The sequence below is a fragment of the Mobula hypostoma genome, chromosome 18 (genome assembly GCF_963921235.1).
Source record: "Mobula hypostoma chromosome 18, sMobHyp1.1, whole genome shotgun sequence".
Taxonomy (NCBI): Eukaryota; Metazoa; Chordata; class Chondrichthyes; order Myliobatiformes; family Myliobatidae; genus Mobula; species Mobula hypostoma.
In genome coordinates, this window is record NC_086114.1 from 39,828,508 (window position 1) to 39,972,686 (window position 144,179).

Sequence of the window (144,179 nt, forward strand, 5' to 3'; positions counted from 1 at the left end):
AGGTGGGCAGCTCATACAGATGCAAAAAGAGCACTTTTACACAGCTTTTCTGCAATAAAACAAGTCTTGGATGACATTTCAAATAACAGTGATCAGAAGGCAGAGTGTCGACAGCAGGCTCGTGGACTACTTTCAACCATGATGAAGTTGGAAACAGGAATAATGGTCATATTGTGGGATCAAGTATGACAGCATTTTCAAATGACCAGTGCTTCTTTGCAATCTTCTGGCCAAGACTTGAACACAGCTTGTGCACTCTATGAATCCTTGCATGGATATATTCAAGCTATGCGGTCTACTTTTTCAGACATTGAGCAAAGCCAAGGATCTGTCTAAGTGTGAAGATTATCAACAGCAAACTCGAAGAAAACACAAGCAAAATCGCGCGTATGATGATTTCAGCGGTTCCAGCACTCTTGATTAACTTGTGGAATCTCAAACACCTTCTCAGGAGTTTAAAAGCCAAACATTTCTTGCCATTATTGACAGCTTGCTTTCTGCTCTGTCAGAAAGGCGGAAAGCTTATGTAAAGGTGAATGGTGTTTTTGGATTCCTTCATCAGTTACAGTCATTTACACCTGAAGAGATCGTAAAGAGGTCATCAAATCTTATTAAATCATATCGGGAAGATCTGGAAGGAAGTCTTAATGAAGAATTTGTGCAGTTTACATATTGGCACCAGACAAGACCTTGTAGAGTTACAGTTGTACCGTATGATAACTGACAATTCTTTGGAGTCATGTTTTCCAAATGTAGAATGTAGAAAATGCCTTGCACATCTATTTGTCACTCACGGTTACCAACTGCAGTGGAGAATGCTCATTTTCAAAACTAAGGAGCACCATGGGTCAAAACAGATAGAACAATCTCACTCTAATGAGCATTGAACGTGAACTTCTGCGTGAAATAGACATTCCAGTATCATCAACAAATTTGCTCATGCTAAGTCCAGAAAATCTAACTTTTAAATCGTATTTTTGTTACTTTTGACATTTGAAATTGATACCTACATGTAAGTAATATTATTACTGAAGTGTCAGACACTTGTCGCATTATCTGGCTGTAGAGCAAATGAAAAAATTGAATTACTTTACTATGCAAGTAAATAATTTATGTTTTAATATTTATGTGCATTTTCTTAATTTAGGGCCCCTTTATAACATATGCTACAGGCCCTGCACTAGCTTAACCCGGCCCTACTGAGGGGTTTAGAAAATGCTAACAATTAGAGCATCTCTATGCTTGTCTTCCTCTTACCAAATATGGACAATAAACTTTGGGTTTAAGTTTGTAAGATAGGCTGCAGTTTAGTTGGTACATGGCCATTTCAACTTCTTGTTGATCAGGATGCGGTGACCTGAAGAATGTAAACTGCTGAGGGATGGCCCGGGGCACTCACACCAAGGACAGCAACATGCTTGAGTAGGTCTTTGAGGTGTTCCTTCAAGCAAACCTTAACTGAATCTCTGTCCTTGACTTATTTTTTATTGTATTGAGAAACAGCGTAGAATAGTCCCATCTGGCCCATTGAGCCATGCCGTGCAGCAATCCCCCAATTTAATCCTTGCCTAATCATGAGACAATTTACAATGGCTTCAACCCTATTCTTGGGTCACAGTTGGCTCAAACATTTCACACATCTACAGCCGAGAAGAAGGCCATTCAACCCCTCAAGTCTATGCTGGCACACAGAGGAGTCCACACCTCCATAATATTCCCAGTAATTTATTCTCTCCACACTTCTATCAATTCTTCTACTTACCTGCACATTAGGAGCCAATTCAACTCCCAATCTCCACATCTCTGATAAGTGGGAAGAAACCAGAGCACATGCAGGAAACCTCCACAGTCAAAGGCAAAACATTTAAAGTCCACACAGACAGAACCAGATTAAGCATGCTGTAAATCATTTGTGACTGATATCAAAAGCTATAATTGTATTGCCTGATGACTTTAGATGAGCTCAGATATAACTTCTTTGTCTTCTTGTTCATCTTCCTCTTCCTCTTCCCCTTCCTCCTCTTCTTCTTGTTGTGTTTACTCATTTATAGCCACTGATGAGACCTGATGCCAGGAGATAAAACAAAACTGGAACATGAAATGAACTTTTATTCAGTAAAACCACACAGATACAAAATACAACAGCGTATCCCATCACATGATTATCCAAGAATATTCAAGACACTGTTAGGAACAACAACCAATCAGTGAAAGTCAGCCTGGTTTTGGTTGTCAGTTTAAGTTCACTTTTACACCCCCCTCTTGAAAATGAACACATTTAAGATTTGAGCGAGAGATGATTTAGATTGGAGCAACTGGCTTGCACTGGCAATTAGTCCTTAGTGGTTGTAGGCTGTCACTTCCTTGTCGTGATGCTGCTTGTGGTTGTGATGGTGCTAGTGGTTGGTTTGGCTGGAAATTAAACTCGTCCAGGAGGAGATGAAAATCCAGATCTGTGTTTGGTGATCTGCCTGAGAAACCTTTCGTGTATACAGGAGATCATAGCCACAACTGGTTGATGTGGTGACACCAGGAATATCCATCTATGATAACTTTGTAGAGCACTTTCCCCATTTACTGGACAATCTGACCCAGTACCCAGGGGTTTTGCCCATTGCAGTACTGTCTGTTATACACTACAGCTCCAGGCTTGAATGACCTCACCCAGCAACGAAGGTCAGTGTGGCTGTCTTTGTGCACCTGACCATCTGCTGTCATGGATGTTGGATGCTGCAGCAACATAGCATACAACACTGTGAGTACTTGACTTGCTAAAAACACTTCATCCTGGAGAATTCCCCTCGAGGCCAGGATGTGGTGCAATTTGGTATGTCAGCAGAAATGTGTTGAAAGCATTGGCTGACGCTCCATTTCCTCTTGATTTCAGAAGCGACTATTTCAAGGTATTCACCAACCTCTCTGCTTGATTGGTCTTGATCTATCTTTGATGTCTTGGACATTCTTGTTGTGAGTGCAGACCCTGTTGGATATTGATAATGTAGAATATTGGTTCAGCGGAAGACCGATGATGGTGGAGCTGTGTTGCCTCGCTTGCTGTTCAGACAAGGCCCTCATGCCTTGAGGTCACCTGTTGCGGCTGATGGGGAAGGAGACATCAGAGCTGGCTCTGCATAACTGGATTCTGCTCTGCGTTATGGGGTGGCCCCTCCCGTAGCTGCAGCTCTCCAGTCTTTGCTCAGTGGAAGACAAGCCTGATTGTGTTTGTCTGCAACTGCACTTACGTGAGATAAGGAATTGCTGCGGGCTTGTTCATGCAGAAACATGGCTCCAGTACATCGATGCACCATCAGTCAGGGACTTGGGCTCTATTTTTATAATAAATTATTTATTTTTTGTAATTGTATGTTTTTCTGTTATCATAATTATATGTGCTATATATGCTGTGTGCTGCGTGTGACTGCCAGTACTGCATCCATAAGACCATATGATTTTGGAGCAGAATTAGGCCATTTGACCCATTGAGTCTACTTCACTATTTCATCATGACAGATCCAATTTTCCTCTCAGCCCCAATCTCCTGCCTTCACCCCTTATCCCTTCATGCCCTGACCAATCAAGAATCTGTCAACCTCTGCCTTAAATCCACAGATTCACCACTCTCTGGCTAAATAAATTCATTCTCATCTCCGTTCTAAAAGGACACCCCTCTATACTGAGGGTGTGCACTCTGGTCTTAGACTCTCCCACCATAGTAAATATCCTCTCCACTTCCACTCCATCAAGGCCTTTCACCATTCGATAGGTTTCAATGAGGTCATCCCTCATCCTTCTGACTTCCAGTGAATACTGGCCCAGAGCCATCAAATGCTTTTCATGTGACAAACCATTCAATCCTGGAATCTTTTTCATGAATCTGCTTTGAACCCTCTCCAGTTTCAGCACATGCTTTCTAAGATCAGGGGCCCTAACCTGCTCACAATACTCCAAGTGAGGCCTCACCAGTGCTTTATAAAGTATCAACATTACATTCTTGCCTTTATATTCTAGTCCTCTTGAAATGAATGCTAACATTACATTTGCCTTCTACACCACAGACTCAACTTGCAAATTAACTCCTGCACAAGGTCTCCCAAGTCCCTTTGCACCTGTTTTTTAAAAAAAATTCTCTCCATTTAGAAAATACTCAACCCTTTCATTTCTTCTACCAAAGTGCACAACCATACACTTCCCAGCACTGTATTGCATCTGTCATTTCTTTGCCCATTCTCCTATTCCATCTAAGTCCTTCTGTACCTTCTCTACTTCCTCAGAACTACCTGTCCCTCTACCTATCATCATATTGTCTGCACACTTTGCAACACAGCCATCAATTCCATCACACGTAACATAACATATAACAGTCCAAACACAGACACCTGTGGGACACCACTAGTTACTAGCAGCCAGTCAGAACAAGCTCCCTTCATTCCCACTCTTTGCATCCTGAAATCAGCCACTGCTTTATCCATGCTAGGATCTTTCCTGTAATATCATGGGCTCGTAGCTTGTTAAACAGCCTCATGTATGGTATCTTGTCAAAGGCTTTCTGAAAATTCAAGTACACAGCATCAAACAATTGTCCTTTATCTATCCTGTTTGTTACTTCTTCAAAGAATTCCAACAGGCAAGATTTTTGCTTGAGGAAACCATGCTGACTACAGCCTATTTTTTCATGTGCCTCCTGGTACCCTGAGATCCAATCCTTAATAATCGACTCCAACATCTTCCCAACCACAGAGGACAGACTAACTGGCCTGTAGTTTCCTTTCTTCTGTTTCTCTCCCTTCCTGAAGACTGGAGCGACATTTACAATTTTCCAGACTTCCTGAACCATTCCAGAATTTAATGATTCTTGAAGGATCATTACCAATGTCTCCACAACTCTTCAGCCACCTCATTCAGAACTCTTGGGTGTACACCATCTGGTCCAGGTGACTTATCTACCTTTTCACAGTATACACGTGTATGGCTGAATGATAATTAAATGTGAACTTGAAGAGATGGAACGAAGCTAAGATGTCGCTAAACGGTGACTCCTTTGATTGCATCTTGGGAAACAGCTGTATTTCTATCTTCGATATCTTTTTTTCCTTTCCAGGGTGTGGGGGGTGGGTTTTGAAGACCCTGACCTGGAGTTGTACTCTGACTTTGGTTCTTTGTGGGAGTGGACCCACTCTCGGGGCCTCACCACTGACTGCTTTTTGATATATCAAGGACATGGCCTGGAAGGTGAACGCACCTTCAGGGTCCTGGGGAAGAGTTGATTCTAGACCGGTGCCCCTGACTGAAGCATCGCGAGAGAACACGGAACACCGGGAGCAACAGGTTAGTTGCTGGGGGTTGTGTGCCCGGATAGCTGTGCAATTTTGGTGCCAACTCTATGGGAGCAGAGCTTGAAAAAAGCAATGCAACATACTTTTAACATCGTAAATCGTGAATTGTTTGTTATGCCTCCTCTCTTGCTATGAAACAGGAACGTTTCTTTTTCCTTTATTAGAGAGAGTGAGAGAGAGAGAGCCTGTGGTATGTCAGATTATTGGGTGAATGAGTGGTCTTTGGAGTACTGCAAATCTGTGTTTTTATTGATGATTCGCTGCACGCCTGAGTATTTGGTGGAGGGTGCGGATCTTTTTTTACTGGTGGGGGTGGAGATCATTGTTGCCTTGCTGCTGGTGAGTGAGAGGGGAAGTTGGAGGAGTGGCTTTGGGGTTCTATCATTTTAACTCTCCTTCATTCTTTGGGGCACTCCTCTGTTTTTGTGGATGTCTGTGAAGAAAAACAATTTCAGGATGTATATTGTATACACTTCTCTGGTATTAAATGCACCCACTGAAACCCATTGAACCTTGGCTGTTGGTCTGTGGATGATATGGGGGTGAGTGAAAGTGGATAATTCTGCTCTTCTGGCAGAATGCAGCAAACTTCTGTGAACTGAATTGTGTGTCGTTATCATAAACATGTGCTCTTGGCTTTGCAACGCAGCTGAGGAACTGCAGCAGCTGTTGAATGGTAGCCTCTGTCATTGTTGACTTCATAGGTAATAATTCTGGCCATTTGGAATAGGCATCAACCTAGCCAAGCTAGATACACTCATTGATTGGGCCAGGGAAGTCAACATGTACTCAACGCCACGGTATGGTTGCCTGGGTCATGATTGTGGATCGGCTCTACTTCCATTCTTTGCTGCCATAGAACACTGTGTACAATGCTTGCATACAGGTGTGATATCTTCATCTATGCCAGGCTATTACACAAAGCCTCTTGCCAAGGCTTTCATTCATGTGATCACAGTGGAATTGTTTTATTACTATTGGTTGAAGTGTTCGGAGAATCACTATGCTGTCTCCAAACATTCGGCGGAAGTCCACAGTTGAGAGCAATGTATGACATCAATCGAAGGGTACAATGTCTTCCTCAACCTTGACTGGCCATCTATCAATGAGGTATCTGGGAATATGCTACAGCCATTTCAGCTCTGATCTTGTTGATAGTAACTGGAAGACCTTCAGCAGCATCCGATACAACCCCATGGACTTCGTGATCAACTGAAGTTGCAGCCACCACTGTGTCTTTGTTTTCAGTAACCTGCTGATTCACAAGCCTGGAGAGGGCATCTGCCTGACCAAGTTCCTGGGTTGTATGTGCTTAATTGTAAAATCACGGAGTATTAATATCATTGCCCATCTTAGTAGGTGGTTAGCTATATACAGACCCAAAGGTGGCTTGTGATCAGTAAGCAGAGTGAAGTGTCTGCCATAAAACATCTTGTGGAATTTCTTCACAGTAAAGGCTTCTTTCTCGATTTGTCCATAGTTACTTTCTGCTGTAGTTACTGATCTGGCTGCGTGCAAGACAGATTTTTCAGAACCATCAGGGAAGATATGGAACATGACAATATCCACCCCATAGCTGGACACCTTCATCACAATGACAATTGGCAACACTGGATTGAAATACGTCAAGAGAAGGTCAGATAACAGCATATTCTTCACCTGATCAAAAACCTCTTGGCATGGTTAGACCATTTCCATGTAGCACCCTTGTTGAGTAGGGCACTGAGTGGCTCCCTCAGCCAGTGCACTGTTGGGAGGAATGCTAAATAATGACTGATAATGCCCAAAAATGATCATAAGGTGATGATATCTGATGGTGGAGCCATCTTTAAATAGCAGCAATGTTTTTGGGATCTAGGTGATGAGTATGCTCATGTATGATGAATCCAAGATACTTGGTTGAAGCCAGCAGGAGGCAACATTTTTCGACCCAAAGTCGCAGTCCAAATTTCAAATTGTGGTCCATGTATTGGCATAGTTCTGTCCGGTGTGTGCCAACACCATCAGTACCACTCAGCATGGTGTCAATAACCTGTTTGTAAATTGAAGGAGTTACCTTTACCCCAAAAGGCAGATGGAGGAAGGAAAACAACCCCTTAAATGTTGTAATGGTGAGAAACTCATGTGAATTTTTTGTCACTTCCACCTGGAGATAGGCCTCAGCCAAATGCAACTTCACAAAGTAGCAACCACTGTTCAATTTTGTGAAAAGATCTGCAGGTACCAGTAATGGGCACTGGTGATTCTCCAAAAACGCACTGAAGCCAGTTGAGAAGTCTGCACACACCTCACTGTACCATTTGAATTCTTGATGATGAATATTGGATCTGCCCAGCATGAGTCTTAACAGCTTTGTTCACACCAGCCTGTTGTACGCAATCTGGCTCTTGCTCTATGATTGGTAAGGCTGTGTATGGCACTGGCCTTTAGGGACAGAAGACTGGCTTTGCATCTGCATAGAGATGGGAGTTCTGCTTGCAGTCTCATGCAGCAACCTAAGCCATCTTGAAACACTTCTGCATGGCCTGTTACAGTCGTTGTTGTAAAGTCTCATATACTGATGCTGGTATAGCATCAACTGACATGATTCAAACAGCCAATGTCTTTGTACAGGCCTCATCCAGAGGGATGTGACAAAGATCAAGGTTGTCCATCCAATCAATGCCAAGGACATTCAGATCTGGCTGGTCTGTTAGCTAACACACATCTTTGACTTGGTTACCATTCAGACTCACCATGCAGTGCAGTTCGTCAATCAACTGAAGGGTTACACCCAATGCACTGCAGGCAAAATGATGAGTTGTTTTGACTGGTGGGGACCCAAGTGCCCACCACATGTTTAAAGATAATGGTGATGTCTGATGCCATATTGAGTCATACTTTGACCAACTAATTGTTGATAAATACATTGACGTACTTTCTACTAGTGGCAAAGTCAACTTTGAACACAACTATTAAACTCCTTGTAGATTTTGACGGCTTTTGAAACTTCTTACCCTTGTGTTTCACTGGTCTAAAAGACAGTGAAGGGAGGCAAAAGCCTTTTATGGCCACTGCATTGGCTTTTGCTGCAAATATGTTTCTTGTATTGGTGGTTTCTTGCGCAATGCCATACACCACAGTTCCAACAAGCTGTGGCTGGCCGCATGGAGACCTGCTGAGTGGTAATGTCTGGGCCACTGGAATTTGCACTAACATGATTCTGTTCAACCAGGTTCGAATCGTGTTTAAGGTTGATCAAACCCTGATATTCTTGAGTGACAGCTTCTAGAGTCACATCAGGGTCTTGCTGTAGTCTGACCAGGAGCCATTTACAAATGTCTGCATCATCAGGTGTCTGCAGGCAACAAGTAAAAATCAGACATTTGAACTGATTCTAAGTCACTTTGCTCAGTTTGAGCTCTTCACATTCACAATTGAAAACACAAACACTAGCAGATGTAATGAAGTCATCGGCATTGTGGTTAACAAGTATTAGGTAATGGTAGCGAGCACTAAATAGGTGACTGCTCTCCAAAACTGCCTGTTATCTCTTGGACAGTTTCCTCAAGTAATAGGTCAAGCGGATTCTTAGGCTGGATAAAGTTAAAATAATGCTCACGTTCAGCAGTACCCTATTTTCTGAACAAAGTCCATGTCTTCCTCTTGTTTTTACTGGCGATCTCGATCCAGAAGATAACTTTGTGATGTTTGAACCAGGATTCAAATGTAACTCCCAAAGTGGCATCCAACTAGAAATTGGTAATAGAAGCAACAATTGTCTCACAGGAATTTAGTTCAGTATTCGACAACGACGTCGTTAGACTCACTAATAACTTGCTCATCAAGGTTTCAATTACTTCAACTGGCAGCCTGAAATTGAGCTTGCTCCTGTTGTAGAATTGCATATATGTCTTCTGCTGAAATTGCCATGTTTATATATTGTAATACAGCACCTCATCACCAATTTGTTGGGTTTGGTTGCTTATAATTACTGATGCGACCCAAAGCCTGGAGATGGAACAAAGTTGGAACTCAAAATAAACATTTATTCAGTAAAAATCATGCAGCTACTGAAACTCACCAGTGCATCCCAAAGCACAACTATTTAAATGGTTTACCCAAGAACATTTGAAATATTGTTAGGAACAATAACTAATCAGTGAAAAGTCAGCCTGGGATCAATTGTCAGCTGATCAATAGGCATTAGTTGTTTTGGCTTGTCCCAATCTTCCTCAATTTCTTTCTCCAGCTCTTCCTCTTCTTCCACTTTCTGGTCTTCCACTCTTTCCTCTTTTCCTCTTCCTGCTCTTCTGTCCTTCTATTCTGAGATTGCGTCGCCTGGTCCTAGGTTGTCCCGCTATAGGAAACGTCCTCTCTACATCCACTCTATCTAGGCCTTCAAAGAGATCCCCATTCATTCTTTTAATCTCCAGCACGTACAGTTCCTGAGCATCTCATACAGGATAATTCTCATGAACCTCTTCTGGACCTTCTCCAATGCCAGCACATCCCTTCCTGGATAAAGGACCCAAAGCTGCTCATAACACTCCAATTGCGGTCTGACCAAATTTTTTTTTATAAATCTCCAGTTTTGCTTTTATATTCTATTCCTCTTGAAATGAATGCTAACCTTGCATTTGTCACTGACTCAACCTGCAAAATAACCTTTGGGGAATCCTTCACAAGGACTCTCAAGTCTCTTTGCACCTCTCATTTCTGAATTTGTTTCCTGTTAAGAAAATACTCTATGCCTTCATTCCTTCTACCCAAGTACATCATCATACACTTCTCTGCACTAAATTCCATCTGTCATTTCATTGCCCATTCTCCTAATCTGACTACGTCCTTGTGCAGACTACCTGCTTTCTACCTACCTGCCCATCTTCATATCATCTGCATCCTTGGCCACAAATCCATCAATTCTATCATCCACATCACTGATGTATAACACGAAAGAAAGAAGTCCAAACACTGACCCCTGTGGAATACCACTGGCCTCTGGCAGCCAACAAGAAAAGGCCCCCTTTATTCTGCCAATCAGCCAATCTTCTATCCATGCTAGTATCTTCTCTGTAAGATCATATAGACTTATCCACACCAATAAAATAAGTTTTGCAATGGTACAACCTCTCACAGGTGAAGGTAGATGAAACTGGATTCTAAGTTATAATTCTTGGGCTTTACAGCTATTTTAAGATGCTCTTCACTAAAACCAGTGCGATATTTTCTGTTACTCTGAAACATTTTTACAGCCTCACAACAAACTAGATTAACAATTGAAATGCTCCCATGATTAAACTTTCTTCTTCAACAGACTGTGCCGAAAGCACATAAATTATGGTACCACCTCTGCTTTTCAGCTGTAACAAGAGGTTTTAGAATAGACTATGGCATGGTTCTGCCTTCTTCCCAGAGCTCAACATATTATAATTAATTATACTGATCTCCACATATTATGCTACAATTTATTTTCCGGTGTATGCTAATAAGCTTCTCAGGGAATATTCTAAAGACCCATGTTAATTTGGATGTAAATTTTGTTCTAACATGGCTTTATGTTTAGAAGGGACTATTGGGTCAAAGTGATACAGAGCCACAAAACACTTTCTGTTCTCAGCTTACAGTCTTACTTATACACTGGTAGAGGATGATTCTAGGTTGTTCCTGCATTCATTAGCTACCTTAAAATAATAAAAGAAACTTTAATTTACTTGAGGCTTACACCTCCAATAGCTTCAGAGCATCTTAGGGTATTTCACAATCAGTGAAGTATCTCTGAAATATAAGTTGAAAGTAGTGTAACCAATTGTTACATAGAAATCTCTCTCAAAAAATCTATAATAGTGCTGCTGGCTAGGAAATAAATATTGCCAATATGCTGGGCTCACGGACTCATAGAGTCATAGCATGGAACAAACCCTTTAGTCCAACGCTCCATCCCAACCAAGATGTCTATCCATGCTGCATTTGGTCGATATCCCTCAAAGTCTTTTCTGTTCATACACCTGTCTAAATGTCTTTTAAACATTGTAATTGTGCCAAACCCTGCCACTTCCTCTGGCAGTTTGTTTCATGCACTAGAGAGGGCTCTCCCTGCTGCCTCAGCCGCCTTTTCCCAATGGCTGAAGCGCTGCTCCTGAATCATACTGTACATTCTATTCACATATATGCACAGTCGAACATAGAACATAGAACAGTACAGCACAGTACAGCCCTTTGGCTCACAGTGTTGTGCCGACCCTTAAACCCTGCCTCCCATACAACCCCCCCACCTTAAATTCCTCCATATACCTGTTTAGTTACCTCTTAAATTTCACTAGTGTATCTGCCTCCACCACTGACTCAGGCAGTGCATTCCACACACCAACCACTCTCTGAGTAAAAAACCTTCCTCTAATATCCCCCTTGAACTTCCCACCCATTACCTTAAAGCCATGTCCTCTTGTATTGAGCAGTGGTGCCCTGGGGAAGAGGCGCTGGCTGTTCACTCTATCTATTCCTCTCATTATCTTGTACACCTCTATCATGTCTCCTCTCATGCTCCTTCTCTCCAGAGAGTAAAGTTCTCTCTCCCTTAATCTCTGGTCATAATGCATACTCTCTAAACCAGACATCATCTTCACCACATGACAACACTGAGAAAATGTAAGAAGCAGCACCAGCTGACAAGTCATGCCCCTTTTTTCAGCCTCATTAAAGGTTTTATTTCCATTACCCAGGAGGGAATGTCGAACACCCTACTCAGTTTTGGTTACCCACTAAAAGTAATCTCCAACTCATACTTGCTTCATGATGGCAGTATAGTCAAAGAATACAACTAATGGGTCTAAAACAGAGCCCTAACACTCTCCTTAGTCTTTACCACCTCACTTTTCATGTCCAAAAAGCTTAATTTCAACTGCAGAGGCACACTCCACAATCATATTCACCCTACTTCAGGAGTCAAGCTGGACTATTACTGACAGTATTTGCACTGTCCCACAATCCAACATCAAATCTAAGAGACCATTGTCTCATTCATACAGGAGAATGACCCCTGCACTCAACTTCTGCACAGAAGAGGCTTCTCTAATCACTTGTCCTTGTTACACAACACTCCCCCTTGACAAAGGCTCTGGAAAAACATGGGCCACTTTCGTACACACCTTGATAGCGACTTTTCAGGAAAGTCAGGTGCTAATTTAAAGTTCACCATCACCATTATTGTCAGTGCAACCGTTCAGAATCTGAGGAAAATGTTATTTCAAGATCACGACTTCACACTCACCACTTCATGTCATGCTCTCCTGGAGAGTACCAACTATTGACTCCCACCCCCAACATGATTCTGAAACTTGGACCAACTGCAAACTCCTCACGTCACTGGAAAATGCCACCAAAACTGTCTCTGCAAAATCCTTCAAATTAATTGGAAGGTTGGAAATGAACGTCTATACCTTCTCACAGGCCAGCATCCCCAGCACCAAATACATTTATTAAACTACCCGGGCAAATGGAAGTAGCTCAGATCAGAATCTGGGTCAGCATGGAGCAGTTGAGCTGAAAAGCCTGTGTCTGCACTGGATGATTCAATGACTCTACAATAACTATAGTGGACAGTCCACAAGTTTGCATGCCAGACACCAGATTCCCAAATCAGACACCTTGTACCAAACTCTGTCAGGTAACAGACTGCCTGGTAGAGAGAGGAAAAGATTGAAGGAAGTTCTCAAAGTCTCCTTGCAAACATGAAACATTCCCACTGACTCCTGGGAATTCCTGACTCATGTCCTGCTCAAAGTGGACAAGGAGTATTTGGAACAGTGCTGACAACCTTGAGTCCATGTGTTAAAAGCTCACAGGAGTCCAGAATAATGATCACATCATATCACAAACTCTCCACTCACGCAATCTTGTCTCAGTTGCCCCATCTGTACAGTTCCATTATTGGCGTTATTACCCAGACCAGAACCCAGAGAACCAGAGTGGAAGTAAGCCCTCCTTGATCTTGAGGGACTGTGAGTGAAGGAGAAGAAGAAACATTGGCCAGGTCACTGGCAAACTTCTTTGTCCTTCACTAGCTAGAACCATGGGATCTTTTAAATCCACCTTGGAAGGACAAATGGATTTCTATTAAACATCAAGAAAGACAGAAATTCCATACTTTTCCATATTGAAATGGAACGTGGGCTTAGATTCTGTTTGCTATCTTCAGATTGCAATGTGCAGAGTAAAAGATGAAGTGGTTACCCCGGACCCAAGCTGGCTCCTGCTCTGGATGCAACGATCTTTAGATTCTGTATCTGGTGTGCATTCCCCAAACCATCAACCTCACAACATCCATCCAATAGATTATTAAATTCCCAAGGGCAAAACAACAAACTATTTACTGTGTGGTAATAAAGTACAATCCCAACATAGTGTGTATCAAGACTTTACAATTTAGACAATGCAATTACATCTTGAGATTGTATGCATTTTCGAAATGAGAAAACTCATCAAATGAACTGAGATTTGATTTAACTCTGTGCAAATAATGGACACCTGTGGTGATGAGGCACTTTGCGTTAAAGTTATGGTAATGAATACAATTCAGTGCACCTTATCCTTAACTGGTGGGATGAAAGTTTGTTAAAGCAGTCTGAGAAAATATTAAGCCTTGCAATGGATGAGAGGCTTTGCTGGAACATGTGAGCTTTTCCATCTGCAAACTGGAAGCTTGGTAGTCAGTGCCCTTTCGTTTTTGGATGGTAGGGTTATCACAGATAAATTAATGTAAATTAGAGTTCATCTGAAGGAAGAATGTGTTAAGTACAGTAAGAGTAATTTGCTGAATGGACATTTAAGATGAGGGTACAGCAGTAAAAGTGCAATCACTCGAATTGAGTATGATGTTCTCCTAAGGGGTTTTCTACTGGCGGGTCCTCAGGTGGTTGTAGAGGTCAGCCTGGGATTCACATATTCTGGTGCAATGTGGGCAAAAGTAAGTGATATCTATGTTTGGAGGCACAAAAGCCTGCAGATGATGAAATCTGGAGCGACAAACTGATGCAGGGTTTAGATCCAAAACGTGGACAATTTCTTTCATCCCACAGAAGCCCCTTGACCCACTGAGATCCATTAGCTGAATGTTTGTTGCTTTAAAATGGAGCCGGTTTTCATTGTGATAAAATGACTGAACCAGTAATCCAGAGTACGAGAGCCAAAAATCTACAGATGCTGGAAATCTGAAATATAAACAGAAATTTCTGGAAACTTCCAGCAGATCAGTCAGTATCTGTGGACAAAGAATCAGAGACAGGTTTTCTCTCCATTGATGATGCCTGACCCATGATTTATTTTTTATATCTATCCAGAAGTGATAGTGGGTGATCCATCCCAGCTTACTCCAGTGAACCCCACCATCACAGAGGCCAGTCTTTGGCACTTTCATTCACACACATAAGACACACTGAGTGGAAAGAATGCACTCTGGGTTTGGTAGAACAATGGATGCATGTGGTGCGGCCAGGTAACAAACTGGCTAAGGTTCTGAATACTTGGACAACAATAACATTTTTATGGTGGTGCCCACCTGACCTTACGGAAAAAGAACAAAGCAACAAGAGATGAAGCCACACTCAGGTTGGAGCAACAGCACCTTATATTCCGTCTGGGTAGCCTCCAACCTGATGGCATGAACACTGATTTCTCTAACTTTCGTTAGTGCCCCTCCTCCCCCTTCTTACCCCATCCCTTATTTATTTATTTGTTTGTTTGTTTATTTATTTATTTATTATTTCCTTTTTTTTCTCTCTCTGTCCCTCTCACAATAACTCCTTGACTGCTCTTTATCTTCCTCTGGTGCTCCCCTCCCCCTTTCTCTCTCCCTAGGCCTCCTGTCCCATGATCCTCTTATATCCCTTTTGCCAATCACCTGTCCAGCTCTTGGCTCCATCCCTCCCCCTCCTGTCTTCTCCTATCATTTTGGATCTCCCCCTCCCCCTCCCACTTTCAAATCTCTTACTATCTTTTCTTTCAGTTAGTCCTGACGAAGGGTCTCGGCCCGAAACGTCAACTGTACTTCTTCCTATAGATGCTGCCTGGCCTGCTGCGTTCCACCAGCATTTTGCGTGTGTTGTGAGAGCAATATAAGTCAGCTCTTGTCAGCCCACTTTCCACCATCAGCTGTACTAATGCACAGAACTTACTATCCAATAACTTTATTACTAACACTGATTGACTTTTCCCTGGGCCACGTAGTCGCAGACCTCACTACAGCCTAGGTCCAAATATGAATTCCAGATTTGGAATGATCATGCATGCCTTTGTTATTGAGGTAGTAATGGACTGTTCAGGATAGAAAGCCTATCTGAATTTTAAATGTGTTCTAAGAATGTTGTTTGGATTTAAATGTGTATCACTGAAAATAAATGACCTGTGTTTTAAACTACTTTGCTAGCTGGAAGTATCCTCTCCTTGGTAGGGAGAGCAGATCCAACTACTCAAATAGTTAGTATTGGCAGCTAAACTCACCATGGAGAATTAACAGGGAAGTAAACTAGTTTTTGAAAATACTCTTCAATATAATCTCCCTTTAGTGAGGATACTCATACAATGTTCCCTCTAAGGTGAGTTCCCTCTAAGGTTTGTGCATATGCTCACACCTTTTGCTACAGGGACACAAAGAAATTTAAACTGCACAGAAAAGGTTGTCATCATCTACCTCATCAGCACGTTAAGTATATTTCACGATCATACACAATCACATTTCCTTTTCCGGTTTCTGATATGGGTGCTGTTGACAACATGGAGTTTGCAATGATTTATCTGCAGATTTTAGAACTGGCTTATTTACACTGTTTTTTTTTGAAGAAATTATTCGGTGCATACATGTTCTTACTGGGCAAAAATTACACAGCACAAGATTTTTGTGCACACTGGTCATTACAAATTAGAGGGAACATCGTACACGTGGCGATTTATATCCAATAGGGCTTAAAGTCTTTGTGTTTAGAATGGGTCAGCAAACCCAATACCATCTCAAAAAGGGAGGGTTTCATTTGTGGGAGAAACCACAACTCCAGTTCATAAATATAAAAATAGGGTTTAAAGTCTTTGTTTGTGTTTAGAATGAGTCAGCAAACCCAATACCATCTCAAAAAGGGAGGGTTTCATTTGTGGGAGAAACCACAACTCAAATTCATAAAAATAAAAACTTCACCCTGAAGTCCCACTTGGAGTGGTCAGAATGTGCGAGGTCATGACCATGCAACAGATTCATAAAGGGAAGAACAATGATCAAATGAGAGATGAATTAATCAAAAACTAGAGTAAGGTATTGCTGTGGGAGAAGGTTTCTTCAAAGCAGAAGCATTGTCATGGACAAGTTGAATTGCTTTGTTCTGTAGAGCTGATGTAACTGACAAATATCCTGCACGGTTACCATCTTTGCGCTTATCTGCTTCTGCTGAGTGAAGAACCATATTTAATGTGCAGGTTGTAGCAGACCACCCAGTGCACAGAGGGTTAAAGCCAGCAGGAACCTTCTAAGAAAAACACACAAACACGGCAGCATTTGAAGCAACCTGTGTTACTGAAATGTGAATGTCTCAGGAATCCACCCCGGTGAAATCTTTTGTGCTTATTTGTCCGGAGGGTTTCTTGCGTTCTGATCTCTGACTCATAAATGGTTTGTGCTTCTCCCAGAATGGCTGCATTGCCTGTAGGCTGCAACGTCCATCAGCTGGTGCCATCTTTCTACCACTGAACAGAGCACGTCTGCTGCTGGAGCTGATTATTTCCTGCAGCTGATATTTGTTTTGCTTTGACAAAGCGATAATTCAGTGTTTAAGGCGATGTCAGGCTAGATGAATCTTTGTGGCAGATAATGCCATTTAATCTTCTTTGCCTTACAGAGGAATAACACAGATACAAATCCAGCAGTTGAATGGCTCAAAGGACATTGGCAATTATATATCTGACATCTTCAGGTTTTTATGAACATTTTTCTTTTTTAATCCCCAAAGGAGACTTTCACCACAAGTATGAAAGGAGCCTATGACTCTTATGTCACTTTGAAATTTATCATCAGTCATTCAGATGTTCACTGGCACTAATTACTGGTCCCAATGCCCATTCTCAGTTAGTCATGACAGGAAATGTTGAAGGCACTCAACAAGTCAAGCAGCACCTGTGGAAAGGGTAACAGAGTGAAACAACCTTTCTAAAATATTTCACCTGAAATTTTAACTCTGCTTCTCTTTCCACAGATGCTGTTTGACCTGCTGAGTGTTTCCAGCATTATCTGGCTTTGTTGCAGATTTCCAGCATCTGCAATGTTTTAGTCCACAATCAGTAAAGAGCAATTGATTCTGCAACTCAAAAACACCTATTGTACATGAGCAGACAATACGATTAGTGGAGAGGAATCAGAGTGTGGCTGAGAGAGGTTGTCTCTTGGACTGGAAGCAGTGTACATTGGAGTCCCTAGGGTCAGTATGTGGGGTCACTGTCTTCCTGAAAATGCATTAATGACAGAGATTTGAGTGCACAGGAACAATATCCGGATTTACATGACACCAAATGCAGATACACAGTGGACCTTAAGGAGGATGGCAATTGACTTTAAGGAGCCATAGACAGTCTGGTGGATTGGGCAAAGAGTTTACATTTAAATTAGAGATAAACAACATGCTACATTTTCATAGGAAGTATTCTGAAAGGACAATGGATTGACTATAAGTGCATAATTTATGCTAAGTAGCAGAGCAGGTTTCAAATGTAGTTTAAAAAGCATATAGAATCCTGGACTTTATAAATAGAAGCGTACTGTACAAGAGCAAGGAAGTCATGAACCAGTACAAAACAATGATACCTCTGAAGTAGTAGTACTATGTTTATTTCTTTCCTATGAATTTCTGCCACTATGTACAAAGGAGGCACAGGCTTTAGTGAGGGTGAAATTGGGATTAACTGGAATGATTCCAAGGATTAGTTGTGTGAATGGATTGGAAAAGTTGGGCTGTTTACCTTGAATGTCAGTGGTTGATAAAAGGACACTAATAGGGAATGTGAGAGAACAGACAGCATCAACAGGTCAGGCAGCTTCAGCTCGGAGAGAAATAGAATAGAATAATGTGGAGGTGGATTTGACAAACTATTTGTGTGATTGTGCATAAATGGGACTCATTGCAAGCATTCTTTCAAGTTTCCAGCATCCAGAGAAGTAAATGGTTTCATCTTCTATTACATGTGAGATAGATATTTTTAGGAATGATGAAAGTCTATAAACGTATTTAAACTGCAATGCATTTGGAAAATTGAGAAATGTTTTCAAACACATCTCCTGTGCTCCTCGATGCGGGTTTCCACCTTGCGTCCAGTCCAGCCGATATATGCGACGGAACGCACGGTGGAAACCCGCATCTAGGAGAACAGGCATACCACATGGTAAAGGTGTATCCATTTGGGTTACCCAGAGAAATTGGCAGCAGTAGAACATTGCTTTCATGATGGCCATAGGATTGAATGCGACAGCAGCAAGCCACTGTGCTGTGCCAATGGCTTTTGGGACTGCCTGATAAAAGAAGCCATTGAAATAAGTCTAGAGGAAAAGAATATTAACAAAGACAAAGCTCTCACTCCAAGTAAGAACTGGAATTCAATTGTAAGCAAGGTGGGAGAGCACAAACCTGATTGGATGACGACTAACCAATCAGGTGGGACAGGCTACAGGGAGTATAAATACACCGGACTAGACATGCCCAGGCATTATCCCTGATGAAGGTGGCGGAGTTGTCATTGAAACGTTGAAAGCCTGAGAAGAGTTTATTCATCATATACTTCAGGAAAGCACTAGATCCTTTTTCAATTTTAGCATGGCTTTCCAGATGAGATGTTAAATGTAGATTTTAGATCTACTGTACCTACAGGACAGCATGAAGTCAAAATTCCAACTGAAACCAAACCCAGTGAGGCTCTGTCCAAGTTGAAATCCATGATGGCTGATAGCCAACCAATGTTTGTTTACATGTGCAGAAAGCAAAATGCTCCCGTTCAACTGGTACTGCAAAGTTTCACATGGCCATCAATGACATGTGATAGTGAATTTCTGTTGAAAGTTATGCCATTGTAAATAATATCCTAGCAGGCTTATTCATAATCATTTAGTTGAGTCAAATCCTACTTGTTCCTGCAATAATCTTTTTTTGTAAATCATTCAGACCTAGTGCCAACACATTAGGCTCACTTTGGGGAGTCAGTCTTTGAGAGATTACAAGACACAATTCCAAGGCTCATTTATTGTGCAAGTATACATTTCTGAGATTTGTCTTCTGCAGACAGCAATGATACAAAGAAAACCAAAGAATTTGTTGAAAGGAAGTGTCAGTACCTCCAGTTGAACCCTGTCTTTTTGTCTGTTCCCCTCAGTTGTTCTTCTGTGTTTTTGTACTGCAATGTGCTCTTGTTTGTTTTCATGCCCCATGTGCTCCTGTCCCTGCCCCTGCTCTACCCCAGCACCTGTATTACTGAGTACCCCGCCTCTCACCTGTTTCTCATTATTACCTGTATTGCTTCCACCTGTGTCTCAGTGTGCTCCACTTATCATCTGCCTCTCTGTTTATTGCTCAGTGTACTTTAGTCCTCAGTTTTCACCAAGCTTGATCTCCGTAATGCCTACCACCTTGGCCACATCCATGAAGGGGGCGAGTGGAAGACGGCCTTCAACACCACCTCAGGCCATTGTGAGTATCTGGTCATGCCATTCGGTCTCACCAATGCCCCTGCTGTCTTCGAAACCCTGGTAAATGATGTTCTCAGGAATACCTTGAAACAATTTGTCTTTGTGTATCTTGATGACATTTTGATTTTTTTTCTAAGTCCCTTACTGAACATACAGGTCACGTCCACAGAGTTCTCCAGTGCCTTCTGGAAAACCAGCTCTTTGTGAAGGCTGAGAAATGTGAGTTTCAGTGCAATAAGTCTCCTTCCTGGGGTATGTAATTTCAGGCAGTTCCATTTAGATGACCAATAGAAAGTCAAGGAGGTGGGTGAATGGCTCCAACCTTCGACTCGTTGGGAGTTGCAACACCTTCTTGAGCTTTACTAACTTCTATCGCTGCTTCATCAGAAATTCCAGTACACTGGCTGCACCACTCACTGCTCTTACCTCATCTGTCAGATTCTCCCAGTCCCCTGCTGCTGAAAAAGCACTCTCTGACCTGAAGCAACATTTCACCTCTGCCCCCATCCTGATTCAACCTGACACTGGCCAGCAGTTCATTATGGAGGTGGATGTGTTTGACATTGGTGTAGGAGCTGTTCTCTCTGTGCTCAGTCAGGGATGAGAAGGTACACCCCTACACCTCCTTCTCTCACCGCTTCACTCCCACGGAGCGGAATTATGATGTCAGAAACTTGGAGCTGCTGGCTGTGAAGGTAGCTCTGGTGGAGTGGAGGCATTGGCTGGAGGGAGCCAAGGTGCCATTCTTGGTCTGGACTGATCACAAAAACCTGCAAGATATCTGTACTGCCAATTATCGCAACTCCCATCAAGCTCATTGGTCCCTGTTTTTTCTCAAGATTCAATTTTACTCTGTCCTTCCGCCCTGGTTCCAAGAATCGAAAACCTGATGCCATCTCCCAAAGATTTCCCTCCTCTGAGACCCCTGAGGTATGCGATGTCATCCTCCCTGCTCACTGTCTCATGGGTGCAGTGCAATGAGACATTGAATCCATTGTACATGCTGCTCAACAGAGCGAGGCAGTCCCTAATCAATGCCCCACTAACCATGTTTATGTTCCCATCTCTGTCCACTCACAGGTATTGCAGTGGGGTAATTCTTCCCAGTTATCCTATCATCCTAGAACCAAGTGTACTCAGGCCTTCATCAGTGGGCAGTTCTGGTGGCCCTCCATGGGAGATGACATCCGTAACTTAGTCTTAGCCTGATCAGTCCATACTCAAGGGAAGAATTCTAACAAGAATCAGAAGGAAACGATTTTAATTAACTCAAATCAGATGATAGTAGCGGGCAAAAGAACCTCACCTTTTCTCAAAGTCAAATCGAGGATCAAAAGTTCGACTTCTGATTTTCTCCAAACTAAGACATAGCATCACCTGAGAGAACCATTGTATCAAAGTGGGAGCAGAGGCATCTTTCCATTTCAATAAAATAGCCCTTCTGGCCAAAAATGTAACAAATGTAATTACCTGTTGGTCTGATATAGAAATACCATGAATATATTGAGGGATTATACTGAACAAAACTGTCAATTTATTAGGTTGTGAATTAAATTTTAAAGCTTTACAAATTGTAGAGAAAATAGATTTCCAAAACTGTTTCAATACAGAACACGACCAAAACATATGTGTCAATGTAGCTGTCTCAGTTTTACAACTATCACACTGACTATCAACATTAAAACATTTTAGACAGTTTCTCCTTTGTCAAGTTGGAAGTTGAGATTCTTGTTTAAATGGATTTGAGTTGGTGGATTGATATTTTTCATTTATTAAAGCTTGTATGGCATATAGCTCCAGGGATTGTGCTCCCAGTGGTTTTTTTTTTTCAGTTTTTTTTTGTTAGCAGGAGTTTTTTTTGTTTTAGTTAGTAGGGGTTCTTTTTTTCCAAAAAATATTCTTAACACTTTATTTTTTCTTACTGTTATTGATATATTGTTCAGCTTTGTTAATCAGTTATTTAGTAATTTAATTCGTCATTGTACATATTGACATGTTGACTTGACTACTTTAATATATAATTTTTGTTGATCTTCAATAATAATTAATAAACAAGATTTTAAAATGAAGAATTCTAACCATCACCCGCTGGTCTGTTTCAACCCCTGTCTATCCCCAAGAGACCCTGGTCCCACATTGCCCTGGTCTTCCCCCATCAGATGGTAACACCACCATTCTCACAGTAGTTGATCACTTCTCCAAGACTGTACACTTCATTCCTTTACCTAAACTCCCCTCTGACAAAGAAACATCCAAATTACTAATACTTCCTGTAGATGTTGTGTCTCAATGCATCTCCAACTTCTGGACGGCATTCTGTAATCTTCTGGGTGCCTCTGTGAATCTGTCTTCAGGATTCCACCCACAGACCAATGGCCAGAACTAGCGGGCCAACTAACAGCTAGAGACAGTATTGCGGTGTCTGGTCTCCCAGAACCTCTCCATGTGGAGTCAGCCGCTACCCTGGGCCGACACCAGAAACTCTCATCCGCCCTCATCCACCGGTCTGTTCCCCTTCGAGTGCTGCCTTGGGTACCAACCTCCACTATTTCCTGCTCAGGAGGAGGAGGTTGGCATTCCATCTGCTAAGGCATTCATGCACCGTTGTCAGCGGATATGGAGGTACACTCGCTCTGCCTTTCTCCGTGCCTCAGCTAGGATCAAGCATCAAGCTGACCGCCACCACTCCAAGGCCCTACATTACTTTATACTTATACTTTATTGTCGCCAAACAATTGATACTAGAACATACAATCGTCACAGTGATATTTGATTCTGCACTTCCCGCTCCCTGGATTACAAATATTAAATATTAAAAATAGTAAAAATTAGTAAATATTAAAAAATTAAATTATAAATCATAAATAGAAAATAGAAAAATGGAAAGTAAGGTAGTGCAAAAAAACCGAGAGGCAGGTCCAGATATTTGGAGGGTACGGCCCAGATCCAGGTCAGGATCCGTTCAGCAGTCTTATCACAGTTGGAAAGAAGCTGTTCCCAAATCTGGCCATACGAGTCTTCAAGCTCCTGAGCCTTCTCCCAGAGGGAAGAGGGACGAAAAGTGTGTTGGCTGGGTGGGTCGTGTCCTTGATTATCCTGGCAGCACTGCTCGGACAGCGTGCGGTGTAAAGTGAGTCCAAGGATGGAAGATTGGTTTGTGTGATGTGCTGTGCCGTGTTCACGATCTTCTGCAGCTTCTTTCGGTCTTGGACAGGACAGCTTCCATACCAGGTTGTGATGCACCCTAGAAGAATGCTTTCTACGGTGCATCTAAAAAAATTAGTGAGGGTTTTAGGGGACAGGCCAAATTTCATTAGTTTTCTCAGGAAGTAAAGGAGCTGGTGGGCCTTCTTGGCAGTGAACTCTGCTTGGTTGGACCAAGTCAAGACATTTGTGATATTGACCCCGAGGAACTTAAAGCTTTTGACCTGTTCCACTTGCGCACCACCGATGTAAATTGGGTCATGCGGTCCGCTACTCCTTCTGAAGTCAACAACCAATTCCTTCGTCTTGCTGACGTTGAGGGATAGGTTATTGTCTTCGCACCATGCCACCAGGTTCTTAATTTCCTCTCTGTACTCAAACTCATCATTACCTGAGATACGGCCTACAATTGTTGTGTCATCAGCAAACTTATATTGAGTTTGATGGAAACTTGGCTACACAATCATGGGTGTACAGTGAGTACAGCAGGGGGCTGAGTACACAGCCTTATGGGACACCGGTGCTCAGAGTGATTGTAGAGGAGAGCTTGTCCCCTATTTTTACAGCCTGGGTCCTGTCTGTGAGGAAGTTAAAGATCCAGCTGCAGATCTGACTGCTAAGGCCCAGGTTCTGGAGCTTAGGAATCAGTTTATTTGGAATGATGGTATTAAAGGCAGAGCTGTAGTCAATGAAAAGGAGCCTTACGTATGCGTCTTTATTCTCCAGGTGTTCTAAGGAGGAATGTAGGGCCAGAGAGATGGCATCTGCCATTGACCTGTTGCTCCGGTAGGCGAATTGCAAAGCATCGCGGCTGACCGGTAGGCTGTGGTTGATGTGTGCCATAACCAATCTCTCGAAGCACTTCACTGCAATTGATGTCAGAGCCACAGGTCGATAGTCATTCAGGCATGCCACCTTGCTCTTCTTCAGCACTGGGATTATCATTGCCTTCTTAAAACACGAGGGGATCTTAGACAGAAGCAAGGAGCAGTTGAAGATGTCAGCAAACACTCCAGCTAGCTTGCTTGCACAGGCCCGGAGAACCCGTCCCGGGACACCATCTGGGCCCGTCGCCTTCGTTGGATTTACTTTCAGGAAGGCCCTTCTAATCTCCTCCTCGATGACGATGAATCTCGATGCCACCAGGTCCATTTCATCTGGAGGGAGCAGGACGCTCCTCTTCTGTTCGAATCTTGTGTAGAATACGTTAAGTTTATCAGGAAGAGAAGCACCACAGTTATTGATATTCCCAGACTTTTCTTTGCGCCCAGTGATCTCATTTAGACCCTGCCATAGTCTACTGGCATCCCTCTGGTTAGCCTGGGCTTCCAACTTGGCTCGATATTACCTCTTAGCACCCTTAATGGTTTTCTGGAGTTCACGCCTGGATTCCATGTAGCGACTGGTATCCCCGGACCTAAAAGCGGCAGCTCTAGCCTTTAAAAGGGACTTGACCTCATAATTCATCCAAGATCTCCGGTTAGGGAATACCCGGATTGTCTTGCGAGACACACAGTCCTCTGCGCATTTCCAAATAAAGTCCGTGACAGCTGAGGCATACTCATCGAGGTTATCTGCCGAGTCCTTGAATACTAACCAGTCCACCGATTCAAAACAGTCACGGAGGACCTCATCCGTTTCCTCCATCCAACACGACACTACTTTTAACACCGTGACCTCCTGCTTCAGTTTCTGTTTGTAAGCCGGGAGGAGGAGTATGGCCTGATGGTCCGATTTTCCAAAGTGAGGTCGTGGGACGGAACGGTAGGCATCCTTGACTGCTGTGTAGCAGTGGTCAAGTATATTCTGGCTTCTAGTGGGGCAGGAGACATGTTGGTATAACTTTGGCAGCGCCTTTCTGAGGTTGGCCTGGTTAAAGTCGCCGGCTGTAATGAGCAAAGCCTCTGGATACCTTTTCTCAAGTTCACTGATGTTGGCATACAGTATGTTCAGAGCACACTCCACATCCACCTGGGGGGGATTGTAGACCACTGTCGGTATGACCGAGGTGAATTCCTATGGCAGATAGTAGGGGCGACACTTCACCGACAGGTGTTCCAGGTCCGGGCTGCAGGAGCTTGTCAGTGCCACTGTGTCCGAGCACCACGCAGTGTTGATCAGTAGGCAGACACCACCTCCACTCGTCTTGCCCAAAGACACCGTGCGGTCCATCCGATGGATCGAGAATCCCTCTGGTCGGATGGTACAGTCGGGGGGTGGCAGGGGAGAGCCAGGTCTCGGTGAAACAGAATACACAGCAGTTCTGCATCTCCCTGCAGTAGGTGAATCTCCCTTTAAGATCATCCACCTTGTTCTCTATGGCTTGCACATTAGCTAGCAGGATGGTGGGCATAGGGACCCTGAAGCCCCTCAGCTTCAATCTGACCAGCAGCCCAGCTCTTTTCCCGTGCTTCCTCGGTAAGTAGTGCATCTTTCCAGGTTTCCATTGATGCAGTATGTTGTTGTCAGCTCTTTGCGGTTGGTGGATGCATCCCACGGGGATCAATCGGTCGGTCGCCTCGTCCGATGCTCCGGGTCGGGCCGAGTAACGAGGGAGGCTCCGCTGCCACTTCCAGCTGCCGGGGGCCTGGGCTGTCGATTGGGTCGGGCCCTGAAGCCGACACTAAATCCCAGATGGCCGGGCTCCTGGCTGAAACAAGTCCTTAAGCTGAGTCACGGTTGCAGAGGCCTCCGCTCCAGCCGAGCCTCGGGCTTGATTTCCGAGGTTGGCGGCAGAGGCCTCACTTCCGGCAGCTGTGGATGGCCACCAATGGGGCTTTACGGTGGTCGCTCCGGGGAAGCGTCTGGGGCACCTTGAGGTCTCTGACGTCACTTCTGTGTGGTTGTCTGCTCCAGAGAGGTGCTGGAAGGGCCGCATCTCCAAGTGCTCCGGCACGGTAGCAGACCGCGGGTCTCCGGGAACGTGGTAGGCCTCGCTGGTCGGGTCTAGGTGTGGTCTGGAGTTTAAGAAGCAGTTCTGGCGTGGCAGTCTCCAGCTGGGTCAGTAGCTTCGCCAGGGTGTTGTTGATCTTAATCTTGCTAGATTGGAGGTTTAGAAGGGTTTCTCAGGTATAGGATAGTGGAGAGGGCAGTTTGCCCGGGAGAGCATGTGCATAGTCGCCAGTTACTGGCGCCATCTTTAATGGAAAAAAATACTGCCAGGGACAGCGTGTGTGGCTTTCAACCCGAGACCTGCCCCTCAAGGTGGACTCCTGCAAGCTCGCACCCCCCCGCCCCCGGGCATCATCGGCCCCTTTCCCTTTGCTAAGGTCATCAGCCCTGCTGTCGTCCATCTCAAGCTCCCCTCCACTCTCCGCCACATTTATCTCACCTTCCATGTGTCCTGTATCAAGCCTTTTATGAGCCACCTGCTGTGTCCTCTCCCCAAACCCCCCCCACAGCTCAACGATGGGTCAGAGGCCTTCACAGTGCATTGACTGCTGAACATTCAGCACTGGGGTCATGGCCTCCAGTACCTTGTGGACTGTGAGGGCAATGGTCCTGAGGAGAGGTATTGGGTCCCTGCCCGTACATCCTGGACCCCTCTCTCATCAGGGACTTTCATCGCCAGCACCCAGCTCCGCCTGCTGTGATGCCAGGAGGCGTCCGTGGGCGGGGGGGGGGGGGCGGGGTGGTACTCTCAGTACCTCCAGTTAAACTCTGTCTTTTTGTGTGCTCCCCTCCCCCAGCCGTCATTCTGTGGTTTTGTATTGGATGTACTCTTGTTTGTTTTCATGCCCCATGTGCTCCTGTCCATGCCCCTGCTCTACTCCAGCCCCTGTATTACTGAGTACCCCGCCTCTCACCTGTTTCTCATGGTTACCTGTATTGCTGCCACCTGTGTCTCATTGTGCTCCACCTATCATCTGCCTCTCTGGTTATTGCTCAGTGTATTTCAGTCCTGTGTTTTCACCTGTTTGTTGCCAGATTGTGCCAGTGAGTTTTCCTGAGCCTTTCCAGCATTTGTATCTGAACTTTGTCAGTCTGAATATCGACTCTGCCTATTTCCTGATTCTGGTTTTTGGATTTCTCTGGATGTTTTGATCTCTGCCTGAACTTTGATGCTGACTTTGTTTGCACCTCGGGATTTGTTACGGAATTAATATAACTGTGTGCACAGTACTGGCTCTGCGATTGGATCCCTGCACCAGCGTCCTGACAGAAAGACATCAACCACCCCCCATACAAAAACAAGCAACAAATTCTCACAAACCCAAACCCCCAATCTTTCCCCCATACAAGAAATCTAACAGATCACTCCACACGATAAAATGGCAACTGGAACATCAAATCTCAAACATTAAACCACCCCTCCCTCGCACAAAAAAACTACCATATCAGCAGCACAGCAAAACAGCATCAGAACATCAAACCGCAAATGCCCAACCCCCCCTTCTCACACACAAAAAACTAACAGATCACTCCACTCCATAAGGCAACAAGATCATCAAACCCTAAACCCCCAACTCCCAACACATCAACTGGCAACAAAAAAGAATGGGCGAAAATATTGAAAGCTGAAGCAAATGGGAACTTCTGCCCGTAGCAGTGAGAGTCCTTGAATACACCCGCCAGTCAGTTGGCACAAGTTTTCAGAGCCTTATCAGGTACTCCATTGGGAACTTCTGCCTTGCGAGGGTTCACTCTCTTTAAAGACAGCCTAACATCAGCCTCTGAGACAGAGATGACAGGGTCATAAGGTGCACAGGGATCGTCAGAGCTGTAGTTGTGTTCTCCCTTTCAAAGCAGGCATAGAAGGCGTTGAGTTCATCTGGTAGTGAAGCATCGCAGCCATTCATGCTATTGGGTTTCGCTTTATAGGAAGTAATGTCTTGCAAACCCTGCCAGAGTTGCCATGCATCCGATGTCGCCTCCAACCTCGTTCGAAATTGTCTCTTCACCCTTGAAGTAGCCCACCACAATTAATACCTGGTTTTCTGGTACAAGCCTGGATCGCCAGACTGGAGTGCCACAGATTTAGCCTTCAGCAGATGACGTACCTCCTGGTTGATCCATGGCTTTTGGTTCGGGATTGTACAGTAAGTCTTTGTAGGCACAACCTCATCCACACAGGTTTTAATGAAGTCAATAACAACTCATTCAGGTTTGAAGATGAATCTTTGAATACCGTCCAGTCTGTCGATTCAAACCAGTCCTGTAGGCGCTCCTGTGCTTCCCTTGTCCATACCTTCTTTGTCCTCACTACTGGTGCTGCAGTCTTCAGTTGCTTCAGTTCAAGAGAGACCACTCCAACACACCAGCCTTCCTATAAGAGAGATCACTTGAACACAGCAGCCTACAAAAGAAAGCAACCTCTCGACCCCTTGCTCTTGCTCTCCTCCGCATTCGCCTCGATGTTTCAATCTTCCTCGATGCTTTAATCAGCGAGAAACGGAGTCAATCATGACCCCGCGTGGAGACAACAGAGTGCTAGTTCACTCAATCAATCTCCAAGACACAGGCTCCAATAGTTCCAGAAACACATTTAAGATAAAAAGAAAGTGTAGAAGACATAGAAAAAGTGAAAGAGCAGAGTATCCTCAGTTCTTTGAGTCAACATTTCATCCCTACATTTCATTTTGTGGGAGGATGCCGTGGGCAAATTTGCTGCCTTGCTTTCTTCAGTGCAACGGTAACCACATGTCACTGGCTCAGGAGTGCTTTGGGGATTTCCAAATATGATGCAGGAAGCATTAAAGAATGTCCATTTTTGTCTTTAACCTTGACCTTCTGACACAGTTCTCAGTTGTGTATTTTAGTACTTTAATATACAGTTCCATTTCGTAGTTTCGTAGTTTATTCCATGAATGCTCATATAAAATACAATCAGATGCAATGAAATGCGGGTGATGGTTTTTGTTTTTTATTTAATAAACGATAGACAATAGGTGGAGGAGTAGGCCATTCAGCCCTTCGAGCCAGCACTGCCATTCACTGTGATCTTAGCTGATCATCCACAATCAATATCCAGTTTCTGCCTTATCCCCATATCCTTTTATTCTGCTATCTTTAAGAGTTCTATCCATCTCCTTCTTGAAAGCATCCAGAGACTTGGCCTCCACAGCCTTCTGGGGCAGAGCATTCCATATATCCACCACTTTCTGGGTGAAAAAGTTTTTCCTCAACTCCGTTCTAAATGGCCTACCCCTTACTCTTAAACTGTGGCCTCTGGTTCTGGACTCACCCATCAGCAGGAACATGCTTCCTGCCTCCAGCGTGTCCAATCCCTTACTAATCTTATATGTTTCAATAAGATCCCTTCTCAGCCTTCTAAATTCCAGAGTATACAAGCCCAGTCGCTCCAATCTTTCAACATATGACAGTCCCGCCATCCCGGGAATTAACCTTGTGAACCTATGCTGCACTCCCTCAATAGCAAGAATGTCCTTCCTCAAATTTGGAGACCAAAACTGTACACAGTACTCCAGGCGTGGTCTCACCAGGGCCCTGTACAACTGCAGAAGGATCTCTCTGCTCTTATACTCAATTCCCCTTATTATGAAGGCCAGCATGCCATTAGATTTCTTCATTGCCTGCTGTACTTGCATGCTTGCTTTCAGTGACTGATGTACAAGAACACCTAGATCTCGTTGCACTTCCCCTTTTCCCAACTTGACTCCATTTAGATAATAATCTGCCTTCCTGTTCTTACCACCAAAATGGATAACCTCACATTTATCCACATTAAACTGCATCTGCCATGCATCTGCCCACTCACCCAGCCTGTCCAAGTCACCCTGCATTCTCATAACATCCTCCTCACATTTCGCACTGCCACCTAGCTTTGTGTCATCGGCAAATTTGCTAATGTTACTTTTTTCATCAAATTTCATTGACAAGGTCTAAGGGGGTTACTGTCAATGCGGCTTTAACTTTCAATCCCATCGGTAGAAAGCAAGGATATGAGGAAGAATTGCTTTTGTCCCAGAATGTGCTGGAATCTGGAACTCTCTGCCTGAGGGTGAACATAAAATATCTAAGAAATATTGAAACAAGCATCTAAATTGTCAAGACACAGAAGACTATTGATTAAATGTTGACAATGGACAGAGAGCCCTGGATAGAGTTTATGTGGAAAAGATTTTCCATTTTCTAGGATCCAAGGCCACAGTCTTATGACATTCCTTTAAAAATGAGGTGAGGAAAAAATGTAAACAACAGGAATTCTGCAGATGCTGGAAGTTCAAGCAACACACATCAAAGTTGCTGGTGAATGCAGCAGGCCAAGCAGCATGTGTAGGAAGAGGTGCAGTCGACGTTTCAGGCCGAGACCCTTCGTCAGGTCTAACTGAAGGAAGAGTGAGTAAGGGATTTGAAAGTTGGAGGGTGAGGGGGAGATCCAAAATGATAGGAGAAGACAGGAGGGGGAGGGATAGAGCCAAGGGCTGGACAGGTGATAGGCAAAAGGGGATACGAGAGGATCATGGGACAGGAGGTCCGGGAAGAAAGACGGGGGTGGGGGGGGAAATGTCTTCAGCCAGAGGGTGGTGTATCTCTGGAGTTTATTGCCACAGAGGTCTGTGGAGACCAAGTCACTGGGATCATTTAAGACAAAGATTAATAGGTTCTTGATCAGTAAAGCGGTTAAGGGTTACAAGGGGAAGGCAGGAAAATGGGATTGACAGAGAAATCAGATGTTCTAAACGGCAGAGCGGACAAGAAGCACTGCATAGCCCAATTCTGCTCGTATAAATGATGGTCTAATAGGAATGTGGTGGGTCATTGCCACAAGATGAACCAAATCTCCATATTTTATGGAGCACATGGAACTTGCTTCATAACCAGCTGATGTTCCACATTCTCTGTCTGTTCCTTCACCTCATCCTGCAGGAAACAGGGCACCTAGAAGTGACACACCCAGAAAACAAGGACAGTTATGTCAGAAAACAACACACATCAAAGTTGCTGGTGAACGCAGCAGGCCAGGCAGCATCTCTAGGAAGTGGTACAGTCGACGTTTCAGGCCGAGACCCTTCGTCAGGACTAACTGAAGGAAGGGTTAGTAAGAGATTTGAGAGGGGGAGGGGGAGGGGGAGATCCAAAATGATAGGAGAAGACAGGAGGGGGAGGGATGGAGCCAAGAGCCAGACAGGTGATTGGCAAAGGGGATATGAGAGGATCATGGGACAGGAGGCCCAGGGAGAAGGAAAAGTGGGGGGGGAACCCAGAGGATGGGCAAGGGGTATAGTCAGAGGGACAGAGGGAGAAAAAGGAGAGTGAGAGAAAGAATGTGTGTATTAAAATAAATAACGGATAGGGTACGAGGGGGAGGTGGGGCATTAGCGGAAGTTAGAGAAGTCAATGTTCATGCCATCAGGTTGGAGGCTACCCAGACGGAATATAAGGTGTTGTTCCTCCATCCTGAGTGTGGCTTCATCTTACAGTAGAGGAGGCCGTGGATAGACATGTCAGAATGGGAATGGGATGTGGGTGCTGTTGTAGTCTGGCGTACTGACCTCTACCTTGCCGAGGCACAGCGACAACTCGCGGATACCACCTCTTATCTACCCCTCGATCGTGACTCCACTAAGGAGCACCAGGCCATTGTCTCCCACACCATCACCGACTTTATCCGCTCGGGATCTCCCATCCACTGCTACCAACCTTATAGTTCCCACACCTCGCACTTCCCGTTTCTACCTCCTACCCAAGATCCACAAACCTGCCTGTCCTGGCAGACCTATTGTCTCAGCTTGCTCCTGCCCCACCAAACTCGCTTCTGCATGCCTCGGCACGGTTTTATCCCCCACTTGTTCAATCCCTTCCTACCTATGTTCATGACACTTCTCACGCTCTTAAACTTTTTGATGATTTTAAGTTCCCTGGCCCCCACCACTTTATTTTCACCATGGATGTCCAGTCCCTATACACTTCCATCCCCTATCAGGAAGGTCTCAAAGCTCTCTGCTTCTTTTTGGATTCCAGACCTAATCAGTTCCCCTCTACCACCACTCCACTCTGTCTAGCGGAATTAGTCCTTACTCTTAATAATTTCTCCTGTGGCTCCTCCCACTTCCTCCAAATTAAAGGTGTAGCTATGGGCACCCTTATGGGTCCTAGCTATGCCTGCCTTTTTGTTGGCTTTGTGGAACAATCTATGCTCCGTACCTATTCTGGTATCTGTCCCCCAGTTTTCCTTCGCTACATCGACGACTGCATTGGCGCTGCTTCCTGCACGCATGCTGAGCTCGTTGACTTTATTAACTTTGCCTCCAACTTTCACCCTGCCCTCAAGTTTACCTGGTCCATTTCCGACACCTCCCTCCCCTTTCTAGATCTTTCTGTCTCTATCTCTGGAGACAGCTTATCCACTGATGTTTACTATAAGTCTACTGACTCTCACAGCTGTCTGGACTATTCCTCTTCTCACCTTGTCTCTTGCAAAAATGCCATCCCCTTCTCGCAATTCCTCCATCTCCGCTGCATCTGCTCTCAGGATGAGGCTTTTCATTCTAGGACGAGGGAGATGTCCTCCTTTTTTAAAGAAAGGGGCTTCCCTTCCTCCACCATCAACTCTGCTCTCAAACGCATCTCCCCCATTTCACACACGTCTGCTCTCACTCCATCCTCCTGCCATCCCACTAGGAATAGGGTTCCCCTGGTCCTCACCTACCACCCCACCAGCCTCCGGGTCCAACATATTATCCTCCGTAACTTCCGCCACCTCCAACGGGATCCCACACTAAGCACATCTTTCCCTTCCCCCCTCTCTCTGCTTTCCGCAGGGATCGCTCCCCACGCGACTTCCTTGTCCATACGTTCCCCCCTTCCCATCTCTCCCCACTTATCTCCCTCCTGGCACTTATCCTTTTAAGCGGAACAAGTGCTACACATGCCCTTACACTTCCTCCCTTACCACCATTCAGGGCCCCAGACAGTCCTTCCAGGTGAGGCGACACTTCACCTGTGAGTCAGCTGGGATGATATACTGTGTCCGGTGCTTCCGATGTGGCCTTCTATCTATTGGCGAGACCCAATGCAGTCTGGGAGACCGTTTTGCTGAACACCTACGCTCTGTCCGCCAGAGAAAGCAGGATCTCCCAGTGGCCACACATTTTAATTCCACATCCCATTCCCATTCTGACATGTCTATCCATGGCCTCCTCTACTATAAAGATGAAGCCACACTCAGGTTGGAGAACAACACCTTATATTCCGTCTGGGTAGCCTCCAACCTGATGGCATGAACATTGACTTCTCTAACTTCTGCTAATGCGCCACCTCTCCCTCGTACCCCATCCGTTATTTATTCATATACACACATTCTTTTTCTCTAACAACAGGAATTCTGTAGATGCCGGAAATTCAAGCAACACACATCAAAGTTGCTGGTGAATGCAGCAGGCCAGGCAGCATCTCTCGGAAGAGGTACAGTCGACGTTTCAGGCTGAGACCCTTCGTCAGGACTAACTGAAGGAAGAGTTAGTAAGAGATTTGGACTTTCTCTCTCTCTCTCTCTCTCTCCTTTTTCTCCCTCTGACTATACCCCTTGCCCATCCTCTGGGTCCCCCCCCCCCACTTTTCCTTATCCCTGGGCCTCCTCTCCCATGATCCTCTCATATCCCCTTTGCCAATCACCTGTCCAGCTCTTGGCTCCATCCTTCCCCCTCCTGTCTTCTATCATTTTGGATCTCCCCCTCCCCCTCCCACTTTCAAATCTCTTACTAACGAAGGGTCTCGACCTGAAATGTCGACTGTACCTCTTCCTAGAGATGCTGCCTGGCCTGCTGCATTCACCAGCAACTTTGATGTGTGTTGCTTGAATTTCCAGCACCTGCAGAATTCCTCTTGTTTGCAGTTATGTCAGAGTGCCATTTCTGGATTTCAGTTCGACATTCAAACACTATTGTCCCACAGACCTTGGCGAACAAACCTCTGCTCCTCGGTCTAAATACACAACTGTGCCACTGGATTCAGGACTTCCTAACCAACAGACCCCATGTAGTCAGGATGCTCAACCACTTCTGCCTCCGACTAAACACCGGAGGAATCACATTGTCAAGTTTACCAATGACATGATAATGATGTGGCTCATTACCAACAATGATGAGATGGCTTACAGAGAGGAAGTGGAAGAGTTTGAGGCCTGGTGCCAGGCAAATAACCTCTTCCTTAATGTCAGCCAGACAAAGGAGATGGTTATTATCTTCAGGAGAACTTGTACTAATCACAGCCCCACCTCCTGTACAGCAGCTGCACAGCAGTGGAAACTGTGAGCAGATTCTACCTCCTTGGAGCACACACCTCGCACAATCAGGGAAGCTCACCAATGTCTAAGCATTCTGATGAGGGAGAAGAGAGCCAGACCATGCAGATCAATACTCGGGTCCTTCTACAAATCTGCAATAGAGAGCATCTGAACATGCTGCATCACTGCATGGTACAGAAACTGCACTGTGGTGGACAAGAAGACCCTATAATGGGTAATCAAAACTGCCCAGTGTTTCACCAGCACCAGCTTACTCACCATCAAGGATATACTGCATGTACAGTGCCTATAAAAAGTATTCATCCCCCTCCTCGTTTCACCTATTGCCTAGTGTTTCTCTCTCCCCTCCCCCACCTTTCAAATCTGATACTCAGCTTTTTTCTCCAGCCCTGCCAAAGGGGCTCAGTCCGAAATGTCGACTGTGCTTTTTTTCAATAGATGCTGCCTGGTTTGCAGAGTTCCTCCAGCCTTTTGTGTGTGCTCATTCCCCCCCCCCCCCCCGATAGTTTTAATGTTTTATTGTTTTATAACATTGACTCACAGTGGGTTTAATTGGGCTTGTTTGACATTGATCAACAGAAAAAGACTCTTTTGAGTCAAAGTTAGAACTGATATCTATAAAGTGATCTACATTAATTCCAAATATATAAAAAAATGATTGCATAAGTATTCACCCCCTTTAATCTGATACACCAAGTCATCACTGGTGCAGCCAATTAGTTTTAGAAGTCACATAATTAGTTAAGTAGAGATCTGTTTTTGGAGACCTGTGTGCAATCAAAGTATTTCAACTGAGAGTAATGAAAATATATTTGTATCTGGAAGGGCCAACTGCTGGTGAATCAGAATCAGATTTATTATCACCGGCACGTGACGTGAAATTTGTTAACTTAGCAGAAGCAGTTCAATACGACACATAATCTAGCAGAGAGAGAAAAATAATAATAATAAATAAAATAAAACTTAATAAACAAACAAGTAAATCAATTGTATATATTGAATAGACTTTAAAAAATGCTCAAAAACAGTAATACTGTATATTAAAAAAGTGAAGTAGTGATTTAGTATCCTGGCAAGAACTACACCATGAAGATAAAAGAACACTCCAAGCAACTCCATAAAAAGGTTGTTGAAAAGCACAAGTAAGGAGATAGATACAAGAAAATCTCCAAGTTATTAAATATCCCTTGGAGCACAGTTAAGTCTATCATCAAGAATTGGAAAGAATATGGCACAGCTGTAAATCTGCCTAGAAACTGAGTGACCGTGCAAGGAGAAGACTGGTTAGGGAGGCCACCAAGAGACCTCCCTAACCTGGAGGAGCCACCAGCTTAATTGGCTGCGATGGGAGAGACTGTACATACAACAACAGTTGCACGGGTTCTTCACCAGTCATAGCTTTATGGAAGAGTGGCAAAAAGAAAGCCACTGTTGAATAAAAATCACATGGAATCTCAGCTAGAGTTTGCCAGAAGGTATGTGGAAGAGTCTGAAGTCAGATAGAAGGTTCTGTGATCTGATGAAGCCAAAATTAAGTTTTTTGGCCATCAGACTAAAAGCTATGTTTGGCGTATGCCAAACACTGCACATCATCAATACCACACCACCCCACTGTGAAGCATGGTGGTGGCTGCATCATGCTGTGGGAATGCTTCACTGCAGCAGGCCCTAAAAGGCTTGTGAAGATAGAGGGTAAAATGGATGCTGCAAAATATGGGGGAAAACCTAGAGGAAAACCTAATGCAGTTTACAAGAGAACTGAGACTTGGAAGAAAATTTGTTTACCAGCAAGACAATGACTCCAAGCATAAAGCCAAAGCTACACAGGAATGGCTTAAAAACAACAAAGTTAATGTCCTGGAGTGGTCAAGTCAGACTCCAGACCTCAATCCAACAGAAAATTTCTAGCTGGACCTGAAAAAACGTTTACTCGCAATCACCATGCAATCTGACAGAGCTTGAACAGTTTTGTAAAGAAGAATGGGGAAACATAGTGTCTAGATGTGAAAAGTTGATAGAGACCTATCCACACAGATTGAAGGTTGTAATTGCTGCCAAAGGTGCATCTAATAAATATTTACTTGAAAGGGGTGAATACTTATCCAATCAATTATTTTGTGTTTTATATTTGTAATTAATTTAGACCACTATGTAAAGATTTGTTTTCACTTTGACACGAAAGTGTCTTTTTCTGATAATCAGTGTCAAAAAAGCCAAATTAAATCTGCTGTAATTCAAGATTGTAAAACAATAAGACATGAAAACTTCCAAGGGGGATGAATACTTTTTTTAGGCACTGTACAGAAAGGTGCTGGAAAAGGGCCAGTAACATCATAAAGGAACACACCCATCCTGCATATACTGTTATTATCTCTTTTATTTTCTTTCTTTTTGTATTTGCACAGTTTGTTGTCTTTTGCAACAGGTGTCCACCCTGTTGGTGCAGTCTTCCATTGATTCTATTATGGTTATTGGATTCATTCAGTATGCCTGCAAGAAAATGAACCTCAGGGTTGTATATGGTGACATATATGCACTTTAATAATAAATTTACTTCGAACTTTTGAACTTTGAAATTAGAAAGAGACACTCAGTATGTCAGGGAACATCAGTGGAAAGGGAAACAGTATTAATGTTTGACTTTATTGACCTGAAATATTACTGTTCTTCTCTCCCCACAGATGCTTCCTGATCTTCCGAGTATCTCTACCATTTTCTGTCCTTCTTTTAGATTTCTAGCACCTGTAGATTTTTCCTTCAAGATGAGGACATGAAGGAAAGAGTTGGGGTGATGTTTTACAGTTGTACAAGACAATGGTGAGACCACACATGGGGTATTGTGCACAGTTTTAGGCACCCTCTTGTAGGAAAGACATCATTAAACTGGAAAGATTGTAATCAAGAATTTACATGAATGTTGCCAGGACTCGAGAGCCTAAGTTTATGGAGAGGCTAGGACTTTAATCTGCGGAACATAGAGGTGTATAAAATCAGAAGAGGTATAGATAAGATGAATGCACTCAGTCTTTTTTCAAGGGAACTGAAACTACAAACTAGATAACATAAGATTAAAGTGAGGGGGAGAGTATTTGAAAGGGACCTGAGGGGCAACTTCTTTATGTGACAGTCAAGCACTTTCCTACGCTACCTCAATGACTGGATTGATGCTGCCCGCTACACCCATGTGGAACTTGTCGACTTCATCCACTTTGCCTCCAACTTCCACCCTGCCCTCAAATTTACCTGGTCCATTCCGACACCTCCTTCCCCTTTCTTGATTTCTCTGTCTCTACCTCTGGCAACAGCTTATCTACTTGAGTCTATGGACTCTCACAGCTACTTGGACTATACCTTCTTCCACCCTGTTACTTGTAAAAACACCATCCCCTTCTCTCAAATTCCTCCATCTCCACTGCATCTGCTCTCAGAATGAGGCTTTTCATTCCAGAATGAAGAAGACGTCCTCCTCCTTCAAAGAAAGGGACTTCCCTGCCTCCACCATCAATGCTGCCCTCAACTGCATCTCTTCCATATCATGCATGTCTCCTCTCACCTTATCCTCCTGCCACCTTACCAGGGATAGGGTCCCTGTTGTCCTCACATACCACCCCACAAGCCTCTGTATCCAGCATATAATTCTCTGTGATTTCCGCCATCTCCAACAGATCCCACCATCAAACATATCTTTCCCTCCCAACCATTCTTTGCTTTCCACAGGGATCACTCCTTACGTGACTCCCTTCTCCATTCGTCCCTCTCCGCTGATGTCCCTCCTGTCACTTATCCTTGCAAGCAGAACAAGTGCTAAACCTGGCCCTACATCTCCTCCTTCACTACCATTCAGGGCCCCAAACAGTCCTTCCAGGTGAGACGATACTTCACCTGTGAGTCTGTGGGTGTCATATACTGTGTCCAGTGCTCCCAATGTGGCCTCCTGTATATCGGTGAGACCTGACGTAGATTGGGAGACCACTTCACTGAGCACGTACGCTCCGTCTGCCAGAAAAAGTGGGATCTCCCAGTGGCCACTCATTTTAATTCCACTTCCCATTCCCATTCCAATATGTCTATACATGGCCTTCTCCGCTGTCATGATAAGGCCATACTCAGGTTGGAGGGACAACACCTAATATTCCATCTGGGTAACCTCCAACCTGATGGCATAAATATCGATTTCTTGAACTTTCAGTAATGGCCCCTTCCTTCATCATTCCCCATCCCCCATCCCCCTTTCCCTCTCTCATTTATCTCCTTGCCCACCCAATGCCTCCCTCTGGTGCTCCTCCCGCCTTTTTTTTTTCTTTCATGGCCTTCTGTCCTCTCATATTAGACTCCCCCTTCTCCAGGTCTGTATCTCTTTCCTCAACCAACTTCCCAGCTCTTTACTTCACCCCTCCCGCTCTCTGTTCGCCTATCACCTTGTGTTTCTCCCTCCCCTCCCGCTACCTTTTAACTTTACTGCCCATCCTTTTTTTCTCCAGTCCTGTTGAAGGGTCTTGGCCTGAAACGTCAACTGTACTCTTTTCCATAGATGCTGCCTGGCCTGCTGAGTTCCTCCAGCATTGTGTGTTTCTTAATTCAGAGGTTGGTATGTATATGGAAAAAGTTGGCAGAGGAAAATTAAGGGAGGGGCAAATACAACATTTAAAAAGATCTTTGGATACGTATTTGGATTGGCAGGTTTTGAGGGAATATGAGCCAAATGGGCAAATGGGACTAGCTTAGACAGGCACCAGCATTGGTATAGACGAGTTGGGCAGAAGGGTCTGTTTCTGTGCTATATTATTCTATGACTCTGATGCAGGCAACTTCCATTCCTCAAACCCAGAGAGGAGGTAAGATGTGCTTAACCCCAAGGGACCGCTTAAGAAGAAGCATTTATTTCTCCTGCAGCACCTCTGAAGAACAATGACCTGGTCATTATTGCATTTCTGTTCACTTGACCTTGCATAAGCGATGTGCCTGCTGCATTTCCTGACTTACACATGTGACTACCGTTTGAAAGGACTACATCAGATACAGCACATTCGGCATTGTGATATTATGAAATGCACAATCTAAAAGAAGGACTTTTCCTGCTTCAGAGCCACAGCAACACTATTCCCAGTACCAATACTGTCTCCAGCACCACCACTGTCTGCTGTACTAACAGTATCCCCAATATCAACACAGCTGACAGTACCACCACTGTCTGCCATATACAGTATTCCCAATATCAATACAGTTCCCAGTACTAACACTGTCCACATTACCAACAGTATTCCCAGTTACAAAGCAGTCCCCACTACCAGTGCTGTCTGATATAACAACAGTATTCCCAGTACCAATACAATCTCCAGTACCATCACTTTCCACAGTACCACTGGCCAGAACACTGATGCAGCTGTTACTGCTGCTGCTGTACAGCTCTAGCAAACCTGGTTCAGTCCTGACCTCTGATGTGCACAGTTTGCATGTTCTCCTTGTGGCCGCATGGGTTTCGCTGGTGCACTGGTATCCTATTGTGTCCTAATTTGGCTGTTAAATAGCTGTTTTAAATTGCCTTGAATATATAGGCAAGTGACAGAACCTGGGGTTGGGGAGTTGCTGAGAATGTGTGGGGAATAAATGGGCTTGTGTAGAATTAATATAAATGGTGCTCGATGTCTGACGTGGATTCAGTGGGCCAGAGGGCCTGTATGTTCCCTCAGATCTATAGCTGTCCCAGGACTAACAGAATCCCCACTACCAACTAAAGCAAATCCACCAGCACAACTGTGAGATGATAAATCAAGAAAATTGCAACAGGCTTCAAAGAATTAAATGTCTAACTTGTTTTGCAATGGGAGTTTTCACCATCTGTCCTTATTATACCCAATGCGCTATTGAAACCTTTACATACATTTACCAGGGAACATCTGTTTCATTTTACCTTTGTCTGAAGGTTTTCCTATGCTCCCACCCAGCAAGGGTTAACAAAATGAAGCACACAGAGCAGTTAGTGACACCAGGTCCCTTTATAATCATATGGATTATAGGCAGGTGGAATATAAACCAGCAACATGTGAACTAAGTGTAACAACTACAGGAAAACTCCTCCAACATCTACTGTTAATGGCCAGGAGGAAAGAAGCAGTTTGTAATGATTTAAAGTTAGGATCCTACCATAATGGGTTATAAAAATTAGACGTTAAAACTCATAGTACTGCTGGAAGCTATACACAGCTGTTTCAAAGGATCGTGTGATGTACATTTGTGTCACATGCTAAGTGTATGGAAATAGATTAGATTACAATCCAGAAAAATATTACAGATTTGCTACCTGATGGCAAAATATTTATGGCTGAGAGAAGCCATTTGGTTCTTCTTAATTCAAACATGTCAAGCAACACAATAATCCATTCCCTGCCCATTTTAACTAATTACTTCTTAAATGATCTCAAGGTCTTTGATCCTATCTGCAAGTCCATATGCTGTGGCAAGCTTCGAATCCTACCAGTCACAGTGCTCACTTCTTCCTTTAATCAAATAGAACAATAGCAAATACATTCAAAGAACAGCAAAATAATGAAGTTTTGGAAGTTAAACTTGCTCATCAGTCCCCCAGCTTAAAATTGCTGGCCCACTGTTCCCTTGCCTAGGTGCACTGGGCTCATCTTACTCATGCAAGCACCTTCAAGTCCAGTGACCTGGTGTGAGCAGTGGCAGACATTCCAGTGACACCCCCGCCATCTCCAAAATATTTTTGACAGCCAGCAAAAGCATGCCCCAGCTTTACAAAGTAAGCAATTTACAACAGCTTTTAAAAGTTTTTGACATTCAGAGACATTTAAAATCTATCAAAAAGTGAAGTACAGGAATGAAGTCAAAATATAAAATAATTTTCAAAATAAAAATGATGTTTACTGAACTAAAATGATTTGAACAGAAATAACTTATGGGTGCTGGGGTGGAGACAGGCCTCTATCAAAGGAGGTGTAAGATGCTCTTTCCTCCTGTAGGTCACCCTTGGGCAAGGTGCAGCACTTGCTCAGCCATCTCCCGCCCCGCCAACTGCTGATTAAGGTCACATGAAGCCATGGGAGCAGGTGGTGGATGGTTGTATGAAAAGCTACTGCATATCACAAGTCCTAGTTATGCGAGCACTGGTGCCAGGCAGACCATCTCTGAAAGGTTATTGATAATGGCGGGGCTTACTCCTCTTGTAAAGACACTGCTCAGAAGAAGGCAAAGGCAAAATGCTTCTGTAGGAAATTTGCCCAGAACAATCATGGTCATGGAAAGCCCATGATTGCCGATATCATACGACACAGCACATTCCATAATTTACATATTACTATTTAATTATTTATGGTGCAACTGTAACGAAAACCAATTTCCCCTGGGATCAATAAAGTATGACTGTGACTGTGACTATGACTATGACATAACGAAGGAACAAACTTACCAATCTTTCTGATCCAATGCTTATTGAAATCCATCTGTCAGTTTGGGTTCTGTCCCCAACATAAGGCTGGAGAATGTCAACAAATCAGAATCCAAAGGTGGACCAAAGAGACAGGTGGGAAGTCCAGGAGATAAATACCAACTGTTTGGTTTAGAACTGCTAGAAATGCCAGTGAGATACATTCACTGCCCTTTAGATCTGACACCTATAGTGAGTATAGTAGCATTGCAGCAAAGCTACCGGACCGCTCTTGGGGGCCTGGACAGATGATCAAGAGCGAGGAGCAAACATTCCAAAGGCATCATTTAAACCCAGGCTTCCCGACCTTTTTTATACCATGAACCAATACCATTAAGCAAGGGAACCATGGACCCCAAGTCAGGAACCTGATTTAAACTCATGGAAGTCAGTAAATCTGGGATTAAAAACAAGTATCAGCAATGTTGGCTATAAAACTACTGCCATTTACACATTTATTAATTTGGTTAATGCTTATTTGGCATCCAAAAACCCCTGGCAGTTGAATTGGATCAGCAATGACTATTTGCCCTTACATATATTCTCTCAACTTTGTCCAAAAAGCGTAGATCTCCATTTGATAGTACAGCTGTTATATATGTTGAAATATACATTAATCTTGGACAGGATATAGATAGAATACCTGATAAAAACAGAAAATTATCAGAGGGGCTACACCAGGACATGCCCACCAATCGCAACTCAAAATATATTGTCAATCACTGCCACTGAAATCATTGATACTTCAGTGAATTTAAAATGTTAAATAAAGTTATGCACTGGAAAATTCACAAAAACTTAAAATCAAACATTTATTGTTTCAATGTGACATGTTTTTAATCTTGATCACTGGATTTAAGATCATGATAAAAGAAAATCAACATATACTTTTATGAGGTTATCTTCTGAAAATTGTGGGTGTCTGATTGTCGTATTACATGTTTGGAGTGACTACTTACACAAAAGAATCCACAAATAAAGTGCATAAATTAAATGAAGGTGTGAAATTCTTCCAGCATTTTGTGTGTATTGCTTGGATTTCCAACATCTGCAGATATTCTCTTGTTTATGAAACTTTATCACTATTTATGTTACGGCTAATGTCACTGACAAGTGGCACTGTCTACTCTAAGAAAAAGAAAACGCACTTATAAAGTACCCTTTTCAGAATAGCTCAAAGTAAAATAAACAAGGTTTACCAGAATAGTCACAAACAAGAGTAAATTTGCAGATGCTGGAAATCCAAGCAACACACACAAAATGCTGGAGGAACTCAGCAGGCCAAGCAGCATCTATGGAAAAGAGTACAGTCGACGTTTCAGGCCAAGACCCTTCATTAGGACTGGAGAAAAAAAGATGAGGAGTCAGTTAGATGGTGGGGGGAGGGGAGGGAGAAACTCAAGGTGATAGGTGAAGTCAGGAAGGAGGAAGGGGTGAAGTAAAGAGCTGGGAAGTTGATTGGTGAAAGAGATACAGGGCTGGAGAAGCGAGAGTCTGATAGGAGAAGACAGAAGGCCATGGAAGAAAGAAAGAAAACGTGGAGGAGCACCAGAGATAAGGTGGAATAGGGAAATGGGAATGGGAAATTCCCGTGGGGAGGGACATTACTGGAAGTTCAAAAAATCGATGTTCATGTCATGAGGCTGGAGGCTGCCTAAATAGAATATAAGGTGTTGCTCCTCCAACTTGAATGTGGCTTCATCACAACAGTAGAGGAAATCATGGACTGACATGACAGAATGGGAATGGGAAGTAGAATTAAAATGGGTGGCCACTGGGAGATCCCGCTTTTTCTGGCGGATGGAGCATAGGTGCTCGCCAAAGTGATCCCCCAGTCTACATCGGGTCTGACCGATACACAAGAGGCCACACTGGGAGCACTGGATAGGGTAGATGACCCCAACAGGCTCACAGGTGAAGTGTCACCTTTTTAAAAGTTAAATAAACAGGATTTGCCACTGTTGTGACAGATGTGAACACTGTTGGGAGATAGGGAACAATAGACATCAATTTACACTCAGGAAGGTCACAAATCACCAGATGTTTTGTTTTAATAGTATTTTTAAGGGAGAAATGCTGAAAACTTTCAAAGGGATTTAAAGTTAATCTTAATTGAAATTGAATCATTGATCATTAACAGTATCCCAGGGTGAAGAAAGAGTTTGGCTTAACAATTAACCAAGAAGAAGTGCCAGAGAGAGAGCCGCACTCTTTCAGTATGAGATTGCAGCCTAAATTAAGTATTCAAATTACTGAGAGGGGATTTGATCCTGCAACATTTTGACTCAGCAACCAGTTGCTCCAACTGAAACAAGGCTACCATCTTAGAACATAAACACAAGGATGTAATGCTGAGGTTTTATAAGCTATTGGTCAGACCGCACTTGGAGTATTCTGAGCAGTTTTAGGATCCTTGTTTAAGAAAGGATGTGCTGGCATAGGAGAAGGTCCAGAGGAGGTTCATAAGAATGTTCCCCAGAATGAAAGGGTTAAGGGATGAGAGTGTTTGATGGCTCTGGGTCTTGAACTTGCTCCTGTATAGAAGAATGAGGGGGAGTCTCATTGAAACCTATCGAATATTGAAAGGTTTAGATAGAGTGGACCTGGAGAGGATGGTTCCTATAGTGGGACGTCTAAAACCAGAGGGCATTGCCTCAAAATAGAAGGACATCCCTTTAGAACAGAGATGAAGAGTAATTTCTTTAGCCAGAAGGTGGTGAATCTGTGGCATTCATTGCCACAGACAACTGGGGAGGCCAAGTCATTGGACATATTAAAAGTGGAGGTTGATAGTTGTTTGATTAGTAAAGGCATCAAAGGTTATGGGGAGAAGGCAGAAGAATGAGATTGGGAGGGATAATACATCAGCCATAATGGAATGGAGTTGAAGACTGGATGGGCCAAATGGCCTCATTCTTCTCCTGTGTCTTATGATCTTTTGTTAACTATACATTTTTTATTCCCCTTATTACCCTCCCTCTTACACTTTAGTTTATTCCCTTTTCTGCTATAATTCATGTAATTTGCAAATCCACATCTTGCTAGTATTGATTCTGAAGGGATTCTTTCATCATCTTTCAAAGTTAAGGAAGTCAAGACATGAGGGTTTAGTGCAGAGGTCAAAATCGGCCATTATGTTATTGGATAGCAGGTCAGATGAAAAAGGCTGAATGACCTACTTTAATAAGGGCCTTGGTGAGACCACACCTGGAGTATTGTGTGCAGTTTTGGTCCCCTAATCTGAGGAAAGACATCCTTGCCATAGAGGGAGTACAAAGAAGGTTCACCAGATTGATTCCTGGGATGGCAGGACTTTCATATGATGAAAGACTGGATGAACTAGGTTTATACTTGTTGGAATTTAGAAGATTGAGGGGGGATCTGATTGAAACATATAAAATCCTAAAGGGATTGGACAGGCTAGATGCAGGGGGATTGTTCCCGATGTTGGGGAAGTCCAGAACGAGGGGTCCCAGTTTGAGGATAAAGGGGAAACCTTTTAGGACCGAGATTAGGAAAAACTTCTTCACACAGAGAGTGGTGAATCTGTGGAATTCTCTGCCACAGGAAACAGTTGAGGCCAGTTCATTGGCTATATTTAAGAGGGAGTTAGATATGGCCCTTGTGGCTAAAGGGATCAGGGGGTACGGAGGGAAGGCTGGTACAAGGTTCTGAGTTGGATGATCAGCCATGATCATAGTGAACGGTGGTGCAGGCTCAAAGGGCTGAATGGCCTACTCCTGCACCTATTTTCTATGTTTCTATGTTTCTAATATATTTCATATTCTTTTCTCTACTTCCAGTCTTACTTTTTCCTTTCCTAACCAATATTTTGAGTATATTAAGCTTTTCTAAATGATTAGCTGCTTTTTCTTTAATTATTGACTCTGATATTATGCCAAGAGTAGATGTTAAATTATCTGGCCGATAGTTTTCCTCCAAATGATTGTTTCAATATTACGTACAATTTTTCTCACAAAGCACATTATCTAATTACTTACAATATTTATTTTTTTGTCTTTTTCTACTGGTTCTTGAAATATTCCCAGTTCTCTGGTCTACCATTACCTTCTTCTACTTTGTATACCTACCTTTCAATCTACCCTTGTACTTGATTTCCTTTCTCAAACATTATGGTCCCTTCTTCTCACAGATTCCCTCTTTCTAGCTGAATACTTTTCTGCCAAGTGTTATGAACTGTAGAAATACCTACCAGTATTCACCAACTGGTTATCGTTTAACTTACTTATCTTGTTCAATCTAAACAACTCTACATGCATACCACTGTCATTGCCTTCATTTAAGTTTTGCACCTGGGTCATTCATTCTCAAATTACTTCCTTGGGGGTACTTAATAATAGGGTCTTTTATTAATTCTTGGTCACAGATGACCAAATCTAAAAGCTTGTTCCTGGGCTGCACTCCACAAATTCTTCCTCTATGAAACTCTTACCATTTTGAATTGTCCAATCAATATGCTGATAAAAATCTTCCATTATAATAGCAGTTCCATTTGCACACACCTTTGATACTTTCCCCTATGGAGAAACCACTCTGGAGGATGTTTGAACCATTCCTTCCCATACCTTCCTGCCCATTCCTTCCCATTCCTTCCCGTTCCTTCCCTGCTATTCTTACAGCCAGAACTATGACTCAGAGTATGGGAAGGATAGAGAGAGCATAGTGACACGGAGTCAAGACAAAATGTCTCACTCAATGTCAGCAAAACAAAAAAGCTGGTCATTGATTTCAGCAAGCAAAGCAGAGTGCACACCTCTCTGTATCAATGGTGTTGATGTCGAGATGATTTTGAGTATTGAGGTCCTAGGTGTAAGGATCACCAATAACTTGTCCTAGTTCTGCCACATAGACACTATGGTCAAAAGATAACACCAGTGCTTCTACTTTCTCAAAAGGCTAAGGAAATTTGACTTGCCACTGATGACCCAAGCAGCTTTTACAAATGCACCATATCTGGATCCTATCTGGATAAATCACAATTTGGAATGGAAACTGCTCTGCTCAAGATCGCAAGAAAAAGAAGAATGTCATGAACATTGGCCAATCTATCATGAAATACAACCTCCCCTTTATAGACTCTGTCTACACTTCTTACAACACGCTGGAGGAACTCAGCAGGTTGGGCAGCATCCGTGGAAACAATCAGTCAACATATTGGGCCAGAACCCTTCGTCAGGACTGTAGGGGGAAGGGGCAGAGGCCCTATAAAGAAGGTGGGGGGAGGGTGGGAAGGAGAAGGCTGGTAAGTGCCAGGTGAAAAACCAGTAAGGGGAAAGATAAAGAGGTGGAGGAGGGGAAGCAGGGAGGTGATAGGCAGGAAAGGTGAAGAAGGAATAGGGGAAAACACAATGGGTAGTAGAAGGAGGCGGAACCATGAGGGAGGTGATAGCTGGGGGAGGGGGCAGAGTGAAACTGGGATAGGGAAAGGGAGGGGGAGGGAATTACTGCAAGTTGGAGAATTCAATGTTCATGCCCAGGGACTGGAGACTACCCAAACGGTATATGAGGTGTTGCTCCTCCAACCTGAGTTTGGCCTCATCATGGCAGTAGAGGAGGCCATGTATGGACATATCCAAATGGGAGTGTGAAGCAGAGTTGAAGTGGGTGGCAACCGGGAGATCCTGTCTGATATGGCGGATGGAGCGGAGGTGCTCGATGAAGTGGTCCCCCTATCTATCTGTGTCTGGTCCCACCAATGTAGAGGAGGCCGCACCGGGAGCACCGGATGCAATAGATGACCCCAACAGACTCACAAGTGAAGTATTGCCTCACTTGGAAGAACTGTTTGGGGCCCTGAATAGTGGTGAAAGAGGAGCTGTAGGGACAGGTGTAGCACTTATGCTCGCAGGGATAAGTGCCGGGTGGGAGATCCGTGGAGAGGGACATGTGGACCAGGGAGTCACAGAAGGAACGATCCCTGCGCAAAGCGGAGAGGGGTAGAGAGGGAAAGATGTGCTTAGTCGTGGGGTCCTGTTGAAGGTGGCGGAAGTTGCGGAGGGTAATGTGCTGGATTCGGAGGCTGGTGGGGTGGTAGGTGAGGACAAGGGGAACTCTGTCCCTGTTCTGGTGACGGGAGGATGGGATGAGGGCCAAAGTGCAGGAAATAGAGGAGATGCGGATGAGGGCATCATTGATGACGGCAGAAGGAAAACCACGATCCTTAAAGAAAGAGGACATTTGAGATGTCCTGGAATGGAAAGCCTCATCCTGGGAGCGGATGCGGCGGAGACAGAGGAATTGGGAATAGGGCATAGCATTTTTGCATGTGGCAGGGTGGGAAGAGGTATAGTCGAGGTAGTTATGAGAGTCAGTGGACTTATAGAAGATGTCAGTGGACAGTCTGTCTCCAGAGATGGAGACCGAGAGATCGAGAAAGGGGAGAGAAGTGTCTGAGATGGACCAAGTGAATTTGCCTCAGAAAAGCAGCTAGCACATTCTAAGTCTGTTCCCACCCCAGTTATTCTTTCTTCTCTTCCCTCCATTAGACAGAAGATACAAAAGCTAGAGATCATGTACCACTAGACTCAATGACATCTTTTAATCTGCTCATATAGACTCTCGAGCAAACTTCTCATATGATAAAAATGAAAACTTGATCTTTCAGCCTACCTTGTCATAAGATCCTGAGTGGAATTGACAGGTTGGGTGCAGAAGGACATGGGGGCGTACCTGGAATATATTTCAAAATAAGTGGTTGATTATTCATGATGCAGATGAGGGAGAATTTTGACTCTTAACTGTTCGGACTCTGAGATGGACAGATTCTGATCTACAGGGGAAATAAGCAGTTAGGGGGAACAGGGAGAAGAACAGAACTGAGGCCAAGATCAGATCAGCCAATGGCATAGCATTGGCATAGAGGAGCAATGTGGTCTGCTACGGTTCATTTTTTTTCTTATGTGGAGACACAGAGTTTACAGAAGTTTAGCCAAATGAGAAGCTGCTCGGATTTCTAAAAGAGGTGACTGTGATTCAGTGGGTGAAAAGCCATTCCAGACCTCCTGTGACAGATATACTTTCAGGTGCCACCACCTTCCAAAGATTAAATTTCTCATGTGCACTTTTGTTTCTGCCTGAATTTCATTACAACCCATTAGTCCTTTTCAAACACTTGGTCAAAGCATGTGCTTGCACGTATGTGTGTATGTGTGTGTGTGTGTGTGTGTGTGTGTGCGTGTGTGTGTGTGTGTGTGTGTGCGCATATGTTGGTGTGTAAATGAGTGTGTCAGATTGCTAAGTAAAAGGAGACTATGGCTTCCCTGATCATATCTGATAAAATTGCATTTAATTAGTGGTCAATATTTGCAGCAAGGAATGTTTCCTGTACTCAGATATTAAGATGATTACTATCTCTTCCTTAGGTCATGTAAAGGAACATCTGTCATTCTGAAACCTTGCTATCCTTAAGGAGTTTGAATTATCTTTATCCCAATATCATTGACCTCACAAGTTATCCAGGAATCATAAGAATTTAACTGGACCCGCAAAGCTGGATAAAAGAATAAAACAAACTCTCATTTTCATAAATGCACAATCAGAATCAGAGTTATTATCGCTGACTTATATGACATTAAATTGTTGTTTTGCAGTGTAGTACAGTGTAAAGACGTAAAACTACGATAAATCATAAGAAAAATAAATATTGCAAATAATGCAATAATGAGGTAGTGTTCATGGGTTCAAGCACCATTCAGAAATCTGATGGCAGAGAGGAAAAAGCTTTTTTTTGAATCACTGAGTGTGGGTCTTCAAGCTCCTGTACCTCATCTCTGCTGGTACTAATGAGATGCAGGCAGTGCACTAAGATCGAACAAGGTAAAACAGTATCAATGCAGAGTAAACTGTAACAGCTACAGTGAAAGTGCAGTTAAACAACAAAGTGAATGCTCACAATGAGGTGGATTGTGAGGTCAAGGGTCAAATTTATCATACTAGGAAACTACTTAATAGTCTTATAACGATGGAGTAAAAGGTATTCTTGGTTCTGGTGGTACATGCTTCAGGCTTTCATATTTCTGCCCATTGAAGGAGGGGAGAAGAGAGAATGTTTGGATAGGTAAGTGTCTTTCAATTATGCTGGCTGTTTTACTGATGCAGAAGGACACATAGACAGAGTTTATGGAGGTGAGGCTGATTTCTTTAATGTGCTGAGCTGTGTCCAAAATTCTGTACTTTCTTCCAATCATGTGCAGTGCAGTTGCTATATCAAACTGTTACACATCCTGATTGGATGCTTTATATGGTGCATCAATAAAAATTGGTGAAATTCAATGAGGACAGACCAAATTCCTTTAGCCTCATGCGGATGTTGGTGAAATTTCTTGGCTGTGATGTTTACATGGTTGAACCAATCCTTGGGAACTTGAATCCCTCACCCTCAACACCGTTGATGTAGACAGGAATATGTGCACCTTTGCCCTTCCTGAAGCCAATGGCCAAATCTTTTGTTTTGCTGGCACTGAAGGAAAGGTTGTTTTCAGGACCACCATGTCACTAGGTTCTCAATGTCCTTCCCCTACCTTGACTCATCATTATTTGAAATATGGCCCAATACATTGGTATCATATAAAGACTTATGGATCAGGGATTCTCAACCAGGGGTCCACGGACCCCTCGGTTAATGGTAGGGCTCTATGGCATAAAAATTTTGGGAACCCCTGTTGTAGATGGAGATAAAGCAGAATCTGGCTACGCAATCATGAGTGGACAGGGAGTCGAGCCAGGCTTGAGAATGCAACCTTGTGGAGCACTAGTGTTCAGAAACATCGTACAGGTAATACCCATTTACTCATAATCCTCTCGTATCTCTAGGATGCTCCTTCCTTTATCACACCAGATCAAAACATCTCAGTTGGAATGAAAAAAATCAGAATTTCTGATCTTTTTCAGCATGAGTAAAGGCTATAATCGTAGGTCACATCATTTAGAAGCTGCACAGCATTCCACCATTACCTCTACATCCATCCCACAATAAGCAGAGAAATGGTGCTTTGAAGACAGTATGTCACTGTGTATCATAGCTGAATGAGGGGATAAAGAGATAAAATTCCAAAATCTGGGCAAAAGGATCATAATACACAACTAGGCCAGGTAAGTTCTGTGTAATGAACCCAAATCACCAACTTCAGACCAACCAACTACATGCAAAGATAGGCCAGACCTTGCCAATAATAATGTTCCACTCTCTTGCACTGATACATAGAACACCTACAAACCTACTCTTTTCAAATTGCCCCCAATTGACAATGAAAGGTATGCAATGAAGGCATCATTGAGTTATGTGATGGTGTCACATGGACAGGTTACATCTGCAAATTGGCTGAAGATAAGTGATGACCAACTAATCTGGGTTCTTAGGATTTGCCAACTGTCAAAACTTCAAGATCCTTGAATGTGCCAGAATTCAGAAACATTGAAAGACTATTATCAACTTTATTGCTAAAAATATTATTTAACATTTACAAAAGTACTCACGGAAATATAACTATGTGACTATGTGTATACTTACCCTTTTTTCCCTTCCACCAGTTCTTCTCCATTCCAATCATTGGCTGTGAGTTCAGTGGATAACATACCTGGACTGAATGCATGAGAAAGAGTCAGAAGCCAGCAAGTACGTGGAAGAGTAAATATCCACTAGGTTCTGGACTGAGATGTATATGTAGAGATAGTGTTGTGCGGTTTTTTGCAGTGTGCATTAGCAGAGAAGCCAATAACACTTGTATGTTGCTTTCAGAAGCCCAAACAGACTAGTGCACCATGATGAGGTGGTGTAGCCCAAAGTCAGTGATGTTCAAGTTTGTCCAAGGCAGTGTTCAGTATCGTGCTCTGAATGTCTCTAAATCAGTTATAAGAGCTCTCTGATGGGCAAGTGAAGTCATGGGGAGTTCAGAATCAGAGAGCACAACCTCCGAATACAAGGATGTTCTTTTAGAACAGAGATGAGGAGGAATTTCCTCAGCCAGAAGGTGGTGACTCTGTGGAAATCATTGCCAAGGATGGTTGTGGAGGCCAAGACAGTGGGTATTTTCAAAGCGGAAAATTGATAGGTTCTTGATTAGTAAGGGTGTCAAAGTTTAACAAATCATGAAGGAATGGTGGAGCAGAATTAATGGGCTGGATGGCCTAATTCTGCTCCTGCAGTAATAAAATGCGAAGGTCTTAGGCATATATATATATATATATATAGCAGTAGTAATTTTATGTATTGCACTGTACTGCTGCTGCAAGAAAAGAAAAACTAATTTTATGACATACGTGGAGCAGGATCCACTAGAGGGGGATCAAATGACCTTGCCTGGTGTCTTAGGGCTGTGTGTATCCTCACCTGCAGAACCCACCTCCCCTGGCAATCCTGCTCTGCCACCTGACCCACACCCTCCTGCAGCGCTCCACCCTCACCATTCCCAACATTCTTTACTCCTGCCAGCTTTACAAACCTACCCTCCACTCCATGTTGACAAATACAATATTGTGCAAAAGTTTTAAGCACCCTAGCAATACTTAAGTGCCAAAGACTTTTGCACAGTACTGTATGTCTTTTGGCTTTATGAGCCAAGAATAAGCCACCAATGGAATGGTAAGGGATTGCAGGTATGATGTTTTTCTATTTATTCTCTATTTACTATAGAAGGTTTTTTTATTACTATTTGGATTGAATTTATGTGATGGCTTTTATGTTTGCATTGTCAGCATGAAAGTGCTTAAACAGAAGGGAACTGTGCATGTTACAGCGCAGAGGCTGCCCACCTTTGCACCCTCTGCCTTTTGGACTTCTTTCCAGTTAATTATGGACATCACAACGTCAGAGACTCTGGTTCGATCCTGACCCCTGATGTTGTCTGTGTAGAATTTACACATTCTCTCTGTTTCCATGTGGACTTCCTCCGAGTGCTCTAGCTCCCTCTCATATCCCAAATGTGTGGGTTTCTAGGTTCACTGGCCACTTTAAAATGCACCTAGTGGTGAAGTGGATCAAGTAGAGTTGATCAGATAATGGAGAGAATGAAATAGGATTAATAAAAGATTATAGTACATGGATAGTTGATATTCATGGTGGATTCAATGGTCTGAAGGGTCTATTTTCCTGATCAATCTTTCTAAGAATCAATGATTTTATAATGTTGGCCAAAAATATCTGCTCATGATGTCAGGGTCCTGTGGCATTCAGTATAATACCACAAATTATGGTATTTGATCAGCTGGGAGCTGCTGGACTCCTACAGAACAATCAAAGCAATGGAATCATTCTCCCAGGACACCAGTGATGGCTTTGATCACATTCGTGTAATGAGCTCTCCAGGTCTGTGCGAGGAGCCGAGAGCACTTTGCTCTGAGGTTTCTAGAGTGCCTTAATTGGTTAGTTGTTGTTTAACTTGTATCATTAATTGTTTAACCTAGTTAAGTTTATTTGATAGGCTCGGGGCTTCTGGGTCACCTGAACTCTGAAAGCAGACATTCCTTAGTGCTTATTGAAGGGTCCTAGTTTTGGAGAATGTTTTGTTTCGCGGTGTCGCTCAGTCGAGTTAGAGAAGTTCTGTTGGAAATCCTATGCATGAACTCTATTTGCCATCTCCTCATAGGAATCTGATTTTCCTCCACACTTGGCTTCCACTATTGTCAGTGCTCAATGTGACAGAAGGACCCCATGATATAACGTACGCAGCGCAGGTTGAACAGCAGCTTGGACATCGATCAGCTGGAGGCCAGGATATCTTCTATTCTCGTCCACGTTCTGATTCTTCATTCCAAGTTTCTCTAGTGCTCATTCCGAGTTCACATTCCGATCTTCTCTAGTCTATGTTCAATGCTTTTTCCAAGGTTCTCAAGGTCAATAAGGTTTGCTAGGTCTTCCATGGCCTTCCATGTTTCCTAGGTTTATTCTACATCACTAGTTCCCCAGGCCTCCCTGGGCTATCAGATGCTGGCCATAAGAGGAGAGAGAATGGTACTGTAATGAGTTCTCCAGGCCTGTGTGGGGAGTCAGAGAGCATTTTGTTCTGAGTTTTCTAGAGTACCTTAACTAATTACTTTTTTTTTAAAGCGTGTTGTACCAGACATTCAGCCATTCTCGTCTGGCACGTGGTGTCCGAATTAACCGGGTCACATTAGGCACGTTCCTGACTCAACCCTTGTATTTTTTATGAGGCCGAGTGGCTAGCTCGACACTCAACCCGGCAAGGATGGAAAGCGTGCTCAGGGGTGGCCTGACCTGGATTCGAACTCGGGAACCTTCGCTCCGGAGACCGGCGCTGATCTCGCTGCGCCACCAGCCGGCCACTAATTACTTAATTTGTATCATCATTAACTGTTTAACATTGTTAAGTTTATTTTGACAGGTTCGGGGCTTCCGAGTCACCTATACTATTTAAGCAGACGTTCCTTAGCGCTTATCGCAGGGTTCTAGTTTTGGAGAATGTTTTGACTCTTGGTTGAGCTAGCAATGCTCTGTTGGAATTCCTATGTATAAACTCTGTTTGCCGTCTCTTCATGGGAATCTTGTCTTTCCTCCACACTCAGGTTCCATCATTGTCAGTGCTCACCGTGACAATTAGTTCTTGCAGTATGCTGCTGTGGTATGTGGATTGGAAAATAGTCTTGAGTCATGCTGTTCATTTAAAATCCTTGATGGCCACTATCACTCTGTCTTGCCAACTAATGTACAGATGGTTCATTGGCTTGATGAACAGCCTGACTGTGTTAGAAAAAATACTGGACAGTGCCCTATGTAACAAACCACCCCACCGAGATGGACAATGAGGGAGTGGGAATGTATTCACTTCCAGTATAATTAATATGAGCGCTGCGTTAAGGAAAGGAGTACACAATCCATGGTACCCTGCAGCATGAGAAAATAAACAAGCAATCCTTCCGTGCCCTTAAGCTCATTCCATCTGCTGCTCTGCCAGAGGCCATGATTGGGTCTCTTTGCAGATAAAGATTCAGTACAACATGGCAAAGCAATCTTGGGCCGGATCCTATTTACTGCTTGCTGCCAGTTCCATCAAGAAGAGTTTAGAGTAGGAACTCAGATATTCTACGGAGAGCAGCTGGACACAAAGTACATAACCCTAATCCTTTATTTTACATTCTGAATTAACTTCAACAAACTTTAACATTCTTTATTTTTTAAAATTTTCTTAAACTGTCTTTAGATTTTTAAAAATAATTTATTTAAACTTTCCTTCTGTTGGAGATATTTAAACACATTCTAAGGCCCAGGACACATCCCCTCAGGGTAATTTGTTGGCTTATTATTTGCCCTTTTTATTGAACAATTCTCAGGGACTGGGGGGTCAGCTCGGTCGTCTCTCCATGCTCAGACATGTGGCCTGCGAAGGTAGCCAGCTGGATCCTGGGTAATCCTAGATGGCTCCCGCTGCAGTCTGGCAGGAACCATGAGAGCTATTATCGAGTTCAGTGGTAGTGGTTGAATTGCAATACTAACCATCATTCCACTGAGGTCGTGAGTCTTCTGTGGAAGTAGAATCAGGTTTGAATGCCTTGGGTTTGGCTAAAATCCAAATGATGGGTACTTGGATAAGCCAAAATATTGCTTTAGACTTTCTGTTTCAAATCAGACAAATTGTCTTGGACCCACTGACCCGCATGGGCATACGGAGTTCCTAAGTCTGGTGGAGACCAATTGGCGACCATCAAGGCAGCACCAATGCCCGCAGATTATCAGCTCTTGGTTTGGGAAATCTGTTCAAATGTTTAAACTATTGAAATAGAGAAGGACAACCAACCTCCAGTAGAATGGAAGTAGACCTCATTATTTGCTTTATGAATCATTTGAATTTATTTAATTGTTTCAAAGTACGTGAACACTTTATAGTGCTTTAATTTTTGTTCAATAACACTCAGATGCATTCACAAACATTCAGTCTCCGTGACAGTGTTGACGGCTGGTGAGCTGTCTCCCAGTGACGACTGGACAATCATGGTCCAAGAGAGGCAGCTGTCCATCTCAGGCAAGGCAGAAGACTTCATCCACTGTATCTGGGCTCACTGAGTTACACCTCTGCATTCAGGAGTCACAGAGAGATATCAGTGATGACTTCTGACTCTCACTATATGTATCATCATGTTGATAATGTCCATTGAAGTTAATTTGCATTTATATTAATTTGCATTTGTATTAATATGCATGCATGTTAATGCTTCCATCTGGCAGATTATATTTTAAACAGACTTTATAGTTCTGAGTTTACTAGAAAATAAGCAAAAGGACCATTGAGTTTCTGTTCCTAAAAAGTTGCCACCCATAGATTTATGTGCAATACTTTCACTCTTTTTACATTAAGAAAGACCAAATGGTCAGTGAGTATCCATTATTTTACTCCTAATTACAATTAAACGTTATATAGAGAGAAACTCCCAAATAGTCAGTATTCAACAAAAACTTCAAGGGTAGTGAAAAAACAAATACAATTGCTCTGAGCAATTATCCTTTTGCTATTTTCTGCAGTTAACCCAACTGTACTCATTGACCAGTTACACTGAAGAGAGAGCAACTCTAGAGGAACAGATTGTGTGTAAGCACTTTGGGGCTTTATCAGTCTGCTGATCCTAACTGGCATCACAGGAGGAGTCGCATACATAAGGCCAGAAAAAAATGGCAAGACTTTTTCTTTGTGTTGCTATTTTTCCCTGGAGGCAGTCATGAAATCATGTGTGACCTGGGAGTAGTGTCAGGATCATGCAGACCATGCTGCATATTAGTGTCATGAGCCAGCCTGAGTGGCTCCATTGGTAAATGTAACACACAAACCTGTACTGATAGAGCAACCCCAAAGCCCCATTGATCAGGAGACGCATAAAGACATAACTTGTCCATGGTTTCCAGTTCATTTTAACTCACTTTTTGAGTCTGCGTGTGGTCATTAATTATCAATCAGAACTGGAAGAGCTTGTGCTTTACTGGCAACAGGTTCTGCTCCTGAGAGTGAGTATGACGCACTTAGAATTCCCGAGAATAAATGCGATTTTACAAGGAATTTGAACTGGTCAGTACATAACAGCTGGCATCATAGAAACCCAACTGGTTCACAGACATTAACTGTTTTGACTAAGTTACAGGTACTAGCTAACCTGCGGTATTTTTCAAATACAGTGGCGTGGGGTTCCTGATTAGTAACACAAAAACTGGGATAATTTTCCAGAAAATAAATGGAATTTCAAATCATCTAAATTTTTTTTAAAGTGGCATCACATTCACCCAATTGGTTTACTGACATCTACCAGAGCAGTATACCTTTTGTCTTTACCCTGGTCCATTTAATGTAACTGCAATCACATGATAAGTATGGTTGAAGTGTCCTAAAAGGATGCATAGCTATTTTAAATTGTTACTCTGTGATTGGAAAGGTGAAGATGAGTCACTGCCTTATCGGGGAAACTGGACAACAATAGTAAACACCAAACTTTTTGTTGATGATCACTTGCCGAGAACGAATAAACAAGACCTGTGCCAGATCCTGGGTATTCTCTCCCTGTCACTGGAACCCCGAAGTCTCCACACCTTTTCAATAATCTTCTTCTTGTTAGACTTAAAATGTACTGTCCACCACCAATCTTGCCCGAAACTTCGACCATCCATTTCCCTGTAGAGGTGCACAGTTCCTCCAGCAGCCTATGTGCTACTCCAGGACCAGTGGTGGAGGTCATTACAGTAACTTACCTGCCTCCTTCGGCTGTAACCATGCTGCTGGGCAAAACTGCAACAGCAACGTCAAGAAACATCATCCCCCCCAAAATGTCTTTTGAAGTCACAAACTAACTGGACTCCTAGATAGATAGATACTTTATTGATCCCAAAGGAAATTATAGTGTCACAGTAGCATTACAAGTACACAGATATATCGAAAATTAAGAGACTGAATTTTAAGTCTGAAGTGAAAACAGAAAATTCAGGAGACAGCCAGCAGGTTAGGCAGAATCTGTAGAGAGAGAGAGAGAGAAAATCAGTCTTTACATTTCAGATCAGAGACATTTCATTGGAACTGAAAAGAGTTAAAGACTAAAAATGTTTTAAGTTGCAGAAGAGGAGAGAAATGTGCAGGATAGGAATCTCCACTTAATCTGCCTGTGACAACAACAACTCAGCTACTAAACTATCGCAACATAGACAAGAGTCAACCTAGGGATTTAATACATGACCACAGACCAGCATTCATTATACTGCGATGATCTGCCAGCACTTGAATTGAGAGATTACAACAACTAAACATAATGGCTGACATTACAACTTCCAGTTCCCTCTCTCTTTCTGTCTCTTTAAGTTATGAGCTTAACCTTCTACCTCACAGACTTACTGTACACGTCAACCAATCACAGGCCCTACAAGTAACACATCATGTTATTAAATATATCAAGGCACGTGGCTGATTCAGCTACATCCTTTAGATTGTGCCATATTTATCCAGTATGCTTGTTGTAAATCCACGAGTTATCCAATCCAATCACAAACAAGAGAAAATCAGTGGATGCCGGAACTCCAAGCAACACACACAAAATGCTGGAGGAACTCAGCAGGCCAGGCAGCCTCTGTGGAAAAGCGGATAGCCGATGTTTCAGGCCAAGACCCTTCAGCAGGACTGGAGAAAAAAAGATGAGGAGTAGAGTTGATAGGTAGGGAGAGGGGAGGGAGAAACAAAAGGTGATGAGTGAAACCGGGACGGGGAAGGGTAAAGTACAGAGCTGGGAAGTTGATTAGTGAAAGAAATACAGGGCTGGGGAAGGGGGAGTCTGATATGGGAGGACAGAAAGCCATGGAAGAAAGAAAAGGAGGGAGGTAATGGGAAGGGAAGGAGATAAGGTAAGAGAGGGAAAAGGGGCTGGGGAATGGTGAAGGAGAGGGGTTGTTATTACCGGAAATTTGAGATATCAGTGTTCATGCCATCAGGTTGGAGGCTACCCAGACAGAATATAAGGTGTTGTTCCTCCAACCGGAGTGTGGGCATTGGAGAGGCCATGGATAGACATATTGGAATGGGAATGGAAAGTGGAATTAAAATGGGTTGTCACTGGGAGAACCCACTTTTTCTGGCAGGTTAGGGTTAGGGTTAGGGTTAGAGTGCTTGGTAGATTAGGTAGGTGCTTGGTGAAGCGGTCTCCCAATCTACATTGGGTCTCACCAATACACAGGAAGCCACACTGGTGAGGGCTAGACACTGTATATGACCACAACAGACTCACAGGTGAAGTGTCGCCTCACCTGGAGGGTCTGTTTGGAGCCCTGAATGGTAGGGAGGAAGGACACATAGGACTAATCTATTGTCCTAATCCATTATCATTGATACAATGTCACTCTATTTGCTACTTTTTCATTAACACAATGGAACTTGATGGGAAAACTTATAGATTTATCAAGGGGCAAAATAATGGGTTTCATTACACACCAATCTGTACATTAATGTTTCCAAATGCGTTAGTGAACAAATCCAGATCTGGTGAAGCCTGGTTGCTACTTTTACTTCCTATTGATATTTCCTTCAAGATTCAAGATTGTTTATTGTACGTGAGTGTAAAGGAAAACAAAATGATTGTGCGCTGGATTTAATGCAATATTAAATGTACACAATAAGCATAAAAACAATAAATATAAATGTAAAAGCAATCTTATAAAGCACAACATACAAGTAACTATAACGTGGAAGTGCAAGGGAGGATGAAGGGTGCTGAGGGGCTGTGGAGAGGAGTGGCTGATATGGATGTAGAGGCGCCGCAGGATGGTGGGGTGAGTTAGTGGGTGGAGGTGTTCATCAGCCTGACAGCTCGGGGGAAGTAACTGTTTTTGAGTCTGGTGGTCCTGACATGGAAGCTGTGTAGCGGCTTTCCTGATGGGAGTAGGACAAACAGTCCATAAGCAATGTGGGATCCTTTATGATATTGAAGGATATTATGATATCCTTTAATATTATGATATTATGAAATTACTAGCCTTCTTGCATCTTTCAGTATATACAGTATGTCCTTGGTGGTGTGTAGGTTGGTGCCAGTGTTGTATTGGACAGTTCTAAAGACCTGTTTTAGAACCTGTTACAGAGCAGTTTCCGTACCACGCAGTGATGCAACATGTGAGGATGATCTTAAAATGTGCAACTGTAGAGATCATGAGCATTGACGTGCTCAGTCCAGTTTTCCTCAGCCTCCTCAGAAAGTAGAGGGATTGGTGAGCTTCTCTGACTGAGGGGAACGTGCTCGGGGGCAGTGAGAGATAGTGTGAGATGTGCACTCCCAGGGGTTTGAAACTGCTCACAGTTTTCACTGATGGACCACCAATGTGAAGAGCGGTCTGTGTGGTGTGTGAAATCAATAACCATCTCCTTTGTCTTGTCCTTTATCAATTTGGAGAAGATGCAAATGATGGGCATGGAGAAGAAAGAGGAAAAGAATGCCGGAACTGCAAGACAGAAAGTACAGCAATTGCTGGAATCTAAAGTAAAGCAGAATTCTGAAAACACCCAGCAGGTCAGGTAGCATGTGAAGTGAGAACAAAGACTGATGACCTCGCAACAAAACTGGCCACCTCTGACATAAATTGGAAAGGCCTGTTATCTAAACTTGCTGATTTCAGTATTGAGTCCTGAAAACAATGGCACATCCAGTCAGATGATAAGATAATGTTCCTTCAGCATAAATTGGGCTTTGTTGACTCGAGTTCAGAAGTGTATCTCTGGACTCTCAGTGTCACCATGACAGAATGAAAGAAGGTGTTCTCTCTAAATAGTTCTGCCACCAATATGCTGAGACTGATCTCCATTTATTTCATTTTACTCAACCAACCACTGACATTAAGATCCTGCATTCCTTATATTCTTAATATCCTACTGCTTCACTTTGTTATCCAGGGTCCAAGTGCACTCTATTATTTTACAATCCTCCAGCCATTTGTTTTCCTTCATACTTACACCCTCTTACACACTTGCTCGCCTCACCACAGGTGACTGCACCCTCAGATGCCTAGGCACCAAATTCATCCAGTTACATTATGCCAAACCATCTTTTGTATTAACCAATCTTCCTTGAGTAATCCTATGATGTAGGAGCTTGGATTTATATTGGAGGAGCCAGTTATTGTTGACTCCTTCCCAGAACATAAGTTAGTGTTGGTAATTACAATAATGTCAACTTGTACTTAAGATTGAAAACCTTGATGCCTTGATGTCATATTTTGTGACCTTCAAAATCTGATTTCTAAATTAAAATAACTGAAAATTGGGATCCTCATGCAGGTTGGTCTGTATGACTGATACCTGATACAGCTCCAGAATGACCCATCCCATCCTTGGCCACTCAGACAGCTATGGACCAAATTGTGTTCAGTGTAATTTAACAGTGACTCACCTATTTTCCTTTGAACCTCATCATCTTCATGCTCCCAAAACCTGCTTGAAGCAAACCTCATCCCCTCTAGCTCATAATGGCTTAACCCCATCCTGACCATTAACAAGCCAAACCTGTCTCCAGCTGCCAGGTGATCTTGAATCATGACCTTTGATCCTGCCCCCAATCCAGTCCTACAACAGCTCTTAACCAATGAAACATCCCCTTTGCCCTAATCCTGCCCTCGCCACCTATAATCCAATTCCCTGCTTCTTGTCCTCTTCCTTAAACTCTGATCCTGCCCCTGAATCTGGAATCCATTCATATTAACTACAAAGATTCCTGAACCCTGATTGTAGGTTGAAATCTTCAGTGCTGATATCTTGACTACTGGTCAAACCTCACTGACCCTGCCCTTGGCCTTCAAATCACTCAACCCTGGTCCCACATTTGACTCCCAATCCTGCCCCCAATCTCCATTTCTTTTACTAAGCATCTACATGAGATACTACCCCAAGAAGGAAAATCAATCAACAAAGACCCTAACCATCTAGGCCATGCCAATTCACACAGCAGCTACTGGGTAGGAGGTACAGAAGCATGAAGTCATACACGACTAGGTTCAAAAACAGCTACTTTTATTCAGCCATTTGGTTTTTGAATTAACCTACACAACCGTAATCACTAACCTGAGTACAGCAGCAAAATGACAACTTTACACCACAAGAGACTGTGTTTTTTATTTACAATTGTATTCTTTTTTGTAAAAGCTGTGCATCATTTAGGGTTATGTTTTCTTGTGAATGCTGTGTAACTGATGCTATATGCCTGTGATGCTCTGCAAGGAGGTTTTTCATTGTATGGTACACTTTGCTTGCGCGTATGACCTGATGAAGTTGTAGAGTTGGAGATGGGTACCTCCCGGAGTGGTGAGCAGGTGGGTGTCAAGTATTGAGCAATAGACTGAACTGGCTGGCGAGCTCTTAGATGGAAAATATTAAATTACACAGAACTTACTTCACAACACATATTTCATCCCTGCCTTTTGTTTTTCTAAATATGTGCTCCTTCTTGTAAAAATTATGTTCAAATTATGTGTAATTTATCTTTTTTCTAGTGAATGCTGCTTATATGATGCTATGTGACTGGGTTACTGCTGCCTGAAAGTTTGCCATTGCATCTGTACATACATGTACTTGTGCACATGAGAATAAACCCGTGGTTTTTGACTGAACTTTAAGATTTCCTGCTGACCACTGAGGATAATCCTGATCACTTGCTCCCAAATGCCATTCCTGAATTGTCCCACACTAATCCTATTCCCAGCACCTACATTCAGTGACCACTTTATTAGGCACCTCCTGTACTTAATAGAGTGGCCACTGAGTGTGGGGTCATGGTCTTTTGCTGCTATAGCCCATCCACCTCAAGGTTCTCCAAACTTGGCAATTTACTTGCAAATATTTCATCACCATGCAAGAAGACACCGTCAGTGTGCTGCTGATTGGCTGTGTGGCGAACTTTGTGCGTTGTGGCCAGGAATTTTGAATGCATTGGCTCATAAATAGGACTGAGGTCTAATTGTTTGTTTACAGAATAGTTCACGGAAAACCACGCTTTGAGGGATTCTCTTGCATGCCACATGATCGTTTGCACCATGACTTTAACTGATGCATGAGGATTTCTGGAAGTGTGGTCCTCTGCCAACAATTCTGTAAACATAAACACATAGACTTCCAGCTTATTTATGATTGATGCGGGCAAAATTCCTGACCACAAGGTACAAGTTTGCCACACAGTCTATCAACGATGAGATTTTCTCCCCACATCACAATTGAGTTTCCGAAATAACGTCCAACCAGCTGATCGAAAAGTATTTAAAGGCCAAGTATTTGCAGGACACACATAATCAACAGCGTACTGGTAATGTCTGTTCACATGGCGAAGAATGGTTTGCAAATAGATTGCCAGGATCAGAGAACAACTCAACCCAACCATCAACCATGCACCTTCCGAATAACTTTCAACTTCAAGGTTCGAAGAGTTCTGTGTTCAGAGATGCTCTTCTGTTATAACACAGAGGTGTGAAGAAGAGTTACTGTCGCCTTCCTGTCAGCTTGAACCAGTCTGGTCATTCTCCTCTAACTCTCCCATTAACGAGGCATTTTCACCCACAGAATTACTGCTTTCTGGATGTTTTTTTGTTTATCACATCATTCTTTGTAAATGCTGGAGAATGCTGTATGTGAAAATCCCAGGACATCAGCAGTTTCTGAGATACTCAAACCACCTGCCTGGCACCAACAATCATTCCATGGTCAAAATCACTTAGATCACATTTCTACTGGATTCTAATGTTTGGGGAACTTCTTAATTATGTATGCATGCTTTTATGTGTTGAGTTGCTGCCAATGATTGGCTGATTAGATACTTGCTTTAACAAACAGTTGTACGTGTGTGCCTAATAAAGTAGCCACTGAGTGTCAATGTACTCCTAAACTCAATCCTACCACAAATACAAACGCCACCCCCAACCTCAGTCCATTCCTGACTTCTAGTAGGCTGACCCAGTCCTGACTAACAGATTTAACTCCCAAATCCCTCCCCAAATGACCTTTCTCTTCACGATACTGAGAAACCAACACTTGTGTTGATCTCAGCAAATTGTCCTTTACTTTAAATCTGTCTTCCTCACTATGCACAGATCTGACCCTGTTTTAGCACTGAATGCAGCTTGCCAGTGAGTTTATGTATTGCAAGTTCAAAGTAAAGTTCGAACTAAATTTATTATGAATCTGCCCTGTACTTCATTTTCTTTCAGATATTCACAGTGGAATTAAGAAATGCAATAGAATCAATGAAAAACTAAACATAAACAAAGACATAATTAGAGTGCAAAAGAAAGCAAGCTGTGCAGAACCAGGCTATAATGCAACCAGTCAGGAAACTCTCCGCTGTGCATCTATAAAAGTTTGTCAAAGTTAGAGATGAGATGCCAAATCTCTGCAAACTTCTAAGGAAGTAGAGGGGTGTCATCTTTATAATGGCCCTTTTGCCCTGGACAGATCCTCTGATATGATAATACCAAGGAAGGTAAGGTTACTGAACCACTCCACCTCCAACCCATTGATGAGGACTGCTCGTGAACCCCTGGTTTCTTTCTCCTGTAGTCATTAATCAGCTCTTTAGTTTGCCAACATTGAGTGAGAGCTTGCTGTTATGGCACCATTCAACCAGATTTTCAATCTCCTTTCTATATGCCAATTCGTCACCACCTTTGATTCAGCCAACAACAGTGATGTCATCAGCAAATTTAAATATGGCATTAGAGCTGTACTTAGCCACATAGTCATAAGTATAAACTGAGTAGAGCAGGAGGTGAAGCATACACCCTTGAGGTGCACCTGCACTGATGGTAATTGTGGAGGAGATGTTGTTGCCAATCCATACTGGATAGTGGAGCATGGAAAGGAGAGTCCTGGAGCGACTGAAGGAAGTTCCCTTACCAGAGTTCCTTTCCACACTGCACGGTAGTTAAGCAGCTTGGAGAAAGGCATCCAATAGGTTGGGCCGGTTCGGCAGTGTATAGAACTGAGCTTACCTGCATTTGTTCCCTAAACATAAACATCTCTTGGAGATACAAGAGACTGTAAATGCTAGAATCTGGAGACCTGATGAACGGTCTCAACCTGAAATATCGACAATTCCTTTCCACCCATACCTGCTGCTCAACCCACTAAGTTCCTTAAGTAGATTGTTTGTTTCTCCAAACATCACTTGCTCCACTCTTCTCCATGGATTGTCACCTTGTCGTGGTGGAGAAGCTTGTGTGGTCCTGTGATCCCAAGAGCAATGCCGTCTGGAGCTATGCTCCTGGTGGTAGGGTCACCCATGGCGGTAAGGTCAAGGGTGAGGTCCCTGACAAAGAATAATCCAACCAAAACCTCAACGGTGGAACAGGCAGACAAAGTTACTTCGAACTTAACGGCTGTGAAGGCGGATGAAGGCTGCAATAAATCCATCAGCTCCAATCATTGTGGTTTCCATGCCATTGGAATCAGTTGGTTGATTTGTGAAATATCGTGTGCTTCTTGGAGTGCAACATCAAGTACACATTAAACAAATACACGTACAGGCGTCTTCGCTCTGTGGGCCACTTCTTCAGAACGAAGACCATCATCCTCAACCTCGAGGTATAGCCACAACTTGGTCCACTACAAATTCTTTTACACTTCCTTAGACTCACCAACCAGTAACTAGTTATTGAATTTTGTAGGAGTAACCTCTGATCAGATGATTTTGGTCCTTATGAACATTAATAATAATTTCATTGTTCTTTCACAAGGATGAAAGGATATGAAGAACTTCAGAGGCTTCAGAACCAGTTGCCTCATGGTTTGGGTCAGCTGGCACTCTGTGAGTTCCTTCAGTAGATTGTTTGTTGCTTCTAAGATAGGAGACCCACTCCAGAGATTTGAAAATAAATCTCGAGTCTGACATTCTCCTGCTGCACCAAGGGAATGCTACACTTTCAAACTGGCTCTCTCACACATGAGATGTTAAACTGAGACCATACTGTTTATCCCAGTAGGTTCCCTGGCTCTTTTCTGAAGAAGACCGGGGCAATTATCTCTGCTGTCCAGGCCAACAAAGTCAACTTTATTTGAAACAATTTGTCTGGTCAGTGTTGGGTTCCTGCCTCTGGAGTTTGCTATGTATGAATTGGATCACAAATTCTCACATGAAGTGAGAATCTATGTTTTGAAAAAAATTATCTTTGGGGTATAAATGGTTTGAGATCGCTTGAAAGGGTCCAGATAAGTGGTGTACAAATTTTAGTTTTTTTAAATACACCTATTGGTTCTATTAATTCTTTAATCAACTAACTACCTTTCTAACCTGGACCACCCAATGCCAGCTGAAAGTAATTGTACAATAGAAGGCTTGTGCAGTAATTCACTGCAACAGGAAAAAAACAGATTGAAATCGGAAAATATATAAATTCCACATTCCATCCTTGCAGTAAAGGCACTGACTGCCTTTAAAATATTTTCCCCCTCTGGTTTAAAAATTGCTGTGCACAGACAACTCACAGCAGGGGGTAAATGAGAACTCAGCAATGAATTATCATACCATCAAAAAGCCATACTGTGACAAAATGAAGGGCATCAAAATAATGCAATCATCGGGGAAAATCAGAGTGCGTTACAGTGCAGTTAAAAGTTTCTTTTTTGTAGCCAAATAGTTTGAGTGCTTTACCTGCCACACTTTTGTTCAGACCTGTCAAAAGTTTCAAAGCTTTTCCCTTTATATTACTGCCTGTATTCCCAGTGCCAAGCCTGCGCTCTTTTATCACTGCTTGCAATGATTAAAGTGCCAGATTGTAAATGCAATCTAAGAGGTTCATTTGGCTATGCGACCATATGGGTTCACAAGCGGAATCGACAGCTAGACGATTAAATCAAGTATGTCGACAAGATGTTATGAACTGACATCATGCGTATATGATTTTGTGCCATTTGCTGCCATCTGTTTTGACAGCAGTGAATAGACTTTGCTCACTTGCATCAAGTTCTCCGCTGTGTTGTATTCTCTGCAAAAGTGTGTAAGGCTCAGGAGAACGGATCTGTGCTGTGTCTGATGTGTTTGACACAGTCTCAGCTCAGAAGAGAAACTTTTGCGACGCATGAGACTAATGTGGATTGGTGTCATTTCTCATGCATGGGTCATTCTGCACTAACAAGCCTCTGCTTTCAGTGAGAAGATTGGTAAAACCCCTGGTCGCTTCTTCCCAACAACACCTCCCCACCCTATCTATCCCGGAACCCAAGTCATGATCATGACTTGCATCTTATGACTCAGAGGACAGCTTTCCAGACTTCTAGATTTTTACAACAAAGCTTCCTGTCAGTTTTAAATAAATGTGGATTTGAGTGGCAGTTTTAATATTGAAAAGCACCTTAAAGTTACCGTTTTTAGAATATGTACTCTAAATGAATTTAGAGGATATTACATTATCAAAAGAGTAAAAGAATATAGTGTTCTGATTGTGTAACACTTGATTAAATCTGAGGTATAAAGATCATAATTGTCCCTACTTCACTCAGCTACTATCCAAACATAAATGCTATAAACACAATGATGTGTAAGGGGGTTTCCCTTTCTCCACCATTGATGCTGCCCTCACCCACATCACCTCCACTTCCAGGACATCTGCACTCATCCCATCTTCCCGCCATATTTACAAAGATAGAGTTCCTCTGGTCCTTACCTACCACTCCATGAGCCTCCACATCCAACATGTTATTCTCCGCAACAGACGGTGTGAAGTTTGCTTCCAGAATTTGCTGGTATTTAATTGAATTCATTCTTCCCTCTACCAGTGAAATGTTCCCCGTGCCACTGGCTGCAACACAAGCCCAAAGCATGATTGATCCACCCTGCGCTTAACAGTTGGAGAGGGGTTCTTTTCGTGAAATTCTGCACCCTTTTTTCTCCAAACATACCTTTGCTCATTGCGGCCAAAAAGTTCAATTTTAACTTCATCAGTCCACAGGACTTGTTTCCAAAATGCATCAGGCTTGTTTAGATGTTTCTTGAACCTTTTGAATAGAACTTTTTGACCAGGGGTGCCCAAACTTTTGTATGCCACTGTATCTCCTCTCATATGCCTAGCACCTCCTCCTGGTGCCTCTCCTCCTTCCTTTCCTCTTATGGACAACTTTCCTCTCCCAACAGATTCCTTCCTCTCCAGCCTTTTACCTTTCTACCCACTTGGCTTCAACTTTCACCTTCTAGCTAGCCTACATCTCCTCCCCCCACCCTTTTATTCCAGGGTCTTCCCCCTTCCTTTCCTGTCCTGAAGAAGGGTCTCAGCCTGAAACATCCACTGTTCATTTCTACAGATGCTGCCTGACCTGCTGACTTCCTCCAGCATTTTGTTGTTTTGCTTTGGATTGCCAGTATCTGTAGAATTTCTTGTGTTTAATGTTATCCAGATCTGCAAACCCATGGTTACATCAGGTGGAGTTGGTCTTGCAAATTATTATTAATAACCATTATACCTGAAGAAATTCAGAGATTAATTGACAATCTGTGTTTCCTGAAAATGGCAACAGGGAGAAATGTGGTGAAGAATGCATATAGCATGTTTGCCTTCATAGGTAAGCTGAGAGAAAAAAAGTTAGAATGTTATGCTGCAGCTTTACAAAACATTGGGTGGACCATTCTTCTGGCAGTTCTGCTTGCCACACTGTAGGAAAGATGTAAGTATTCCGGAGAGAATGCTGCAGAAGAGTTTCACCAGGATGTTTCCTTGATTGGAGGACTTTTGTTACGGGGAGAATTTGGATAGGTTGTGTTTGTTTTCCCTGGAGTGAAAGATACTAAATCCCTTGGGCAATTGACTACAATGGTAGAAGGATATGATCCAAGTACTAGGTAGTTGGGTTAATGTGGAAGGGTGTCTAATGGCCAGCATGGATGAGTTGGACCAAATGGCCTGTTTCCATGCTGTATGATTGTATGATCTAGACCAGGTGTCCCAATGTTTCTCATGTAATAGACCCCTACCATTAACTGAGGACTTCATGGACCCCATTCTAGGGACTTCTAATCTAGGATATGTTTCGAGGACATCTTACATCCTACTGTATGATTCCATAATCTAGGGTATTACAAGTGAATCTTTTTGAACATTGAAGAACATTATGTTCTTGCTGGTGTACATTGACTTCCTGGATAAAGTATGGTTGTACCGCTTTGCTCATATATCCACAACATCTCCCTGCATTACTACCATCAGAATAAGGTACAGGAGCCTGAAGACCCACTCTCACTGTTTTAGAAACGGCTTCTTCCTCCACTATCAAATTTCTGAATGACCCATGAATCTTGCACACTACATTATTATTTGTCCAGGTCCTTGCTTGGGTTGGAGTTGATTCTGGCCATGACCAACCTTTCAAAGAATTTCATCACACTAGATGTGAGTGCAACTGGGCTTTAGTCATTGAGGCAGCTCACCCTGCTCTTCTTGGGCACTGGTATGATTGTTCCATTTTTGAAGCAGGTGGGAACCTCGAACTGCAGCAGTGAGGGACTGAAGATGTCCTTGAACACTCCCACCAGTTGGTTGGCACAGCTTTCCAATGCCCTAGCAGGTACACCATCAGGGTTCGACAGCTTGAGGGGGTTCACCCTCGTGAAAGATGTTCTGACGTCGGCCTCCTAGACAGAGATTACAGTGCCAAATGGAAGGAGTTGGGCCAACAAAAGATCATTGACCAAATACGTTGACTCTATCTCTCTGTCCTCAGATGCTGCCTGAACTGCCAACTTCTTCCAGCAACATCTATTTTATTACATATTTCCAGCATCTGCAGCATATTTGTTTTTGAGTTCAGAAATATTTGAACTTAAAATGATTTTGGCAATAATACCTCTTTATTATTTTTATATACAACCAAATTATACTCATGTGACAATTAACCTACTAACCTGTACATCATTGGAATGTGGGAAGAAACCAAAGCACCTGGAGGAACCTCACACACAGGGTCACTGTTCAAAGTTCAAAGTAAATTATTCATTAAGGTATGTATATGTCACCATGTACAACCCTGAGATTCATTTTCTTGTGGGAAATTACGGTAAATACAATGATATGAAAAAAAATAATAAAATAAACAATAAATACTGAGAACATGAGATGAAGAATACTTGAAAGTGAGTCCATAGTTTGTGGGAACAGTTCGGTGATGGGGTGAGTAAAATTCAGTAAGGTTATCGCTCTGTTCAAGAGCCTAATTTTTGAGGGATCATAACTGTTCCTGAACCCAATGGTGTGGGTCCTGAGGCTCCGGTACCTCCTTCCTGATGGCAGCAGTGGGAAGAGAGCATGTCATGGGTGATGAGGATGCTTGATGCTGGATGCTGCTTTCCTGCAACTGTTTCATGTAGATCTGCTCAATGATAGGGATAGCTTTATCTGTGATGGACTGGGCTGTATCCACTCCTACTTGTAGGCTTTTCCATTCAAGGGCATTGGTGTTTCCATACCATATGGGAGGGAAACACCAATGCGATGGAACCAGTCAGTATATCCCCCACTGCATGTCTAAAGAAGTTTGTCAAAGTTTTAGATGACATACTGAATCTTCGCAAGTTTCTGAGCAAGTAGAGGTGCTACTGTGCTTTCTTTGTAATGGCACTTACATGCTGGACCCAGGACAGTTCTGAGGAAATGAACATTACTGATTCTCTCTACATTTGATGCCCTGAGGAGAACAGGCTCATCCACTTACAATTTCTTCCTACTGAAGCAAATAATCAGCTCCTTGGTGTTGCTGACGTTGGGTGAAAGGTTGCTGTGTGACACCAGTCAGTCAGATTTTCAATTTCCCTCCCATATGCCGATTCGTCATTGGTTCGGCCTACACCAGTGGTGTCATCAGCAAACGTAAGTATGGCACTGGAGCTGTGCTTAACGTCACAGTCATAAGTATAAAGTGTAGTAGAGGGGGCTAAGCACTCGATGCAGCTGTTCTGATGGAGATTATGGAGGAGACGTTATTGCCAAACCAAACTGACTGGAGTCAGCAAATGAGGAAATCTAGGATTCAGTTGCAGAAGGGGGTATTGAGGCCAAGGTCTTGAAGTCTGTTTATTAATTTTGACACAATGATAGTATTGAATGCTGAGCTGTAGTAACTGAAGAACATCCTGATCTTCATTGTCCAGATTTCCGAGGGTTGAGTTAAGAACCAATGAAATGGCGTCTGCTGTTGACCTGTTGTGACGGTAGGCCAATTGGAGAAGATCCAAGTTGCTTTTCAGGCAAGAATTGATATGTTTCATCACCAAGCTCTCAATGTATTTCACCACAGTGGACGTAAGTGCTACTGGATGATAGTCACTGAGGCAGGTTACCATGTTCTTCTCAAGCACTGGTACAATTAAAGCCTACTTGAAGTGGATGGGTATCTCAGACAGCCAAAGCGAGAGGTTAAAGATATCCGTGAACATTCCAGCCCGTTGATCAGCACAGGTCTTTAGTACTTGGCCAGCTTCCCTGTCTGGGCTGGATGCTTTCCATGAGTTCACCCTCCTGAAGGGCACTCTCACGTCATCCTCACACATCAGAATCACAGAGTCGTTGGGGGATGTGGGAGTACATGAAGGTGCCTCCCTCTTTTACCTGTCAAAGTGAATATAAAAATTATTGATCTCAACTGGGAATGAAACCTTATTGTCACCTGTGTTGTTTCGTTTCACTTTGTAGGAGGTGATACCATTCAAGCCCTGCCACAGCTTTCAAAACATCCTTCAATGATACATATTTGGTCTGTAAAGTCCCAGACAACCACAGAGTATTTGTTCAGATCCTCAGATGAGTCAGCAAACATGGCCCAGTTCATCAACTCGAAGGAATCCTATAGCTGCTTCTCTTCCTCCCATGACCACTGCTTTGTTGTCCTCATCTCTGGAGTCTTGCTCTTTAGCCTCTGCCTATATGCAGGTGGAAGGAGAACAGCCAAATTTTCTGATATCCCAAAATGTGGTCTAAGGATGGCATGGCAGACATTCCTAATAACAGTGATTGAGAGTGTTGGGACCCCTTGATAGTTAGGCAGAGATTTCTTCAAACAAACCTGATTGAAGTCTCCGACAATGATTTCAAAGGCTTATGGGTAGGATGTTTCTTGTTCACTGATTGCTGCACTTGAGTGCTTCCTTGATGATCTCTTAGTTTATGTTTCGAATCCTGAAGAACCCATTCCTAGTTTATTGAAATTATTAAATGAATTTGGAAAGTTTTCGGAATATAAATTAAACCTTTATAAAAGTGAAATATTTCCTCTAAATGATTCTACTTCTCTATATGATGACATTCCTTTTAAAGTTACGGACTCTTTTAAATATTTAGGTATTATCATCACTAAAAATTATGAAGACCTTTATAGAGCTAATTTGGTTCCCTTAGTGGATTTTATGAAGCAATTATTTTGTAGATGGAATTCACTTACACTTTCGTTAGCTGGCCGAATTTATGCAGTTAAAATGATGATTTTAACAAAATTTTTACATGTAGCTCTCTTGGTAAACTGCACAGTCAGCAAATAACTATTAGGGGAACAAGAGTGCGACAACACCACTACATTTAAGCAACATGAAGAGTTCATCATGAAACACACACCCTCACCTTTGCCCTCTTCAAATCAGCTGTCCAGTCCGTATGATGTATCAGGAAAGCCCCCAAGTCTTACTGATGTATCCAGCATGTCTTGAGTGAGCCATGTCTCTGTATAGCACAGAATGCAGCAATCATTCCTTTCCCTCTGATAAAGCAATCTTGTCCTTAGGTCCTCTATCTTGGTCTCTAGAGAATGTACATTTACTAATAAAATACTGGGTAAAGGAAGTTTTATACACTGCCGTTTCAGGCTGGCTTGGAGTCCTCTTCTCGCACTCTTCCAGCCATGGTGATACACCTTCGTCTTCTTAAAGGTGACATTACTGCATGCATGAGAGTTAAGTCTGCCGAGTCCTTCAGATTTTGAAATCATTAGATTGCTAAGATGATTCAAAAGTATATTACTTAAATGGAAACTACATGCTGCAGACTTCAGTGAGAGTGTTATGATACACACCCAACCATGTTAACTTCTGGGGTTCAAACGTTCCAGCTCTCCAGAATATGGATAGCTGGTGCAGCCTCTTCAGGGATTCAGGACTGTTTTGCTAACTGGCAGCCATGTTTTGGTGCCAGGACGCAATATTTAAGGAATACGTGAACAGAGGTTTGGTGCTCAATCGTCATTTCTACTTGGATTATCATCTAGCATCTAATTTAGTATTCTGCTCTTGTTTCAGTCTTGCAGCGTGTCTTGATTCCAGCCTCGGATACTCCAGCATTTAAATCTAACCCTGCTCGCCTTGGTCTCTTGTCACAGAGAGTAGTTCAGAAAAAGTATATTTAGAAGCATCATAAGCTGCCTGCAAAGTGTCACCATGTTTCACCTGCACCATCTTGTCCAGGGAGAATGTACTACCTCCTCACAGACAGTGTTAGAATTGAACCCAGGTTACTGGCACTGTAGTAGTGCTACACTAACAGCTACGCTCCCACACTGCCTTATATGATGCAGCAAAGCACTTTTCAACTCTTGGGCAAATTTCTCAAGAATGATCAGTATCATCATTTTAGGGAAAAAAATGGCAGAAAAAAACATACGGTAAGATTCCATAAACAACAATAATGAAATAATGCGTCAGATTGTACAACTCACCATTGGTGGTATCAGAGGTTGTCTGACTACCTGGACCCTTGCTGTGCACAAACATCCCACAGAGCCTGACATCTGTGGCTGACAGTATTGGCGACTTGCCCTTTGCTGGTGATCCATGTGATCCAACTCGAGCCAGTTACCTGGGTTGGTGAAAGGTGAAAGGTCTTTTAGTCAGTGAGACACTGGGAGAGAATATGGTGTCCAGCTCAGTCTGGGGCTTGACATTGGGTTAGGGGAAATGGCCAGTGATGGAGTGAAGGATCTCCTATAAATTTTTTTTAGAAAACACACCTAGGTTTAAGTAACTTGCCTTCAACATATGGAGCATCGTGCTTATTTTATAGCCTCTTGCTTCTGCACACAAACACAAAGTTCTAATGTGTAATAATGCAACAAATCAATCTTTTATTTCAGGGGCCTTTGTCACTTTTTTTTTGCATAGGAAGCAGTTTTCTGGAGAGCAAACACGGTGAAGCTATACCTGGAGTTTGATACCAATATCTGTAAAGCAGTCCAGTTGAAGAGTCTCCATCTGAAACACTGACTATCCATTTCCTTCTACAGATGCTGTCTGACCTATTGATATCATCCGACAGTTTGTTTATTCACTCCAGATTCCAGCATCTGCAGTTTCTTGTATCCCTGTAAAGCAATCTCTCCCCAAGGAGACCCTGAGACACTATCCTTCTCAAATTTCTTGCTTTGCATTCTCAGACAATCCCAGCTCAAGGAACTAGGGAAATGTTGACATCAGCTGGTCTTCTTCACACTATTGAAACTGACTTTGGCTAGCAAGAGTTGCCAAACACTGGATTCCATTGAGTTTCCAGCAAAGGCAGTGAGATACAAAGGAACAGTAGCTTTACAACTCTACGTCTTTAGAAAATATCCAATATCTAGTGCTTAGGGAAGTCCAATTCAATATTGCCAGTGTTAGAGCCATGAATCATAGAGCCACAGAGTTGTACAGTACCTAAAGTGATCCTTCAGCCCATTGGTCCATGCTGACCATCAAGCACCCACTCACACTAATCCTCCTCCTTTTTATTCCTCCAACAGTCCTGTCAAGGCTCCAGATTCCACCACTAATCTACACACTAGGGCCAAATTGCAGAGGTCAATTAAATAGCAACACATGTCTTTGGTATCTGAGTGAAAACTGGAGCCCGTGGAGTAAACCCACATGGAGAACATGCAAACTCCACATAGGCAGCACAGAAGGTTGGCATCAAACCCAGGTCACTCAAGTTGTGAGGCAGCAACTCTACCAATTACACTGGTATAATGTCCTCATCTTGTCAAAGGATAAGCAGAATCCCCAGCATTTCTTCAAATAGTGACATGGAATCTCCTTATGTTCACCAGAGAATTGTAGGTGTTCTTTTGGTTTAACATCAGAGGGCCATGCGGTAGGGAAATTCTAGCTAGTTTCTAGAATAGGTTTCATGTTTAGCACAACATCGTGGGCCAAAGGGCCTGTAATGTGCTGTAGATTTCTATGTTCTATCTCAGCTGGATTGTGGCTCTTTGACAGTGCAGCCATGCAACAATTGATTAGAATGATTTCATGTTTAGATCTCAGGAGGAAGATTTGAACCCACAACAGGTTCCAAATCCACAACAAAATTAAATCCCACCTGACCAATCAGAGTTGTAGGCATGAGTAGCATAGGTGAAATTTGGCAGACATAACAAAATTACCAAGCTTTCTCCACTTAAATAACATTATTGAATTTGCAATATATATCTGGGCCAATGAGAATCATTGTTGGTGTGTGATTATAGACAGTTACACTTCAACCTGCACCAAAGTCCTACAGTGAGATTGGGTTCCATGTTTTCATCTTGAACGGGTTTTAAACTGTGCGGTTGGAGATTCTCCTCATCCTCCCCCATATCTATCCTGTCAAATCTTCTCAGGGCTTTTTTTTTAATTGTTCCTTCTCATTCTTCTAAACTCCAGGTAACAGTTTTAGAGGCTTTCTCTCAACTGCTTCCAATTATTTTACACCCTTCCTTAAACAACAAAGTATACACAAAATTTCATATGAGGTCTCACCAAAATTACTGAAGCATACCCTAGCTTACTATTTTGTAATTCATTTCCCTTAGTAGTAAACTTTGCAAACTTTCCTAATTGCTTGCTAAACCTCCAGTACATATTAATCTTTGGTGAATCATTCACTAGGACACTCAGATCTCTTTGTATCTCAGGGCTTTGAGGTCTTTAAGCATTTCTCTGCCAAAGTAGGTACTTTTATGTTTTCCCTCATTATCTATGCCGACTCACATACCAAAACCTTTGAAAATTTATCATTATGGTATTGGTGCTTTAATTTTCTAAGAAAAGAATATACCTTTATTTCAAAAATAGACTGCCTTAATGATATAAATAGTACTGTGCAGAAGTTTTAGGCACATATATAAATAGCTAGGATGCCTAAGATTTTTGCACAGCACTACATATGTCAAGGTAGAGCAAAGAGCCAGTTGGTAAATGCGGCAGGAGCAAAGGATCTTGGGGCTGGGGTGAGGATGGAGTGCTGCAGGAGGGGTGTGGGACAGGTGGCAGAGAAAGGGTGCCAGGAGCGGGGGTTGGCAACGCGCAGAAACCCCCAGCACCAAGACACTTTGCAAGGTTATTTGATTCCAAACAATTGGTTTATTGATCTTTACCAAATGTCTCTCTGGTGCTTCTCACTCCCTCCCCCTTTTCCCAACCATGATTCCTCTTCCTGCCCCCTTCACACTGTCAGCCCACAACAGAGACCCATATCAAAATCAGGTTTATTATCACACATGTATGTCATTAACCTTGGGGAGCAGCAATACAGTGCAATACATAAAATTACGACAGTACTGTGCACAAGCCTGAGACACTCTAGCTATATGTGTGTATGTATGTATGTATGTATGTATGTATGTATGGGGTGTATGGGGTGTCAGGGAGGGGTAGTACCTCTGGTGGGGGAGCATGTTGCGTCCTTTTCAGGGCGGCTTGTCCACCTTTGGTCCCCACCTGGCACTCAGCTCTCACCTGTGGCTCCCCGTAGCTGTTTTCATGCGACAGCGGCCACACCCCGCCAACGGCTTCGACAAGCCGGCTAAACCAGGTGAGGGTAGCTGATGGGTCTCAAACCCTTGGTGAGATAGGGAGTTGTCTATCCCAGCATGTGAAGACAGACTCCGGCGGACTGAGCAGACGAGACCAACGGAAGGTCCAACGGTCAAGAAGGCAGTCTCTGCAAGCGTCGTGGAACGTGTAGAGGAGAACAAGACACAGAAGACATCCTGGTCATCCACTGCGCCTAGTCCCATCTCCAGCCGTCTCGACTCTTGTCTTGCTGCTGGATCCAGATGGGGATTGGGAAGAGAGAGTGAGGCTGACGCTGCGCAACTCTCCCTCACTTAAATCCAAATCAAGCGCTAGTCTCGACACCACCAATAATGGTGTCGAGGTCTTCATCGACGACAACGATGGACGAACAACATATATATACACACACACAAAAACCTTTTACATTCATGATCTTACATTCAGTTGTGTAAACTTGTAAACCTGAAAGAAAAACATAATCAAACTTAGAAAAGAACATCCATTATTGTGATGCTGGTGCACAATCTTTTTTAACCAAAATAAATGTTATTCATAATAAAAGTATTTATAAGAATAATCTATGCAATGCTCATTCATAGACAAGAGTTTAGTGGTGTTCAATTACATTTCTTAAAATCAATTGCTTCATTGCCACTCACGTAGCCCCCTGGAGTGGTACAGAACCACAATAATTGAAAGGCTTCCTCACCCAGCCCAGCCCCTCCATGTCCAGATATGGAAGAACTTTATACTGTGGTCTTCTTCCCCCACACCCCACCCACCCCACTGAGCACTTGCGGTGGCTGCATCAACCTTCAAAGGAGCCCTCAGCATGTTCTTCTGCAGCCGGAAATGTGCCAGTTGGCAGACCAAAGAGTGCTTTTTACCAAGCTGATAAACTTTCATGAACTTCGAGCAGCACTTGATGTTCATATGTGTGTCCCTGGGAATAGGTTGCAGATCAAAGACTATACAATCTGTAAAGTTTGCATTTAGCAGCATCATACCATCCATGTATCTTTGCAAATCACTCCAAGCATTGGGAGAGATAACGTGCACTATTCTTTATAGTTGTTATGGTATATTCTGGAGTTAAGGTAACATGGTAAATATTAACTTCAATCTTTAGGCCTGAATGTGGACTGTAGATTAAATTTAAACTGCAGCCCTGGACAATAGTTTCCTGGAGATGTGGACACCAATTAATTGAAAACCAAACAATGCTGATTTACACATACAAACTGCTGGAGGAACTCAGCAGGTCAAGCAACACCTAAAGAAAAAAGATACAGTCGACGCTTTCGGCTGAGACCCTTCAGCAGGACTACTAAAAAAATGCTGAGGAGTAGATTTAAAAAGTGGGGGGAAGGGGAGGTAGAAACACAAAGTGATAGGTGAAGTAAAGAGCTGGGGAAGTTGATTGGTGAAAAAGATACAGAACTGGAGAAGGAGGGAGTCTGATAGGCGAGGACAGAAGGCCATGGAAGAAAGAAAAGGGGGTAGGAGCACCAGAGGGAGGTGGTGAGCAAGTAAGGAGATAAGGTGAAAGGATGGTGAAGGGGTGGGGGGTGGTGGTTGGTGCATAACCGGAAGTTCAAGAAATCATTGTTCATGCCATCAGGTTGACGGCTACCTAGACGGAATATAAGGTGTTGTTTCTCCAACCTGAGTGTGGCTTCATCACAACAGTAGAGGAGGCCATTGATGGACATATCCAAATGGGAATGGGAAGTGGAACTAAAATGTGTGGCCACTGGAGGTCCTGCTTCTTCTGGCGGACAGAGCGTAGGTGTTCAGCAAAGTGGTCTCCCAATCTATTCCAGCACATAATTCTCCAGAAATTCCATCATCTCCAACAGGATCCCACCAACAAGCTCATTTCTCCCTCCCCCACCACTTTCTGCATTCCTCAGGGATCATTCCTTACATGACTCCCTTGTCCATTCGTCCCTCCCCACTGATCTCTCTCCTGGCACTTATCCTTGCAAGCAGAACAAGTGATGCACCTGCCCCTACACCTCCTCCCTCACCACTATTCAAGGCCCCAAACAGTCCTTCCAGGTGAGGTAACACTTTACCTATGAGTCTGTTGGTCTGTTGGGGTCATATACTGTGCCATGTGCTCCTGGTGTGGCCTCTTATATATTGATGAGACCCGACATAGATTGGGAGACCACTTCACCGAGCACCTACGTTCTGTCCGCCAGAAGAAGTGGGATCTCCCAGTGGCCACCCATTTTTATTCCACTTCCCATACCGATATGCGAAGCTATAGCCTTCTCTATTGTCGTGATGAGGCCACACTCAGGTTGGAGGAACAAAACCTTATATTCCATCTAGGTAGCCTCCAAACTGATGACATGAACATTGATTTTTCGAACTTCCAGTAATGCCCCCTCCCTCTCCTTCACCATTCTCTCGCCCTATCTTCTTGCCTGTCTATCACCTCCCTTTGGTGTTCCTCTCCCCTTTTCTTTCTTCCAAGGCGTTCCATTCTCTCCTATCAGACTCCCCCCTTCTCCAACCCTGTACCTTTTTCACTAATCAACTTCCTAGCTCTTTACTTCATCCCTCCTCATCCCAGTTTTACCTATCACTTTGTGTTTCTCTCCCCCCACTGACCACCTTTTAAATCTACTCCTCAACCTGTTTCTTCAATCCTGCCGAAGTGTCTCAGCCCAAAACGTCGACTGTACTTTTTTCCATAGATGCTGAGTTCCTCTTGCATTTTTTGTGTGTTGCTTGGATTTCCAGCATCTGCAGATTTTCTCTTGTTTAATGCTGATTAACATTTGTTTTGCGTGTCTGGAGTGTGGGTGTGAAGAGATGGTGGGAAAATTACATGTAATTGAAAGGAGGCATTGTAGATACTTTGCAAATATAGAATTGTCCTTTGATCTTTAGCATATAAAATGCCATGTAATATTGGGTCAAACAGATCTCTTCCTCTGAGAGTGTCCCATATTGTTGAATAAAACACTTCTGTATCCATTAACCAAAAATGCTGGTGAACACAGCAGGCCAGGCAGCATCTATAGGAAAAGGTACAGTCGATGTTTTGGGCCTGTTAGTTAGTCCCGACGAAGGGTATCGGCCCGAAATGTCGTCTGTACCTCTTCCTATAGATGCTGCCTGGCCTGCTGCGTTCACCAGCATTGTTTGTGTGTGTTGCTTGAATTTCCAGCATCTGCAGATTTCCTCATGTCTGTATCCATTAGCTTTTCTGTGTCTCTCCGGTGACTTTGTTCATGTTTCAAAAACAGTGATGGTTAAAGACCTCACAGAGACCAACACTGATGGGCAGAGATTAGTTGAACACAACAGGATGACTGGATACGAATGTTGCCCAAGGGCATCATACAACCATGTCTGGATAAGCCCCTGATGCTGTACACACACTGGTTCAGGAACTTCTACAGTGGTATGCAGGGAATAAAGACCACACAATACAGTTTCTATGTCTCAGTCCACGATAGATTCCTTATAATTTAGACCTAAGTGGAAGAATCATCATGGAATTTGGGAGACCACAGTAGATGAAATGAATGTTTTGAAGGCCCCAACATCTGTTTTTTTCCAAACTGGATAAAACAATCTATTTCTGTGCCAAATAGAAAGTCAGCCTGAACCTGGTGATGGATGACAAGCAATGGCCAATGAATCTGGTCCATGGGTTTATACTAATTTAGCAAGTGCCAAGATGTTTGGCAATTTTGATTTATGTTATCCTGCTGCTCAGCTCAGAGCAGACCAGGCAAGACAACATCAACTGTTGTTGATGTCACAATGGCTTATACACACAATATTGCCATGTAGGAAATATAATTACAAGATCTCCCAGGTTGTGATCACTCATATTCTTCAAGACATTCATCCTTGTCTTTGCAATCAAGCTGCCACATTCATCACTCTGGAACAGAGGATTAAAATTTAAAGCTACTTGAAGAGGTATCTAAGAGACTTCACAGACTAGCAACCTTGAAGCAGTGAGTTGTACATTCCCACAAGGAGAAGTTGCATAATTATGTTTGGATATCAATGGAGAGGAGCTAATTTACTGCAATGCTTCTGGCTGATATTAGTTCAGATAACAACTGAAGCAAAAAGACTCAGATCCAAATCAGACACATAAAACACTTAGCGGTCTAGATGAGAGACTGAGTCACATTTTAGACCAGGGACTCTTGATCAAAACTGGAAAAGTAAGAAAAATAAGGTTTCAGAGACAGGGAGAGGACCAGCAAGAACAAAAGGATTCTCTGTGGTTGCCTTAGAGATGTTTTCCTTCTTCCTAAGCAACACCCTCTCCTCCACCAAATCCCCTGGATACATCTTATCCATTTCCTACACCTGAGCTTTCAGCCCCTGAAACCCAGTACAGAACAAGGATAGAGTTCTTGGTTGTCACCTTATGCCCATTAGTCTCCACATTCACAGATCATACTCCAGTTTCCATCATCCTCAAACAGATTTCACAATCTAGTCCATCATCCTCTTTCTTTTCCTCTCAGGATTTCACAGAGACTATTCCCTTCATGATTGCCTGCTTCACTTCTCTGCTCCTGATAAACATTTCCCTTCTTAGCGCATGTTCCCTTGCAGCCACAGGTTATGCAAAACTTGTCCTTTCGCCTCCTTCCTTCCCACTATTAATGGGTCCAAGGAGCCTTTCCAGGTGAAGTAGTAATTCACTTGCACTTCCAAATGGGTGCACTGTATTCAGTGTTTACAATGTGGTCTCATCTACACTGGAGAATCCCTATGGAGATTGCATGACTGCCCCACAAAATGGTTTTGTTTGGTTTGCAGTGGTGAACCTGAGTTTTCTGCTACCTGCCACTTTAATATTCCATCTCATTCCCACTCCAAATCACTCTCTGGCCCTTCTGTACTGTTACAATGTGCTCCTACTCAAGGTTGAGAAACAACACTTCATCTTCCTTCTGGGCATGTTGCAACCTTTTCTGCACTAAATATTGAATCCTACAATTTCCAATAGTATGATTTCTCTCCATCTGCCAGTCATCCATCTGTGATATTGAATCAAATTTTCCCCATTTCATCATTTTTTTTGTTCTGGGAGTGGAGGACAGGCCCAGACTGACTTGGGAGATACGTCTTCCTGCTCTGCATTTCACAACTCCTACATTCTTTTGTCCATTTTCATTTAGTTATGTTTACTCTTTAGTTATTCTTTTACTCTCTGGTTGTAGGAGCTGCACCCTTGATGTAAGTGGCTGAATCCACCACTCTGCAGCCTCTTGCAATCCTCTACCAAGTCATGATACAATCAGTCACCATGTATTATCAGTACAAGTTTGTCACTGTACATCTGTAGAAGTTTGTCAGAGTCTTCAATTAAATGTTGAATCTCCTAAAACTACTAAACAGAGATGCAAGTGGACTTTTTTCACTTTCTACAAAAAGCAGAGAGGGAGAAGGTTTCCTCCCACAGCTCAAAGACAAACTTATTAGTAGGTTAATTGGTGCTTGTAAATTGTAGGGTTAAATAGGTGGGTTGCTGGGTGGTGTGTCTCGTTCGGCTGGAAGGGCCTCTTCTGCACTTTATCTCCAAATAAATACATAAATAAATAACTATGTCCCCATTACTACCGTAAGATTCATTTTCTTGCAGGCATTCACAGGAAGTACAAAGAAACACAATAGGAACGTTGAAGAGTTGTACATAACAAAGATAGCCAAATGATTGATGTGCAAATAACAACAAAATATGCAAATCAAGAAAATTAAAAGAAACAGTGGGTCAATTGTAATGGATTGGACTGTATTCGCTACTTTCTGTAGGTTTTCCCACTCAAGGGTACTGGTGTTTTCATACCAGGCTGTGATGCAACAAGTCAGTATATTCTAGCTTTTGCGGCAGTATTGTACATCAGAAATGTGATGAAAATAAATCAACATAAACATAAATTAACATAAATTATTCATAACTTACAAACTAAACATCAAAGTAAGCATGACTATTGCAAAATTGAGAGATAGAGACATATAGTCTACAGATTTGGGCTTCATGAACCTGATGGCAGTGGGGAAGAAGTTGTCGTTCAATCTGAGCTGCTAACTCCAGTTTTTTAACTGACTGAGGCTTTTTATTACCAGTGGACAAGGCTGACAGGTGCAAAAATTCAAAAGCACCTTTGGTTTTCCAACCTATGCATTGTCTCCTCGACACTCTGCATTTGTTTTGAAAGTGATCCTTTTTATTCAGTAACTACAGTGTTAAATTCCACATTTACAAACCACAGTCAGAAGAGCGGTGGAACAAAGAGCAGTTATCACTTCATCAGCAAGAAGTAGGACTGCAGTTATTGAAATTGCTGGTAACAATTAAACCTGATTCAACGTGTGCCAAGTTTTATTTAGAACTAGAATGAAATAAATCATTTGCACTTTAATCTTGCCATGTTTGGACTGCATTAAATTCAACTACTCTGCAAAGATTACATCACATCAAGTCAATGGTGTGTGGGCCAGAGAGACTTCTCATTGACCATAGAAGAACGGGAAAGCAGTGAGAACACAAACAACAAAGTTGAAAAATTACTTTGTGGGGTTCAAAGTCCATCTTAATTCAATTGACCCAGCATTTATTATTGTAATAATTTTGTTGTTTTTTCAACAGCCCTCATCACACTTCTATTGTCTAAAGCCAGAACACTTGCTTACAAAACTTGCTCCAAAGAGACAGATGGTCTCCATGATGTCTCTAATTTAATTAATTGCCTTTTTCTGGCCAATGTCAGTCTACTCCAAAGGTCCTAAAAGACAGTCAGTAAAGGGCAGTTGTACTCACCAGGCTAGTGACAAGTGCAATCACATCATTCCCACCAAGTAACTATCCCCAAACTATCACTGGCAGGTGGTAAGTGTGGGCTCCCTTACCTCAACTCTGGTGCCCCTCAGGGCTGTGTACTAAGCCCACTCTTTACTCTCTGTATACCCATGACTGTGTCACCACCCACAGCTCCAATATGTTAACTAAATTTGCTACACTGATCGGCCTAATCTCAAATAGTAATGAGGCAGCCTACAGAGAGGAAGTCATCACCCTGACACAGTGGTGTCAAGAAAACAACCTCTCCCTCAACGTCGCAAAAACAAAGGAGCTGGATGTGGACTGCAGGAGGAATGGAGACAGGCTAACCCCTAGAGACATCAATGGACCTGGGGTTGAGAGGGTGAACAACTTTAAGTTCCTCAGCATAAACATCACCGAGGATCTCACGTGGTCTGCACAACAGTACCCCTTTCACCTCACACGGTTGAAGAAGTTTTTAAGAATTCTAATTCTAAGAACTTTCTGTAGGGGCACGATTGACACTCCTGACTGGCTGCATCACTGCCTGGTATGGGAGCTGTACTTCCCTCAATTATAGGACCCTGCAGAGAGTGGTGCGGACAGCCCAGTGCATCATTAGATGTGAACTTCCCACTATTCAGGACATTTACAAAGACAGGTGTGTAAAAAGGGCCCCAAGGATCATTGGAGACCTGAGTCACCCCAACCATAAACTGTTCCAGCTGCTACCATTTGGGAAATGGTACCGTAGCATAAAAAACATGACTAACAGGCTCCAGTACAGATTCTTCCACCAGGCCATCAGGCTGATTAATTCATGCTGACGCTGCTGTATTTCTATGTTATATTGACTCTCCTGTTGTACATAACATTTATTATAAATTACTATAATTGCATATTTGAATGGAGACGTAACATAAAGATTTTTACTCCTCACGTATTTGAAGGATGTAAGTAATAAATTCAATTCAATTCAAAGAGGCTCAAAGTTCCTGCAGGAGTGCCTGTGCACTCTTCCCACAAAGTTCCGGTATTGCCCAAGGTAACAGGCATATTGCCAATGGAAAAACCTGAGTGAAAATTTTGCAGATTCCCCATGCACAGCAAACGCAGGGCTGAAGTTGTTAGATAAATGCTAACTCGAAAGGGAATAATGTTTAGTTAGAGCTGGAATGAAGGCTCTGAGGACGATCCCATGATTACATGCACGTCTATTTTCCTATTTGTTAGGCAGCATGGCAGCCAAATGAGCAACAAGTGCCCCAGCCCCGAGAATTACCAGAGATGAATAATAACAAACAGGCTGGACAGTCTGATGGGATCTGTAACGTGTATAAACCCATTATTGTCCATCGTAGAGTCCACTGAGGTTGAATGCTATTTCCAGAACATGGACACAGCATCAGGAAGACACTGACTGTGATGCTACTGCTAGTGAGCTTTTCATTGTACACGTATTTCCCCCCCGCCCCCATTTTTCTGCACATGACAATAAACCTGACTTAATACAAATAAAAATAATTTAATTTGTGAGACATTATGCAGCATATTAGACTCATAAGTTTCATTGTGTGGAACAGAGTTTGTAGAATTTGTGTTTTGTTAAAGTGCTGGGATGTCTTCGCCAACATCATTCCTCAGAGAGTATGAGTTGCACTGCCAGTGTAAAGTGGTAGATGAAGGTTTAGTTGTAACATTGTAACTATCCAAACAGTTGAATGTTTGGATAGTTACGTAGATGGGAGGGGTCTGGATTGATATGAGGCGGGTTCAGGTAGATGGAACGAGAAGATCACATTGGCATGGACTCACGGACGCTCTCCTCGGTGCTACCATCAGGCAGGTAGCGCAGGAGACTTTGGTCCACACCTCTAAGTTTGAGAGCAGTTTTTGCCCTGCAGCTATCACTCTTCAGACGGGCTATACTCACCTTAGCACTGAACTAACTCAGCAGCCCCTGCACTTGTGAATCAGCGTTGAGCTGGCTCCATGGCTGTGGACTCACTTTCAGGGATTTAGTTCTATGTACTATTTGTTTACCTTTTAAAAATTTGTTTGCACTATTTGTTCCTTTTTGATAGTCTTTGTTGTGTGGGATATTTTATGGATTCTATTGTATTCCTTTGTTTTGTAGCTGCCTGCAAGGAGATGAATCTCGAGCTTAAGTATGTTTTTTTTTGTGTGCCATATTCTGCCAGAGCCTCGGCGACCACTTTTTTCCCAAGTGGTTGTCTTGAAGGAAAGACTCTGTGAGTGGTCCCCCAAGTCCTTCTCACAGCGCAGTTTTTTTTTACAAGGCCGAGTTGCGAGCTCAACATTCAAGCCGGCACGGATGGGAAGTGTGCCCAGGAGCGGCCCAACTGGGTTCGAACTCGGGAACCTTCGCTCCGGAGTCCGGCGCTGATGTCACTGCGCCAGCAGCCGGCCTAAATATGGTGTACATTGTTAAGAATAAATGTTGGTACTTTGAACTTAGACGAAGTAAGGCGACGGGCCTGTTTTTGTACTGTAGCACTCTATGACTTTACTAGAATGAACTGAGTGGCCAAAGCCCATGCTTATACGTCACTTGAAGGAATTTAGGGTGGGTTAAGTGGCAGAAGGGGATCCCATACTTAAATTCTGATGATTAAATGCAAAACGGAAAGGTATAAAGTCTTATATAATGCTTGAGTTAGATACCACAGAGCAATTGTAGAATAAAGTTGATGAAGGTGGCCAACAGGTCCACTGTATCTGTGAGAGCTGCTGGTATTCCCTCACCGTTTTTGTCTACAAAACTACAAAAATTGATTTACACACAAATATACAAAATGCAAACATCAAGCATTTACAAGCTAATTCAAATTAAAATGTGATTATTACTGTCTATAAAAGTCAGTTCCCTGGTGTCCCACTGTTCTTGGATATCCGTCACTGTACCCATCATGACCACATGGTCCATTTCCAAGGACATCTGGGCAGAAACTTATCCCTGGAAGAGAGGCAGGCAGTCGGCCCTGGCAGAGCCCTCACTGTCCGCTGCCTGGGCCCGTGAATGGCCACCTTGTCCAGGCCCAGGAGCAAGCCCACCAGTAAACCCTCTGAGCGACCTGCCCCTTTCTGCACTGGGTGCCCATATACAAGGGTTGCGGGGCTGAAGTGTAACCAAAACCTGAGGAGCAGTCCCTTCAGATCTTCAAACAGGAACTGCAACTTCCCACACCCCATATATGCATGGTACACTGACTCCCCCCAGTCACGGAATGGACAAGTGCAAGGAGTGAACCTTCCACTTAAAAACCTATTGCATGGTTCTGCTCTGTACAACACCTTCCAAACCAGGTCCTCAATGTACGGGGGAAGGGCCACTACATGAGGTGATTTCCACTGTGGAGGTATTCCCTCACTTCTGCACTTTGCCCACTGGTGTAGAACTTTGCTTCCAAATATTTATTCAATTCTGCTATTAAATCTGCTTCATTCACATTTTCAGGTCATGACAAAAATTGCTGTGAAACAGAAAAAAAGGTCTTTTCACTTAATTATTTGAAATCTCTCCCTTCTGGTCACCAAGCTCCCTGCAGTGTAACAGATGGCCATTTCCTGCAGCAGAAGCCCTCTTCATATTGAACACTCTGGATAAACATGTTTCATGTTTTGCTGTTTACAGAGAGCAATGCCAGCTGCTGCAGTCCCTCCTCAGACAAAACCTACTCACTTCCTTCAGCCTATATAACCAATTCAGCCCTCAGGTCCCACCTTCCTTACTTCTGGGAAAACTTAAGGTTCTCCCTAAATGATCTCCAATGCCATTGTCAGCTGTCCCTGCTTATACCTTTACTCTCAGGATCATATACTGTAGTTTACTTCAGCCAGGACCCAAGGGATTGAAATAATCACTGCACTCTTGGAGCTAACAGCACAAGGAGATTAGGTCCTGAGCTGATACCTGACTTGCGACCTCTTGAACCTTCTAATACCTGACCCTGGTGCTTGTCCTGAACCATAGCTCCTCCATCGTCTAACATTTGATCCATGTTTGTCCAGCAAATTCCCCAAGTCCTTGACCCGCCTCGCACCAGACCCATACTCTCATCCTTTCCAACATATGACTGCATGTTCCTTTGACCTCCCCACCATATTTACACACAGCAAGTATCTGCACAATATTGTCATATTATTTGTATGTATTGGCAAAGTTTATATTTCAAAATCAGAAATCAGATTCAAATTTATTCTTACTGACAGATGATATGAAGTTTGTTGTTTTGCAGCAGCAGTACAGTGCAAAGACATGAAAGTCTAGGAATTACAGAAATAAATACATAGTGCAAATAAAAACAGACAAACATTGAGAAATCTGATGACAAAGGAGAAGAAGCTGTCCTTGAATCACTGAGTGTGGGTTTCCAGGCTCCAGTCTCCGGTACCTTTCCCCTGGTGGTAGGAATGATAGGAAGGCATGTGCTGGATGGTGAGCATCCTTAATGATAGATGCCGCCTTCTTGAGACACTGGCTTTCGACGGCGTCCTCAGTGTTGGGGAAGGTTGTACTGGCTGAGTCTATGACCCTCTGAAGCCTCTTTCGATTCTATGCATTGGAGTCTCCATACCAGGTGCTAATATAACCAGTAAGAATGCTTTCCACTGTAGACCTAGAGACATTTTTGAAGAATCATTGTTGACACACTGAAACTCCTCATGCTTCTAACAAAGTACAGCTATGTCCCTGATATATAAACTCGATCATTAGTTTTGAACATTTTAAGTAGCAGCAATAAAAGATACCGAATCACTTTACAGAGAACGAAATACTTTTGAAGCATGGTTCTACATGCAATGCAGGAAGCACCAGGTAGATTTTCAGAGAAACAAAACAAAAAATTGCTTCAGGAACTCAGCAGGTTGAGCAGCGTCTGTTGTGAATGTTCTGATCCGAGGTATAGACAGCCTGTACAGGCAGAGACCTCCCAGTCTCCACCCAGCTAACTGGAGTCACCTGCCACTTGTTTCCAACTCATCACCTGCAGCCTATTTAAACCCAGGTCTCATCCCTTTGTTCAGCATTGAACCAATCAACCTCATCCAGTTCTCCCAACTTTGTTGCCTTGTCATGTTAATTTTCTGTTCTCTTGTTTTGTGGCCCCTCATGGCATTTTATTAGTAAAATATTGTTTACTGCTAAATCAACTGCTCTGCTTTAGAGTCAAACCTTCTCTACATTTCCTGACAGGATGGGTGAACCAACCATTAAACTGGCAGAGTATGCTCACCAAAAAGAAGTCATCTGTCAACAGGAGCACGTGATCCAGAAGCCGCAGGAAGCTGTTTGCTGCTCTCAACCAACTCTCTGCCTTGATACAGCAACCCCACACCAGTCAACTTTCTCCCTCAGATCCCTGGAATCCAGTGCTTGAATCTCCAAACCAATGCTTCAACTTCCTTTTCGAGTGCTTCTTACACTTCAAACTCCAGCCGTATCTGTGTACTACGCACAGGGACAAGATTGCTTTCATTATCTCACTCCTGACTGGGCAAACTCCGACCTGGATGGCCACTAACTGGGACACTAAAACAACCACTTGTGATAAATTTGAGGAATTCATCCCTGAGATGTGTCTGGCTTTCGACCATCCGGGAAATGGAAATGGAGTTAGCGGAATGGATATTTCACCTGTGCCAATGTCCAAGTTTAGTAACAGATTACACCATAGAATTCAGGAGCCTCGTAATGGCGTGCAGCTGGAGTGCAGAGTCCTTGCTGGCTCATTACTATCATGGCCTCTTGGAGTGCCTGAAAGATGAGCTGTGTACCCTGGAGGTGCCCACTGACCTCAAAAGCCTCATCTCTATGGCTTTCTGTATTGACTTGTATGGAACGACCCTCCAGATCACCAGCCAGGACTGCAGTTCTGTTCCCAGAACAATTTCAGGCTGTGGGAGCCTCAACTTCAATGCTTTCAGAACCCCTGCTGGTAGGGAGAGTGGGAGAGCTCCCTTAACACACACCCCCATGCCCCCAAGACAAGAACGTGAGCATCGGAAGTGAAACAACTTGTGTACATACTCAAACATGAGGAAATCGGCAGATGCTGAAATTTCAAGCAACGCACATAAAAGTTGCTGGTGAACGCAGCAGGCCAGGCAGCATCTCTAGAAAGAGGTACAGTCGACGTTTCGGGCCGAGACCCTTTGACCTGACGAAGGGTCTCGGCCCGAAATGTTGACTGTACCTCTTCCCAGAGATGCTGCCTGGCCTGCTGCGTTCACCAGCAACTTTTATGTGTGTTGTGTACATACTGCACAGCTGCTGATCACCTATGCGTCAAATGCTCACTGTGTCCGGGACTACGGCAGCATTAGGTGGAGATGAGGGGCCTTCAATTTGATAAGCTCTCCATGGTCTCTTGTTCCAGCAACATAGCCTGACTCACTCTCTCTGTCCTCCTCCACACCTCAGCTTCTCTATACACACTGAAGGTTCTGGTAGGTTCTGGCACAGCAGGCAGTTCGGACTGGACTCTATGTGCACAGCTAAGACTCCCTTCTAAGCCTATTTCTCACCCCTTCTGGATCACCGCCATTGACAGATGTCCCTTGGGGTCTGGGACGTGCACATGCCCGTGTACACGAGCATCGGACTGCAAGTCCACCTAATTTCTCCTGATTGACTCGCCCAATACTCTCCTTATTTTGGGTTAAGCCAAGCTCTCCACTCACGACCCTCACTTCACCTGGTCATCTGGTTCACTCAGTTGGGGCCCACCTGCCTGTAACCTCTGTTGACTTCGCCCCCTAAATACATGGGGATGGAGGAAACCTTCAATGTCACCAAATTCCCACAGGAATACTACAACTTAGTCATTGCCTTCATTAAAAGGGAGGCCACGACCTTCCTGCCTCACAGACCACGCTTCTGTTGATCAACCTCCTCCTGGGCACCATCCCTCCCTGAGGCTGTCTGTTCGCCTTCTCACCTCCTGAGACTCAAGCCATGAATGACTACATTGCTGAAGCGCTACAGCATGGCTTCATTCGACCAACCCAGTCCCCAACCAATGCAAGATTCTTCTCTGTCAAAATTAAAGATGGGGGGGCTCCATCGCTGCATCAACTACCATGGACTCAACAAAATCACTATTATGAAATGCTTCCCTCTCCCTTTGACAGATAGCACATTCAAAACACTCTATGGGGCCCAGATTCTCACCAAACTGGATCTACGAGTGTGTACGATTTTATCCGCATCCACCAGGGAGATGAGTGAAAGATAGCATTCATAACACCCACTGGCCACTATGAATTCTTGGTGATGCCTTTAGGACTTTCCAACAATCCAACCGTTTTCCAAGCCTTCAGTATTGAGATCCTCCAAGACATGATACATTGGTAAGTGTTCATCTACCTTGATGACATCCAGATCTCCTCCAAGGACCTCCAACAGCATGTCTGTCATGTCCCTTCAGTGTCTCCTCTTGTACGGCAAGTTAGAAAAATGCCAGTTAAACAACCCAGTCATTTCCTTCCTGAGCTACGTCCTTTCAATCCAAGGCATAACCATGAACTCAGAGAAAGTGCATCCTGTCATTGAATGTCCCCAACTGGGCTACCTCAAATAGCAACAGCGCTTCTTGGGCTTCTCCAACTTCTACCCCTGTTTCCTCAGGTCCAATAGAACCAGACTGGCAGCTCCCCTCACAACCCCCCCCAAATCATCTACCTCAGTCTGCTGTCACGGACCATGCTTTCACGGAGCTCATGAGACTATTCACCATCGCTCCCATTCTCGGCCGTCTGAACTCCTCCGGACCTTTTGTAGTAGAGGTGGACCCATCTGATATGGATGCAGGGGCCATCCTCTCCCAGCAAGGACCTGACAGGTTGACACAGACTTGTGCCTTCTCCTCACATGTTCAAATCTGCAGTGCTGTTATGGAGTAGGAGACAGGGAGCTACTCACCATTAAATGGACCTTGGAAGACTGGAGTCATTGGCTAAAGGGTAACACTGAACCTTTCCTGATCTGGACTAACCACCAGACCTGCCAGCTCAACCCACTTCAGGTTGCTGGGTCCTCTTCTTTGAGTAATTCAACTTCACCATCTCCTACCAACTTGGTTCCAAGAACACTAAGACAGGCACCTTGTCACAACAGTTTATCCCAGCTGAAATGGAGATTAACCCTCACCTCATGATCCCATCCTCACAGATCCTTGCCCCGATCATCTACTATCATGAGAACCACATCCACCAGATCCTACAGCACACACCTGCCCAGCCGACTCACCTGGTAACTGCATGTACATGGCTGTGTCCTCTGAGGCTCACTCCTCGGCCCTCTCTGTCCAGATGCACAATGGACTCTGGATTTTCTACGATGCTGGTTCTGATGGGCCACCATGAATGCAGATGTACTGTACGTCAGTTCATCACTGCTTCAGGGCATTGTGAAAGACCAGAGTCCACAATTCCTCTCCTGCATATGGCAAGCCCTCTGCTCCCTCCTCCACACCTCATTGATACTCTGTTTGTCCTCTGGTTATCATCCACGGACCAACGGTCAATCAGAAAGAACCAGTCAGCAAGTGGAGAAGTTTCTGCAATGCTTCACTGCCTCTAACCTTGCACACGGAAGCAGTATCTGCTCTGGGTCAAACAGCCTCACAGTATACACACCTCCTCTGCCATGCGTGTGTCACCCTTTGAAGTGCTTCATTGCTCCCCACAGAGGAGACAACGGTGGAGGTCCCATCCACAATGGCCCTGCTTGACTAATGTCTGAATACTTGGAAGAGGGCCATCCCAGCTGCAAACTATGCCTGCTGCTACCAGACTAACCACCATCTGCACCTAGCCAGACTACTCTGGCCTGTTAACTGTGTCTGACTGTCTAACTGAGATCTCCCCCTGTTCAACGACTCCTGCAAGCTCTCACTCCAGTTCACTGGTCCCTTTAAGATTACCCATTGCATCAGTTCAGTCATTTACCATCTGCAGCTGCCACCATTCTTGAAGTTCTCACCTTGCTTCCACATGTCCTGCCTCAACCATATGAGCCTGCACCTTCAGAACCAAGGGTAGTGGAAGAAGGTATGTAGTACCTGGTAAACTAGGAAGTCTATGGCTTGGAGGAGAGATCTTGGATGCAGTTCAGCTTCATCTTGAATCCATTGCATATTGAGGAGTTCCACCAGACCGATCTGGATCATCCTGGGCTGTTGGATGTCCTCCCAGGCCTGCACAGGCAGTCACTTCCCAATCTCCAACCAGCTACAGGAGTAACCTGGTACTTGTTTCTACCTCATCACCTGCAGTTAGAATGCTCTCCGCGATACACCTTCAGAAATTTTCCAGGTTCTTTGGTGATATACCAAATCTCCTCAAACTCTTAATGAAATGTAGCCACTGTCGTGCCTTCTTCGTATTACATCAACATGTTGCGCTCAGGATAGACCTTCAGAGATCCAGGAACTTGAAACTGCTCATCCTTTCCACTGCTGATCCTTGATGAGGATTGGTGTACGTTTTCTCGACTTCCCCTCCTGAAGTCCACGATCAATTTCTTGGTCTTACTGACGCCGAGTGCATGGTTATTGTTGCAACACCCCTCAACCAGCTGATCCATCTCACTCCTCATTATCATCTGAGATTCTCCATCTGAAATCTGGGATGATAGTGGTCTTCTTAAAGCAAGAAGGAACCACAGACTAAAACAATGAGAGGTTAAAAAATGCCTATAAATACCCTTACCAGTTGATTCCTCTCATCTTACAGATGCTCACCAGCGACAAATCGGCATTTGTGATTGATTGGCAAGAATAAACTAAAGGAAGGCAGAGGCAAGCGCAGTAACCTTTGTCTGGGTGGACAGAATTAGTGGTAATTTTGAGGCTTCAGTGAGGAGAGGCTTCAGTGAGGAGAGTCTTCAGTTAGAAGGCAAAAAAGAAAAGCTCTAGGTAGAGCAACACACATAAAAGTTGCTGGTGAACACAGCAGGCCAGGTAGCATCTATAGGAAGAAGTACAGTCAACGTTTTGGGCCGAGACCCTTCATCAGGACTAACTAAGAAGAGCCAGTAAGAGATATGAAAGTCTGAGGGGGAGGGGGAGATCCAAAATGATAAGAGAAGACAGGAGGGGGAGGGATGGAGCCAAGTGCTGGACAGTTGATTGGCAAAGGGGATATGAGAGGATCATAGGACGGGAGGCCCAAGGAGAAGGAAAGGGGGAGGGGGGAAGCCCAGAGGGTGGGCAATAACGGATGGGGTACGAGGGGGATGTCGGTCATTAACAGAAGTTAGAGAAGTCAATGTTCATGCCATCAGGTTGGAGGCTACCCAGAAGAAATATAAGGTGTTGTTCCTCCAACCTGAGTGTGGCTTCAACTTTACAGTAGTGGAGGCTGTGGATAGACATATCAGAATGGGAATGGGGTGTGGAATTAAAATGTGTGGCCACTGGGAGATCCTGCTTTCTCTGGCGGACAGAGCGTAGGTGTTCAGCGAAATGGTCTCCCAGTCCGCGTTGGGTCTTGCCAATATATAGAAGGCCGCATCGGGAGCACCAGACGCAGTATATCACCCCAGCCAACTCACAGGTGAAGTGTCGCCTCACCTGGAAGGACTGTCTGGGGCCCTGAATGGTAGTGAGGGAATCGTAATGTGTGTTGCTTGAAATTCCAGCATCTGCAGATTTCCTCGTGTTTGAGCTCCAGATAGAGTATTTTTTTTCCTTTCCTTTGCCCAGTTAGGACAGTAGAGATACCAGGCAGGATAGCTGAATGCTCCTCTTGCAGGATGTGGGAAGGCAGAGAGATCTTCAGTGTCTCTGACGATTATAACTGCTGGAAGTACATCCAGCTGCAGCTTGTAACAATCTGCTTTAAGGAGTTGGAGTTGGAACTGGATGAACTCCAGATCATACAGGAGGTGGAAGGGGTGATAGATAGGGCATGTAGGGAGGCAGTTACATGAGCATACAGAAAACTTGGTGACAGGAGGGGAAAGGGGTTAAGGAGTCAGTGCAGACTACCCCTGTGGCCATCCCCCTCAGCAATAGGTCTGCACATTCAGATAGTGACATAACGTAAAGACTTTTACTCCTCGTGTCTGTGAAGGATGTAAGAAATAAAATCAATTCAATACAATATCACTTTGGATACTGTTAGAGTGGAAACAGTATCCCACCCACCCACATACATACTCCTCTAACCTGAAGACATGCCATCTTCTGCGGCCTCCAGCGTCCAGCAGACTCAATTCAGAATCGGAAAACATTCCATGTTTTAAAATGGGGAATGATTTTAAGACAACAATTCCCCATTTTCTACTCTGTTTCTTCAAAGCTGTGCCTGTCAGTATAAAAGTTCAAGATAACAAGTGTATGGAAACAACAGGAATTCTGCAGATGCTGGAAATTCAAGCAACATACATCAAAGTTGCTGGTGAACGCAGCAGGCCAAGCAGCATCTATAGGAAGAGGCGCAGTCGACGTTTCAGGCCGAGACCCTTCGTCAGGACTGAACTTGGTTTTCAAGAGATACTGAAGCCCTGATTAAGAGAAAAAAGGGGATGCATAGCAGGTATAGGCAAGTAGGAACAAATGAGATGCTTGTGGAGTACGAGAAATGCAAGAGAACACTTGAGAAAGAAATCAGGAAGGCTAAAAGAAGGCATGAAGTTGCTCTAGCAGACAAAGTGAAAGTTGGTCAAGAAGGTTCAATCGCTCGGCATTCATGATGAGGTAATAAATTGGATTAGACTTTGGCTTTGTGGGAGAATTCAGAGAGTGGTAGTAGATGGCTACCTCTGACTGGAGGCCTGTGACTAGTGGTGTGCCATAGGGATCGGTGATGGGTCCTTTGTTGTTTCTCACCTAACTCACTGATATGGATGATAAGCAACACAAGATGCTGGTGGAACGCTGCAGGCCAGGCAGCATCTATAGGAAGAAGTACAGTTGACGTTTCGGGCTGAGACTCTTCGTCAAAATTAACTGAAAGTAGAGATAGTAAGAGATTTGAAAGTGGGAGGGGGAGGTGGAGATCCAACATGATAGGAGAAGACAGGAGGGGGAGGGATGGAGCCAAGAGCTGGACAGGTGATTGGCAAAAGGGATACAAGGCTGGAGAAGGGAGAGGATCATGGGACAGGAGGCCTAGGGAGAGAGAAAGGGGGAGGGGACCACCAGAGGAAGATGGAGAGCAGGCAAGGAGTTATTGTGAGAGGGACAGAGAGAGAAAAAAGAGAGAAAAAAATAAATAAATAAATAAATAAATAGATAGATAGATAGATATATAGATAAGGGATCGGGTAAGAAGGGGGTGAGGGGCATTAACGGAAGTTAGAGAAGTCAATGTTCATGCCATCAGGTTGGAGAAAACCCAGACAGAATATAAGGTGTTGTTCCTCCAACCTGAGTGTGGCTTCATCTTGATGGTAGAGGAGGCCGTGGATAGACATATCAGAATGGGAATGGGACGTGGAATTAAAATGTGTGGCCACTGGGAGATCCTGCTTTATCTGGCGGACACAGCATGGATGATAATGTGGTTAACCAGCAAATTTGTGGATGACACCAGGATTGGGGATGAAGTGGAAAGCGAGGAAGACTATCATGGCTTGCAGAGAGATCTATAGCAACTGGAAAAGTGGATGAAAAATGGCTGATGGAATTTAATGCAGACAAGTGCAAGGTTTTGCATTTTGATAGGACCAGCCAGGGTAGGTCTTACACAGTAAATAGTAGGCACTGAGGCATTTGGTACAACAAAGGGATCTGGGAATACAGGTCCATAATTCACTGAAGGTGGTGTTACAGATAAACAGGGCCATAAAGAAAGCTTTCGGTACACTGGCCTTCATAAATCAATGTACTAAATACAGAAGATGGGATGTTATGTTGAAGTTGTATAATGCATTGATGAGGCCTAATTTGGAGTATTATGTGCAGTTTTCGTCACTGCCCCCAGGAAAGATGTAAACGAGGTTGAATGAGGACAGAGAAAATTTACAAGGATGTTGCCGGTTCTGGAGGACCTGAGTTATAAGCAAAAGTTGAATAGGTTAGGGTAGGACTGTATTCTTTAGAATGTAGAAGATTGAGTGAAAGATTTGTTAGCGATATACAAAATTATAAGGGGTATAGATAGGGTAAATGCAAGGTTTTTTCCACTGAGGTTGGGTGGAACTGCAATGAGAGGTCATGGGTTACTGCTGAAAGATGAAATGTTTAAGGGGCACATGAGGGGAAACTTCTTCACTCAGAGGGTTGTGAGAGTGTGAAATGAGCTCAGCACAAGGGGTGCATGCAAGCTCAATCTCAATGTTTACACTAAACTTGGACAGGTACATGGTAGGGGTATTGACGGCTATGGTCCAGTGCAGGTCGATGGGAGTAAGCAGTTTAAATGGTTTGGGCGTGGACTTGATGGCCGAAGGGCCTGTTTCTGTTCTGTACTTTTCTATGACTCTACGCTGCTTGACACACTGAGTTCCTCCAGCAGAATGCTTGTTGTATATTCTAGCATCTGCAGTGTCTTGTACATACCAGCCAGGGAAACTTTCATAATACATCTCATTCCAAGGCCATACATCTGTGTTGCAAAATGGTTGGAGTGAATGTGTCCCTGTGAAGTCTGACTACAGCTGAGCCTATGGCACTGTGAGTAGTTCAGCTGGATGAGTAGTTTGGGGGGCATGGGAGGAGCAAGAATCAAAGGATAAGAGTGATCGGGGACATGATAATAATGTAGCAGTTGACCTGCAGTTCTGCAACCATAGACATAATCCACATTGGTATGTTGTCACCCTGGTGCCAGGGCCAAGAATATCACAGAAATTTGGAAGGGCATTCTTAAGGGGGAGGGTAAGCTACAGGTCCTGGTGTACTGTGCTGGGTAAATATTGGGATAATTCATTCACGAAAGGAAATCAAAATCATTTTGCCTTGAGAGAAAGAGCTGTTGAGATGAAATCTGATGGTACTCACTTCTGCTTCAAATACTTTCTTACATAATACATTGTGTTCAATTCAACTCAATTATTCAATTATTCATTGCTGTAAATGTTTCACACAAAATCCTGGCCAGAATGGCAGACAGATAGCTGAGCAGACCCGATGTGGGTTAACAGCATTTATTTCAGCTTTGCAAAGTAGAATCAACCCTGTATAGGACTAGAAACACAAGTAATTGCAGATACTGGAGTCCTGATGTAGAGTTTTGAAATGACATACAGATGCTGCCCATCCTGCTGACTTCTTCCAGCATAAAGTTTGTTGCTCTTGTATGGCTTTGTACACTTATGACCATCTTCAGTGAAATCACTTCTTTAATACATCACTCTGGTATTTACAATATTAATTCCCAGAATATGCACTGTACTTACAGCAATGCAAAGTTCAGTATTTTGTTTAAATCAGCACTTCAGAAAAGTAGCAGAACAAATTATTCCTCTGTCAGCTGCAGAGCCTAACAAGCAAATGTTAACTGAATATACTAAATTGGTCCTTTGTTGATTTATTGATCAAACTGGGTGCATTCTGCTCAAAGTTTTGGCAAGAAAGGATCAAGAAATTATCAGCTGGTCTTCAGATAATTTAAGAAGGTTTGAGAAGGTCCTAGAAAGTGCACAACGGAGTTCGGAATTGAAACTGAAGGATTGAAGGATTTGTTACAGGGGGAGATTGCAGAAGCCAGGTTTTATTTGTAGCAGAAATGGTCAAGACGTCACATAAGAAAAAACAGCACTATTCAATTAGATCTTGGCAGATCTTGGGACACCATTTTCCTGCAGGATCTCCATATTCCTTCATTCCCTCAATGTTCAGGAACCTCTTGTTTTGAAATTCTTCCTGAATAACGCCAGTCTCTGCTATGATGTAACTCACTGTTTGAGTCGTTGGGTCTTGGGTACAGACATTCCCCCCACCCCCCTCCCATCCTTTATTCCAACTCCTGGGTTGGGGAAACATCCTCCATGTCTCCACACACTTTAGTCCTGTATGAGTTTTGTAAACTCTCTATTAATCGAGAATACGTTTATTGTCTACTCAACCTCTCCTTCTCAGGAACCGGTTTTTACAACGGTGCTCAGAAAAATGAAGGATGTGACCGGTGAAAGTTCGTTCCCCTAGCAACAGGGTCAGTGACTCCTGTAGCGAGAGAAAATAATCTGAATGATGACAATTGACACTGCCCTAACCTATTCAACTAAGTTACAAAAGGCGCTTGGAGAGTGATATGAAGTGAGAGTTTGAGGGTGAATCTCACTTGTAAAAGGACGGGCAACCACATGTCCGGCTGAACGGTCACTCTCTACTCCATGATACATTCAAGTCAGTTCTAAATTAACTTCGCCCCACGCTCACGGGATCGACTTCCGCTAAATTCCTTGGAATTAGGGAGGACATAATTCTTTTAAAAACTGACATTTCGGGATTCCAACAGGGACACCGAATAGTTTGGAAATGTACAGTTGTTCCAAGTAAAATCGGGCGGAGCACACCGAGAGCCGGGTGAGGTACAGCATAAGCGGCTCCCTGAGCCGAGGTCACTGCTCCCTCTGACGGCCGGGACCGGCGCAGCCCCGGTTCAGTCTCCACTCCTGCAGCCTGGTAATGTCGCCAGCCCTCACCGTCCGTACATCCCCTGTAAACAAACAAGCCGTGCAAGGGGCCGCAGTCAGCAGCTGCCAGGTTGTGGCGGCATTGACTTTTCATGCCCGATCAGACAACACTATTTATTTAGCCGCTAGGCATTAAGTTTATTAACGGGATCTAACCCTTTAACTTGCTGAGTTCCTTCAGCATTTTGTGTGTGTTGCTCTAACCCTTTAAAACCGTTAATCAATTCACTGGACTTCCAGATAATCTGATTTGAATTCACCCTGAATAACCCTAGACATCCACTCAATTTTACACATACCAGTCCCAATGCATACCCTCCCGCGCCGTTTCAGGGCTGAATCTTCTGAGCAGTTTCATAACCCCCTGCCTTTAGACATTAAGTTCCCTCCTATTAGACTGCGATGGACAGAGTCCTTTAATTAAAAACATTGAGTAGTTTATATATCAAGACTTTTTTGTCGATTATATTTTTGGTAATTGATATTAATTACACTGTGGAATTCAGGACCCTCACTGCAAAATGTGGCTGGAATGCAGAAGCGTTGCTGGTCCTTTACCATCATGGCCTCTTGAAAGACAAGATGTTCACCAATCTCGAAACCTATTCACTCCGGCTCTCTGTATTGACAAGTGCCTTATGGAACAGCCCTCCACATCATCAGCCAGACCCCCAGTTCTGTTCCCAGAACAATTTCAGGTAGCAGGACCCTCATCACCAAGCCTCCAAAAATCAGGCCATTAAGGAGAGCTTCCTAAACACCCCCCCCCCCAGTCCCCAGGAAAGAGAACGTCAGCGGGGAAGCAACGTGTGTGTGCCTACCATGGAGCAGCTGACTACCAACGCATCAAATAACCACTGTGTTTAGGAAACAGCGCCTCCAGGTAGAGACTGAAGAGCCTCCGGCCTAGCAAGCTGACCCCAGGACCTCATTTCAGCACCATAATCCATTTCATTCTCTCTGTTCTCCTCCACACTCTGTCAGGTCTACATGTGCAGAAGGCTCTGGTGGGTTCCGGCACAGCAGACTCCTTTCTAGATCAGACTCTGTGTCTGCAGCTTGGACTCCCTAACGAATGCATCTTTCACCCATTCAACATTACAGCCACTGATGGTCGTCCCTCGGGGTCTGGGACAGTCAGAACATGCACATCAGTATCGGAGAACACTCCAATTCCATACATTTCCTCCTGATTCACTCACATAACCCTCCTATCATCCTGGGTTACTCCTGGCTCTCCACCCATGACCCTCACTTCGCCTGGCCATCTGGTGCATCATTGAGTTGGAGACCCACCTACTGGACCACCTGCCTGCAGCTTCAGCTGACGTCACCCCGTAAATCTGTGGAGACAGGAAACACTTGACCTCACCAAACTCCCAGAGGAAAACCATGACTTAGCCATCACATTCCGTAAAAGAGAAGTCTCACTGACCACACATCTGTGCAACTGACCTGCTCCTGGGCACTAACCTTCCCTAAGATCATCTGTTCTTCTCTCCTGCTGAGATCCAAGCCATGAATGACTACATCACTGAAACATTACAGCACAGCTTCCTTTGCCCATCCCAGTCTCCAGAAAGAAAGACAGGGTTCTCCATCCCTGCATTGATGATCGTAGACTCAACAAGATCACTATTACAAACCGTTACCTTCTCCTCTTGATGGATATGGCATTCAAAACACTCCATGAGGCCGAGATGGTCAACAAACTGAATCTATGAAGTGTGTACAACATGATCCACATCCAGTAGGGGGATGAGTGGAAGATGCATTCATAACATCCATTGGCCAATATAGGTACCTGGTGACATCTTCTAGATTGTCCAACGATCCAGCTGTTTTCCAAACTTTCATCAATGATGTCTTCCGAGACATGCTACACAGGTATGTGTTCATCTACCTTGATAACATCCTCATCTTCTCCAACCCTTGTTCCTTCTCCTTGCACAAGTTGAACTCTACACAGCACTGTTATGAAGCAGAAGACAGGGAGTTACTCACCACAAAATGGGCCTTGGAGTATTGGAGACATTGACTGATTGGAAACACTGAGCCCTTCCTGATCTGGACTGACCACCAGAACTTCATTTCCATATAAAAGACCAGCCAACTCAAGCCACATTAGTCTTGCTGGGCCCTCTTCTTTGAACAATTCAACTTCACCATTTCCTACCAAGCCAATTCAAAGATCACAAAGGTGGATGCTCCATCATGATAGTTTGATCCAGCAGAAATGAAGTGCAGCTCTCAGCCCATCATTCCAGCCTCTCAGATCCTCATATCAATTGTCTTGGACCTTGAAAACCAGATCCGCCAGGCCCTACACCACAAACCTGCTCTGGCTGATGCACCTGACAACCACGTGAACGCACCATGTGCTCTGATGTACTCCATTGGGCCCAATCCTCAACCACTCTGGCCATCCAGACACACAATAGACTTAGTGGCCCACCATGATCGCAGATTTATGTCAGTTGATCGCCGCCTGCCCTCAGTATACCCAGTCCAATTCCTCCAGCCAATGGGCCTCTAGTCTTTTGTGGCCCCTACCCATCCCTTCATGCCTGTGATCCCACATCACCATGGATTTTATCACAACTTTGCTACCTTCTGAATGGGCCACAGTAATTATAACAGTGGTGGACTGGTTCTCTGAGGCAGTTCATTTCATTTCCCACTCTAAGCTTCCATCAGCTGCTGATATAGTGGACCACATTCTCCAATATGTGTTCCTCAGGCCATTGTGTCGGACAGGGGCCCACAATCGTCTCCTGCTTCTGGTGAGTCTTCTGCTCCCTCCTCCGCTCCTCAGTGAGTTTGTCCCCTAGTTATCATCGCAGACCAACGGTCAGTCAGAAAGAGCCAATCAGCACGTTGAGAATTATCTGCAATGCCTCTCCAGCTCCAGCTCTTCCAAATGGAAGAAGTATGTGCTCTGGGCTGAACTGTCCCACAATCTACACACCTCCTCTGCCACAGATATGTCACCTTTTGAAGTGCTTCATGGCAACCAACCCCTATTTTCCTCACGGAGGAGACCATGGCGGAGGTCCCAACCACCACGGCCCTGTTTTGCTGTTGCCGGAATGCTTGAAGGAGGGCATGGAAGGTGGTCCTAACTGCCAACCGTGCCCATTGGCCACTAGGCCAACCATCATTAGTGCCCAGGCAGATTACTCCAGCCTGGGGACCATGTGTGGCTATCACACTGACCCTCCACATGTCCTGCCTCAAGTCTATGGTCTATGGACCACTCAACCCCACTTGGTTCAGCACCTGTGAAACCTAGCATGTTGGAAAATGGTCCAGTGCGCACAGTTCACTGGTTGATGGATTATCATTGCTGTGGACAGGGTATGCTGTACCTGGTCGACTGGGAAAGGTACAGCCCGGAGGAGAGGTCTTGGATGCCATCCAGCTACATCTTGGGTGTGTTACTCATTAATGAGTTCTACTGAATCCGTCTGAATTGTCCTGGGCCACTGGGGGCAGCCGTGGTGGAAGGGTTTTCCTGTTAGGCCTGCTCCTGCTGACAACTCCCAGCCTGCACCTGCAAGCACCTCCCAGTCTCCACACAGCTAATAGGAGTCACCTGATGCCCATTCCAGACTCATCACCTACAGCCTATTGAACCCCAGTTCACATCCTCAGTCCTTGTTTACTCATCAAACCAGCTGGCCCCAACCAGATGCTCCAACCTTCGCTCTCCCTACCTCAAATTTACTTTGTTGCCTGTTGTGTTTAGTTTCTGTTGTCTCTTGTTTTGTGGCCCCTCGTGGCTTGTAATTTGGTGGTCTATTATTAACCTTATCATTTACTGCGACATCATATTCACTGCTCTGCTTTGGGATCAAGTCTCCACTACACTTCCTGACATCCATGTCCTCCCGATTTTGATAACCAACAATACGAAATGTAAATCACTGAAGTGGAAGTAGTACAATCGATTCTCTGCTTCACTTGGCAGGGTCTCTGACTCCAATAACTGCCTGGGGGAGTGTGCACAGAAGGAAATGTTTCTTGCTCAAGGTGGAGAGCAGAGTCAGGGAGTCATGGAGGGAATGCTTCCTTTGGAATTCTGGGACAGGGTTAATGAAGAGATGGCATTGCAACTTGTGGAAATTATTGAATTTATACAATGAAAGTGGAGGCTGGCGAGAAGGGCAAGAACTAGCTCTGTCTGAGAGGGTTGAGGGCAGAAGTGTGGGAGATTAATGATATACCCACCTTGATGAAAAGATTCTGACCATCTACCCATCTACCCTTTTATGATTTTAAGAACTTCTATCAGATCACTGTTCACCCTCCCTTGCTTCAGAGAATTCAATGTCTCTGCATAACTGAAGTCCTTAACTCCAGCAGTCCTTAGTGCAGTTCCTCTGCCCTTGTCCTACATGGTGGTGGGGGCAGCTGGTATGGGAGGTGACAGCAAGCACAAGGGTTGATTGGTCATTGTAAGTTGTCCAGCGATTGGGCTAGGAGTAAATCAGAGGATTGCTGGGTGACAGAGCTCGAAGGGCCAGAAGGGCCTATTCCATGCTGTATCTCAATAAATAAACAAATAAGAAAGCAGCATTTATTGTCAAGGATCCCCACCATCTGAGTCATGCCACCTTCTCACTACTACTGCAGGCAGGTTATACAGAAGGCTGAAGTCCCACACCACCATCTTCAGGAACAGTCATCTTCCTGCAGCCATCAGGTTCTTGAACCAACCTGTACAACCCCAATCCTACCCCAGTAACTGAACACTGCAGACTATCTCTTGCACTACTATGTATGTGTCTGATTGTATTTTATTTACTCACCAAAGACTTGTGTTTGCTTAGCCTTCTTTTCTCCCTCTCTCTCCTTGTATAAGTTATAATTAATTTACGTTCCTTGCATTAATGTATCTTTGTGCCTGTGATGCTGCTGGAAGTTTTTCGCCATACCTGTATCTCACTGTACTTGTGCACAAGAAAGTAAACTCCACTTGACTTGAACTCCTTGAGTAACTGGGTACTGCACCCTGTCGAGGTCACACTGTAGCCACTGTGCGTCCCAAGTGGAGAGAGTGAGTGTTTGAGGTGATCGATGGGGAGCTAATTGAACGGGCTGCTTTGTACTGAGCAGTGTCGTGCTTTCTGAGTGTTATTGAAGCTGAACTCGTCATGCAAGTGGAAAGTATTCCATCACACTCCTGACTAATGCATTGTCAGTGGAAAGGCCTTGGGATTGATTAACAGTTAATTTTTGTCAATTAAAGGCATTGTATTCAGCTTCTGCATGAATTTTATGCAGTTCTGACAAGGTCTTCAGCATGCTTCTATTAGGCGTTCCTCAACCTCTATCATTCATTGAACTGGGAATCACAAACAACAACAATCTGCACTTATGTGGTACTTTCCAATGTACAGGAATAAAAAAGGGGGATAAAAGACTTGAAGAAAGATGGTTTTTAGAAAACATCTTTGAGTAGAAAGGAGAGGTGTAAAGGCAAAGGCACAAGGGAGAAATTCCAGTGTCTGGTGTCAGGAAGCTCGGCTACTGACGGTGGAGTGTTGGAAATCGAGAAAATGCAACTACGACTGCAACTTCAGCACCGGTAAACAAACCCTGGCTAGAGAAAGTCAAATCTATTCAATAATCTCTCCCAGCCATGTGTTTAGGACTTCTATTCCACCCAGTTGAAATGTGGTCTTTCTATTTCTATGTCTGGACCCTTTCAGCTGAAGGTTATGAAAAATCCAGAATTGTTTAAGGCTCAGAGTTTTAAAGTTATTAGTCATAGTTATTTGACTCCTAGTCCAACAACCAAGTTAATAAATCAAATAATGGTAGTACACATCCCCACCAAGGAAGTTAAGAAGTTGAATTTAATTTAAAACCCAAAAATACAAATAAGGATATAGTTATATATTCATCTTTTTATCTTTGGATTTTAAATTGAGTGTAGCAGTTGTAGCTGTTGGCAATTAGCCACTAATGTCCTTGACGGGAAGAAACCTGCTGCCCTTAACTCATTTGGTCTAAGTGGGGTTCCAGATCCTATTCTCATTCTGGCTTTGTGAACTGATATATCAATGCAGTCAATGAAATTAAATTGCAGCACACCATCACTTCCTCAGGGCAGATGCAATAATGCCAGGCTTCCTGCAATTCTCATGCCCCAAGAATGAATACAACGGAATTTTAGATTTCCTAGCACTGAAGGAATTCAGTTTGTCATTAACCTGGTGGTATAAGCCCTCTGTCAGTTCAAATCCTACTGCTGATGAACAGTCTGTGTGAATGTATTGCCTTGAAAAATGCGTAAGAGACCATTTAGCTGAAACATTGACATTAGAGATTCTGCAGGTGCTGAAAATCATGAGCAACACACACGAAATGCTGGAGGAGCTCAGAAGGTCAGGGAGCACCTGTGGAGGGAAGTGAACAGTCAACATTTCAGACCCTCTGTCTCTGCTTTCCCTCCCCTTCCTTCGGCTTTCTGCAAAGTCGCTTTCTCTACGACTTCCTTGTTTACTCACCCTCCCCATGGATCTCCATCTTGGTACTTATGCCTGCGACCATACTAACTCTACATCTGCCCCTACACTTCCTCCCTCACTATCATCACGACCCTAAACAGTCCTTCCAGGTGAGGCAGCATTTCACATGCAAGTCTGTCAGGGTCATTGATTGAATCCAGTGCCCCTGGTATGGCCTTGTCTATGATGGTATACCAGGGGCACTGGATGCAATAAATCCAATGCCCCTGCTTTGTTGAGCACCTTTGCACAATCCTTTGCAATAGGCAGGATCTCATGGTGGCTACACATTTCAGTTCCACTTCCCATTCCCACACCGACATGTCTGTTCACAGCCTCCTCTACAGCCACAATACGGCCTCATGCAGGCTGTTGGAGAAATATATTCTGTCATGATATTTTCCAACCTGATGGTATGAACGTCGATTTCTCTAAGTTCCAGTACCACTCCCCTTTGTTCCTCCACTCAACCCCCAACCCCCGATCACCATTTTGTTTTCCTTCATTCCAATAAATAGAAAGAGATAGCTTTATTTGTCACATGCACATCAAAACATTGAAACATATATAGTGAAATGTGCTTTGTGTCAATGATGAACACAGCCCAGAATTAAATGCAGGAGGAAACCCTCAAATGTTGCCATGATGGACCTCTCTGCCCTTCTCTTCCTCCTCTCCCCTCCCCTCATTACCTGCCTATCAATTCCCTCTGGTTCCCCACCTCCTTTCCTTTACTCCATGGTCTTCTGACATCTCCTATCAGGTTCTCTCTTCTTTAGCCCTTTACCTCTTCCCTCTATCCCCTCCTGGCTTTTCTTATCATTCCCTTTCATCCCACCTCCCCACCTACCTACCTTCTTCTGCCTCACCTGGACTTACTTGTAATTTGTCAGCTTGTACACCTCCCTCTTGCCTCACCTTTGGTCTTCTTCTTTCTTCTTTCCTAGTCCTGATAAGGCCCAAAACATCAACTATTTAGTTCCCTCCATAAATGTGTCTGAACTGCTGATTTCCTCCATCATTTTGTATATCTGAACTGAAACATTAACTGTTTCATCCTGCAGAAGGGCTGACTGACTTGCTGATTATCTCCAATATATTCTGATTTTATTTACTAATGACGGTGAATCTGTGGATATGTTGAAAAAAGGAGCAACAAGAGGGGTAGATCAGGTCCTTCTCCTGTCCAGTATGTTAATTGATACTCATGCTGAGAGAATGGCCTGATGAAGTTGCAGACTTGGAGATGAATGCCTCCAAGAATAGTGAGAAGGTGGGTTTTAAGTTTTGAGCAATAGACTGAGCTGGTGTTTTCTTAGATGGAAAACATGAAGTTATGCAGAACTTTCTTCACTAGGCAATCTCCATCTACAGCTATTATTGTTCTAAATGTGTTCTTTCTTGTAAAAACTGTTTTTAATTAATGTTTAATATATGTTTTTTTCTCTAGTGAATGCTGCTTATATGATGCTTTGTCACTGTTGCTGCTGCAAGAAAGCTTTTCATTACACTTGTGCAAATGACACTAAGCTCGACTTTGATTTACAGGAGGCTTCCTTTGCTTTCCGGGCAATTGCATGGGGAGGGGAGGGAGGGAGGGATGAGTGATTAAGACAAAATTCCTCTATGTTAAAATGTTAGATTTGGGCAGTGATGTGAGACTATTTTAGTTTGGGTGGGGGCTGGGAGGGGGTTCCAAAGTGCAGACTGTTTATTACAGAACTTAATTCATAGGAACAATGGCAGAGTGATATGTCATGTGGAATAGCAGAGTAGTTAAGTACATCAAAGCATTCTATGAGAGTATTTTCCTTTATTCATCAAGCCTTACGGACAACCTTTAGAAGCCGTGTTATTAACCTGCAAAACGCAACTGATGATTTGGCTCAGGCGTTGATAGATAAAGGAAATATTGCAGGGCTCGTAATTCAGTTAACCTTGGCCAATCAAAGAGTAAAACCAATGCAGCACGCTACCAGCAAAAAAGTGGTATGGATCAGGCCACGGATGGCTGAATCTGCCGGTCTACAGGTAGATATTAATTGACTTAGGTTGAGATTCTCCAGGTCAGGGTGGGCACATTCACAACTGCTGGTTGTTGTATTCTGTTCAGAGCAGAATCCAGTAAAAACCTAATCAGATGTCAGTGAAACACAACCTCTCTCTTCAGTAACAAAAAAATCAGCCAACATATCACAGTAAAATGGTGTGACTGTCATTCACCTCTACTTGTTCACTTCAGTAATAATTTTTGCCTTTATAGTGGAAATGCTACCTTGCAAAATACATTTTTGGATGCCAAGATATTTGGGATGTTATGTCCTTATTTAAACCTTAACAAAAACTAAAATGGATCTAATCTTGTTGCATCAAAGAATCTACATGTTACAAAAGATATTGAGATTATTTTAAAGTAAGTCCTCTAATTGGTAGGCACAACCACAAAATGGTCGCAGAATAACTACATAGGATTTAAAGGTGGTCAGATTGAGTGACAAAAGGGTGACCATGGAGTGACTAGAGGTGACAATAGAGCAGGGGTTTTCAACCTTTTTTATACCATGGACCATTGGCATTAAACAAGGAGTTTGTGCACCCCAGCTTGGGAACCCCTGCAACAGAGTGATTAGAAGACAACCACAAAGGCCGTGTGTGACTGAGTGACCTCAGAGTGGCTGAAAAGTGACTATAAATTACCATATTTATCTATGTTTGATTTAATAAGGTGCATCTTGAATATATTTTTTCAGCAATAGGAACTTCTGCTCTCTGGTGATATGCAATGAATGTAAAGTGAGCTCAGAGATCTTTCACAGGTTGTCTGGTTACAGTGTTCTGAGAATCATGGTATTGGTGACAGGATTACCTGAAGTATAGGTCAGCATCATTCAAATTAGGTGACCACGAACTTTACTAGAAATCAGGATATGACCTCCAATAACCTTCAGGGATGTCAAGAGATAATAGCAATCCGAAATTGATTCCCAGACCAGCGTTAGCTGTGGTGGGGTCTATGTTTTATATATCGGGTTACAAAACAAAGTCAGGCAGCATCTCTGACAACATCACACCCCAACCCAGTGAATTTAGCACACTCTATGCACATATTGAACAGAAGGGGATTAGAATGTCACCATCGCCCTGACAGCCCACTATGCATACAAACCCACAGCAACTTTTGTAGATTTAAGATTAACCTTCCAGAGAGTGAACTTGTGGAAAGTAACTGGTTCTTTGGTGTCACTGGCATTGTCACTAGATCCATTGCAGATCAGCTGGTTGAGGTATTAACCTGTCCTTAACCACCTGCTTTAAGAAGACCATCATTATCCATTATAATGTTTTCCACTATAAGGAAAACAAGGTAATGTGCCTTAATGGTTACTGCCCTTGGTTCTGACATCTACCATAATGAAGCACTTTGAGAGGCCTTTCAGGGCATGTATTAACTTCAGCCACTGCTCCCCTAACAGACTCAACCCACTGCAATTGAACTATGATCAAAACAGGTCTTTAGCTGATCTCATCTCCCTGGAGCATCTGGACAGAAAAGACACCCATATTATATTGTTTATTGAATAAAGCTCAACCTTCAGAAGCAAACTCATTTCCAACACCTCCCTTTGGAACTGAATCCACCACTTCCTGACCAACAGACATCAATCAGTAAGGATAGGCAGCAACACCTTTGCGATGATTATTCTCGACACTGAGCTTCACAAAGCTGCATCCTCAGTCCTCTACTCTACTCTCTATACACTCATGACTGCAGAGCCGGATTTTGCTCTACAAGTTTGCAGATGATACCACTGCAGTGGGTCAATTCTAAGATAATGACGTGCTGGTGTACAGAAAGGAGATAGAGAGATTAGTGACATGGTGTTTTGACAACAACTTTTCCCTCAATGTCAGCAGAGCAACAGAGTTGATCATTGACCTCAGGATGGGGGGAAGTGCACATGCTCCTGTTTACATCAATAGTACTAAGTTTGAGAGTTTCACGTTTCTAGTACCAATAGCCCAAAATGGTCCAACTATAAATGTGGGCAGAGCTAAAAATACACCAGAGTGCGATTTCTCCCAACTCATCAGTGAAACAGTCAAATTCTTTCTATTCTAATGTCTCCATTTTCCTTTTCAGAGTGACTGGGAGTCCTATCAGGATTTTTGATCTACAGTAGTGCTCAAAAACTACAGTTCTGCACGTCAGTGTGTTCCCATTCTTGGAACTCGACAATCGGCTGCATTTTCAGAAAGAATACGGGCAACTTTGGGGTCTACATGGCCCTGTGGATAAAGTTCATGCCAGTGTCATGTACTGCAGTGTAGTGGGAGCTGGAACATCAAAGACAGCAAGAGTGGCTTTTGGAGGGCTCTGCACTCAGTAATCGATTTGCCAATTCTCAAGTCAGGGAATTCGAAATTTTAAAAAAGTAACATTTCAAACTGACAGTAACATTGAAATAGCGACTGTTGTCTCCCCTGTCACTGTGGAAGGAGCAATATCTGTGTTGCCCTTGTTAGAGGGAGAGAGTGAGCCTGTGGGATATTGAAATGCTGGTGTGAACAGTTAGTTTTTGGTGGACTGTAGACCATGATCTCTCTTTGGGGGCTTTGCTGTTTCTTGGATGGCAGTGGTGGGAATGCTGATGCTTTATGCCAGAATAAGTGGGGCAAAGTGGGAAGGTTGATGCTGCTTGTGCTTGGGAGGAGGCAGAACGCTTTGGAGTTATTATGTCTTTTTTCTGTCATTCATTTGTTGCGAGTTTTCCTTCTGTTTCGAGGATGTCTGCGGCGAGTAAGTATTTCTGGTTGCATATTGTATACATACTGATATTAAATGGAACTATTGGCACCGTGGCCAAAAAAGCTCGCCAGTGCCCTTATGTCCTCAAGAGGCTGAAGAAATTTGGCATGTCCTCTTTGACTCTCATTAACTCTTATTGACGAACAAAAGAAAGCATCCTATCTGTATGCATCACTACTTGGTAAGACAGCTCTTCTGCTGAAGACTGTAAGAAACTTCAAAGAGCTGTGGCACAGATGAACACAAGATGGAAACCAACCTCCCCTCTATGGACTCTACCTACACTTCTTGCTGTCTCATTAAAGCAGCCAGTACAATCAAAGATCCCACCCACCCCTGCCATTCTTTCTTCTCCCTCCCCCCATCATGTAGAAGTTCAAAGTTCAAAATTCAAAGTACATTTATTGTCGAAGTATGTATACAGGCAACCACAAAACAAAGTAACCAATTTTTAAAAAAGATGAACAAACACCCAATGTGCAGAGCAAGAAAAAAAATTAGTGCAAACAAGTAGTAATCAAATAGCATTTAGAACAAAAGTAAGTCCTCAGATATGAAGTTTGGAGAAGCCGGAGCAGACCACAGCCTCAGCCTCATTTCAGAGCACAGTGGATGAAACAAAAGCCTGAAAGTTCATTCCAGCAGGCCCAAGGATAGCCTCTATATCATTGTTAGAAGGCTATTGAATGTTTCCCCAATAAGATAGGATAAGCTCACATTCTACTTCATTATGACCTTGCACCTCACTGACTACCTGAACTGCACTTTCTCTGTAGCTGGATTTCTCTTTATTTTGCACATTGTTACTGTTTTACCTTGTACTACCTCTGCACCTGTAATGAATTGATCCGTATGAACAGTATGCAAGATATATTTTTCACTGTACCTTGGTAAAAATAATGAGCCAATTTATCAACTTACAAACACAAAATGCTGGGAGAAATCAGCAGGTCAGGCAACATCTATGGAAAGGAATAAAGATTTGACTTTTCAGGCTGAGAAACTTCATCAGAACTGGAAAGAAAGGGAGAAGAATAAGAACGGGTTGGGGAGAGGAAGGAGAACAAACTAGAAGGTAATAGTTGAAGATAGAATATAAAGGCCTCACTGATGTGTAGGAGGTTGTACTGGGAGTATACCCGATATAGATTGAGAGATTGCTCTGTCGAGCATCTTCACTCTGTCCATACAAGATTCTCCTCTCCCACCAGATTCCTTCTTCTTCAGCCCTTTACCCTTTCCACCCAGCACCCCACTCTCCCACAGCTTACCTTCCCCCCACACAGCTTCACCTTCTAGCTTGTACCCCATTCCTCCCTCCCATCTTTTTTTTCTAACTTCTTCCCCATCTCTTTCCAGTCCTGAAGAAAGTTCTCCTCCTGAAACATCAGCTCTTTATTTATTCCCATAAATGCTGACTTGCAGAGTTCCTTCAGCATTTTGTGTGTGTTACTCTGAATGTGAGGCATCTGCAGAATCTCTTGTGTTTATCAATTTGCCAGTATACCTGGGCTGATCCTCTTTCCCTTAGCCAGTGATAATTATTTTCATGTAAAGATGTCAGGCTTCTGTCAGATGATAGCACTTTTTTTACTTTGCTTTATTGTCGCCAAACAATTGATACTAGAGCGTATAACCATCACAGCTATATTTGATTCTGCGCTTCATACTCCCTGGATTACAAATCAATAGTAAATATTAAAAACTTAAATTATAAATCATAAATAGAAAATAGAAAAGGGAAAGTAAGGTAGTGCAAAAAAAACCGAGAGGCAGGTCCGGATATTTGGAGGGTACGGCCCAGATCCGGGTCAGGATCCGTTCAGCAGTCTTATCACAGTTGGAAAGAAGCTGTTCCCAAATCTGGCCGTACGAGTCTTCAAGCTCCTGAGCCTTCTCCCGGAGGGAAGAGGGACGAAAAGTGTGTTGGCTGGGTGGGTCGTGTCCTTGATTATCCTGGCAGCACTGCTCCGACAGCGTGCGGTGTGAAGTGAGTCCAAGGATGGAAAATTGGTTTTCTTATCTGGATAGAAAATAGGATTTTAGGGAAACAATGATGAATCATGAGTTGACCTTTAGTGTATGAGTGGTCCATTCAAGAACCTCATAACAGTGGGATGGAAGCTGCCATTGAGTATGGTGATCCGTGTTCCCAAACTTTAGCACCTTCTGATCACTGAGATGGGGGCATAACAGAGAATGGTTGAGGTATGAAGGATCCTTGATTATGCTGACAGCTTTTCTAAGGCAGCAAAAAGTGTAGACAGAGTAAGGGAAGGGAGGCTAGTTTGCGTTATGGATTGGGTTGTGTTCACAATTCACTGCAAATTCAGATGTAACTATACTCTGATTTTTGTTGTTTTCCTTTCTGTACTTGTGCAGTAGATGGCATAACCTGGTTGGATGGAAACAAAAGCTTTTTATTGCATCAGGGTACTTTTGACAATACTAATCCAATACAATAAGGAGCAAGAATGTCATTGCACGTTTGATATAGTAACATTTGGAAACCCGATTACCAAATCTAGATTCCGACCTGGTCCTTTCCTTGGTAATATTAGGCCTTTCTGTTGTAAGGACTTCTTTAAATATTATCTTAGAACTGTTGGATACTGAGGGTGGAGCCACTTTTGTTCCCTCAACCATCTTTCCTTTAAGAAGTTAACTTCCATAAGTACAGTTGCAATGACAAAGAGAATTGTCAGATTTATTTTCACCCAAAACTACTCTCAGTTCTGCACAGATAATTCTCTCTCAAGAAGGCTGATACAGAAAATAAGATGCTTTTTGGGGTATGGTTAAAGACCTTGTTGAAAAGCAAGGAAGCATTAGCCAATAGTTAAGCCTGCCACACCTAGCCCGGGAGCACGATGATAACAATGAGTGCTTAGAATGAACTTCTCGATTTTTTTTGAGCTTCTCCATCTGTCAGATTGCAGAGCAAAGAATTTCACACAAAGTGGCATTAAAAATATGCCGTGACTGACATAGAAAAGCAAGTAAGACTATAATCAATGCTTAGTGATCAATGGATTCCATTTTTGCATCTAATAAGCCCTGGAGATGTTTTCAGAAATTGGCCACTATTTTTGAATCACATACCTTCAATACACAGTATGTCAATGATCAGGATGATTGAATTCTTGGCTTTGTGGCCATGTTTGCAGATGATACCAAGATAAGTGGAGAGGCAGGTAGTGTTGAGGAAGCAGGGAATCTGCAGAAAGACTGCAGGTGAAATATCGTGAGGGAAGTATATGGTCATGCACTTTGGTAGAAGGAATAAAGGAGTTGACTATTTTTTAAATGGGGACAAAATTAGAAATCAGAGGTGCAAGGGTAAGGAAAGTGAGTGCAATATTAAATTTTATTTTGAGAGGACCAGAATATCAAAGCAAGGGTGTGATGCTGAGGCTTTATAAGGCATTGATCTGGCTGCACTTGGAGTACTGTGAACAGTTTTGTTTCATCTAAAACAGAATTTGCTGGCGTCAAAGAGGACCCAGAGGAGGTTCCCAGAATGATCCCAGGGATGAAAGGGTTAACATATGAACAGCGTTTGATGGACCTGGGCTTGTATTCACTGGAGTTTAGAAGAATGAGGAGAGGATCTCGTTGAAACCTATCGAATATTGAAAGGCCTAGATAGAGTAGATGTAAAGAGGATGTTTCCTGTAGTGGGGAAGTCCACGACCAGGGGGCACAGCCTCACAATAGAAAGATATTCCTTTAGAATAGAAATGAGAAGGATTTTTTTTTAGCTACAGGTGGTGTATCTGTGGAATTCATTGCCACAGACTGCTGTGGAGGCCAGTCATGGGGTAAATTTAAAATTAAGTTTGACAGGTTCTTGATTAGTAAGAGCATCAAAGATTAGAGGAGAAGGGAAGAGAATGGGGTTGAGAGGGATAATAAGTTCGCCATGATGGAATGACAGAGCAGACTTGATGGGCCAAATGGCCTAATGTTGCTCCTATATCTTTAGATTTTATGGTCTAATATTGTGAAAAATTGGGCATACTGTACAAGAGGTGATGACAATAATTTCTGTAAGTTACAGAATAGGTATATTGTGCTAAAAATGTTTCCTGTAGTTTACAAAGCAAAAATAACCACTCTTTTGTTGCCTCTGTTATGATATTGATATGAGATCATTAAAATGCAATCTACATAGTGCCAAACTTTGAAAGAGTATGCCAGCAAGAGTACTTTCCAAATAAATTGATAACAATTCCAAATTTGAATTTATTTCTGGCATTGGCTGCATTATGCTCAGACACAGATGGAGAACTTTCCACAGTGAGATCAGTAGATCATTGCCCGGGTTTCCTCTCAGATTTGTATTCTGGCCCCGTTTGATTGGGCATTTACAATAACCATGGTTCTGACAATATGATTTTGTCATCCTGTTTAATGCAAAGAAAAGTAACTAACTTTAAATCCATCACAGATGATTTAAGAGCTTACGGATGTAACCTAGAAACTGACTCCGTTGTAAATGTTGATCCTGAGTATTTTTTGCATTGTTCAACTGAAGTAAAGTTGCTCCTATGATCAGATTGAAATTTACTCTTTCTTCTGTCCCATTTATTTGGTGCATCATGAGGGACTGAGGAAATATAAATTGAAGCCAATACATTTCTGACAGCATTGAGACTCAGATTGATATTGTTTTATTGCACTGATTAGATTCCATTCTTCAATTAGGAGAGGCTTTATTATTTTCTACTGTTCTTCTACCAAAATTATAAATAACTGAAATAATTTACTTTATGTTGATCACAAAATGATGCTCCATTCCGGAATCGAATTTGGATTGCAAACTTGTGATTGATAGAGCAGTAAGGATCATTGTACTCCCAATGAGACAAGAGCTAATCAAACTGCCCTGTCATAAATGAAACAATCAAAATAGTCATTTGTTACACAAATATTCCTGTCAAACAACCATTAGTGCTGATACACAGCTGCTGTTAATTGCCTAGAAATTGGATTGCGCCCATATTTGTAATGTTAAAACATGGCTGCATCTATAGGTAACACTCAGCCACGTCCTCCACAAAATAAATTGCAAAATTGACCTAAGCCATATTTAAAACTACATGATAGTGGTTTCCATGCAGACACAAAAATGTTAAAGTTGTGAAATGCATCATTCCCAATGGAATCTCACCCAATTCTGGGCATCTCTTGACACTATGCCAGTCAACACTTAGTGAAGGACCTCAGCCCCAGTGTTTGGCACATTTCTCGTGGCAGTGGACAGCAGGCAGCATCCAGGAGAAAGAGACTGCAGGGCACATCCACTCCAAGGAACTCGTATGTCCTGGCCATAAGATACATGCCAGGGACAGGGTATTGAAAGGAGAGGGGAGGGTCATAAGACCTGTCATAAAATACCTACAGTAGTCAAATAAATTAACAGTACAGCCCATCGAGTTCAAACTTACTATCAAGCACCTATTTACACTAATTCTACATTAATTCTTGTTTTAATTTTGCCCACTTTTCCTTTCAGTCCCACCAGATTCTACCACTGCCATACACACAAGGTAATTTATAATAACCAATTCAATCTACCAGCTCACATATCTTTGGAGTATGGAAGGAAACTGAAGCTTCCTCAGGTAACCCATACAGTCACAGGGAAAAAGTTAAACTACACAGGGAGTTTCCCCTAGTCTCCTCCAGGAGTGAAAATATCTGCAAAATGGACAAAACATGGAAATCTCACAACATATAGCCAAGGTGATTTCCACCCCACTGAGTACAGAGTCAAGGAAACAGGCCCTTTGGTCCATCTAGTCTGTGTCGAACTATATAAGCTCTCTACTCCTATTGACCTGCACCAGACCATAGCCCTTCATACCCCAGCCATCCATATACCTACCCAAATTTCTCTCAAACGTTGAAATCGAGCTCGCATGCACCACCTGCACTGACAGCACCTTGCACACTGTCACCACTTTCTGAGTGAAGACATTTCCTCTCATGTTCCCCTTTAACTTTTCACCAAACACCCTCAATCCATGACCTCTAGTTGTGGTCCCACCCTACCTCGGTGGAAAAAGCCTGCTTGCTTTTACCCTGTCTATGCTTCTCATAATTTTGTTTACAGTACCTCTATCAAATCACCCCTCAATCTTCCATGTTCCAAGGATTAAAGTCCTAAACTACTCAATCTTTCCTTATAACTCAGGTCCTCCATTCCCAGCAACTTCCTTGTAAATTTTCTTTGCACTCTTTCAACAATACTTACATTTTCCCGTTGTTTGGTGACCAAAACTGCACACAATACTCCAAATTAGGTCTCACAAACACTTTATACAACTTCAACATAACATCCCATCTCCCGTACTCAATACATTGACTTATGAAGGACGATGTGCCAAAAGCTTTCTTTACAACTCCATATACTTGTGTCACACTTTCAATGAATTATAGACTAGTATCCCAGATCCCTTCGTTTCACCCCACTCCACAGTGCCCTACCGTTCACTGTGCAAGACCTACCCTGGTTGGTCCTACTGAAGTGCAATACTTTGCACTTGGCTGCATTAAATTCAATCTGCCATTTTTCAAACCATTTTTCAAGTTGGTCTAGATCCCGCTGCAAACTCTGATAGCCTTCCTCGCTGACCACTATAGTCCTGGTGTCATCCGCAAATTTGCTGATCTAGTTAACCACATTAACATCCAGATCATTGATATAGATGACAAAAAACAATGGACCAGAACAAAAACAAGGGAAAATCTGCAGATGCTGGAAATCCAAGCAACACACAGAAGATGCTGAAGGAACTCAGCAGGCCAGGCAGCATCTATGGAAAAGAGTACAGTCAATGTTTTGGGCCGAGATCCTTCAGCAGGACCAGAGTAGAGATTCTTACAGATAATTTACCTAATGAAGATATAAGACCATAAGACATAGGAGCAGAATTAGGCCATTTGGCCCCTTTGAGTCTGCTTTGCCATTCCATTTTGGCCAATTTATATCCCTCTCAACACCATTCTCCTGCCTTCTCCCCATAACCATCGGTGCCCTTATTAATCAATAACCTATCAACCTTTGCTATAAAATATTCTACTGTCCTTGCAGAGTGGATATATAAAGCTATGCAGTGAGTTAAACAATTTCTCAAAAATCAACCAAGATGGAATCTTCCTTTAGGGCTTTTCATGCGATCTTACTTGTGAAACTGCAGAAAGTTAGTATCCAAGACATCTTCAAGAAGCAGTGCCTCAAAATGGTGGCATCCATCATTAAGAACGCCCACCCAGGATATGCCCTGTTCTCAATGTTGCTACCAGGAAGGAGATATGTAATCCTGAAGACACATACTCAACGATTCAGGAATAGCTTCTTCCCCTCTGCCATCCAATTTCTGATAGACATTGAAGCCATAATCATTACCTCACTAAATTTTTTTTCTGTTTTTGTACTACTTATTTCATTTAATTATTTAAGATATATGCTTACTGTAATTCACAGCTTTTTTTCTACATTATCATGTATTGCATTGTACTGCTGCTGCAAAGACCATAAGACCATAAGATTTAGAGCCAAAATAGGCCATTCAGCGCATCGAATCTGCTCCCCCATTCAATCATGGGCTGATCCACTTCTTCCAGTGATCCCCACTCCCCTGCTTTCACCCCAAACCCTTTGATGCTCTGGCTAATCAAGAACCTATCTATCTCTGCCTTAAATACGCCCAATGACTTGGCCTCCACAGCTGCTCGTGGCAACAAATTCCACAGATTTACCACCCTCTGACTAAAGTAATTTCTCTGCGTCTCAGTTCTAAAAGGACGTCCTTTAATCCTGAAGTCGTGCCCTCTTGTCCTAGAATCCCCTACCATGGGAAATAACTTTGCCATATCTAATCTTTTAACATTTGGAGTGTTTCTATGAGATCACCCCCCCCCCCCCAATCCCTTCTCTTGAACTCCAGGGAATACAACTCAAGAGCTGCCAGATGTTCCTCATACGGTAACCCTCTCATTCCTGGAATCATTCTCGTGAATCTTCTCTGAACCCTCTCCAATGTCAATATATCCTTTCTAAAATAAGGAGCCCAAAACTGCACACAATACTCCAAGTGCGGTCTCACGAGTGCCTTATAGAGCCTCAGCATCACATCCCAGCTCTTATATTCTATACCTCTAGAAATGAATGCCAGCATTGCATTCGCCTTCTTCACAACCGACTCAACCTGCAGGTTAACCTTTAGAGTATCTTGCACAAGGACTCCCAAGTCTCTTTGCATCTCTGCATTTTGAATTCTCTCCCCATCTAAATAATTGTTAACAAAGTTATCAAATTGCACGTCATGTGCTGGATATAATAAACCAGATTCTGATTCTGATTCCACATCTGCTCAGTGTGTACTGCAAGATGTCCTTGAACTGATAGAGGAAATCAACTCTCATCTTCGTGAGATCTTTGGAACTTTACACTACTGCGCTGCTATTTCTCTTGTTCATCTTGTTCACAGCTCTTGTGGTAGGAAGGCAAACAGATGTGAGGAACTAGGGAAGTAACCAGGAATTTGACCTGGGAACTATATTCAGAATTGGAAGTGGAATAGGAATTGGAACTGGTTTATTATTGCCACATGTACTGAGGTACATCGAACAGCTTGTCTTGTATACAGATCAATTTGTTACACAGTGCATTGAGGTAATACAGGGTTAAGTAACAAAGTGCAGAACAAAATGGAACAGTACAGAGAATGTAAAGTGTGGGTGAACAATAAGATTCAAGATCATACTGAGTCAGATTGTGAGGTCAAGAGTCTATAGGACTATGTGGACTGCAAAAACAAAATGGATGACAATAACCTCTATTGTTGTTATTCCCGCATTCCTAAATTTAGTTCCTGCAGTATTTCAACTACAGTTCTATTCTTTGATCTCAGATTGATAGCAAAGATGCTTGAATATATACTTACCAAAGTTCACATTAGTCCCTTGTCTGATCGTCTTCCAAGCTGATCCATATGAAATTAAAAGGATTAGGGTCTGTAGCCATATTTCTGATGTTAGTTCAAATTGAAATACCACCTTCCAGATACATTGGACCCTTTCCAATTCAACTACTGCTCAAACCGGTCCACTGATAATGCCATCACCTTGGCTCTCCACTCCATCTTGTCCCATCTAGAAAGCAATGCCTCGTACGCCAGGATGTTGTTCATCAACTTCAGCTCAGCATTTAACATGACCCATCAGAGGCTGGTGGATAGATTGTCCTCACTGGGACTTAACACCCCTCTCTGCAAATGGATTTTGGACTTCTTGATGGAAAGACCCCAGTCACTCTGAGTTGGCAGCAATATCTCAAGCTCCACTGGTGCCCCCTAGGGTTTTGTCCTCAGTCCACTGCTGTTCATGCTGCTGACTCACTACTGCACTGCCAGATTCAGCCCAAACTGCATCATTAAGTTCACTGATGATACTATAGTGGTTGGCCTCATCAGCAAAATTATGAGTTGCCATACAGAGAAGAGATAGAGAGGCTTGTCAAATGGTGTGAGAATTTAACCTGAGTGTTGATGTGGGCAAGACAAAAGAGGTGATTGTGGACTTCAGGAAGGCACAGGTCGATCACTCTCCATTGCACATTGATGGCTCTGCCATGGAGAGAGTGAATAGCACAAACTTCCTTAGTGTGCACAGAATGGACGATCTAACCTGGACCCACAACACTAGTCAAGAAGGCACAGCAGTGTCTACACTCTCTGAGAAGACTGAGGCAACTTTCTACGAAGCACTGTCAAGATTGTCCTGCCAGGCAGCATCATTGTGCGATACCGAAGCTGCAAGGCATCGGGCCACAAGACTCTACAAAAGACAGTAAAATCCACCAAGAGGATCATCGGTGTTTCCCACCCCCAGTGACATCTCCTGGGAGTGATACAGCAAAGGGTCCAAAGTATCTCTTAACCTCTTTGACCCACTACCACCAGGAAAAAGGTACAGAAGCATCAGGACTATGACCGCCAATGGGTAACAACTTCTTCCCTCAGGCTGTGAGACTAATAAATACCCTTCCACCACAAAGATTTCATCACTAGGTCAGCAAGCTGTTAACTGTTCACTGTTTATATAAACTGCACTTTACTACATGCATTTTGAATTATATTTTATTAACATTTATATTATAATATTTTGATTTATACGCCGTGTGTGAAATGTTGTGTGGGTGCACTATAGTCTGGAGGAACGTTGTTTCATTTGGTACAGTTAGACAACATTAAACTTGAACTACAACTTGAACTTGAAGTTAATCACTTATTGTTTCTGCAGAGCCGCTCAGAGACAACACTACTTCAAATGCAATGATTCAAGTGTCTTTTGGCATGACCACATTGTCATACACATTCGCAAGTACAACTAGTGATGGAGAAATGCAGGCTTTATGTTCTACAAAGCTCCCAATAGAGAACATCACATATTTTTCAATTTTTTTACAAATTACCTTTTAGTGATCATTTGAGCAACAGAAATGGAGATTTCTAGGACGCTGGTGCTATTCTATCGGGCATGACCATTTGGATTACTTGGTAGGTAGTTTAATATTTTTATAATCCATGGCCATCTGTCAATAGTTTAGAAAAATTTCCCATTCACTGTGTATCAGTCATGGTCTTAGAAAGTGGATGAAAGTGGATGGGAACCGCTGTCTCCGGTTGTCATTAGCAGCTAATTTGTGCCGACAGGGGTAGGATTTTTCCTTTAGTAACTCCATTTCTCATGGATTCTAGGTTTGAATATGAGTGAAGAGTGAAGAAAGGTGATAGGAGTCCAAGAAAGGAAATGGAGTGCAAAGAAAACCTGAAGGGGATGGTGTTCCCATACACCTACTACCATCACCCACCCTTTTGCAGTGCTAGAGGTGACCAAGGTTAGATGTTATCACACAACCCTGGTGAATCTGTTCAGTATATTGTGCACACTCACAGTGTGGTCAGCTGTTGAAATGCTTAACATTAATTTTCAAGAAGGCATGCATTTTATTGGACTTGAAGATGTCAAACACACATCGATCAAGAGAGCTTTTCTAATCATATAAAGATCAGTTATTAAAGGCTCGAGAAAAAGACAATCTCAAAATGATAAAGAGTAAATATCTTTTGGGGGAATTATAAAGATCAGACTTACAATGTCTGCTCTAAGAAACAATTATAAACATGTAGGCAGCACTCTTTTATGGAGCCCAAGGATGTTGTGGAATTCAACAGTGACATTTCATGTTAGCACACTCATCTTCTTCATAAGGCCAACCATTTGGACCTATGAGTTCCAATCGCTCCTGAAATGTGTTGTAGGAATTCTGATGGCCACACGAAATAGACAGACACGGTCAGCTCTGTATTGTGTTCTTCACCAGATCATCGGTAGCACAGAATATTATACATCTTTCTAAGCTACATTGACCTTGAAATGTTGGAAAACAAATTGTCAGCCTCAGCCTGCTCTTCAAAGCAAATTACTGAGGCAGATTGTGATGGGTTTTTCTGGGGTTGTTACCCAGAAGCAGCAGGGAAAGACTGTCACTACAGTGAAAATTCTTTGCTTTGTCCAACTCTTTGCAATAGTCAGATAAGTCATTATTGTCTTGATATTCATCAAGGTATTTATCAGTGATGAAACTCTGATGTTTTGAGTTGGCACCATTCGCCCTCCAACCTCTGATCTCTCATTTCCTTCAGAGGTGCAGTACTGCTGGACCATCTGCTCTGCAGAATAGCATACTTCAGCTCCAATCAAGAGCCAAGGTATTGAAAATCCTCGGATCCTTGTCATACAGAACTGAACATGTCCACTCCCCAGATATGAAGCTTCCTTTTGTCCTTTTGTGTCTGTTGCCACTTGTGATCTATTGTGCATGTACAACTTCAAGTGAACAGTGACCCCATCTTACAAGGTTAAATGTCCAAAAGGCCTACTGGAAAGGGAATTTTTCAGCTTAGTTTGGAGCAGTAAAAGAAATATACCAACACAGATGACCTAGCCCAAGTCACATCACTGGGAAATGCAGGATAGATTAGATGCCCACAAATCTGTCCAGGAATGGAGCTTACTCCAAAGCAGGTATATTTCAAAAAGTTTGCTGACTTCTAGTTACAGCCAAGCATCCGTTCTGCCTTGAAAAGTTAATATTCCCTCGTATGGTGTTGTATTCCTTGAGGTTTTAATTACAGTTGGAATTTAGAAAATGTGTACCACATACCATTTAATTCCTTTTCTTTTAATCACTCTCTCATCCTATCTTTTTCATTCCCTTTACTTCACTTTCAGTTTATGAGTTGAGATGAATAAAGCATTTTTATTTCCTGCTTTGACTTGGCATATCTTATCAATAATTCTGCTACTAGACAGATCAAGGAGATATACTGTTGCTTGGGCTATTAATAAGATGATAAGACCATAAGACAAAGGTGTAGAAATAGGCAATTTGGCCTATCGAGTCTGCTCCAGTCTGATATACTTTCTCTCTTTACCTCATTCTCCTGCCTTCTCCACGTAACCTTTAACACCCTTACCAATTGAGAATCTGTGAACCTTTGCTTTAAATACACCCAGTGACTTGGGCCCCACAGCCATCTGTGGCAGTAAATCCCACATATTCACCACCCTCTGACTAAAAAACTCCTTCTCGTTTCTGTACTAAAGGGACGTCCTTGAATTCTGAACCTGTGCCCTCTGATCCCTCTGGAAGCATCTTCTGCATGCCACTCTGTCTAGGTTTTTCAGTATTCAGTAGGTTCAATGATAACCCTCAACTCATTTGTTAACCGTTTCATTCTCTGTATCATTCTAGAAAAAATCCTCTACCCTCTCCAAAGCCAATACATACTTTCTTAGATGTGTATGTGGCCCAAATTCACACATGTGCCAGGTCCCCTATTGGAAGAAGCATGCTGTTTCAGATTTATAATGAATATAGGTTCCAGTGGAAGTATCTGGATAAAATCTGAAGCAGGTGTAAATATTTGCCTCAGTTACAACCAATAATTGGAATGAGAATTGTCAGAGACAGAATCAGAATCCAGTTTATATCACTGTCTTAAATTATGCAAAACTTGTTGTCAGTGGCAGCATTGCAGTGTAAAGACATAAAATTACTAGAACTTACAAAATAATAAATAGCGCAACAAAAATAATGTAACAACAAGGAATGATGAGGTAGTATTCATGGATCATGGACTATTCAGAAATCTGATGAATCTGATAAATTGGACAGATACATGGATGGGAGGTGTATGGAGGAATATGGTCCGTGTGCAGGTCAGTGGGACTAGGCAGAAAATGGTTCGGCACAGCCAAGAAGGGCCAAAAGGCCTAAAAGGCCTTTTTCTGTGCTGTAGTTTCTATGGTTCTATGGAAGAAGCTGTTCCTGAGTCGTTGACTGTAGGTCTCTAAGCTCCCTGATGGTAGTAACAGGAAGAGAGCTTTTCCTGGATGGTGGGTGTCCTTTAAGATGGTTGCCACCTTCCTGAGGCACCATCTCTTGAAGATGTCTTTGATGGTGAAAAGGATTATGAACATGATGGATCTGGCTGTCTACAATCCTCTGCAGTCTCAAACTCATAGTCATAGTCATAGTCATACTTTATTGATCCTAGGGGAAATTGGTTTTCGTTTCAGTTGCACCATAAATAATAAATAGTAATAAAACCATAAATAGTTAAATAGTAATATGTAAATTATGCCAGGAAATAAGTCCAGGACCAACCTATTGGCAGGATGTCTGACCCTCCAAGGGAGGAGTTGTAAAGTTTGATGGCCACAGGCAGGAATGACTTCCTATGACGCTCTGTGTTGCATCTCGGCGGAATGAGTCTCTGGCTGAATGTACTCCTATGCCCAACCAGTACGTTATGTAGTGGATGGGAGACATTGTCCAAGATGGCATGCAACTCAGACAGCATCCTCTTTTCAGACACCACCGTCAGAGAGTCCAGTTCCATCCCCACAACATCACTGGCCTTACGAATGAGTTTGTTGATTCTGTTGGTGTCTGCTACCCTCAGCCTGCTGCCCCAGCACACAACAGCAAACATGATAGCACTGGCCACCACAGACTCGTAGAACATCCTCAGCATCATCTGGCAGATGTTAAAGGACCTCAGTCTCCTCAGGAAATAGAGACAGCTCTGACCCTTCTTGTAGACAGCCTCAGTGTTCTTTGATCAGTCCAATTTATTGTCAATTTGAGATAGAGCTGCTGGTGTGGTTTCAATGTGATTGCAGTAATACAAACCTAACCCTTAATGAATCTTGATTGGCCAAATTAGGATTGGGTAATAAATGGCAATAAGATTTCATGAACAAACAAAAACAAAATAAGAAATAGATTAACCATGGTCCTGAAGAAGAGTTGCAACCTGAAACGTCATCTGTTCAATTCCCTCCATTGACACTGCCTGAATTTACTTATTTCCTTCAGCATTTTGTGTATATTGATCAAAATTTCCAGCATCTGCAGAATCTCTAACATAAATGAAAACGTGGACCGGAATAAGCTGATGATTTGTAAAGAAATTTCTTTGGCTAGTGTTAAAGAACAATTTTTATCCCCATGATTGTGAAGAGCTTGCTTATACTGGGTGGCCCACTGGGTTAGTACACTGTCCTTTTCACACCATTTCTAATCTGAGGGGATAGGCAATCAATCCCTCCACTGCTCGTGAAATGACCCTGGTTTCAGCAACTCGAGCTTATTCAGAATGGCACGACTGCCTAGTTCTCAGTCACAGAGAGATACAACATGAAAACAGCTTGCTGAGTGTGAGCATCCATTTACACTGATGCTATGCTCATCCTTTCTTTCTGACCATATTCCCATCAATTTCCTCCCACTCATTCCAAATTCTGCCTGTCACCTACAGACTAGAGGCAATTTACAGTAGCCTATTAACTAACTGGCCTGCAGATTTCTGGGATCTGGGAAGAAGCAGGAGCACCTGGAGGAAGCCAATGAGGTCACAACGGGAATGTAGAAACTCTGCACAGACAACACCCAAGTTTAGAATTGAACCCGGGTCAATGTAGCTGTAAGACAACAGCACTACTTGTTTTACTATAGTGCCACCCACAAGTGGCAGCACTGGATGAAATAAGTTGTAAACTTACCTTGTTGTGAAACCATGAAAAGAAGATATGCACTCTTTTGACTTCAGGTGAAGAATTACCAGTAACATTTATTTTGACACATCCAACATGAGGAAGTGAGTTATTGCTTGTGTGCTCTGAACCTACAAGAATTGCAGGTCACTGTAAGGATCCAATAGGATTTCATTTGTATGCTTTGACGTGGACTCACATCTAAACCTTCCACTTCAGTTCTGAAGGGGTCAACCTGCAGCCCTGTTCTTAGTAAGAAGATACAGTGTATATGCATCAAGCAGGAGGCAGGCAGAGGTCAGCAGCACTGCAGCATGGGAGCCGAGAACTGCTACGTACGCTTTACTTAAATTCAATATCATAGTATGGGTATGGCTGGCATTTATCAACCATCACTTCAAAAAGTCATGACGAGTCATCTTTTTGAACCACTACAATCTTTCCGATGAAGTACTACTGGGGAACAACTTGCTTGACTTAGACCCAGTGACTTCCCCTCCCCTCCCCCTCTCCCCTCCCCCTCCCCTCTCCCCTCCACACCCCACACCCCACCACCACCACCACCACCACCACCACCACCCACTGTTCCTAGAGGAATGTCCCTGCATTCGAATGGTCTCTCCCTTGATGCTTTTGGAGGACGGTGCTGGAGTTCTGGGTTTTGGGCAAGGTTACACAGACACGGACTGCGGATTGGACTTTGTAGTTGGCATTATGATGTGTTTCTGGTTTCTAGTTGCTTCTTTTTTTGTTGCCATTTTGGGCAATTTTGAATCGGGGCGGCCTGTAGATAACGAACACTGAGTTGAACTGAATATGCCTGGACCCTTTTGTTTTTGTGTTTTATATTCGATGTTTTTCGCTTGTTTCTTGCTGTTCGCACCATTTTTTTTTGCGGGAGGGGTTGAAGGTGGCGTTTTTCTTTGAATGGGTTCCATGGTTTGTTGTGTGGCTGTCTGTGGGGAAGACAAATCTCAGGGTTGTACACTGCATACATATTTTGATCATAAATTTAACTCAAATCTTTGAATGCTTAGGGAGGTTGATGGCATTGCTGTCAAGGAGATCGCTTTGTCCTGATCGTGCTGTGATTCCTGAGCGTTGTTGCTGCTGCATTCACCCGAGTAGGTGAGGAACATTAACACATATTCCTTGCTGATGGTGAGAGAACATAGGATATCAGTAAATGTAAAACTCAGCAGATCCAAATTGCCTGGTATTGTTATGGCCCAAATATTACTTGTAATAATCAGCCCATGGCTGATAGTTGTCTAGACCTCACAATATGCAATACTTTTCCATGTCAGATGGTTTGACTCCTGGTTATGGAACTGTGATATCAAAAACCCTAAACTTTATAATGAAAACAGATTAAGGTCACCTGACGAAGGGTCTCGGCCTGAAACGTCACTGTACCTCTTCCTAGAGATGCTGCCTGGCCTGCTGTGTTCACCAGCAACTTTTATATGTGTAAATTGAATTAGACATTGGCTTCGCGGGAGAAGAAAGAGAGTGGTAGTAGATGGTTCCTCGCTGACTGGGGACTTGTGGCTAGCGGTGTGTCACAGGGATCGGTACTGGGTTCATTGCTGTTTGTCATCTATATCAACAATCTGTATGTTAATGTGGTAAACTGGATCAGCAAATTTGCCGATGACACCAAGATCGGGGGTGTAGTGGAGAGATGGAATACTATCCGAGCTTGCAGCAGGATGTGGACCAACTGGAAAATTGGGCTGAAAAAAATGTAGATGGAATTTAATGCAGACAAGTGTGAGGTGCTGCACTTTGGGAAGACCAACCAGAGTAGGTCTTACATGGTGAGTGGTAGGCACAGAGGAGTGCAGCAGAACAGCGGGATCTGGGAATACAAATCCATAATTGCTTGAAAGTGCTGTCACAGATAGATAGGGTCATAAAGAAAGCTGTTGGCAGATTGGCCTTCATAAAATATTGATTACAGGAATTTGGATGTTATGTTGAGTTCTATAAAACATTGGCAATGACAGGGAGTTCAGTGATTGTGAAGTGTAGAGGGAGAGACACAGAAACAGAACAAACAATTCTCTGATTTTTACTCAAAACTGCACAGAACAAAGAAAATAAATGCCAGGCCAACAAGGCCGCCAACTAAAAACTCTCAAGCTAAAAACTAATGCTGTCACTGTGGCATGAAAACAGTATACTACAAAATTAATAGCAGTTCTTTAGTAGTGAAAGAAGTCAATAACCTTCTTTCCTGGAATATGGACTAAGGTAAGCAGGGGCGTTTCCAGCGCTGTGTTTCATTCAAGATTTGACATGATCAAAAAGAAAAGAAGGGAAATAAATGCAATTGCCAAGAAATCAAAATCGGCTGGAATGTATAAGTTCTTATGTGCATGATTGCTGTCTTCTTTCGGCTGCATACCTTCGAGAGTGCCGAGAATATGTGGCAGTGGCCGCATTTGTTACAGAACCTCCCTCGTTAGGCACAGCCCCCGCCCCCCCAGGGTATCAGAGACCTGGGCTCACTGGAAGTCCCAGTTGAGAAACTTGTCCAGGATGTGCTGAACCAGAACCCAAGAATGTTTGTTCGGACGTGCTCCTCCGAATCCTTGAGGTACAGGACACTGCTCCATACCTGGTGAGACTCCAGGATGCACTGCACAGAATAGACCATAGAAACATAGAAAGATAGAAAATAGGTGCAGGAGTAGGCCATTCGGCCCTTTGAGCCTGCACCACCATTGTATGATCATGGCTGATCATTCAACTCAGAACCCTGTACCTGCCTTCTCCCCATACCCCCGATCCCTTTAGCCAGAAGGGCCTTATCTAACTCCCTCTTAAATATAGCCAATGAACTGGCCTCAACTGTTTCCTGTGGCAGAGAATTCCACAGATTCACCACTCTCAGTGTGAAGAAGTTTTTCCTCATCTCGGTCCTAAAAGGTTTCCCCTTTATCCTCAAACTGTGACCCCTCGTTCTGGACTTCCCCAACATCAGGAACAATCTTCCTACATCTAGCCTCTCCAATCCCTTTAGAATTTTATATGTTTCAATAAAATCCTCCCTCAATCTTCTAAATTCCAGAGAGTATAAGCCTAGCCAACCCAATCTTTCATCATATGAAAGTTCTGCCATCCCAGGAATCAAACTGGTGAACCTTCTTTGTACTCCCTCTATGGTAGGAATGTCTTTCCTCAGATTAGGGGACCAAAACTGCATATAATACTCTAGGTGTGGTCTCACCAAGGCCTTGTACAACTGCAGTAGTACCTCCCTGCTCCTGTACTCAAATCCTCTTGCTATGAATGCCAGCATACCATTCGCCTTTTTCTCCGCCTGCTGTACCTGCATGCCCACTTTCAATGACTGGTGTATAATGACACCCAGGTCTCGTTGCACCTCCCCTTTTCCTAATCGGCCACCATTCAGATAATAATCTGTTTTCCTGTTCTTGCCACCAAAGTGGATAACCTCACATTTATCCACATTAAATTGCATCTGCCATGAATTTGCCCACTCACCTAACCTATCCAAGTCACCCTGCATCCTCTTAGCATCCTCCTCACAGCTAACACTGCCGCCCAGCTTCGTGTCATCCGCAAACTTGGAGATGCTGTATTTAATTCCCTCATCTAAATCATTAATATATATTGTAAACAACTGAGGTCCCAGCACTGAGCCTTGCGGTACCCCACTCGTCACTGCCTGCCATTCCAAAAAGGTCCCATTTATTCCCACTCTTTGCTTCCTGTCTGCCAACCAATTCTCTATCCACATCAATACCATACCTCCAATACAGTGTGCTTTAAGTTTGCACTCTAATCTCCTGTGTGGGACCTTGTCAAGAGCCTTTTGAAAATCCAAATATACCACATCCACTGGTTCTCCCCTATCCACTCTACTAGTTACATCCTCAAAAAATTCTGAGATTCATCAGACATGATTTTCCTTTCACAAATCCATGCTGACTTTGTCTGATGATTTCACCACTTTCCAAATGTGCTGTTATCATATCTTTGATAACTGACTCTAGCATTTTCCCCACCACCGATGTTAGGCTAACCGGTCTATAATTCCCCGGTTTCTCTCTTCCTCCTTTTTTAAAAAGCAGAGTTACATTAGCCACCCTCCAATCCTCAGGAACTAATCCAGAATCTAAAGAGTTTTGAAAAATTATCACTAATGCATCTACTATTTCTTGTGCTACTTCCTTAAGCGCTCTGGGATGCAGACCATCTGGCCCGAGGGTTTTATCCGCCTTTAATCCCTTCAATTTACCTAACACCACTTCCCTACTAACATGTATTTCCCTCAGTTCTTCCATCTCACTAGACCCTCGGTCCCCTACTATTTCCTGAAGATTATTTATGTCCTCCTTAGTGAAGACAGAACCAAAGTAGTTATTCAATTGGTCTGCCATGTCCTTGTTCCCTATGATCAATTCACCTGTTTCTGACTGTAAGGGACCTATATTTGTCTTAACCAATCTTTTTCTTTTCACATATCTATAAAAGCTTTTACAGTCCATTTTTATGTTCCCTGCCGGCTTTCTCTCATAATCTTTTTTCCCCTTCCTAATTAAGCCCTTTGTCCTCCTCTGTTGGACTCTGAATTTCTCCCAGTCTTCAGGTGTGCCACTTTTTCTGGCTAATTTGTATGTTTCTTCTTTGGAATTGATACTATCCCTAATTTCCCTTGTCAGCCACGGATGCACTACCTTCCTTGGTTTATTCTTTTGCTAAACTGGGATGAACAATTGTTGCAGTTCATCCATGCAATCTTTAAATGCTTGCCATTGCATATCCGCCGTCAACCCTTTAAGTATCATTTGCCAGTCTATCTTGGCTAATTCACGTTTCATACCTTCAAAGTTACCCTTCTTTAAGTTCAGAGCCTTTGTTACTGAATTAACTATGTCACTCTCCATCTTAATGAAGAATTCCACCATATTATGGTCACTCTTACCCAAAGGGCCTCGCACGACAAGATTGCTAACTAACCCTTCCTCATTGCTCAATATCCAGTCCAGAATAGCCTGCTCTCTAGTTGGTTCCTCAACACGTTGGTTCAGAAAACTATCCTGCATACATTCCAAGAAATCCTCTTCCTCAGCACTCTTACCAATTTGGTTCACCCAATCTATCTGTGGATTGAAGTCGCCCATTATAACTGCTGTTCCTTTATTGCACTCTGACCAGGGACCCATCCACCAAGCGTAGAGGAGGGGGGTTAACTGGAGCAAGGAGGAGGGAAGTCACTGCAAGGAACCTGGTTCTCACAGGGCATTGAACAGGCTGAGTGGGGATCTGACTGAAGAGATTCACCATGTACGCCAGTTTATGTGCATCATCGCTGAACGAACCTGGCTGGGTTTGGAAGTCAGCTCACACTAAGTAATAAAATTTTTGCTGCCATCGGGGTCACAAGAGTATCTGCCTGGTGGAGAAATTCAGGAGCAGCCAAAGGAGTTTGGACATTTGTAGCTGAGGCTGATGAGACTGCAATAGAGGGGGATGGGGGAGGTGCCGGTGCTGGACATGGGGTTGCCCTGGCAGAGAGCTGCCGAGAAGTGGTAGTGAGAGCAGCAATGGCTGCCACCTGAATTTGGCTGTCTATTGCAAGGGCAGTAATAGCTGCCAAATATCTCTGGCTGTCCATTGTGAGGTGCTGAACTGTCGTTGTAAGTGCTGGCACCTGTCCTTTCAGCTTGGACTGGGCTTGCTACTCTGAGAGTAGTGGACACACTGCAATAGCCATTTCTGCCAACCCATCCTCCACTGACCCTAACCTCTCCACCTGACTAATGAGGTTCAACTTGGAAAGAGCTTGCCGCCGTGTGAGAAGCTGTTTCACTGCATCAGCCACTTCTGCCAACCCAGCCTCCACTGACTTGAACCTTTCTCCTACCTTGCCAATGAAATTCTGAGCCAATTGCAGCTGTTCTCTCCCTGCTGGGTCCGTCTTGGTGGTCAAGTCCTACTGACACAGAGTTCAGTGATGGACCAAGTGCAGAAGAAGAGACACAAAACTGGAATGAACAGTTCACTGAGTTTTAATAAGAACTGTATGGAACAAGGAAAATAATAGATGCTAGGCCAACAGGGTCACTAACTAAAACTATCACTGTCAATGCGGCTCAAAAGCAGTACCCTACTACTAAATTAATACCTCTCCCACCCTACGTCAACAACCTTCTGTCCTGGAACGTGGACTAAAGTAAGCAGGGAGCGTTGCTGTCTCTGTGCTTCATTCAAAAACATGACAAGACTGAAACAAAAGGAGGGGAGTTAAATGCAATTACAAAGAAATACAAATTGTCTGGAATGTATGTATTCTCACGTGTGTGATTTCCAACTTCCTTTAGTTGCCCGCTGGCGAGGACACTCAGACTCCGTGGACAGACAGGTGAGGCTTAATTTGGAGTATTGTGTGCAGTTTTGGTCACCTACCTGTGGAAAAAATGTCAATAATATTGAATGATTGCAGAGAAAATTTGCAAGGATGTTGCCAGGACTTGGTGAATAGCTGACTAGGTTAAAGCTTTATTCTCTAGAGCATAGGAGAATGTGAGGGCATTTGATGGAGGTGTATGAGGGTTAGAGATAGGGTAAATGGAAGCAAACTTTTTCCACTGAAGTTGGGTGAAATAAGAACTAGAGCTCATGGATTAAAGGAGAAGGGTGAAATGTTTAAAAGGAACATGAGGGGGTACCTTCTTCACTCAGATGGTGGTGAAAGTGTGGAACAAGCTGCCAGTGAAAGTGGTAGATATGGGCTTAATTTGAACATTTAAGAGAAATTTGGATAGGTACATGGTTGGGAGGGGTATAGAAGGCTATGGTCCAGTTGCAGGTTGATGGGACTAGGCCGATCAATAGCTCGGCATAAACTAGATGGGCCAAAGTGTCTGTTTCTGTGCTGTAATGTTCTATAACTCTATGAAAATTCAAATTCATAAGATCTCTGCAAATTATAATCTCAAGAAATTGCAACAGACACTGAAATTGAGCAAATAGTTCAGTCTGCATATATAGAAAGGGAAAACGAGGTCCTGGACATAAACACAGAGTTAGTACTGAAATCTGAGAGCTCAGACCTGGCTCAGATAGGCCGTGCTCCTTCACTGAGATTACTATATTGGATACAGTAACGTTTCCATAATCAAACATGATGGTTTGGAGCTTTGAGTAATATGTCAGCTGGAGCCTTCTTTTGGATTAACAATAGAAAGTTTCCAATAATCCAGCAAAACCTCAATATTGTAGCACAGGGTGAGGCTACTCAACCCACTGGCATTGCCCTAGTTTTCTGAAGGAGCTCTTCAATTACTCCTACTACAGCAAACATGCATTCTTTCCCTTTGAGTAGATCAGTAAATTTGGTAAGTTGGTTTATTATTATCACATGTACCAAGGTACAGTGAAAAACATATGTCTTGCATACAGAGCAATTCATTACAACAGTGCCTCGAGGGAGTACAAGATGAAACAATGACACAGTGCAGAATAAATTGTTACAGTTACAGAGAACGTGTAGTGCAGGTAGACAGTAAGGTACAAGATCACAACAAGGTAAGTTGTGAGGTCAAGAGTCCATCTTCTTGTGCTAGGCATTCAACAGAGCGATAGACACTGCCTTTGAGCCTGATAGTATGTACTTTCATGCTTTGGTACCTCCTGCTCGATGGTATGGAGAGAAGGGAGAATGTCTATGGTGGATAGGATATTTATTGACCAGCGTATTTATAGATGGTGTTTGAGCTGTGCCTAGCCACGCAATCGAGGAGGAGTTGTTATTTCCGATCCATACACACTGTGGTCTCCCTATGAGGAAGTCAAGGATTCATATACAGAGGTGGGTAGAGAGGCCCAGGTTTTGGAATTTGTTGTTTAGAACTGAGGGTATGATTGTGAGGGTAAGAATGCTGAGCTGTAGTCAATAAACAGAAGCTTGATGTAGAAATTTCTATTGTCCAGGAGATCCAAGGCAGGGTAGAGAGCCAGTGAGATTGTATCTGCTGTAGACCTATCGTAGAAATAGGCAAATTACAGCAGGTCCAGATCCATGCTTAGGCAGCAGTTGATTCTAGCTATGTCCAACCTCTCAAAGCACTTCATCACAGTAGATGTGAGTAGATCTCAATTCTCTTTTGGACACCTATTGATTCTGCACGCATTTTCCTTTCAGACAGACATCCCAGATTGTGAAACAGCTGGACATTGCTTCCATTGGTCTACCAGGTTTTGAAGTCAATGTTCATTGGTCTACCAGTTAGTCAGGTTCATGCTCATTGGTCTACAGGTAGTCAAGTCCATGCTCATTGGTCTACCAGATAGTCAAATTGAGTCAAGTTTATTGCCACGTGAACAAGTCCAGCAAAGTTGAGACCAAATGAGAAACTTGCTATCAGCAGCATTACAAGCAAGCAGGTGCAATGAACTTATCTATTTTTTGTGCAGTTTATGTGATGGGTGCAATGTAATCAAGCAAGGTAAACAAATTATTTTATTGCATTAAGTAATGGATGACTGTGAAAATTATAGAACAATCAGTCTTATGAGTCACATAATAAAGATTTTGTTGAGAATTGTTCTGATTCGAATTAAAAACAAGTTAAGGCCAGAAACTTCTAAACTGCAATATGGGTTTATTGAGGATAGAGGAACTAGAAATGCAATTTTCATACTACGAATGCTTTCAGAAAGGGCAGTTGAATATCAAAATGATGTCTTTTTATGTTTTATTGATCTCACTAAAGCATTCGACAAAGTGCAACATGAAAAATTATTTCAAATTCTTGCTAAACTAAACATAGACGGAAGGGACCAACAACTGCTTCAAAATTTATATTGGAATCAAACGGCGGCAGTAAAAATTGATGATAATATAAGCAGTTGGACTAAAATTCAAAGAGGAGTTAGACAGGGATGCGTTGCCTCACCAGAATTATTTAATATCTATAGTGAAATGATTCTCAGAGAAATAGAAGACCTGGATGGGATAAAAATTGTAGGTGTTAACACCAACAATATAAGATTTGTAGACGATACCACCTTAATAGCAAGTGCTGCAGAACACCTACAAAGCCTCCTAGACAAAGTAGTACAAACAAGTGCAGATTTTGGTCTAACCATCAACTGTAAAAAAACGAAATGTATAGTAATATCAAAACAGCAGGATACTCTCAACTGCCAGTTGTACATCGGTAACCAAGAGATTGAACAAAAGACCAGCTTTAATTACCTTGGTAGTTTTATATCACAAGATACTAGAAGTAAATTAGAAATAAAAAGAAGAATTGCCATTGCCAAAACCAACTTCCAAAAAATGAAACCCATTTTTACCAACAGACATATTTCTATGACAACAAGGCTGCTAAAATGTTACATCTTGTCAATCTAGCTTTATGCTTCCAAAACATGGACTATAACACTAGAACTCCAAAGAAACTTAGACTCAACAGAAATATGGTTTCTTAGAAGAATGCTGAAAGTATTATATAGAGATAGGGTAACTAATTAGACAGTACTCCAACGTGCCCATACAAAAAGATCTTCAATGAGAACATTAAATGAGAGGAATCTTAAATTCCTGGGCCATGTCATCAGAAAGGAAGAAATAGAATGCCTTATATTACAAGGCCGTATGCCTGGGAAACGCAGTAGTGGAAGGCAAAGAAGAGAATATATGGACACCGTGAAAGAACGAACAGATCTAAGTGTGCGAGATGTCATTGACGCTGCGAGGTATCGTTCGATATGGAGAGTCGTGATGTGTAAGGCACATGAAGAAGAAGAAGAATGGATGACTGTACAGGAGCCATAAACTGCACTCTAAGAGCTAGAGACAGCAAGGACACATTGTCAAAGGTTATTATTTAAGTATCCATCAGTTGGCCAGGGTAGCAATAAGTACCTAGCCGTCCCAAAATCTAACCTTTGACAGTATCTTTCAGGGGGCAGGAAGTAAGGGGGACAGAGAAAATTAGTGTGGAAGAAAAAGGAAGGACAATTGTTTTTTTGCCCTTAATTATTTCCCTATTTCCCTGTTACACTCAAAGACTCTTCTCTGTTTTTCATTCTGGCTTTCTAATTCTCTTTCCCTTCCAGGCCACCTATGTTTACCTGCTCTTTTGAAACTGGGTGGTCTCAGAGCCCTTGTAAAAAAACTCACTATTGATAACCACACATGAGAGTGACTGACTGCTAATCGGATGTCTGACCTGGCTGAGCAGTTTGAGTCAACATCCAGCCAATGCTGGCACTGAACAAAAAGGAAATCATTCAGTGAAGTTTTGTGGATGGACTTTGATGACCTAACCTGTGGCTTTTCACTGGCGACCCAATAATAAAGGGAATATTAACTTCTTTCTAACTGTATCTCCCTTAATACACTTTGTCCTCGCCATGGCATTACAGTGAATGAATATAATGCAGGTTTTCATGGACGTCTCCTTATCTGGCCTCTGAAGGTATGTGAGACATGCCTGTGAACAAAGCCTTGTCTCTCAACTCAGCAGCACAGTGCAGGCTTCTCTTTCACTGGCCACAGATTGTTCTGTGTTTCCTTAATTGACAGACCGAGCTGAGTTTGACAGAAATGACATGCAGCTGCCCATGGCCCTAACCTTCCAGGTAGGCCACCTTTCACCAGGGAAATTGTCCTCAATCGACTTACGAGGGCAGGCTTTCTAGTCTCTCATCAGAAACTGTGTGACTCAGTGTAAGTTGTTGCAGCTTTCAATCAACTGATAATGACTGTCTGTCACTGCGAATGGAACTGTCACTGAGGTCCAAGAGAATAAATTGTGAAGTGGTTGTTGCCACTAGACAAGGTGGGGGGGGGGCGGGGTTTCTCAGACCACCCGACCTAGTGAGTACTAGCTACACAATCAAAGCCCTTAAATACTTTTACCATCTGTAGAGAAGGGTAAGAAGTGAGTGTCTGGATTGAGGCTAACCTCCTTCACAGTTACCAATAGCAACCTGCAGACACTAAGCATTATTATCTATCTACATGAAATGGGCAATTTTGCCCTTATAGTTTGATCAACTTTGAAAACTACCTTGGAGCTACATGAATCAGGAGATACTGGTGTCTGTAGCTGCTGGAGGAAATCAACAAGTCAAAGATTCGAAGGTTCAAAGGTACAATTTAATGTCAGGCAGCATCTGTAGAGGGAAATAGAAGGATAGGTGATGTTTGAGCTTAAGATCCTTGACCTGGACTGATAAAGGGCTTCAAGCTCAATTGTGGACTGCCTATTTCCCTCTACAGATGAAGCCAGGCCCTGTAAGTTTCCCTAGTACTTTGCTTTTTGAAAAATCCTGGTGACATGATATCTGGAAAGAAGCCATGGTATTTTTCAAAAAAAAACAAAGAATTGAGTTCAGACCTCTGCCACCTGATATTCCAAATCTTGTTCATTATTTGCAGGAGGAAGTTCTACCTGGATTCTAATATCAAATTCAGCCTGGACATTTTCATCTCACTGGCTTCCTTTGCAAATGTGACCTGGATGTTTATAGATTCAATGAAGTTCTTGGTTAAATTTCTCCAGTAAGATCTCAAACACTTTTGAATTTTTTTTGTTTTGATCTAGTGTCCAACACTTGCCAAGTGTACCAGTATTAGTTTATTCTCCATGACATCATTGTTAATACTAAAGCCTTGATTACACTCTGTTGGCTGCAATAAATCTCATGAATCACACTGCTGACACTAGTGACCCTATTTGGTGCTCTGTCTGAGGAAGACATTTCTTGGATGAAAAATAAAAGGGTCAAGGATATCCTTAAGGCTTCCTTGTAAAAATGCAATATTCCCACTGTCTTCTGGGAACCTCTGGTCCATGACCACTTGAAATGGAGGGAAAACATTTGGTATGGTATTGAGAGCTTCAAGACCAGCTTAATGGAATGCCTCTGTCTTAACAACAGGAGGAGTGCTCCCAAACTACCCACTGTGCTACCCCATCAGTCAAATCCTGTGTGTAAGAGTCTGCAGCTCCCACATTTGCCTCACCGGTGACCTCAGAACTTGTGCCAACATAGCCTGCTCATAATGTGTACCTGAACAACATGCAGCCAGCATGTAACATGCAAGAGCAACAAAACAAACTACATTCCCATTCCCCTTCCCCACCCACAGTCACAAACAGGCCTCCAACCCAGCTCGGGTCAGGCCACATCCCGGCCTCCAAACTCCAGACTGTGGTCCCAGACCTGCACAGGATAGGAAAAAGCTGCAAAATATTGTAAAATCAGCCAGCTCCACCATGGGCTCCAGCCTCCTCTGCATCGAGGACATCTTCAAAAGCGATACCTCGAAAAGGGACTTGTGCTCCCATCACCCAGAACACGCTCTTTTCTTATTGCTGCCATCAAGGAGAAGATATAGGAACATGAAAACACATTCAGTATTTTAGTGCAGCTTCTTCCACTCCACCATCAGGCTTCTGTATGGACAAGGAACCCATGTACACCACCTCTCTATTTTATCTTCTTTTCTGCTCTTGTTCTCTTCTTACACTATTTATACAATTTAATTATATCTTTTTAATTGTAATTTATAGTTTTATCATTATGTATTGCAATGCACATCTGCCACAAAACAACAAATTCCACTGTGATACTAAACCTGATTCTGATTCTGATTCTAAACGACAAGATAACACCAGCAACCAACGTAAACAATGGCATCCTGCAGATATTTCATGAAACAACTTCTTCTTTTAAATATGCTTCATCTACTGAACTGCCTGCAACTGGAGCCTGTAATTTCCATTCTGTTGATGTGTTCTTGCACTGACTGAGAGATCTGGTGCTCTTGCTGTCTCTGAGGGAATTCAGGGAGACTGTGGACGGAATGTACGGACTAGTGGGGGAGCACAAATCCATGGTTGGCGCCATTACTCAACGCTGATTAAAGCATTGAGCAAGACTAAAATTGATAAGGACAAGAACAGAAAGGCAAACAGGCGTTCAGCGCTGTCTACCTGTATTTGACCAGACTTCCTCTCCCTCTCGCTGTTGACAGAGGAAAGTGCAAGTTTTGAATGGCGCAGTTCATGGTTCTGGGACTCTTTTTCAGGGGGACTCTGCAATTTATGTTACATGTGTTCCTAGCTTCTGGTCACTCTTTTTTGCTAATTAGAGAATAGGACCATAAGACATAGGAGCAGAATTAGGCCATTTGGCCTATCATGTTTGCTCCGCCATTTCATCATGGCTGATCCAATTTTCCTCTCAGCCCCAATCTTCTGTTTCTTCCCATATCCTTTCATGCCCTGAGCAATCGAGAATCTATCAACCTCTGCCTTAAATATACACACAAACCTAACCTCCATAGGTGCCTGCAGCAATGAATTCCACATATTCACCAGTCTGTTGCTAAAGAAATTCCTCCTCATCTTCATTCTAAAAGGACACCCCTCTATTATGAGGCTGTGTCCTCTGATCTTAGATTCTCCCACCACAGAAAATATCCTCTCCACATCTGTACTATCAAGACCTTTCACTATTTGATAGGTTTCAATGAGGTTACTCCTCATTCTTCTTAATTCCAGTGAATACAGGCTGAGGGACATGAAACACTCTTCCTACAACAATCCATTCAAACGTGGAATAATTTTCATGAATTTGCTTTGAATCCTCTCCAGTTTCAGCTCATCCTTTCTAAGATAAGAGACCCAAACCTGCTCACAATACTCCAAGTGAGGCCTCACCAGTGCTTTATAAAGTCTCAACATTACATCCTTGCTTTTACATTCTAGTCCTCTTGAAATGAATGCTATCATCACATTTGCATTAATTACCACAGACTCAACCTGCAAATTAACCTTTAGGGAATCTTGCACAAGGACTCCCAAGTCCCTCTGTGCCTCAGTTTTTGTATTTTCTCTCCATTTAGAAAATAGTCAACCCTTTCATTTCTTCTACCAAAGTGCATGACTATATGCTTCCCAACATTGTATTCCAACTGTAGCTTCTTTGACCATTCTCCTAAGCTGCCTAAGACCTTCTGTAGTCTCTCTACTTCCTCAAAACTACCTGGCCCTCCACCTATCTTCGTATTATTTGCAAACTTTGCAACAAAGCCATCAATTCCATCATCCAAATCATTGACAAATAAAAAGAATCGGTCCCAACATAGACACCTGTGGAACACCACTAGTCACCAGCAGCCAACCAGAAAAGGCTCCCTTTATTCCCACTCTTTGCCTCCTGCCAATCAACCACCGCTTTATCCATGTTAGAATATTCCCTGTAATACCATGGCCTCTTAGGTTGTTAAGCAGCCTCATGTGTGACACCTTGTCAAAGGCCTTCTGAAAATCCAAGTACATAACATCAACTGATTCTCCTTTGTCTATAAGACCACAAGACCATAAGATATGGTCTATCCTGCTTATTGTTTCTTCAAAGAATTCCAGTAGATTTGTCAGGCAAGATTTTCCCCTGAGCAAACCATGCTGACAACGGCTTATTTTTATAATGTCCCTCCAAGTACCCAAAACTACATCTGTAACAATCAACTCCAACACCTTCCCAACCACTGAAGTCAAACTAACTGGCCTACACTTTCCTTCCTTCCACTTCTCTCCCTTCTTGGAGAGTGGAGTGACAATTTCAATTTTCCAGTCTTCCAGAACCATTCCAGAATCTAGTGATTCTTGAAAGATTATTACTAATGCCTCCACAATCTCTTCAGCCTCGTCTTTCAGAACCATGGGGTGTACACCATCTGGTCCAGGTGACTTATCTAGCTTCAGGCTTTTCAGTTTCCCAAGAACCATCTCCCTAGTAATGGTAACTTCACACACTAAGTGACCCCTGATACCTGAAACTTCCACCATACTGCTAGTGTCCTCCGCAGTGAAGACTTACTTATCCAGTTCATCCATAATTTCATTACTACCTCTCCAGCATCATTTTGTAGCAGTCCGATATCCACTCTCACCTCGCTTTCACAATTTATATATCTAAAGAAACCTTTGGTATCCTCTTTAATATTATTCACTAGCTAACTTTTGTATTACAGCTTTACCTTCTTAATGACTTTTTAGTTGCCCTTTATGTTCATGAACAATTGTTCATCCCAGTTTAGCAAAAGAATAAATCAGGGAAGGTAGTGCACCTGTGGCTGACAAGGGAAGTTAGGGATAGTATCAATTCCAAAGAAGAAGCATACAAATTAGCCAGAAAAAGCGGCTCACCTGAGGACTGGGAGAAATTCAGAGTCCAGCAGAGGAGGACAAAGGGCTTAATTAGGAAAGAGAAAAAAGATTATGAGAGAAAACTGGCAAGGAACATAAAAACTGACTGTAAAAGCTTTTATAGATATGTGAAGAGAAAAAGATTGGTTAAGACAAATGTAGGTCCCCTACAGACAGAAACAGGTGAATTGATTATTGAGAACAAGGACATGGCAGACCAATTGAATAACTATTTTGGTTCTGTCTTCACTAAGGAGGACATAAATAATCTTCTGGAAATAGTAGCGGACAAAGGGTCTAGTGAGATGGAGGAACTGAGGGAAATACATGTTAGTAGGGAAGTGGTGTTAGGTAAATTGAAGGGATTAAAGGCAGATAAATCCCCAGGGCCAGATGGTCTGCATCCCAGAGTGCTTCAGGAAGTAGCCCAAGAAATAGTGGGTGCATGAGTGATAATTTTTCAAAACTCTTTAGATTCTAGACTAGTTCCTGAGGATTGGAGGGTGGCTAATGTAACCTTGCTTTTTAAAAAAGGAGGAAGAGAGAAACCGGGGAATTATAGACCAGTTAGCCTAACATCAGTGGTGGGGAAAATGCTAGAGTCAGTTATCAAAGATGTGATAACAGCACATTTGGAAAGTGGTGAAATCATCGGACAAAGTCAGCATGGATTTGTGAAAGGAAAATCATGTCTGACGAATCCCATAGAATTTTTTGAGATGTAACTAGTAGAGTGGATAGGGGAGAACCAGTGGATGTGGTATATTTGGATTTTCAAAAGGCTTTTGACAAGGTCCCACACAGGAGATTAGTGTGCAAACTTAAAGCACACGGTATTGGGGGTAAGGTATTGATGTGGATAGAGAATTGGTTGGCAGACAGGAAGCAAAGAGTGGGAATAAACGGGACCTTTTCAGAATGGCAGGCAGTGACTAGTGGGGTACCGCAAGGCCTAGTGCTGGGACCCCAGTTGTTTACAATATATATTAATGACTTGGATGAGGGAATTAAATGCAGCATCTCCAAGTTTGCGGATGACACGAAGCTGGGCGGCAGTGTTAGCTGTGAGGAGGATGCTAAGAGGATGCAGGGTGACTTGGATAGGTTAGGTGAGTGGGCAAATTCATGGCAGATGCAACTTAATGGGATAAATGTGAGTTTATCCACTTTGGTGGCAAAAACAGGAAAACAGATTATTATCTGAATGGTGGCCGATTAGGAAAAGGGGAGGTGCAACGAGACCTGGGTGTCATTATACATCAGTCATTGAAAGTGGGCATGCAGGTACAGCAGGTGGTGAAAAAGGCGAATGGTATGCTGGCATTCATAGCAAGAGGATTTGAGTACAGGAGCAGGGAGGTACTATTGTAGTTGTACAAGGCCTTGGTGAGACCACACCTGGAGTATTGTGTGCAGTTTTGGTCCCCTAATCTGAGGAAAGACATTCTTGCCATAGAGGGAGTACAAAGAAGGTTCACCAGGTTGATTTTTAAAAACGCAAACAACAAGAATTCTGCAGATGCTGGAAATTCAAGCAACACGTTGCTGGTGAACGCAGCAGGCCAGGCAGCATCTCTAGGAAGAGGTACAGTCGACGTTTCAGGCCGAGACCCTGCCCGCTGCATTCACCAGCAACTTTGATGTGTGTCACCAGGTTGATTCCTGGGATGGTAGGACTTTCATATGATGAAAGACTGGATCGTCTAGGCTTATACTCGTTGGAATTTAGAAGATTGAGGGGGGATCTTATTGAAACATATAAAATCCTAAAAGGATTGGACAGGCTAGACGTAGGAAGATTGTTCCCGATGTTGGGGAAGTCCAGAACGAGGGGTCACAGTTTGAGGATAAAGGGGAAGCCTTTTAGGACCAAGATTAGGAAAAACTTCTTCACACAGAGAGTGGTGAATCTGTGGAATTCTCTGCCACAGGAAACAGTTGAGGCCAGTTCATCGGCTATATTTAAGAGGGAGTTAGATATGGCCCTTGTGGCTAGAGGGATCAGAGGGTATGGAGAGAAGGCAGGTACAGGGTTCTGAGTTGAATGATCAGCCATGATCATACTGAATGGTGGTGCAGGCTCAAAGGGCTGAATGGCCTACTCCTGCATTTATTTTCTATGTTTCTATGTATTTGAAAGCTTCCAAATCCTCAAAATTCTCACTCATTTTTGGTCTATTATATGCCCTCTCTTTGGCTTTTATGTTGGCTTTGACTTTTCATGTTAACACGGTTGTGTCATCTTGTATTTTGAATACTTCTTCCTTTTTATGATGTATATATCCTGTGCCTTCCAATTTGCTTCCAGAAATTCCAGCCATTGCTTTGCTGCTATCATCCCTGCCAGTGTTCTTTTCCAATCAATTTTGGCCAACTCCTCCCTAATGCCTCGGTAACTCCCTTTACTCCACTGTAATACTGATATACCTGACTTTAGCTTCTCCTTCTCAAATTGGGTGAATTCATTTATATTATGATCACTTCTTCTCAAAGGTTATTTTACATTAATCTCCATAATCAATTCTGGTTCATTGCAAACATCCAATCCAGAATAATTGATCTGCTGGGCTCAATCACAAGCTGCTCTAAAGCGCATCTTGCAGACCTTCTATAAATTACCCCTCTTGGAGTCCAGCACCACCCCGATTTTCCCAAACTACCTGCATATCGAAATCCCCCATGACTATTGTAACATTTGCAAGATTGGATTGGGGCACTTTGGCATGGACTGGCAATGAATGATACAGCAATAAAATGAACTGAACTATACTGAACAGATCTAGACTATTTCAAGGATTCTGTGGCTTGACATTTAATATTCTGTATGTTATTAACTCACTTTTTGCTGTTTGCGTAATTTGTTTTTTTATCATACCTTGGGTGTTTGATGTTTTCTTTGATCGGGTTCCATGGTGTTTCTTTGTTCCTCCTCAATTCTTCTACCACACATTTATGATCAAGGGTATTTAACAGCAACCAATTAATCTATCAACTGTCTACTTTGGAATATGGGAGGAATCTAGAGGACCTTGAGGAACCCTATGTGGTCACAGGGAGAATGAGCAAACTCCATGATGACAGCTTTGAGCCTGGATTATTGGAACTGAGCAACTGCAGCACTGCCCTCAACATCACTATGTCACTGTTTAAATGTAAGTTGTTGTTAAACTTGGCCAGAAGATTTGTAAGAAAATGAGGTCAGCCTTGGTTCTTGCATCTGCCAGAATCCTATGGCAGCTCTACGTAAAGATCAGACAAAGTACAGGTCCAATGAATTTTGAGGTGAAACCAAATGCCAAAACTTACTGTGCAGACTCCCATCTGAAAAATGTCAATTGGCCAAGAAATTAGGATCACTACCTATGTGAGTGGGAATGAGGAAAAGAATGTGTTGGTGGCTGGGGCAGGGGTGGGCAGAGAGAGAGTTGGAGAGGAGGTGGCTTTAGTGGAGAGAGTAGGAAACTGGAAAATCA